A 107909-nucleotide genomic window follows, 5' to 3' on the forward strand; every position below is an offset into this window, starting at 1 on the left:
ACGACAGAGAGGGAAACACTGGGGACAGAGTCTCCAGCTTGGTCTTCAGCACACAGGGAACAGTGACACTATGGGAAAGGGTGACTCAGTTGGTGTGAGAAGAGGGGCCAGAGAAGCCAGGTCAGTCACCATCCCTGTACACCGGGGAGGCGAGAGGCCCAAAGGGGCATCAGAGGAACTCGGAAGGAGTTCGGTATGCAAAAGTCAAGAGGGGTGTTTTAGGAGGGGTGTGTGACCAATAGTGCTTGACATCGCTGGGAATGGAGACAACACTTGTCCTAGGCTGCCACAGGGACTCAGGGACAAGGATGAACAATGAGAGCACCAGACCAGCAGCCTTCGAAGGTCCACACACGTGATCACGGACAGACTCCTTAGACTCTCGGGGCCTCAGCAAGAAGTGACCGGCGCCCTTTAGGTGAGTGAGTGGAGTAGTGTGGAGGAACTGTCTACTAAAGAGCCCCTTCGCCTCAGACTCATAACAGAGGGAAGACCTGCCTGCCATGGAGGAGACTATGAGAGGGGCCTTTATGTCCCCGGGCTAACTGAAGAGAGTCCTGGAGCTGAAGCTGTACGGAGGGTAACATCCAAGACACTGTGGGTCCTCAGCAGATGTCTCAGGCTCGCGAGTCCTCGAAGTTAGTCAGAAAGGAGCATGAGAAATGAACCCTGCCCCAGTCTCCTATCTAGTTCTAGCTGATCCTGGGGCGCACAGTAGCTGGGGTGTCACCACCCAGAACACTACAGGAGGGTAAGCTGCAGGGTAAACTGAGATGGTTCAAGAGGACATCCCACTCTACCTGCCTTCCCTAGCCCCCTCACCACACGTGGTCTCCCAACTTCTTAGGAAGCAAATTTTCCTGTAAGTCAGAGGAGACCAAAGCCATTCCACATCATTAAGGCTGCTAGCAGATCTCCCCCAAACTACAGAGCCATCTTTTATTTATTTTGTGTGTGTGTCTGTGTATGTACATGGGAAGGGAGCATGTGGGTGAACGGGTATATGCTTGTTCACTTGCCAGTAGACGGCAGAGATCAACTTCAGGTGTCATTCATCAGGATGGCTGTCTACCTTTTTTTTTTTTTTAAGGAATACTTCTTTCACCAGGGGGTGGTGGCACGCGCCTTTAATCCCAGCACTCTGAGGAAAAGGCAGGTGGACCTCTGTGAGTTTAAGGCCAGTCTGGTCTACGGAGTGAGTTCCTGGACAATCAGGGCTACACAGAGAAACTCTGTTGTTTTCGGGGGGGTTAAAAAAAAAAACAAACATCATTCAGGAGCTGGAGACATGGCTCAGAAGTTAAGAGCATTTGTTACTCTTTGGAGGACCTGGGTTTGATTCTTGGCGGCTCACCACATTAGCAACTCCAGTTCCCGAGGAGCAGATGCCCTCTTTGACGGTCTCAGGCACCAGGCAGGAAGGTGGTGCACAAGCGTGCAGGTGGAGCATTCACACACACAAACTAAAAATAAATACTTAAAAAAATTTAAAGGGGCTGGAGAGATGGTTCACAAGTTAAGAGCACTGGCTGCTCTTCCAGGGGATCTAGGTTCAATTCCCAACACCCACAGGGCAGCTCACAACTGTCTTTAACTTCAGTTCCCCGGGAATCTGATGCCCTCCCTCTTCTGGCCTCTGTGGGCACTGCATGCATGTGGTGCACAGACATACTTGGCGAATAAAACACTAATACACGTAAAATATTTTTAATTAAATAATTATTTTAGTAAGGTGGTGGTAGTGGAGATCTTTAATCCCAGCACTCTGGGAAGCAGAGACAGGCAGATCTCTGTGAGTTTGAGGCCAGCCTGGTTTATAGAGCTAGTTCAAGGATAGCCAAGGCTACACAGAGAAACTCTGTCTCAAAAAAACCTAAATACATAAATAAATTGTAAAAATTTATTTGGAGACAGGGCCTCATTATGTAGTTAGTCCTGGCTGACCTTGAACTCATAGAGATCCATGTGCCTTTGGCTCCCAAGTACTGGGATTAAAGGAGTGTGCCATACTTAACTATAGTGATTTATTTTTATTTTATCTCTGTACGTGTTGTGTCTGCATGTGTGTTTGTGCACCATGTGCATACCTGGTACTTTGAGAGGCCAGAAGACAGCATTGGGTCTCTAGAATCCCTGGTGCTCAGATGCCAGGGTGCTATGTGGGTGCTGGGAATTGAACCTGGCTCCTCTGCAAGAGAAGCGAATGTACTTTTGTTTTGTTTTGTTTCTGAGACAGGGTTTCTCTGTGTAGTCCTGGTTGTCTTGGAATGCAGAGGTCTGACCGCATTTGCCTCCTAAATGCCAGCACTAATGGGGTGCTCTACCACCACGCCTAGCTACCTCCTGATTTTTAGCAGAATCTCTGGCCCCGAACTCCAGGTGTAGCTGAGGATGACCTCTATCCTATCTCCGTCTCCCCAGTGCTGGGCTTGCACTCACGTAACACCACACCAGGCCTATGAAGCGCTGGACCCAATGCATCATGCGTGCTGTGTGAGTTCCATCTCCAACCCTGAAACCTTTTAGGATCAACACGCTCACTTGCTTATTGTCCATGTCATGACCCTCTAAAGAAGGCACAGTTATCTCCAGGTCCCAGAGTGATGATAGACAACCATGGGCACTGGGGTTTGCTGACTGACTACATGAAGAGAGTGACAAGAACATCTGTCGTTTACAATACACACAATTATATCATTGCATCCATCCCATGACGATGCACAGGGGAAAGCCAAACCTCTGAAAGGTGAAACATGATTCAGGCTGCCTGGTGAGTTAGCTTCGGGGACCAAACAGAACCAGCCTGACTTTAAGGTTACCCCTGATTCTAGAGGAGGAATAGGCAGGAAACCCCACAAATGCCCTGAAAATAGGTGGGTGGAGCCCATGGGTCAACAAGACAAAGAATCACAGACCCTAGATCAGAGATTGTGTGGGTTACTCAACTTCCTGAGGATCAGAGAAGACAAGGGACTTGACTAAGGTTACACAGCCCACCAACGTGGGAACATGACTGGGACCTTGTGTCTGGATTCCTGATGCCATGTAAGGAACTGGCTGGAGAGAGGTGTGCACAGGACAGTCAAGGAGAAAGCAAACCACTGAGGTTTCAGACTTGATCATCCTGGATGCACCATGGGCCAGGTGAGTAAATGAGAAAACTCCGTCAGGTTCTCTATGCCTCTGCTTCCCTGGTTTTGTTTGAGTTTTTCAGCTTTTTTTTTTTTTGAGACAGGGTTTCTCTGTGCAACTCTGGCTGTCTGGGATTTCACTCTGTAGACCAGGCTGGCCTCAAACTCAGAGATCTACATGCCTCTCCTGCCATGTTCCAGGATTAAGCCTGTGAATTCCACCCACTTTCCTCAGTTTTCAACAGGGATCAGTGAGTTAATATCTCTGTTACTATTCATGTTAACTACAGCTGGGTGTATGCTATCTCTTTGCATTTTTATCCAGGAGCCACAGCGAGCTGGGTAGTCCTTAGACAATTCAATAGGACTGACATGTGCCTGGCTCTGTCTCTGGGAAGCTTCTAGACTCAGAAAAGACATGGTTCTGATGATGGTGTAGAGGTGATGACTGTTCATCAGTTTTGTTTCGTTGTTGTTTTGAGACAGGGTTTCTCTGTGTAGTCCTGGCTGTCCTGAAACTCACTCTGTAGACCAAGTTGGTCTTGAACTCACAGAGATACACCTGCCTCTGAGTGCTGGGATTAAATACATGCACCATCACACCTGTTTTCTCATCAAGTCTAAAGAGAAAGGATGGCAGGGCTGGCGAGATGGTTCAGAGGTTAAGAGCACTGACTGCTCTTCCAGAGTTCAATTTCCAGCAGCCACATGGTGGCTCACAATCATGTGTAATGAGATCTGGTGCCCTCTTCTGGCCTGCAGGCAGGCAGAACAATGTATACATAATAAATATTTAATTTTAAAAGAGAGAGAGAGAGCCCGGCGTTGGTGGCGCATGCCTTTAATCACAGCACTCGGGAGGCAGAGGCAGGAGGATCTCCGTGAGTTCGAGACCAGCCTGGTCTACAAGAGCTAGTTCCAGGACAGCCTCCAAAGCCACAGAGAAACCCTGTCTCAAAAAACCAAAGAGAGAGAGAGAGAGAGAGAGAGAGAGAGAGAGAGAGAGAGAGAGAGAGAGAGAGAGAGAGAGAGAGAATGGCATTGTAGGAAAACAATTCTGCCCTGAAGATTTCTGTCCAAAGATAATGCACTAAATGTGCCTGCCACTCTGTTGGTAATGGCTGTTGGTAGTACTAGGGATCTAACCCAGGCCTTTGTTTGTTTATTTATTTTTGTTTTTGGAGACAGGGTTTCACTGTGACTTTGGAGACTGTCCTGGAACTAGCTCTTGTAGACCAGGTTGGCCTCGAACTCACAGAAATCAGCCTGCCTCTGCCTCCTAAGTGCTGGGATCCCAGCCAATGTTTTATATTCTGAGCTAGAGTTTCATAATGTATCTGACTGGCTTTGAACTCAAAGCAACCCTCCTGTCTCTGCCTCCTGAATGCTGGGATTACAGATGCATGTTACCATGACTAGCTCAGATGTATCACTTACTGTGGCAACTAAAATAATGAGCACTGCTAGGATTTAATGATGAAATTAAATGAACTTAACTTCACACTCCCCAGCCTCACTGTGGATTGCACTCAGAGCCTCAGCATCCTAGGCAAATACTCAACAACTGAGCCACACCCTCTACAGCTCAGCCACACGCCCAGCCCTCTTCACTCTTTTTTTTTTTTTTTTTTTTTTTTGAGACAGGGTTTCTCTGTATTGTTTTGAAGGCTGTCCTGGAACTCACTCTGTAGACCAGGCTGGCCTCGAACTCACAGAGATCTGCCTGCCTCTGCCTCCCAAGCCCTCTTCACACTTGATAATTGAAGAGTCTCTTCTGCTGCAGCATTCCTCTCACTCTTCACAGGCAGGAAAAGTCTGTTGATGAGAATTCAGACCCAGAGGATCTTGGATTATCAGGATGGAGTTATGGGTCATTCCAGCTGGATGACCATGAAAACATCTCTTATCTGCTCCAAGCCTCAGTTTCCTGATTTGTGAGTTGGAATGATGATATGACCTAACTTAGTGTCCTCCAGAGAATTAGCCAAGATAAACCTACACTCCCAGCACTTGAGAGGTGGCGGCAAGAGGGTCCAGAGATCAAAGTCATCCTCCATTCCATGATGAGTTCCATCTGAACCTGGGAAATACAAGACCCTGTCAAAAATTTTAACTGTGATGCTTTCCTGAGAAGCTCTTAACTCGGTGCCTGCTCTAAAGAAAACACTCCATCGAGTGGCTGGAATGTAGCTTAGTGCAGAGTACTTGCCTAGCACATCCAGGGTTCTGGGTTCCAGTCAAAGTATTGAAAAACACATACATACTCCAAAAGCTGAGTATGACTCTTTATTTTAGCTCTATCCAGTCCTGTCCTGTTAGCAGAAATGCCAGGTGAATTCATGTAGGGAACAAGAAAAAGTGGGGTGAGGCGTGGTGGCCCACACCTTTAACTCCACAACTAAGGAGACAGAGGCCTGGATATCTGAGTTTGAGGCCAGCCTGGTACACACAGCAAGTTCTAGGCCAGCCAGGGTTATGTAGTAACACCCTGGTACAAAAAGTAAATTAAAGAGGAGCTAAAGAGAAGGCTCATTAGTTAAAGGAGCTTGCTGCTTTGTCAGAGGACCTTTGTTCCTGTTCCAGCACCCATGTGGTGGCTCTTGACCACCAATAACTCCAGTACCAGGGAATCTGATGCCCTCTCCTGGCCTCCATGGGCACCAAGCACTCACAGGACACAGACATGCATACATTCAAAATACACACACAGATAAGATAAAAGTATACAAATAAAAACAATTGTAAAGGCTGTCCTGGTCCACAAAGAAGGCCTAGAGAGTCTGTCAAGCACAATTAGAGCTGATCATAATGCAATGACTCTCCCGTGGGAACTTCTGTTGTTTCTCACCTCCCTGGACAGTCGCTTGGAAGAGCATTGATCAACTGTCCAGCGAGAAACACCTAATGGATCTCTGACAATAAAGTGCTTTCTTTGGAAAGGAAGGATCCAGGAACAAGGGTTAGGGAGACAAAGCTCCCTATGTCTCTACTGCCATATCCCACAAGGCCCAAGCCATCCCTTTCTTGGTAACCAGGGGGTTGCTTTCCCTGTTCTCTCACAAAATCCACAAATCCCTTTATTAGCCCCTGGCTAAGCTGGAACTCACTGCAGATCAGACTAGCTACAAACTTTTAGTCATCCAAGTCCCTCTGGCTCATGTATTCCTATTCTTAGAAATTCACCTTTGACCCAGGCACCCCAACCCACATTTCAACTGGGAGAGGGACTCAAAGTATGTAAAACTCAGCACAGCAGTTATTGCCTCATTGGGGATATCCTTCTGTATGGTGTTAATGTATGTTCTTTTTATTGGTTGATGAATAAAGCTGTTTGGCCAATTTTTTTTTTCGAGACAGGGTTTCTCTGTGGCTTTGGAGGCTGTCCTGGAACTCGCTTTGTAGACCAGGCTGACCTCAAACTCACAGAGATCCGCCTGCCTCTGCCTCCCGAGTGCTGAGCTTAAAGGCATGCGCCACCAACGCCCGGCTGCTGTTTGGCCAATGTTTAACAGAGGAAATCCAGGTGATAAATCTGAACATGGATAGAGAGACACAATAGGCGGGGTTGAGGAGATGCCATGTAGTTGCCAGGGAGTCAAGATGCCAGGACATCACTGGTAAGCCAAGGCCATGTGGTAATACACAGATTAATAGAAACAGATTAGTAATTAAGAGAGAGCTGGCCAGTAAGAAGCCTAAGCAATTGGCCAAACAATTGTAACAGATATTAAGCCTCAGAGTGGTTATTTCATAAGCAGTTTCAGGGACTCAGTGGGCAGTTCCGGTGGGTCTGAGATAGATGGAGAAAGTCTCCAATTGCCACAGTCCAGAGCCCATATTAGTCCAATAAGAGAGTCCTGGCGACCTGGGTCATCATTAAGCTCCAATCTCCTGGGCAGTCTTTGGTCCCATGGTCATTGAGATTGCACCAACCAGACTGGCCAGGGGTCACTGTCAGATGAAAGAAGCAGCATGTCTGAGAATGGTGAATGTGAAGTCTGGAATTTTCTAAATTGTTCCAGATAAATCTACTTGTCTCTCATTATGATCATTACAAAGGATGTAGCTGAGATTGTCCCTTCCTTGGGACAGCTAAATGCAGTGATGACGTTGCATCACTAAGGTACATGGACCAAGAGGAAAGTCAGAAATCTTCTTGAGTTTATTTGAGAAAGTCATTACTGCACTCAAAAATACAGTATTGCGGGGCGTTGGTGGCGCACGCCTTTAATCCCAGCACTCGGGAGGCAGAGGCAGGTGGATCTCCGTGAGTTAGAGGCCAGGCTGGACCGACAGCCTCCAAAACAATACAGAGAAACCCTGTCTCGTAAAACCAAAAAAAAAAAAAACAAAAAACAAAACAGTATCATAGAGCAATGGCTGCTGAACACCTGGACTATCAGCTATTGTTGAGTGACTTGTAGGATGTTTGCACACTGTGAAGGTGCATTGCTGTGATTGGTGTAATAAAAAGCTGGCCGGGCGTTGGTGGCGCACGCCTTTAATACCAGCACTCAGGAGGCAGAGGCTGGCGGATCTCTGTGAGTTCGAGGCCAGCCTGGTCTACAGAGAGATTTCCAGGACAGCCTCCAAAACAATACAGAGAGAACCTGTCTCAAAAAACAACAACAAAAAAAGCTGAATGACCAATAGCTAGGCAGGAAAGATATGTGGGATTTCTGGGGAGAGAGGAAGAGAAGGAGAAATCTAGGTGCTTGAATTATGCCAGTGAGATGTCAACAAGATAGGGAGGGAGTTGGACATACAGAATGAAAGAAAGGTAAAAATCCACACATGGCAAAACATAGATTAGTAGAATCAGGTTAATTTAAGTTATAAGAGTTAGTAGGACAAGCCTAAGCTAAGGCTGAGCTTTGGTAATTAATAAGGAGTCTCCATGTCTTTATTTGGTAGCTGACTGCCAGGCAGGAAAACTCATTTTGGCATGACACTGTTAGCTGTAAATGACATGTTCAATGAAACAGATTCAGCTCAAAAAACTACAGTGGCAGGACTGGAGAGATGGCTCAGGTTAAGAGCACTGGCCACTCTTCTAGAGGTCCTGATTTCAATTTCCGGCAAACACATGGTGGCTCACAACCATCCATAATGAGATCTGGTGCCCTCTTCTGACCTGCAGGTATACATGCAGACAGAACGCTGCATACATAATACATAAGTGAATCTTTAAAAAAAATTACAGTGGTATGGTTAGAGTTGCCAGATTGTGCTCAAATAAAACCACTAAACCCAACACTGAGTTATCACCATAGCCTGCTAATGGGGAGCCGAAGGTACTGTGCACTTAATCTCTCTGGAGTGGGCAAGGGCAATGCACCTGTGGCTTCTTCATCACAAGGTTAACTTCTGGAAAATGCACAAGTCTGGCATGGAGCTGTAGTCTGTGCACCATGAACTTAGTATACTTTGTGTCCACACTGGTATAATAGATATGATGCCCTGTTTGCTACAGTGGTAGATTAGGCAGAAATGGAGACAACCCAGAAGAGCGACCAGCAGTAAACTGAGATCACAAGCCTCATTCAAGACAGCCTCCTCAGAGAATGGGCCTCTATTTAAGTGATACACCGTTCCTGGATAGCTTAAAACATTGTTATCTATAGCCATATGCTGTTTGAAGGGTTCTCTTTACTGACATTCTCTGTTTCACATTTGGGAAGTTATATGACTCAGCTACTACCCCATGGCACTTTCCTTTCTTCTCACAGAAATCCACCTGCTTCTACCTCCTAAACAGTGGGATTAAAGACATGTACCTCCCTGCCTAGCTATATTTATTTTTATGTTTGTGCGTGTGTTGCTGTATGCAAATATGTGCATATGTGTGTGTCTGATTACTTTGGAGGTCAAAAGAGGGTGTGTGATCCCTTGGATCTGCAGTTATGGGTGGTTGTGAAACATCATGTGGGTTCTGGGAACCAAAACTGTGTTCTCTGTAAGGGCAGTTAGTGCTCTTAATAACTGAGCTATTTATCTAACCCTTTTTTTCTTCTTTAAAAAAAATGTGTTAGCCGGGCACACCTTTAATCCCAGCACTCGGGAGGCAGAGGCAGGCGGATCTCTGTGAGTTTGAGACCAGCCTGGTCTACAAGAACTAGTTCCAGGACAGCCTCCAAAGCCACAGAGAAACCCTACCTCGAAAAATAAAAGAAAAATAAAAAATGCGTTTCTCTTGCAAAGAATCCAGAATTATGAAGAGTACTGGTAACTTATTTGTAACCCACCTAGACATATGTATAAGCCATTCTCATAGGCAGACTACAGCCGAGGCTGGAATCGGAACCGTACTTCTCCGGCACTTTTCACTAAGACAAAATTCTCCTACAGGTATGTTGGCTAGATTTGTGTTAACTTGATGTAATCTATAGTCATTTGAGAGGAGGAAGCCTCGATTGAGAAAATGCCTCCATAAGATCTGTCTGTGGGTCAGTCTATAAGCATTTCCTTCATTAGTGATTGATGAGGGAGGGTGGTCCTCAGTTCTATAAGAAAGCAGGTTGAGCAAGCCAGTAAGCAGCACCCCTCCATGGCCTAAGCTCCTGCCTCCCAGTCCCTGCCTTCACTGTTTTTTGTTTGCTTGTTTTGTGGTTTTGTTGTTGTTTTGTTTTGTTTTTTGCTTTTTTGAGACAGGGTTTCTGTGTGTAGTCTTAGTTCTGGCTGTCCTGGAACTCACTCTGTAGACCAAGATGCCTCAACCTCTAAGGGCGTTTACCACCAACGCCTGGTACCCTCACTACTTTTGATAATGAACTGTTACACGGAACTATGAGTGAAATAAACCCTTTCCTCCCCCGGGTTGTTTTTTGTCATGGCGTTCCCAGCAAAAGAACCCTAAGCCAGCAGACTTTATATCGTTCTAGGCATTGGTAGAAGATGAACAGACAAGTGGACACCCTTCACACCGACCGGTAGGGGTGTTGAAACAGGCAGTGCCCCGTGTAGCCAGCCTAGTCCAAGAGGCCTAAAGAGGTTCTGCGCACTCGCAAAGGACCTTTTACTGCGGCGACTGTTGTGCAGAGACCACGGCCTGCCTCCTTCTGCTCCATTTGTGTAAAAGGACAACCCCGAGGTAATTCTCAGAAAGAGCCACTCTATCAGCGGCAGGCATAAAAGGGGACTATGAAATGCTACATCCAAGTACCGAAGTGTTGCCAGGGAGACGGCGGTACCACTCAAAAGTTCAGGCTGAGAGCCCAGCCTCTCCACTTCAGGGTCAAATGTGCACCGGACACGCCCACTTTGAGGAAAGAGAAGCCCAGGAGCCCATGTGTGCGTCACTTCCGCCCTAATTAGCCCACATGTGAGAGGAGAACCGCAGAGGGGCGCATTTTATTTGTGTCACTTCCGTCGAGCCTAACAGTGTCCACGGCAACATGGCCTTGAACGGCGCTGGTGAGGGCTCGGGTTGCTCGGGCCGTGGCCGTGGGTGCGAGAGGCAGTTCTCTCCGCCCTGACCCCGTCTCCTTGTCCCTCTTTCCCCTAGAGGTTGACGATTTCGCCTGGGCGCCTCCGACAGAAGCTGAGACGAAGGTGCTGCAGGCGCGCCGGGAGCGGCAGGATCGCATCTCTCGTCTCATGGGCGACTACCTGCTCCGTGGTTACCGCATGCTGGGCGACACGTGCGCGGACTGCGGGGTGAGGCGAGTGACGAGGATGAGGCGTTGGACGGGGCCGAACGTCCTTTCCTCAGCTCGCTCTTCCGTGGACCCTGCCTCTCTGGCTCACCTGTGTCCGTGTGCTTTCTGGTCCCTAGACGATCCTCCTCCAAGATAAGCAGCGGAAAATCTACTGCGTGGCTTGTCAGGAGCTCGACTCAGATGTGGATAAAGATAATCCGGGTGAGGGGCCGAGTGTGCACTTCGGGGAAAGGAACGTGGGACGCCATAGTTAGTAGACCTGGGAGGTGACACTGCAAGTCTCTGCGTGCGGTGGGATTAAGGTGCCTTCTCCTTTTAGCCCCAGAGAGGAGGAGAAACACTAAGCCTTTTGTTCCCGATACCTTGGATAGCGTCCGAGCTGAATCGAGCCAACCCCACATGCAGAGCGGAGGTGCTACTTGGGGCTTTGCACGTGCCGGGCAAGCGTTTTGCCGCTGAGTACACATCCCAGTCTTCATGCGCAGACTCGATGGATGAATGAGGCCAGGGCAAGTGTCAGGCAGCTGGTCCTTGAAGTGTAAACTCAGCGGTATATTGCTTGCCTGGCATGTGTAAGGAGGAAGAGTAGGGACTGACGGATTGCCTTACGCGGAGAACGCTGGAAGCTCAGGAGGGGCAATAAAGAGCAAACGGCTTGGGGCAGAGGTGCGCCAGGCATCCTGACTACCCCACCTATGTTCTTCTTTTAGCTCTGAATCCACAGGCGGCCCTGTCTCAAGCTCGGGAATACCAGCTCGCCTCCACCGCAGAGCCTGCCACAGGCTCTCGGCCCACACCGCAGCCCCCAGTACCCCGTCCGGAGCACTGTGAGGGAGCCGCAGCAGGGCTCAAGGCAGCGCAGGGGCCTCCCCTCCCTGCTGCACCTCCAAATGCAGACGTGGTGGCTGCCACGCGGACAGCCCTCCTGCAGAAGCTAACCTGGGCGTCGGCTGAGCTGAGCTCCAGCACCTCCTTGGAGACTAGTGTCCAGCTGTGTGGGCTTATCCGGGCTTGTGCTGAGGCCCTGTGCAGCCTGCAACAGCTGCAGCACTGAGACCTCCACCCCAGCCTCTGTTCCCCTGAGAAAAACCTTCTAGAAAACCAGCTGTTCCTCTGTGTGGTTTGTTCCTTGGTTCCGAGTGTGCATGCAAGCCCCAGCTCTATTCACGGATTTTCTTTCTTTGGCGTCTCACCTTTTCACGGTCTTTTCTACCCGAATGATGTGGGTTTTGGCATTCAGGACTAGGGGTGAATGGTAGAGGGATAGGTGACACTTTATTCCAAGGAAGTGACCTCAGCCTCCTCAAAGGCTGGACTTCTGTTGTCTCTGGTCCAGTACCCCTCCCTCCACCTTCCGGACCTGAGTGACATTGGAGCCTTCAGTCCCCTTGGTGCTTCCTTCCCTCCTCTGAGCACCATGAGCCTGTGATTCCATCTTCCTGTCCACTGGGCTGCTGACATGTTGAGGGGGCGCCCAGCGAAACTCTTTTAAGAGCCAAGCACAGTCCTACTCCATTCTCTGGCCTCCTCACCCCCACACGTTCAGAATCCTTCCCTTGGGAGAGGTAGTGTGTAGGACACATTGTGTAGGAATGAGGTAGCCAAAAGAGCCGCCCAACACTCTTGCCTGACCCTTTCGTCCTCACCCCTTCCAGTTCTTTCTTTGGTGGGTTGCTGGGACCCACAACCATCTCCCAGTTAAGGGAAGCCCCACCCATGCAGAGGGGGAGGAGCATAGGCGGAGTCCGAGGAGTCTGGGAAGGAACAAAGCGCGGCCTGCGGGCGGTGGCTGGGCTCCCTCTGGAGCGGGGCTTGTGGGCCGCCTCCTGAGGGAAACGGTGGAGGGGTCCGGGTGGTACCGCAGTCCATGCCAGCCGGGCCATGAACGGTCTGACCTCAGCGGAGGCGCCAGGAGGCGCGGGCTGCGCTCTGGCCGGGCTCCCGCCGCTCCCGCGCGGCCTCAGCGGCCTTCTTAACGCTAGTGGGGGCTCATGGAGAGAGCTGGAGCGCGTCTATAGCCAGCGGAGCCGCATCCACGACGAGCTGAGCCGTGCCGCCCGCGTTCCGGACGGTCCCCGTCACGCCGCGGGCGCTGCCAGCTCGGGCTCCGCAGCGGGTGCGCGCCGCCCGCTTAACCTGGACTCCGCACTAGCCGCGCTGCGCAAGGAGATGGTGAGTAGGTGGGCGCCCCGCCAGGGGTGGTGTACTCTGCGGATAGAGCAGACATAAGTCTGGCACCTGTGTCCTCGGGCTCAGGCCCAGCAGGAGACATCGGATCACAGGGCTTTAGGATAGCTGTGATAGTAATAATGTGAAGCAATTGTTGCATTTTTAAAACTTGCCTGATTTCATCATGCTGGACAATGTTATCCCATTGTGTAAATGAGGGCAGTGCCTGGCTTAGGTTTTACAGTTGGCAAGTGCCATCTGTTGTCTCCAGAACTTTAATGTAAGAGGGTGCAGGAAGACTGGATAGGGTTGTGGCTCATTGTGGGGACTTTGGGTTTTGGGGGCTGGGGTGGCCTGGACCCCCAACTCCAGCCTACTGTCAGTTGTCTGCAGGTGGGGCTGCGGCAGCTGGATATGTCTCTGCTGTGCCAGCTGTGGGGCCTGTATGAGTCGATCCAGGACTACAAGCATCTGTGCCAAGACCTGAGCCTGTGCCCGGACCTGTCTTCCTCCCTTCACTCGGACAGCTCCTACCCACCTGATGCCGGCCTGTCTGATGATGACGAGCCTCCTGATGCCAGCCTGCCCCCAGACCCTCCACCCCTCACTGTGCCCCAAACACACAATGCCCGGGACCAGTGGTTGCAGGATGCCTTCCAAATCAGCCTCTGAAAAGCTGAGGTGGATAGGAGTGCACCCATACAAAAGGCTCAAAGCTTGCCCTTCAGCAAGTCCTTAGTCGACAGTGCCTGCTCTTACCCGTACCACCTCACTTCAGGAGGGCAAGGCCTATGCCCATCGGGCAAAGCGGCCAAGATTGCAGCCAGTGCCCGGTGCACCGGACCCCCCGCTTCTCCCACGTGTGCACCCTAGCTTGGGCAGCCCTTAGTCTGACCGTGGGGTCCAAAGCGTCCTGCACTCCCGTTGGCATCTCTGGGACTCGGATGACTGCCTGGCGTCCATCTCTTTTTCGTCTTTTGCTGCCACTTGCAGCTGCTGGCTCAGGGGCATCCCTACCTGTGGCCCCAGGGATTCCCTCCCTGGGACAAGGACTCCAGGATCCATCCCTGAAGCCACCCACGGCCAGAGCCCAAGGTCTCTATGCTGGATATTTAAGTTTAGGGACCAGTTCCTGGATGAGAAAATAAATACTTTCAACATTGTATTCTGATTGCCTGGTTGATTGGTACTCGGTTGGAAATAACAGTCGTTTCTGGCAAGTGTGGTCCGAATTCTGCCGGCAGGTGGCGCCCAAGACCTCCCAGTGAAAGGTTTAGGGCGCAGGGTGTGAAATAAATACTTTATTTTATTTTTTATTTTTTTTATTTTTTATTTTTTGGTTTTTTCGAGACAGGGTTTCTCTGTGGCTTTGGAGGCTGTCCTGGAACTCACTTGGTAGTCCAGGCTCGTCTCGAACTCACAGAGATCCGCCTGCCTGAAATAAATACTTTAGACATTGTATTCTGATTGCCTGGTTGATTGGTACTCGCTTGGGAATACAGTCATTTATGGCAGTGTGGTCCGAGTTCTGCCTGCAGTTGGTGCCAAAGACCCCCGAGTTCTGCCTGCAGTTGGTGCCCAAGACCCCCTAGTGAAAGGCGTAGGGCACAGGGTGTTAAACTTACCTCTTCGGGCACGGTTGGAAGTTTTCCAGGTTGCTAGAGCCTGTCTCTGCAACATGAAACAGCATGAAAAAGCTCTAAGCTTCGGACCCCAGCTTCCCCTTTCCCTTTGCTTTGAGCTTTCCGGGAAGGAAGGAGCCGCCCATCTTGAGGAGAGAAACTTTCCACCTCCAGTGCGGGGCGGAGTTGCAGCGGAACAGGAAATGGGTGGGCCAGAACTGGCTGACCCAGGGGCCCATCGGAATGAGGGGAAAGCTCCTAGAAGAGTCTTGGAGTTGGCGCCCCGTGGGTTGTAGGGAGAGGCCGCGGGTGGGAAAGGTGTAGAGGCCGAAGGGAGTGAAGCTTCAGTCTGAAGACAAGCCCTGGAAGCAAGACCGCAGCAGGGCTCAAACCATCGTTTGTAGAGACTGAGCAGCGAAAATTGAGGACTCAGGCACCTCTGTTGCAGTCTCAGACCACCCAGCCTCTCCGGGACCTCAGCACTAAGGACCTGTAGGGTTGTACACAAAGGGCTTCCTCGAGGATGCAGAGGACCACACCGATGGGGTGGAGAGACAAATCGGGTCTCATGTAGGCGAGGTTGCAGACAGGCACCTCATCCCCACTCTCTACCACAGTCAGTTGCCTGCTGGAGATGCCACCCAGCCGGCACTACTGGTAGACTAGACTAGACCAGACACTGGGCAGGGAGAGAACACTTAGATGTGTTGCTCTAGGGCACTTCGCTAACTGAGCATAAGACACCTTGCAGAGGCTCATTACCATTCTAGTTGGATGGGTGAGTGATAAGGAGTCTAATCTAGGCATTAACACAACAGGGGAGGAGGGAAAACACCCATGTACACATTTTCTCTAGCCCTGATAACGGGTTGCATTTAATGAGACATGGCAAAATCAGTCCAGACCTGTGCTAGCTGCTTCCCCAGGTTTCAACCTTCTATGACCATAAAAGATGGAACTATAATTGGCCCCATTTAACAGACTTCAGAACAGAGGCTCACAGTGTTAGTGCTTTGTCCAAGGTGGCACTCTTGATTAGAAACTAATATTTGACCCTTTCATCTTTTGTGAGTACTGAGGACTGTTTTCCCTGGTGCCAGCTGAGAAGTCAGATTTTGAGATACTAGGTGCATCCCGCCAAGGCTGTCTCCCGACTCGGAACTTTTCTCTCTGGTTAAAAAGACATGGGTGTTAACAAGAGTCTCCCACCCCAGAGCTAAGAACCGCTGGACTCTGAGCAAGCCCCTTTCCTTGCTAGGTCTCTGCTTTACAAGCTTGGGAAATGGGGTACCAAACAGTACCACAAGGTTGCAGGCAGGAAGGGAGGCGGCTTGGGCAGCTCTTTGGAGGGCAGCACCAAGTTGAGGATTGTCAGGTCTTGAAGCACCTACGTTCCCCCACACACACACCCCATCCGGCCCGTGGGCGCCCACCAAGTCGGCTTTGCGGTCGGGACTCTTTCCCTCCACCCCTAAGCCGGGTGCCGGTGTTCGGGTCGCGAGGCTGGGTCCCGGAAGCAGGGTCGCCCCGCCCCGCGCTGCAGCCCCGCCCGCCTTCGGACGGGGGTGCGGCTCCAGGAAACGGCGCGCTCACAGCTCCGAGCTCCTACCAACTCGACGCTGCGGGACCGCCCCGCAGATTTCAGCTAGCCCACCCGGCGGACCCCAGCGGCCGCCCCAGCAAGCACGACCTAGATCCGAACCTCAGACAGCTCTACACGGACGTGGCAGACAGGACAGGCATAGCAGAAAGGGGCCCCAGAGATCATGGGGACCCTGACAGGGCCAGCAGTGGCGAGCAAGCGGGATCCCCGAGCCTGAGACGTGGGCGGCAAGAGCTGCTAGGGCCATGACTTCGGTGTGGAAGCGCCTACAGCGGGTGGGCAAGAGAGCCGCCAAGTTCCAGTTTGTGGCGTGTTACCATGAACTGGTGTTGGAGTGCACCAAGAAATGGTGAGTAGAAGGGAGAACTGAGGGAGTCCCCCAAGACTGATGTGGAACTCCATTTAGCTTGACCTCTTTGAGCCTGAGAAAAACGCCCCAAGCCTAACGGCTAAAGGGGTTCCCGTCCTAGGTGTGTCTCCAGGAGTTGAGAGGTGTGGAGAGCCTTGTTGGGGGCAAGACTCACAGGCAGGAGAAGAATCTGTGCTCACATTTAAATCGGCTGTGGTCAGGACTGAGGGAGGAGGCTTCCTTCATTCCTCAAGTCAAGAGCGGCGTTGCAGGGTGGCAGTGGAAAACGGAACAAGTTTTGAGGTCTCCAGGTGGCCAAGGCCAGGACAGACTTCATGGATTTTAGTCAAGTTCCGAGCAAAGATGTGGCCTTCTCTTTTTCTGCCCCTCCCCCTTCAGCCAGAGTGGGCCCCAGAGGCTGGAGATGTCTCCACAATGTCCTTAAAAGGGGAAACTGAGCTTGGAGGGATGAAGAGGAGGCGGGGAGAGGCTTAAAGGGGCCTCAGGTCCTAGCTAGGGGCTGGTGGATCCAGGAGGAGAGGATCAGTGAGGAAAGCTAGTCAGATGAGGGACAACACACAAGAGTACTCAGGCCTTGTCTTGGACTGTCAAAGGGCCTTGGGGCATCTGGCTCACCCCCTCCACCCCCGGGCAGCTGCCCAGGCCCCTGCGTCACACCCTAAATATATGTGCTCACTGGTGTCAGCTTCCCTTGGCTGGATTAGGGCACAGCTGTGGGGGCCTCACAGGCCAGGCAGGGCTAAATATAGAGAGTCCCAAGGGGGAAGAGCAGGGGTAGGCCGGAACCATGGGGTCTAAAGGGAGGGGAATCAACAGAGGCTGGGGTCCTTGGGGCAGCCACTATCAATCTCTGGCCTTGAACCTGCTGGGCCTGCCAGGAGACCCTTTATGCAGTGAAGGCTGAGGGAGAATAGGAGCTAGTTGGGGCAACAGCAGAGCTGGCACTTGAACTCTGGCCTCTGGGTGAGGCTAAAGGGACGCTAGCCATAGTCTGGTAAGTAGACAGAGGGTGAAGACAGTGTCAGCGGGCTGAGTCACAAGCTGCAATGGGTAAGGCTGGCTGCACTTCTTAGCCAGGAGCCCAGGACAGGAAGCTGCCCCTGCCTAGGTCACAGCTTCCCAGGAAGGCGTGCCTGAGTCAGGCTGCCCGTGCAAGCCACACCCTCCCTAGGCACCCCTGCTGTTTCCCTTTTCTGGGAAGGTCTTGCTGGGCCATTGCCTGTGGTTTGGGGCTGGGAATGGTTGCTTACTTCTGGGTCAGAGAACTCTAGACCCAGCTGTGTGACCGACCTTATCTGGACTACTTTTCTGTGTCTCAGAAACCTCAAGGGTTGAGAGCAAACCGATTGTCTTGCCAACTCAGCAGTGAGTTGAGTAGACCCAAGCATCCAGGCATGGATGGGACTGGAAACAGCAGGGAGGGAGGGCTTCATGATGCCTGCACCTGATCCTTTCATGGACCAACCCCACCCTCCTGGGCCGCCACGTGTCAGCACCTGGTCAGGGACCAGCCCTGTGCAGCTCCCTCCTTGCTTGTCCCTGCCTTTACACCTGTCTGCCTCTCTGGAGACTGTGCAACACGTGCTTGCTATTTGGCTCAGCTGTCCTTGCCTGGAAGTCTTCTCAGACTTCCCTTGGGCTCCATTGTTCTCGTCCCTTCAGAGCAGTGGTCAGTGGATCTGGATTTCAGGAGACAGGAGTCCTGCCTGACCCTCCTCAGGGTCAGCGAATACAGCAAAGCGCCGTATGGGGGGGTCTAGTGGTGAGCCAACCCTGTGCTTCTCTGGCCTCACCCTCCCATTTGCCTCCCTCTGCCTCTGCCACTTCCCTAGCCTCAGATCCTGTACTTGGCTAGTTCCTTCCCTGGAGCCTTCTCTGAAGATCAGCACACAAAACCACCTGCTCTACTCCTGCCTCTGCTCAGACACCCAGCCCCCTAAAATTCATTACTAGTTTATTTTCTTACACACGCGCGCATGCACACACACACACACGAGAGAGAGAGAGAGAGAGAGAGAGAGAGAGAGAGAGAGAGAGAGAGAGAGAGAGAGAGAGAGAGAGAGAGAGAGAGACCAGGCTGTCCTTGAACTCACAGACCTGCTTCCATCTGCCTCCCAAGTACTGGCATTAAAGATCTGCACCACCCCCAGCACTCGGGAGGCAGAGGCAGGCGGATCTCGGTGAGTTCGAGACCAGCCTGGTCTACAAGAGCGAGTTCCAGGACAGCCTCCAAAGCCACAGAGAAACCCTGTCTCAAAAACAAAACAAAACAAAGATCTGCACCACCAAGCCAGGCATATTTCTCTTCTGCCTTTCTTTACTTCAAAGGGTCTTGCCTCAGCCCCAGGGGTCTTGCCTCAACCCGAGTCTTTCTTTTCCTTTACTTTGCCTTCAGAATAAGCTGAGCCCCAGAGGTACTCCACAACTGTTTGTGAATAAATGGACTTCTTTACCTCCAAGGCTTTATCTTCCCGTGTTTCTGCGTGTGCATACATGTGTGCGTGTGACTTTCCTGTCTGTCACTTTTTCAAAGGCCCTTCTGGGCCATGACGTCCCAATCTCCACTGTCCAGGCCTTTGCCCTTCGGTCCCTGCCCCACCCTGCCTGAGCAGCCCCACCCTACACCCTGTGACTCTAGATAAGAAGCTGTCCGTGCCCTCTCTTTGAGAAGAGGATCAGGGGAGACCCCCAGGGAGCTAAGGAAAGGAGGAAAAGAAGATGGGGAAGCTGGATTGGGCCTGGCTAAGCAGCTCTTCCCTTTCTTCCAGGCAGCCAGACAAACTGGTAGTGGTATGGACTCGTCGGAACCGGCGCATCTGCTCCAAGGTGAGGAGGACTGGCAACTGGAAGTCCAGGTTGGGAGGCAGGGCAAAGGAAAGGTAGACAGGAGTGGGTGGGTGAGTGTAATTAGGTTCAAGTCGTAGCAGCTTCTACAGGGAGAAAGGAAGATGCGGGGAAGAAGATCAGGGCCTGATGGTGATGGGGCGGAGTAAGACTCCCTACTGCTCTTGCAGGCCCACAGCTGGCAACCTGGCATCCAGAACCCATACCGTGGCACTGTAGTGTGGCTGGTCCCTGAGAACGTGGACATCTCTGTGACCTTGTACAGGGTGAGTCTCTAGAGCTTGGGCACAGACAAGACTAGGCTGAGAAGAGCAATGCTGGGTATGTGGGCCCCCTGGTGGGTTGCTCACCTTGAAAGAACCAAGTGGTGGGACCAAAAATTGTGTGGGTTTATTGCAAGTGGCTGAAGAGAGGGCTTGGAGGATTTACCCAACCTCACCTGGGATCAGAACCCAGGGCACAAGGACTGAAGAGTGGGCTCAGCAGTTAAGAGCACTGGCTCTTTTTCCAAAGAGCCTAGTTCAGTTCCCAACCCACACATGGCAGCTCACAGCCACCTATAACTCCAGTTCCAGGGGATCCAATGCTTTCTTTGTCCTATGGGGCACTACGAACACATGTTGCACAGACATACGTGCTGGCAAAACACCCCATACACATAAAATCAAAATAAATAATTATTTTCAAAAGAAAAAAAAGGAGTCAGAGTACTGGGCTGGCTGGAGATATAGCTCAGTTGGAGAGCATGCATGAAGTTTGGAGTACAATCCTGTACCACACATACTCACTCAGAGAAGCCAAAGTGCATTCCAGGAGGGAGCAGCAGGCGTGAGGGCCCTTCCCCACCCCCCAGCCAGTACAGACTGCTCTGGCATTGCCCTCCTTGAAACCCAGTGCTCACCAGTACTCCCCTCTCCAGGACCCTCATGTGGACCAGTATGAAGCCAAAGAGTGGACTTTTATTATTGAAAACGTGAGTGTCTGGGTAGGTTGGACCTGAAATCTCAGGGAGCTCAGGACAGCACTGATGCTGCTTCTGCTGTTTCCCTACTCCCCACCCACAGGAGTCCAAGGGACAGCGGAAGGTACTGGCCACAGTTGATGTGGACTTGGCCCGCCATGCAGGGCCTGTGCCTGCTCAGGTTCCACTTCGTCTGCGACTGAAGCCCAAATCTGTGAAGGTAGTGCATGCTGAGCTGAGCCTCACCCTTTCTGGGGTGCTGCTGCGTGAGGGCCGTGCCACGTAAGTCTCCACCTGTCCGCCCGGACCCCGGTTTGTGACCGCCGACCCCAGCCCTCACCACTGACTTCAAACCCACAGGGATGATGACATGCAGAGTCTGGCCAGCCTCATGAGTGTGAAGCCTAGTGACGTGGGCAACTTGGATGACTTTGCTGAGAGTGACGAGGATGAAGCTAATGGCCCTGGGGCTCCTGAGGTCCGGGCACGAGGCCCCCAGTCAGGTGAGCTCACAGTCATCTATGGGCTGAGACTGCCAAGACCTACGATGGATCACAAGTGTTGGTTGTTCTGGGGCAGAGCTGGCTTGCGCACAACCAGAGAGACCCTCATTACGGCAGCTCCAACCTGTCCAGCAGCTCTGATTATACAAGTTTGGTCTTGGTCCTGTGGCTGCTTCAGTCTTGAGCAGAGTCCTGTAGAATGAGTCCTCAATATCTCTCCATGTCCCTGGCCACTTCATCCTGGGGTGGATGCCCTTTTGGTCCCTAGCAGGCCAGAGAAGCTGGGTCACATGAAGTGTGGACTCTGTCCAGTCTCCTGCCCCTCACCCAACCTGCCTTCCTCCCTTCTGCTTTCCCTCCATCTGCTCCGTAAAGCCTTTGTCCTCCGTTTTTGTGGTTCTTTCTCTCTCTTTCTCCTTCTGCATCTGTGGGCCTGCCTCTTCTCCAAGGCCGGGGCTGTGCCCTGAGACTGGGACGTTTCCCAGGTAGGCCCTAAACTCTAGTTGGGGGGTCAGAGTGGGGCTCAAACTGTAGAACCCTGCTTTGGCCTGACTATACCCCTCCAATGGATCCTCTCAGATCCCTCTCGAGAGCTGAAGACACTCTGTGAAGAAGATGATGAAGGCCACATCCAGCCCCAGCAGGCAGGTAAGACTTGGCCTGAGACTGGGGTTGGGGACTGGACCTATGTCACAATACAATCCTCAGCATCCCCTCCCTTTCCCCCTAGCTGCCAGATCCTGTAGTGCTGAAGAAGCCAGCCCTGCCCCTGTCAGCCCTGCCCCTGTGAGTGCCCTTGCGCCACCAGCCAGGGCCTCCCGGGGCCAGGGGTCAGAACGAGCTGCTATAGCGGGGGGCCAGGTGGGGCCTGAAACCCCAAGGCCCCCACAATCCCCACCAGAGACAAGGTAAGGAACCAGCTGTGTTGCTATTAGAAGCAGATACACCCCTGCGGGGCACCCCCCCCATCTCCACGCTCCTCTCCAGGGCTGCAGCATTCTCAAGGGTGGTGTCAGAACGAGCTGCTATAGCGGGGGGCCAGGTGGGGCCTGAAACCCCAAGGCCCCCACAATCCCCACCAGAGACAAGGTAAGGAACCAGCTGTGTTGCTATTAGAAGCAGATACACCCCTGCGGGGCACCCCCCCCATCTCCACGCTCCTCTCCAGGGCTGCAGCATTCTCAAGGGTGGTGTAGAGGTGGGTGTGGGCCTCAACAGATGCCCACCACAGCGCTTGTTCCTGCTCTTTCCTCAGGTCCACCAGGCAGCCAGGCCAGGACATGGTCCCCACCCCAGCCCCTCGGCTCCGGAAAGGCTCTGATGTATCCCGGGCCCCAGTCCCCTACAGGGGGGATGAGGACCCCAATACCTCAGAGGATCCTCCAGCAGGAGTGGGTTCTTCTGAGAAGACCCAGGTCCAGATAAGCTCTCAGGGAGGGACAGAGGCCTGTGGAACTGATCCAGAGCCAGACGCTGATGGCAGAGGCTCCAGGGGTGCCCTAGGAAAAGAAAGATCTAGAGTTGAAGAGGGGGACACTGGGGACAGGCCAGAGGCTAGTGGGGCAGGAAGCATCGAGAAGAACACTAAGGAGCCATGCTTCACAGCTGGAGAGGCTGAAGAGAGTTCAAAACTTCATCAAGTAGATGCTGAGCAGAGGTCAAAGGTACATGTAGCTGTGGAGGGGCCAGAGGCTGCAGGGCTGGTGCCTAAGGCAAGACTCTGGGAAACTCCTGAGGCTCCTCCTAGGAGTGCTCAGAGAAGGATGGGGGTAAGGACCCAGGAAGAGGCTCCCAGTGACCTGAACCAACCTCCAGCTGAGCCTCAAGGGCATGTAAGGCCCCTCAGGGGTGCCATGCCTGCAGACCAGGAGAGAGACAGCATGGAGGTCAGGGGCAGAACCCCTGTTGACGAGAGGACAGACCTGGAGCAGGGCCCCTCTGCTGGAGCAGCAAGTGCTGGGGCCCAGGGGAGCGACTTTCAGAAAGTCCTGTCAGGTGGCCAGGAGGTAGTATTTGCAGATCTGAGGGCCCAGGAGGCAAAGGTTGGGGAGCCAAGGGTCCTGAAAACAGAGACTGAGTGGGTGCCAGGGAAGGTTATAGAGACACCAAATGCAGATGCTGGGAGACCTGAGTCCCCAGAAATAGGGACTGGCACAGCAGAGTCTGAAGTATTGGAGGCCCAAGGTTCAGAAGCAGCAAGATCAGAGGTCCTGGAGCCAGAGGCTACTGGAACAGCACAGTCTGAGGTATTGAGGACCCAGGATAAAGAGATCGGGGTTCTGGGGATGCTGAGGACAGGGACTGAGAGAAGTGAGTCTAAGGACTTTGCGATCCAGAAAACAGTTGGGGATCTTACAGTTGCAGGTACCAAGACAGTGACAGCAGAAACTAAGATATTGGAAGCCCAGGAGGTAGCAGATGGGGGAGCTGGTGTACTGCGGGTAGAGGTTGAGATACTGGGAACCCCAAAGACAGTGGCTGGGGAGGCCAAAACTGGAACACTGGAGACCCAGAAGGTAGCAGCTGAAGGTTCAGAGGCTCCAAAGGCGCAGGCAGAGGTGGCAACGTCTGATACGTTGGGTATGCAGGAGACAGAGGTGGGAGGTTCAGATATTTCAGTGATGGAGACAGTAGAAGATGGCATACGGGGGACCCAGGAAACATCAGTGGGTCATAGAGCACTTTGGATAGAAGCTGAGAAACCAGAATCCAAGATTGAAGGGTCCCTGGAGATAAAGGAAGGAGACTTAGCCAAGAACTTAGAGGCTCCCGAGATAGCAGCTGGGGTTTTTGAGGTGCTGGGAAAAGAAACTGAGGGAGCCAGGGTCTTGGAAACAGAGGCTGGCTCTTCAGAAGTTCCAGAGACAGAAGCCAAAGAGGCTGAGATACTGGAGGTCAAGGAGCTATCTGGAGGTTGTGAGGCACTGAGAATAGTGGCAGAGATAACAGAATCTAAGATGTTAGGGGCCCAGGAGACAGAGGTGGGAGGCCCTGAGCTATCACAGACAGAGGTTGCAGGGGCAGAAGCTGAAATACTGGGGACCCAGAAAATAGCATCTGAGGGTTCAGGAGTCCCAGGGATGGAAGAATCCGAGATCTCGATAGCCCAGGAGACAGAAATGGAGATTTGGGAGACCCCAGAGGTAGAAACAGAGACAGTGGATGCTGAGTTATTTGGGACACAGAAGGCAGACATAGGATTAGAGACCCCAGAGTTAGAAACTGAGACAATGATGTCTGAGATTCTGGAGGCCCAAGACATAGAAGTAAAGGAGTCAGGGCCTCTGGGAACAGAGGCTGAGGCAGCAGAAACCAAGGCTCTGGAAATCCAGAAAATAGAGGCTGGGGTAGCCAGGGCCCAAGAAAGGAATTCTGTAATCTCCAGGCCAGAGTCTGGAGCAGCAGACACTGAGGTACTGAGGGCCCAGTGGACAGAAATTATGGTTTTGGAGTCTGAGGAAGCAAAGACTGACATTTTGGGGGTCCAGGAGCCTGGAGCTGGGGAAACTCTCAAGTATGAGGCCCTAAGAGTTGCAGTGGCTAAACAAAGAGTTTCTGGGGCTGAGGGAATAGCATCAGAGGGGTCCAGGGTACAAGAGACAGAAAGTGAAGTTCTGGGGATAGTAGAGGCCAAGTCTTGGACTGTGGGGCCACAGGAAGCAGAGAGGGAGGGGTTCGAGTCTCCAGAGAATAAATCTGATATTTTTGAGGCCCAGGAAGCAGAATCTGGGGTCTTGGGAACCGTGAAAGAAAAAGAAGCTGATGAGAGCCTGGAAGAGGCCAGCCTGACTGAGGCACAGGGGGCCAATGGGGCAGGGGCTGGGGTACCCAGGCCCTCGGGGGCCTCTTCCCCAGAGGAGCCTGAAGAGGACAGGAGGCTGCTGGGCAGCCAGGTAGGGATGGCCCATTGATAGCCTGTCTGCTTCTTCACTAACCCGGGGGCTGAGTGCACAGTGGCTCTGCATGGACCCACCTAGTAGACCAAGATGCGGTTTTGGAGGGAGGGGTTTCAGCTTCCAAAAGGTCCCTCAGGATGCCCTGGCCCTTTCATCCTGCTAGGCTGCATGGAACTGGATATCCTTAAGCTGATTTTCTGGGCTGACTTTGAGGTGTGGCTGCTGGTGACCTCTGACCTTGCCTGGGTACACTGACCTTTTAGGTGACCTTGGCAGATAACTTCCTTACCCCAAGCTGAAAACCCAATGCCCTGATCAGTAGTCTCTGATGATCCTTGCAAAGTCAGACCTAGGGTGGTTTTATGCCAGGCCTGAGCTTCTCCAAAGGGCAGAGGACAGAGCCCTTAGAATGCCCTCCGAATCCACCTTTGTGTCCCCAGGCACCACCTGCCCTGGTCAGCTCCAGCCGGTCCCTGCTGGAGTGGTGCCAAGAGGTCACCAATGGCTACCGTGGTGTCTGCATCACCAATTTCACCACATCCTGGCGCAACGGCCTGGCCTTCTGTGCTATTTTACATCGATTCTACCCAGACAAGATGTGAGTGGCCAGGGACATGGGGATGGATGGGAAGTGAGCCTTCAGGGACACCAGTGCCCGCCATTCCTTACCAGCTCTCTCTCTCTCTCTCTCTCTCTCTCTCTCTCTCTCTCTCTCTCTCTCTCTCTCTCTCTCTCTCTCAATGCAGTGACTATTTCTCCCTCGACCCACTCAACATCAAACAGAACAACAAACAGGTGAGACCAGGAGGGGTCATGGCTGAAGAAAGGGTCTAGCTAGAGAGTCAGGCAGCTGGCCTGAGAATTGGAGAGTCTGAGGTTTGGAAACTTTAAAATCTTTTTGGTTATTAAATTGTTTGTTTGCCCTAGTTTTGTTTTCGTGTTTTTAATTTTAAAAGCATATTTTCCCTAGATTTTTTCCCCCGAAAATCATCCTTTGATAACTGGTAGGTGGTGTGCAGTTGCTAGGTAACAGTGAGGACGGCCTTGTTGCCAGATTTCCCTCTACCGGAGGGTGAAGGCGTTGCTAAGCAAATCCTGGCTCTAGAGTCTTAGAGACCCCCTGTGGAGCTGACTTGGGTCTGGAGTGTTGCTCAATCGTGGCTGCTTCTGACCAGAGTGCTCCCTTCCTAGGCTTTTGATGGCTTCGCTGCCCTGGGCGTGTCTCGGTTGCTGGAGCCAGCGGACATGGTGCTTCTGTCTGTACCTGACAAGCTCATCGTCATGACGTACCTGTGTCAGATCCGAGCTTTCTGTACCGGGCAGGAGCTGCAGCTGGTGCAGCTGGAGGGCGGTGGTGGCCCTGGCACTTACCGCGTGGGCAACGCCCAGTCTAGCCTGCCCGACGGCCTGGACGCAGGCGACCTGGCGCAGAGGCTACGCGGGCATGGGACTGAAGCGCCCACAGAGCCCAAGGAGGCTGTAAACCGCGGGGCTGGGGCGGTGCCCAAGGTGGCCTCTAGGGACACGGACCTGCGCTGTGCCTCCAAGGATGGGGAGGCCGAGGCTACCCAGGAGGCAGTTCCCCCAGAAGCTCCCTCTGGCGGCCCCAGAGCCCGGTCATCCACGTCCCCCGTAGCCCTCACAGAGGGGCTGGTAAACGGAGTGGGGGCGCCAGGTGGCATGAGTGGTGTGAGACTCAGACGGTCCTCGGTCAGTGGGGAGGCCGGACCGGTGCCTCCACCCCGCGCACACGGCTCTTTCTCCCACGTGCGTGACGCCGATTTGCTAAAGAAGAGGCGATCCAGGTTACGGAATAGCAACTCCTTCTCTGTGGATGACCCAGACTCTGGAGCAGCAGTCGGCGCAGGACCTGCAGGAGCTGGGGCTGTGGTGAGTACCCCTACCCTGCTGCTACTTGGATACCGGGGAGCTTTCAGAGAAGGCTCCTGAATGGTCCCAATGTCAGGGCTGCTGTAGGAAGGGCAGCTTCAGAGAAGTCGCCTCACTGGATGCTGGGATGTACTCTGATCAGATGGACCCTGGTGCCGTGGAAGGGTCCCCTGGTATGGTACTGAGCTTCCTGTCGGGGGACAAAGTCCACATAACACCTAGACTGTGCCGCCAGTTTTGTATATGTTAGCGGTGTCTAACTTTTGATACCCAGTTTGTAGAAACATGGGCTGTAGTAGTAAGTTCCCAGAAGGCTCCGAGTGCTGCACCAGCTCTTTGGGACTTTTTTAATCTGTGGGTGGTTTTGGGTATCACCTTGTCCCATGGCTAGAGGAAGAGATACTGTCCTCTAGTGGCCCCTGTGGCTCCTCCCAGCCTCCAGATTCTCTGGCTTCAATTTTTAACCCCTGAAGCTTAATGGGAGTTAGGAGGTGGGACTTCTTGCCTGGAAGATTATCTCCACCCCTATGCCCTAGAGGTCTCTCTCTCTCTCTCAATCTCTCTCTCTCTCTCCCCCTTTCTTCCTCTCCCTCTTTCCCCTCTTTCTCTCTCCCCCTCTCTTCCTACACACACACACACACACACACACACACACACACACACACACACACACCCTCCATGTGCTATAGGAAAGCTCAGAGATGCAAGATGAACTCTGGCCACAGGCTTTCAACCTGAGGGTGATAGCAGAAGGGGCCACTGCACATCTGAAACTGCCCAGTGATGGTCCAATGGACAGTTTTTCAGTGATAGAGCATTTGCCTGGGAGCCTGGGCTCAAACCCCAGTGTCACTCTATAACAGCAAAATGCTGGGTTGGGCGGTGAATGCCTGTAATCCTGGCACTTGGGAGGTAGAAGCAGAAAAAATCAGGTTCAAGCCATTTCAAAACAAACCATGACAGGGCTGGGGGCGTGGCTTAATGGGTAAAGTGTTTACTGCACATGCATGAGGACCTCAGTTTGGATACCCAGCACCATGTAAAAAGCCTGTATCAATCTGGGTGTGATGGCTTGCGCCTGTAATCTCAGTACTGGCAGGTGGAGACAGGAGGTTCCCCAGGACTTGCTGGCCACCCAGTGTAGCTAATTAGTGAGCTCTGGGTTCAGTGAGAGATACTGCCTCCAAAGATAAGGCAGAGGACTTATCAGGTAGACATCACCAAGCCTGATAACCTGAGCTCTATCCCTGGGGTCCATATGATTGAAGGAGAGAACCAGTTCACACGCGTGTCCTCCAACCTCCACACATACGCTGTGGCTCGCAACCTCCTCCCCCAGTACAGAATAAAAACAAAGGAAAAGAAAGCAAGGTGGTGTGTGATAAAGGAAGACAGCAGTTATCACATACGCACAGGCAAACACACCCTCACATACATGCACACACAAGCATGCAACATACACATATACATAACAAACAAAAAGTAGCATAAGAGGGGAAAGAAAATGAGAAGGCATGGTTCTCAAATGAGGAGACCCACACAAACAAAAAGAGGCATCAAGGACATTCAGACCTCATTTAAGGAACTGACAGTCATTTCCATGAAGTCCCCAGATGGCAGCGAGGCCAGTCTGAGAATAGGAGCCCTGAGGGAAGGTTCAGAGAATGCGAACCTGGGAATGAGAGGCAGAGAGGCATTTGCTGCAGGGGGAGGTGGAGGTAGGACTTGTAGCCCAGCTGGCTAATGTAGGTCAGTGGCTCTTTAAGTCACAAAGGGAAGGATTCAACAGTCACTCTTCTGGGGTTGGGTCCTGGCACCTGGTCTTTCCAGGCCCTTCTCCTGCCCTTGCCCCACAAGAGACCCATGAGAGGAGAGGAGGCGCTCTCATTGGCTGACTTTTGCCCCTGCTGCTTTTGGGAGGGTGTTTAGCCTCTCTCCACCCTTGGAAGCTCCCCAAGGCCTGGAGTAGCTTGAGGTCAGGCACCTCGAGGCTGAGGCGGGGTAGAAGCAGTTGCATGAGAAACATGGCTGCTTCTAGGCAGCCCATCAAAGAAAGTATAAAAAGAGGAATTTGGGTCAGACATGAGGAAGAAGCTTTGAGTCCCCCAGGCTGGTGTGAGCAAGCACGGGAGCCCCTGACATTGGCGTCCGAACCTCCCATCCTGCCTGCTCTGCCAGCTGGGCCAGACCCATGATTCCTTGGCTTCCCACAGTGCCCCTTACACGAAACCATGATTCCTGCCTTGCCTTTATTTATTTATTTATTTATTTATTTATTTATTTATTTATTTATTTAGGTTTTTCAAGACAGGATTTCTCTGTGGCTTTGGAAACTGCCCTGGAACTAGATTCCTGCCTTTTAAGGGTGGGGATAGTGAAGTTCAGGAAGAAGATGCAAAGCAGGGTTACTGCTGCTGGGGACTTGGGTTCTGAGCTTGTGGTGCTAATTGGCGCCCTCTGCTGGGCTCCACACAGTTGACACCCCTATGTCCCCACACACACACCACCTTGGGCAAGCCTCTTAAACACTTCTGTGCTTTTTTTGTTCTGAAGATAAGGATCAAAGTCTGAAAACTCTTTGCAAAGTGACATGAAACTACCACTGCATGATGTCAAAAGTGGGAGCTCAATGTTTCCCCAGATGCTGTCTGGAGTCCTGCATCAGGGCTGTGATCTATCCCCATTCCCACACCAAGACACAACCAAGCCCAGTGTGGCAGGGCATCCAGGCTTTGGAACAAGTTTTGAGTTAGACAACCCTGGGCCATAGACCAAGTTCTGTGACAAACTTCATCTCTGACTCCCTGTTAACTTGTCTGCAGAGTGAGTAGACTAGCTGCTGCCTCATTAGGTCCTTGAAGGCGACATCAGTATTTAGCAGTTACTGTCTCTAGTTATGGACCCTGGGCCTATTTAAAGGGTCAGTCTCTTGAGAGATGGCTCAGGGATTAAGAGCAGAAATTGTTCTCTTTTTTGTTTGTTTTTGTTTTTCGAGACAGGGTTTCTCTGTGGCTTTGGAGGCTGTCCTGCAACTAGCTCTTGTAGACCAGGCTGGTCTTGAACTCACAGGAATCCACCTGCCTTTGCCTCCCGAGTGCTGGGACTAAAGGTGTGCACCACCACCGCCTGGCTCAGAAATTGTTCTTTTTTTTTTTTTTTTTTTTTTTTTTTGGTTTTTCGAGACAGGGTTTCTCTGTGGCTTTGGAAGCTGTCCTGGAACTCACTTTGTAGACCAGGCTGGCCTTGAACTCATAGAGATCCACCTGCCTCTGCCTTCCCAGTGCTGGGATTAAAGGTGTGCGCCACCAACGCCCGGCAGAAATTGTTCTTACCAAGGACCTGAGCTTAGTTCCCAGCACCTGTATCCAGTGACTCACAGCTACCTATAATTCCAGCTCCAGGGGATCTGACACCCTCTTCTGGCTTCCAGGGGCACCTGCACTTGTATACACATTTCCACACACACATGTGATTTTAAAAATAAAATAAATCAGTGGTTAAGAGCAAGTATTAGTCTTCCAGAGGACCCAGGTTCTCTTCCAAGCACACGAGACAGATGGTTCATAGAAGCCTGTGACTCCAGCTCCAGGTTCTCCAACGTCTCTGAGAGCACCCACATACATGTGACCTACACTCACACACACACACACACACACACACACACATACACAATTAAAAGCAAATCTTTACATGGGTGGTGGTGGCGCACGCCTTTAATCCCAGCACTCTGGAGGCAGAGGCAGGCAGATCTCTGTGAATTTGGGGCCAGCCTGGTCTACAGAGTTAGTTCCAGGACAGGCTACAAAGCTACACAGAGAAACCCTGTCTCAAAGAAAACCCAAAAACTCAAAGAATCTTTATTATTCAGGGCTGGAGAGATGACTCAGCGGTTAAGCTCTTCCAGATGACCCGAGTTTAATTCCCAGCACCCACATGGTGGCTCACAACCATCTATAATGATATCTGGTGCCCTCTTCTGGCATGCAGACAGAACACTGCATACATAATAAATAAATCTCTTTTTAAAATCTTTAAAAAAAATTTAACAGGACTAGGAAAATGTCTCAATGGTTAAGAGCACATAGTGCTAATGCAGAGAACTCAAGTTCAGTTCCCCAACACCAGCGTCAGGTAGCACACAACTGCCTATTGCTGCTCTCGAGGAATCTGATACCTCTGGTCTCCGTAGGCACCTGCACTCATACACACACACACACACACACACACACACACACACACACACACACACACGCACGCACGCACGCACGCACGCACGCACACATGCATGCACACGCACCCACACATGTATAATTAATAATAAAAATTAAATTAAAAATCTTTAAAAATAAATAGGTGTAGTGGCACACCTTTAATCCCAGCACTCTTTGAGTTTCAGGCCAACCTGGTCTACAGGGCGAGTTCCAGGACAGCCAGAGATGATACATAGTGAGATTCTGTCTCAAATAAATAAATGGGCCACTTCTAGTGAGTTAGAGGCCGCAGTAACCAATAGCATGAGGAGGTATGTGGGGTTGGAGCTACCATGAGTAAACTTGGGGTGATCCCTGCCTCAGTGGGGAAAAAGGACAAACTTCCAGACACTAGAGGGACAGGAAGGGAGGCAGAATGTGTGAAAGGAAGTCTGAGGAATCCTTGCAGCAGGAAGTCCACGCTGCTTCAGAAAGGTCTAGTTGGTTTGGAGCAGTTCAAGATGGAGGGTGGTTTCAGACCAAGGAAGCTTTTTAGGGAACTGAAAGTTCATTGCTGTGACAAGAGGGTGGTGACTTGCTGGGGCTTGGGGTGCTAAGGGAATTGCTGCTGAAGCTCCCCACTGTCCTGAGCAGTGGGCCTGGGGGCTGACATGGGGTGTGGGGAGAGCAGAGCTACACCATGAGTGTTCTGAGATCTGTTTTAGGAAGACCCCTTAGCTCGAGGGTGAGGTGAATGGCAGGGCATGGTGGTGGCTGGTGACACCACAGCCAATCCAGACAGGAGGAGCACCTGAGCCAGGAAGGCTGGTCTGCCAGGTGCACGTTGGGTGAGCAGTGGGGTGGGCGACTCCTTTAGGGTCCACACCTCTGACCCAGAAGAGAAGCTAGTGGTATTGTCAGAGGAGCCAGGGGCTGGACAGTAGGCTTATGGGTTAAGAGCACACTCTTGCAGAGGACCTGGGTTCTGTTCCCAGCACCCTCATAGTGGTTCATAACTCCAGTCCCAAGGGATCTTCAGGCCATCTGACACCCTCTTCTGACCTCTGCAAATGCTGGGTACCCATATGCCGCTTATACATACATGCAGGAAAGTCACTCAAACTTAACACAAGTGAATCTAAAACATGTATAGAAATAACTGGGCCCTAGTAATAGGGAGTGGGGCACAGTGAGGCCAGACTAGGCCCTTGCAGGATAAAATTCCTTGGTGAAGAGCGGTGTTGCCTGTCGATATGGGATTCTATCAGGTAGGAGGGTGCCCCCTTCTGGCCAGAAGATAGATGCTGACTCAGGCTAGCCTAGCTCTGTCACTTCAGGGTCCCTAGGTCTGATGGAAGTGCCAGTGCTAAGTGACAAGAGCCAGATGAAGAAGGGGCTCTTTGAAGGAATGGGAACGAGGGAGAAGGCAGGGCACCTGCTGTGTCTTTCCCAGCCTTTTGCCAGTGACTTCCACTGTTGGAAGCGGAGAGGCGGTGGGCCTGCACCCACAGACTGGAGTGAAGCATGGCTTTTCCTTGAGGAAGCCTTTCCCCTGAAGGAGGGGCTTGTGGGACTGGAGAAGCAGCTGGGTCAGCTGGGTCTGAGACTACGGATCCTCCCTCCCACGTGTGAGCGGCTCTGGTTGTCTGCTCTGACTGGGACTGTGGAAGCCCATTCCAGTTCACAGCGGACTCTTTCCACAGGAAGGGCCAAACCCTGAGCCCAGCCTTGACTCAGGCCCACGCACAGCCCCAGTCCCGCAGCAGCCTTCTGGTGAGTGGTCTGGGAGATGGGGGTGGTGACCCAGCTTAGCTCTGGCTGATTATACACCCTTTTGGGGCCTTCTGCTAGCTGGAAGAACTTCACCTGGTTTCTGTCTGCAGGTGGGAACCCTCCTTCAGAGGAGCCGCCCCCGAGTCCAGGGGAAGAGGCTAGCCTGGTAGGGAGCACGAGGTGGGTGGGCTAATGTGGTGTTTTCTGAGCAGGCCCTGTGATAACTCACCTGTCCTTTGCCTCCCGCCTTCCACTCCCAGCAACGGTTCCAGGACACAAGTCAGTACGTGTGCGCAGAGCTCCAGGCCCTGGAACAGGAGCAGGGGCAGATAGATGGGCGGGCTGCTGAGGTGGAGAAACAGCTGAGGAGCCTCATGGAATCAGGTGGGACAGGCATTTTGGGGTCCACTCCTCCACAGTCTCCCTCGATCTCCCCAGCCCTGCCACAGCTCCGTCCTTGGGGGAGGCACAGCAAAAGCGGAAGGAGAAGCCCACGGGGGGGGGGAGGGCCTGGAGCTCAGGGTTCAGAGATGCCACCGGGGGCCCTGGAGCTCAGGGTTCAGAGATGTCACCGGGGGCCCTGGAGCTCAGGGTTCTGAGATGCCACTGGGAAACAAGACACCCCTTCGCCGATCCTCAGCCACTCTGCACCAACAGGAGGCAGCTCTGGTGACTGCCCTGGCCTAATTCAGGTGCCAACAGGCTGCAGGAGGAGGTGCTGATTGAGGAGTGGTTCACCCTGGTCAACAAGAAGAATGCCCTCATCCGGAGGCAGGACCAGTTGCAGCTTCTGTGAGTCTGGGCTCCCTAGGCCCTCTGGGGTTCTGCTGGCCCACCCACCAGCTGGCTAAGTAGGTGGAATGAATCTTAGCTTTGCTTAGGGTTAGTCACTCCTTCCTTCCTTCTTTCAAAGATATTTTTAAAATGTATTTTTATTTTACATGCATTGGTGTTTTGCCATTGGTGTTGGGTCTCCTGGAACTGGAGTTACAGATGTTGTGAGCTGCCATATGTGGGTGCTGGTAATTGAACCTGGGTCCTCTGGAAAGAGAAGTCAGTGCTCTTAACCACTGAACCATCTCTCCAGTGCCCCCCCCCCCCCCGGCCCTCTGTGAAAATCTTTTGGGAAAAATTTTTGCTACTCAATTTTATTAATATTTTGTCTTATTTAACTTATTTAACTTAGCTCTCTCTCTCTCATTTTCTCGAGATAGGGTTTCTCTGTATTGTTTTGGAGGCTGTCCTGGAACTTGCTTTGTTGACCAGGTTGGCCTCGAACTCACAGAGATCCACCTGCCTCTGCCTCCTGAGTGCTGGAATTAAAGGCATGCGCCACCACCACCTGACCGAACATACACCTCTTAATTGGTACTCTTTAGGGAGAAAACAGGCCCTCCGGTTTGACTGTAGTTTTACACTAGGGAAAACAAGCTCAGAGAAATCTGAGCATGCTCTGGAAGTGGAGTGGCAGGCCACTCTCCCCATCATCTCCTTTACCATCCTGCATGCCACAGGCAGCTTTGCTTCCCTTTTGCATTTTGAATCATTTCCCAGAACAGTTCTAGCCTACCTTTTCATCCAAATAATCGTGGTGGGGTATTTTCTTGTATTAGAGTGGGGTGTGGGAAAAGAGCAACCTTTTTGGAGTGTTACTGGAGGGCAGCTGGAGCAGCTGAGAACTCTGAATGGGCCTCCATGAAACTGATCAAGTGGCCACAGCCTTGGGCACTCCCACCCCTCTGTCTGACTTGGCACCCCTCCCATCAGCATCGAGGAGCAGGACTTGGAGCGGAGGTTTGACTTGCTGAGCCGGGAGCTGCGGGCCATGATGGCCATTGACGGTGAGAAATGAAGAAATGGGACAGCAGAGGCTGGAGGCAGAGCATGGCCAGGGTGGGCGCCCTCCTGACTCAGGCTCCTGTCTTTTAGAGTGGCAGAAAACCGTAGCGCAGCAGCACCGAGAGCAACTCCTGTTGGACGAGCTAGTGTCACTGGTGAATCAGAGGGACGAGCTGGTCCGGGACCTGGACCAGAAGGAGCGGATGTGAGTCTTGGGACCTGGTGCTGGGAATTGGAGAGGCCTCAGGGCACACTCCTGGAATGCCATGTCTGGAATCTCAGGGCTTGCAAGTAGGACCAACTGTGAAACTGACTTGAACCTCTTGTTGCCAGCGCTCTAGAAGAAGATGAGCGCCTAGAACGCGGCCTGGAGCAGCGGCGTCAGAAGGTGAGCCGGCAACTGAGCAGGCGGGAACGCTGCATGCTGAGCTGAGCTCCCTGCCTGGTTCTCGCCCTTCTTTTCTCTGGTCACGGACCCCTCCTCACCAGCCTCCCAGCTCACCAGTCCCCCAGCCTGCACGGCGGAGGACAGCCCCCCCCCCCATGCTCCTTCAGCGAGCAGAAGCAGAGAGGACCCGTAATCGGCGACTGGAGCAGTTGAGCCTGCCAGGCAGTATTTATTTCTCCCAGTGTGTGTGAATGTTTTGGCGGTGGCCAGGATTCTAGGGGCACTGCACAGAACTCTTCCCCTGTGTCTACAAAGCGATGGCTTGGGAACCGCCACCTACATCCTCCTTCCCTTCTGTGTCTGGAGCAATAAAGTTTGACTAGGACAAACCAGCGCCTGCCCTTTCTCAGTAGGACTTCAATAGAAGGAAGAGGGTGGGACTTAAGCTAATACTGCTGTGTATGTGATTCTAGCCCGTGCCAGCTGAGCTTGGTGGGTCATAGATGAGGGCTAGAGGGAATTTTTTTTTTTTTGGGAATTTCATTTTGAAAGAATATCCAAAAGCTGGGCATTGGTGGTGCACGCCTTTAATCCCAGCACTCGGGAAGCAGAGGCAGGTGGATCTCTGTGAGTTCGAGGCCAGCCTGGTCTACAGAGTTCCAGGACAACCTCCAAAGCAATACAGAGAAACCCTATCTCACAAAAAAAGAAAAGAAAAAGAAAAAGAAAGAATATCCAAAAGCTGGGCATTGGTGGTGCACGCCTTTAATCCCAGCACTCGGGAGGCAGAGGCAGGTGGATCTCTGTGAGTTCGAGGCCAGCCTGGTCTACAAGAGCTAGTTCCAGGACAGCCTCCAAAACAATACAGAGAAACCCTGTCTCAAAAAACCAAAAAGAAAAGAAAAAGAAAGAAAGAATATCCAAAACCACAGGCATGGTGGTGGCATACACCTATAAATCCAGTATTTGGGGTGATGGCGGATGTTGAAAGATCAGGAAGTCAATGCCAGCCTTGACTATGTTGGTGGTAGCATATATTTTTAATCCCAGCACCGGAGAGGCAGATCTATTAAAGATCAGCCTGGTTTACCTTGTGACATTGTTCTAAAGGGAAAAAAAATTAAATGGGCCATTCAGCTAGAGCAGTGGATAAAAGCATTTTTTTGGTCAAGCTTGAAGATCTGAGTTCAGTCCCTGGAACCACCTAAAGGTGACTAGGAGTGAACCAAACCCACAAAGTTGTCCTTTGACCTCCAGACATGTGCTTTGCCACCACCTGAGTGCATGCCTCCACACCCACACTAGATTTTTTTATTGCTGTACATGCACTCACACAGTTGAGTTCTTTCTTTTCTGGTGGGAAGATTGAGCCCAGAGTCCCCTCGAGCATGCTAAGCAGCCCATTTGATTTTTTAAATTAACATGATCCCTGACATTCTCATACCTGCAAACCCTTCCTGCTGCGTTCCCCAAGACTCTCAGGGCCTCCAGCTCAGGGTCCCCCAGTGTAAACGATGAAGTCCTGTCACCTGATCTGTGTCAGCAAGCTGGGGTCTGTTCTGACGCTGATGCTTGAGTGGTTTGCTCCGAGGCTGGGGGGTCAGGAGGCATGGTACCCAGAGCCAGCTCATCTTGACCTAGGATGCCATCTTGGTCTTCATCTGCTCTAGAACCTCTGGGTCCAAAGAATTCTACCATGGCACGGATCTGTGGCAGCTCTGAGAAGGTCTCTACTGCTAACAGCATGGCCAGGAGCCCCAGGAGCAAGTAGCCTGGGGAGAAGAGCTAGTTAGGGCAGCTCCTAAGGTGCTCACGGTGCTCCCCACCCACTTCCCAGGGTCATCACCCTGGCAAACTTGTAACTCCCAACATGGACTACAACAACCATTATGTGCCCTAGGGTAGGATCTCTCTCTGAGTTGTAGTCCCTACTGTCTATGGGAGTTGTAGTCTAGACTCCTCTACCCTCCTCTTTTCTGGACTTACCAAGAAGTGCAAACTGTCCAAGGTGGTAAATGGCTGGATGCAGGCCACGTCCATGACCAGGCAGCAAGTCTCCTAGGCCAATAGTACTGAGCGAGCCGAAGCAGAAGTAGATGGCTTCCAACAGGCTGCAGTCACCTTGTATACCCCATAGCACCAGAGCTGGCAGCAGCACAAAGACACAGGCCACCAGGAGGCCTAGTCCTGCTGCCTGTAGCAGGGCATCCTGGGCTGGTGCCAACTGCCACCGAACAGCTACCCAGGCACCAGGGCAATTGAACACAGGCAGCAGACAGTGGCGCAGGGCAGCCACAAGTACTAGGGAGGCTGGCAGCCCAAGTGCTGCATAGACCACACAGAAGGCCTTTCCACCTGCAGAGAGTGGGGCCATATGGCCATAACCTGGAAAAGAACAGCAGGCAACAAGCTTTTGAGTGGGATGCCTATGGGGGTCACTTTTTCTCCATCTCCTCCCACAGAAGTCTGCCTTTTGGTAGCCAAAATGGCAGGAACATTTCAGGTTAGGGTCCTTAACCTCTCTGGGTTACTGTTGTCTTTTCTGGAAAATTAATCCTGAAGACATTCCCTTAGACCTTTTGCAGCTGGAACAACTGATGAACTGATGTTCTGTCTTTGACAGGCCCTCCCTCCCTCTCCCTTTCCCTGGATTTCAGGTAGAACCTAGAGAGCCGTATTTGTTCTAGGTGGGCGCTCTACAGCTGATGGACCTCCTAGTTTGATATCCTCTCCCTGAGGTTTATCAATTCTTTTTTTTTTTTTTTTTGGAGACAGGGTTTCTCTGTATTGTTTTGAAGGCTGTCCTGGAACTCGCTCTGTAGACCAGGCTGGCCTCGAACTCACAGAGATCTGCCTGCCTCTGTCTCCCGAGTGCTGGGTCACCAACGCCTGGCTATCAATTCTTATCTTAACCAATATTCCAAATCTACAACCAGTGGGGCGCCACCCGCGTTCATTCCCCACAGTGTACCCTGTCTTTCTGTGCCGTATCTTGTGCTGCACTGAATCTCTATCAGCCCACATGGGTAAGATTTACTGTGCGGGGAGCAGGCAAGAAAACAAGAAGTTCTGAAAAGGAGCATTTTTCAGCATGCATGAGAGATAGCATTTAGAACCAGAGAAATAGCAAGAAAGGGAATGGTGGGCAGTGGGGCATGCTGGGAGAACAGGGTCAACAGGGTTGGGTTCTAAAGCTCGTAGGGATCAGATGTGAGGTAAGAGAGCAGGGAGGACTGGGTTGGCCAGAGCTTGTGTTCCAAAGGCAGGCCCCGTTCTGCTCCAGTCAATTGGAAAAGAAGTTAGAAATACGTGTTACACTTCAAAAAGCATCTAGTCTATTTGCAGGACAACAAAACAAAACCCTAGGGCTCATTTCCCTGAGTCTGAGCACATGCTGTTCTCCTAGGCAGGGATTTCATCAACCCTATTTATTTCTGCACCCTGTTGACGGGGCTCCGAGAGCATCAGTACTCCCTCTGCTCACCCTCTTCAGAGGGCCGCTAAGCTGTGTTTCCTGCAGCATCTCTCCATCCAAGAATCTCTCCCACTCTCTCGTATTCTTTGCCTAGATTCAGGCCTATGTGGTCTGGGCTTCTCTCCTGGATTCAGAGAGTATAGGGTGGGGCTGGGGAGGCCACACCCCTCCTGGCAGCTTAAGTGGAGGCACCAGTCGGGGTGTGTTGTGTGGGGAGCCCCAGTTGTGATGCCAGGCCTGATAGAGCCTGGGCTTTGTCTGGAGCTTTGGGATAGGGGATGGGCTCTCAGATCCTTCTCCTGGATTGCCTGGTGGGGGTGGCCTACCGGTGGTGGTGAGGACGCTGGCAGTAAACAGCAGAGCTGAAGGCAGATCCCAGTTGCTTGCCTCGGAGCCGTTGCCCAAGCTGGAAACTCCATGGGCCTGTGCTCTCAGGGCCGCACCTAGCAGTTCCTCCAGTGCCTCAGGTGGCAAGCAAGCCCTGTGTTCTGCCTGGAAGGCAGACAGCTCAGCCTGGAGCTGGGTCTGGAGCTGGCGTGCTGGAGGACCCTCCAGGGCCTGAAGCACCATGGCCCCAAGGCCCATGGCCAGCAGGTGGGCCACAACCAGGAGCAAGTACCGGGCCCAGGGCTGCAGACTCCCCATAGCATGGCACTGAGTCTCAGGCAGTGAGAGAGCTGGCTAAGTCACCACAGGCACTGGGAGGGGTTGGGAAGGGCGTGGCTGGGAGGCACTGCGTGGGTAGGTGGCTGAGATGACTGGGTGCGTGTGAATGTAGGGAGGTGAGCTGCAGCACCCAGTTTCTGGAGCAAGACATGGCAGCCGGACACCGGGGGTGGGTGGAGGAAGGCACCTGGTGAGAAGAATGGGTGAGAAAATTCTAGCCTGAAGAGGGCCTCACACCTACTCCAAGCCACTTTTTCTCATCATTTGTCTTCTCCGTTTCACTCATTCAGACACAGGAAGACACGGGCTTCTCACCTCCTGGTACTCACCCAAGAAATCTACTGAGACACCACCAGGGAGAGCAAGCTCAGGAAAACTCTTTGAAGGAAGTAATATTTTAACCAGCGACTAAGAAGCCAGTTATGAACTGGGTGATTGGAAGGCATGCCTTTGATTACAGCACTTGGGAGGCAGATGCAAGCCTGAGTTTGAGGCCAGCCTGGTCTACAGAGTGAGTTCCAGAACAGCCAGAGCTACACGGACAAACCCTGTCTAGGAAAATAAAACAAAAGTCAGTTTTGGCACTGGGTGATGGTTGAGCGGTGAAGTGCACTGGCTGCTCTTCCAGAGGGCCTGGGTTTGGTTCCTGGCACCCACATGGCAGCTCACAACTGCCTATGACTCCAGTTCCAGGGGGTCTGACCCTACTTCTGGCTTCCTCCGGTACCAGGCACACTTGTGGTGAAGACACATAGAACATAGGGAGGGCCAATTGTGATGGCACACACCTTCAATCCCTGCACTTAGGAGGCAGAAGGGCAGATTTCTGTGAGTTTGAGGTCAACCTGATTCACATAGTGAGTTCCAAGTCAGTTAGGGCTACAGAGTAAGACCATCTCAAAATAAAATTAAATAAACATTTAAAAATAATAAAAAAGTCAGGCGTAGTAATCAAGAGACTAACTAACCAAGAGGAAGGGTCTGAGAACATAGTCCTTTGAGAACAGTGAACCTATGGAAATCTCTATAGAACTCTATGGTATTCTGCGTGGAACAGTGGTGGTCTAGGCAGAGGGTGGGAAAGAATTGTGGGTTTAGATGGAAGTAGGGGAGAAAAATGAGGGAAGAGCACTGAACAGGTGATGCTGCCAAACTTTCTGTCCCAGCTTTTGCTGAGGATGTCCTTGCCTCCCTACCTGGCTAGGCTGCAGACCAGGAATGACTGCCATGTGTAAATGGGGAGATTCACTCAAAAACCATAAGGGGACCCTAGCCTAAGACAGAACCTCAAAGCAGTGTTCAGAATGCCAGGGTGGGTCATGATGATACCTGGTGGGCGCTTATTCTGCTAGATAAACCCAGGACAAACCCTTAAGATGCTTCCCAGAGGGCTATGGGAATGAGATCTACTGGGGTGGGGGGAGCATGGCCTGGGAAAGACTCTTGGGCATGATGATATTGCAGCTGGGTCCAGAAGACAGCCAGGGACCACCTAGCAGCAGGGCAAACCTTCACTTGAATGGTAGAAATGGCTCAGTTAAAACTGTGGAGTGGACAAAGTCTGGCCATGGTGATCAGGTGGATGAGATTGGTTTCTGTAGTGTTGGGAGGCAGACAAGGGGCCCTTATTGATTATCCAGATGGTGGGCTGGGCCCTAGGGGAGGAATGTGGTACCAGACTGTCTAGATTTGTCTCTGGCTATTTATCTGCCCATTGCTTTAGGGGCACGAGGACAAGGAGACTGGATTATCTCCAAGAAAGGTAACAGACTGCATTTGGGGAGACAGCTTACAAGTTTATTTGGCGTCATTGGCTCCCCAGGCCAAGGCCCCCACCTTGGCCGGGGCACTAGAAAGGCACCCAGAGAGCCCCGGGTCTGATAACCTCCAGGGAAGGGGGTCCAGGAACTAGGCCTTGGGGACAGGGGCCACAGTAACAGGACTTGGTCAAAAGTGCTGGTGACACCTGAGGTCGGCCCCTGTACCTCCCCTGTACCTCCCCCTCCTCCCTGCACCACTCCTGGGGGCAATTCCCTGAGACAGGCTCTGGTCCTCCCAACCAGCTAGGTACAGTGTCAGGCCCCAGTGGGGCAGGTAAGTCAGGAGACCTACAGGTTGTAGGTATGTGGGGTGTAGCCCCCCATCCAGTGTGAAGGCTTTCTGTGCAGTGTAGTGTTCCTGACCCCCAAGGGGTCGGGGTGCCTGGGGGGAAACCAAGGCAGTCACAGAGGCCTGCCTGGCCCCTCTTCCAGTGTATGCTATGCCTCTCTCAGGCAGCTGGAGCGCGGGGGTGTGGCCTGCCCACTCAAGGCCCTGCTTCTGGTGCCCATGGGGCCTGAGCACCTATGTCTTTGGTCTGTGTCCGGCAGTCCTGGGAGCCTCCCCGGAAGGGGTTGGCAGGTGGGGAGTCCCAGAAAGGATCTGAGTCCGGGAATAAAGTCCAAGGTGCCCGTCGGGGTGCAGGCTGTGGAGAGGGCAGGGGTGAAGGCCGTGGCCCAGCTGACACAAAGCTCCATGGGTCAATACGGCTACGGAGTGGTGAGGGCCGAGGTCGGCTGATGAGGCCCAAGGGTGGTGACCGAGGGGTTCCAGGGGTGCCGGGAGCCGAGCGTGATATTCCTGGTGGGGGTGAGACAGTTCTTCCTATGGAGTTTTGAAGGGGTAAATGGTTAGACATCTATTAATCCCTCGGTGTCCCCAGAAGCAACTGCCCTGCTCTGGCCTAATCTTCTACTATTTCTGTGAGCTATGTGACTCTACGGCTCACCATGCTCTATGGTGTGCCTGTTCATTAAAATGTTTGAGAGCCAGGCTGTCAAGAGCCATCTGGGCTGCTTGGTGACGTACTGGCCGTGGGAGCCCCGAGCCTTTGTATCTTCATGCTCTGTGCCCCTAACATTCCCTCACCTAAGCTGGTCAGACCGCTTAGCAGTTATGGCCCGAGTTCAGGTGGTAGAACGAGAGAGCTGGCTCCTGAAAGCTGCCGTCTGTATTTGCACTGTGGCATGTGTGCCCCCACAATGAATAGATACATGTAAAAATAAACTAATTTCCTCAGTTAGCCTGTCTTCTCAGGACTTGGGATGCTGAGACAGAAGGACTGGGAGTTGAGGCTAGCCTGGGCTACATAGGGAGACCCTATGTATAATCAAACAGAAATACTTCATTTAAAAACTGGACGTTGTGGAACACATCCTTTAATCCCAGCACTCGGGAGGCAGAGGCAGGGGATCTCTGTGAGTTCAAAGCACCCTGGTCTACAGATAAGAGTTCCAGGACAGCCAGGGCAGTTACACAGAGAAACCCTGTCTCAAAAAAGAGAAGAATGTTTGATATGGTATTGGAGGAGAAATGGCTCAGGGGTTAAGAACATTGGCTGTTCCCCCAAAGGACCCAGGTTCAATTCCCAGCACCCACATGGCAATTTACAGAACTGTCTGTGTCTCCAGTTCCAGAGGATCAGACACCCTTACACAGACATATATGTAGGCAAAACACCGACTGGTCAATGCTCACAAAGAAATTAATTTAAGAATGCTTGATATACAGATTATAATTTAATGTAATAACCCCTCTACAGAATGGTTACAGTACTTGGTCCAGTTAATAAATAGGAGTCTGTCACCATTAGGGAGATTTCTATTATTTCACAGGTAAACCTATAGCTCTACCAGTGGCCCCGGAGCCTAAGGATCTGGTTTGGGTCCCCAGCAGCTATCTGAGACCCTCGGAGTTCCTAGCAACTCCTCCCTTTTCTTCAGAGGGTCTCTATCTTGCCCTCTGTCTTAAGGTCACTCACCACGTGTCTCTTCCCGCCGAGGGCTCTTGGCAGATGGCTGGCCAGAGGGAACACCCAGGTCCAGCAATAACGGAGCAGGGGTGGGTGGGCCATGGGCATCGGGCGTTGTGGGTGGAAGACGAATGAGCGGGGTGGAGGGCAGCTCGGCTGGGCGGGGTGAGGGCGTCTGTGCAGGGGGTGGCGCTGGTGGGGGCTCCCCACGTTCACGGCTCAGGCCTCCTGGAGGCTGCAGGTCGCGGCCGAGACCCAGGGAAGCTAGCAGGGCAGTGCCCCGCAGCAGCGCACGTTGGATCAGCTTGGGAGTCCCCAAGCTGTTGCCCCGTTCTGTGGGCCCAGAGCGCCGTGGCTCCTCTGGCTCCAAGCTAGGCCGTGGAGGGTTACCTGTGAGCGAGCGGCAGGGACACAGGTTAGATTGGGGCTAGAATCCCGGGGACCCCTCAGTGGCCTTGGAACAAGAACGGAGTTCTGCTCCCCACGGCCATCTTCCTGGGCTCTCTCTGTAGAGACTCTTGCCCGGTCTGTAGAACCTCCCCATCACACGCATCCTGCCAACCCCTCCAGTCAGGCTGTTGATGGTCCCCCACAGGAGGGGTCTGGGCGGGTCATGGGGCCTTCACCTCCCTTTCTCAGGTGCTCTCCTGTGCCCCAGCCAGCTGTCTGGGGAGTCCTCACTGCATTATCGCCGAAGCCCTCCCTGCTTTAACCCTTGTCCTGCCTCGCTGTGCCAGACACCCAGCTGGCCAGTCCGGAGGCCTGGGTTGACTGGAGAAAGAAATGCAAGGCTGAGGAATGTGAGTTTCTGCTGTGAACAGGATTCAACTTGGAGTTCTGCTGGCCCAGGGAATCCTCTTTTTTAAAAAATATTTTATTTGTATGAGTATTTTGGCTGCATGTATGTCTGTGTACTACTGCGCATGCCTGGTAGAGGGCAATGGATCCCCTGGAACAAAATAGTAATAAAAATGTAAAAAATAATCTAAAAGTATTAAAATAAGCAAGAGGAAAATGAAAAGAGGGAAGTGAGAGTGGAGACTGGACCCCAATAGGATGACTACAAGCTCCTGACGTCAGCTCTGAGAAATAGCGGTCCCCAGAGTTAAGTGGCTTGTCCAAGACAACTTGCCTAGGATTTACATTTGCTTCTAAGCTCCTGAATGTCAGAGTTAGCAACCCTGCTATTTAGGAGAAGACAGCATGAGATACTTGCCCTGGAGCTGAAGGTGAACTTGCTTAAGGGACTCTGGGCTAGTGAGTGCTCCTGGAAATACCCTTTAGGCAGTTTTCTGTCAGTGCAGGCTGACTGCAGGCTGCCAAAGAGCAACTCACTGCAACCAGGTTCCCAAGGGCCAGAACCTCCACTTAGGGATCCCTGGTAGTGGCCTACACACGAGATGCTTTGAGGGTCCTTTGTGAGCTAGCTTCCCGACCATGGGTGTTTGGAAGGCCAAGTTTATGTACTCTTCTCATAGACCCAGATGGCAGCAAGAGTACAGGCTTGGGCCAGGGAACCACATGCTTGGTCAGTAGTTAGGCTGGAGTGGTGGCGTCCCCTCACAAAAAGTGACCAGCAGGAGAGGTGTGTGATCTAAGTCTTGTGTCTCTTCCTCTGGGAACTCAGGGAAGTCATGGCTAGAGAGCTTGGCAGGACATGGTCAAGGACTGATCTGACCTCACCCAGGTTCGGAGGTCCTCAAATTCTCCATTGGTCCTGGACTGGTGCATTCCAGAACAAACAAATTCAATCCCCCTGGTCTTCCAGTTTTTAGTGCAACCCTCATATAACAGTCAACTGTGGGGTGTAACTTCTGGAGCAAAATATGTGGGGGCTGGAGAGATGGCTCAGTGGCTAAGAGCGCTAGCTGCTGCTCTTCCAGAAGACCCAGGTTCAGTTCCCAGCACCCATAGCCATCTATAACTTCATTTACGGGGGATCGATGCCCTCCTCCCTCTTGTGCTGCTTGCAAGCAATGCATGTACACAGTGGGAAAACATACTTTCAGAAACATCCATGCATATAAGATAATAAAATAATAATTAAAACCAGGTGTGGTGGCACACATCTTTAATCCCAGCACATGGTGGGCAGAAGTAGGTGGATCTCTGTGAGTTTGAGGCCAGTCTGGTCTACAAAGATAGTTCCAGGACAGCCAAGGCTGTTACACAGAGAATCACTACCTTGAAAAAAAACCACAAAAATAAATAAATAAACAAATAAATAAATCTTAGTAGAGGGAAGTCGAAGAGCTTGCCTCCAGGGTCAGATGAACCTGGGTTCAAATTCCTGCTCTGCGCTGGGCGTTGGTGGCACACGCCTTTAATCCCAGCACTCGGGAGGCAGAGGCAGGCGGATCTCTGTGAGTTCGAGGCCGGGCTGGACCGATAGCCTCCAAAACAATACAGAGAAACCCTGTCTCGTAAAAACAAAAAACAAACCAACAAACAAAAAATTCCTGCTCTGCCAGTGCCCTCCAGCAAACCACTCAACTTTCTCTGCACCTCAGTTTCCTCCTCTGTAAAAAGGAGTCACTGATGACATCTGCTTAGCAGATAGGAAACTCAAATGAATATTAGCTGTTATTATTACAGAAACAGGTAGGAGGAGGTGATGGCTATGTCTGTGGTGCTGAATGGGAAGGGCACAGCTAATGGGTACAGAGCTCTAGTCTCAGAGCCACTGAAATAGGGTCTAAGGTCTACACTCTGCTGTGTGCAGCAGGTAGGGCTGGGATCCCTGCCAATTGTCCCCAGGTTAGAAGACGGTCCCACAGACACACCACAACTTTCCTGGCTCTGTGGAGTCTGGGCAGTGTTGAGCTGAGCTGAGCCGTCTTCCCTCTGGTGTTGGAGCCCCATTTAGCTTCCTAAGTAGTTTGTATAGAAGAAAAGTTTCCCAAGAAACCAGCTGAGAATGTGGAAGCCACAGATTCTCTTGGTTAGAGTCCTTAGCTGGGGATCTGAGGTAGCTCACTCCCTCCCCTCTTGGAGCACCAACTTCCTTGCATCTAAAATGGGGAGAATAATGGCTCCTCACTCATGGGGTTAGACATGCTGTCTCCCACTTCCCCAGATGCACATGAGGTCCCAGATCTCTTCTTGTCCTGCCTCACTATCTTCTTCTCCGTCCATGGACTCCCAGAAGGGACTCAGAAAAGCACAGTGGAAGCTGCTAGAATGGATCCACCTCTTCTGGGTACCAAACACCAAATGGAAGAAGCCATTCCCTGCTCCTTGTCTTTGTGAGGACTGTTGAGGTTACAGTGCTGCACAGGAGGGCTAGTCTCTAGAACCCCGAGGCCTCAGGGAATCTACTTTTGAGGGTCTGGAGGCCAGAACTGGTGACCTGGGCTGAGGTCTGGTTCTGTACAGCCTCAGCTTTAGCTCCCTAGTCTCTAGAGCTCTCAAGGCAGAATCCCATCTCTTCCTGCTGGCTTCTGACAGTCCACTCTAGTGCCCACAGCAAGGTCAATAGGTGATACAACGGTACTCACCGTTAAGTGTTGGGGGAGTGGGAGGAGACCCTAGTGGGGATGAGTCATCTGAATCCAGGTACCACGTGGCTTCATCCATGCGGGACCTTCTTCTGGAAAGGGAGGGGCAGAGAAGAATTGCTTTGTGAGTCTTAGGATGCTCAAGAGTACAACAGCAGAGGTGGGGACACTCACTTACCTCCCATTCTGGGCCTCCCCAGGCTTGGGGGAGCTGGGACCCCAGGCCCAGCAAGCACGCTTCTCTCCATTGCTTGAATCTTCTAGACGTCTAGGGGACTGGCGACCCCAAGTCTGGCCAGACTCTGAAGGTTCCACTGTAAGGGAACACCATGAGATCTGAGTCCATCCTTGTCTTCCTGCACCATAGCAGCCAGGATGGGGGAGCAGGTTGGGCTTTGGTGGGATAGGTGGGACTAGGCCCTGGGCCAGGAGTGAGGGGGAAGCATGCACTGAGTCCTTCAGCTGACCTTTGCTACCCAGCAGCTAGCAAGTCTCCTCCAACTGCTTGAGTTTGGATATTTGCTCTGCCACTTACTGGCCGTGTGGCAAAGTACTCATTTCTTTTTCTTGTCTGCACTTAGTAATCCACTAGAATTACTGAGTTAATATTTGCAAAGCATTCAGGAAAATAACGACTGCATGAACTCCTGGGTGGTGCATGCCTTTAAACCTAGCACTCCAGAAGCAGAGGCAGGTGGATCTCTGTTGCGTTCGAGGCCAGCCTGGTCTACAGAGCAAGTTCCAGGACAGCCTCCAAAACAATACAGAGAAACCCAATCTGGAAAAACAAACAAAAACAAACAAAAAGGAACCAAGCGTGGCAGCACAGGCCTTTAATCTTGGTACTCAGGTGAATCAAAGTTAAAAGTGTCTCAAAAACAAAACAAAAAAATCATGATATTATGTAATTACTTGAGTAGGGAACAAAGTAAAGTGGTTTTTTTTGGGGGGGGTGGAGAACTTAAAGTAAAACTCTCGATGAAGAGGCAGGAAGCCTGGAAGCAGAGGATATAGCGAGGGAAGGTGGATCCTCCTCCAGATGGGGAGTTTCAGGGGCTGTGGGGGAAGACACGACAGACCAAGTTTCTTACACTGGATGGCTCGGAAGCGAGGGAAAGTGGGCGAGTCCCCAGCCCCAACCTCAAAGACGTTTCTCCTCCGGTCAAGGCCAGGAGAGGCCTGCACAGTGATGCGGTGTTTGAAATCTGGGATTTGGAAAAGGAGAGAGCAGGTGCAGGTTTGTGAAGAGGAAGCACTCAAAACCTCTGGGAGCCTCCCAAAAGTGGCTGTCTGTGTACTTGGGGTGCTTTGTGGAATTCCTGCCTCAAGGCTTTCAGTAGAGAGAGCCGAGCAGTTGGCCCCCATCCCCAAGATTAACTGGTAGATAAGTAGGTTTACTGTGCAGGAAGGCCAGACCCACCCTCTAGTCCTTCTCAGCACTTTCAGGAGCACCACTGACAGCCACCAGCAGCAGAACAAGCAAATATTCCCATCACGACCCGCCCACAGGAAGAAAAAAAAACTAAAAATAAACCCCTCCCTATTCCAGCCTTCCAGCACTTCCCAAACCAATCTCACAGCGGCCAACACGCAAGCTTGACCACACCCCCTGACACCCGCAGCCAATGGCAAAGAAGAGTCCCGGAGCCCCGCCTCTTACCCAGGGGCATGCTGATGCGTTCTCCGCCGTCGCGCGCCCTGAGCTTGCTCCGTTTAAAGGTGCCGCGGCGGCGACGCACGTGTGGCCGCTCTCGGTCCACTTGCTGCAGTAGCAGCGTCAGCTCGCGCTCAAACACCTCCAGCTCCCACTGGGCCAGGAGGTGCTCGCGCCGCCGTAGTTGCTCTGCCTGGGACCGCTGCTCGCGTGCCGCGCGAGTCAGCTCCTCCTCGCGGCTCAGTAGTTCCTGTGCTCCAGAGAGTGAAGGAGGTGGGGTTAGCTAAGCATTGATCCAGACAGACCTCCCACCTCATTCTCTGCCCCATCTTGTATCCCTTGGGCCTTCCCACCTTTTCCTTGGCCCGCAGTTCGTCAAAGAGGCCTTGAATCTCGCGTTTCCAGCCCTCCTGCATGGAGTGGAAGGAGTCCCGTGGCATTTCTCGTAGGACCTGTGCCTCTAACGCCTCCAACTGCTGCAGGATGGAGGCGAAGTCGGGCCTGCGGTGAGGGTCCTGTGCCCAGCAGTCTAATGGGGCAGGATAGGAGAGTCTGTGGATATGTGTCCGGGGCTAGGGAGTTTTTCCCCTCACCTGCCCAGCCCGTCCTCTTACCGGCCATGAGTTGTGCAAAGGGCTCGGGGCAGGTTGATGGAATGGGTAATGTTAGCTTGTTGACAGCCACACCATAGGCTACTGCGAGACAGTCTATACCACGGTAGGGCACCTCCCCAGTCAGCAGTTCCCACAGCAGCACCCCAAAGCTGTGGGAAGACAAGGGATTTGTGTGTTCTCTTCACTCCAAAGCAAGGAGTAATCAGATATTGGGTTCTTTCTGGCTTCAGCCCATCTGGCCACCCCTAGGCTTAAGCACCCCTTCTCGCCTCTGCAGCCCCAGACTGTTCAGTCCCAGCCCAGGCTGTACCTCCACACATCGCTGCCCTTTGAGAAAGTGGAGGCCTTGATAACCTCAGGAGCCATCCAGGCGTAGGTTCCCGCAGCACTCATTTGTGTGGTTTTGTGCCACTCTCTGGCCAGGCCAAAGTCAGTGATCTTCAGGGTCTTTTGCTCCATGTCGTCGCCCTCGATTGGCTGCAGCAGCAGAACTGGGGAGGAGGGTGTGGAAAAGAGAGGTAATGGGCTAGGGGAAGAGCATGGCGCACACACGTTGGACTGAGCGCACAGGGGATTGATGACATGTTCACAGCTGGCGGTGAGACTTAAGAGACTGTAGCACACATTAACTGATTTCTATGTTGCTGCTTCTCCTCCTCTGAGTGCTAGAGGCCAAACTTTTACACTTAGTTCTAACTAAACAAACAGGTGGCAATTATTCCCATTTTACAGGCAGAGAAATGTCTTGATCAAGGGCATAGCAACTAAAGTAGAGTTTCCATTCAGCCTGTGGCTCCAAAGCTAATGTAGATTCTTCCTGACACTGAATGGAATAAAAACTAATGTGATAAGCCGGGCATTGGTGGCGCACGCCTTTAATCCCAGCACTTGGGAGGCAGAGGCAGGCAGATCTCTGTGAGTTCGAGGCCAGCCTGGTCTACAGAGTGAGTTCCAGGACAGCCTCCAAAGCTACACAGAGAAACCCTGTCTCGAAAAACCAAAACAAACAAACAAACAAAAAAACTAATGTGGTAGGTTCTTAGGATTGGTGGCTCTGCTTTCAAGAAAAACCTGAGCCTGGCAAGGTGGCGCACGCCTTTAATCGCAGCGCTCAGGGGGCAACAGCAGGCACATCTCTTGAGTTTGAGGCCAGCCTGGTCTACAGAGCGAGTTCCAGGACAGCCAGGGCTACACAGAGAAACCCTGTCTTGAAAAACAAAAAGGGGGCGGTGGAACCACTACCACCACCAAAAAACAAACAAACAAAAACCCAGCTCAAGTGAGAAGTTTTAGAGCAGTAGGAGGACAAGGTCATAGCACCTTCAAAGGTCTGAACAGTCCACTTGTAGTAAAAGTGCCATCTATTTTGAACATGTGCCAGCTCTCCGGCACAGGACGTCAGGGCTGCCGTGGCGATAAGTACTGAGAGTGAGGGAGAGGAGAAGGGCACCTATGAGGCCAGGTGAGTCAGGGAGGGCTTCTCGGAGGAGGTGTCAGACCAGGTTTTCATCTTTGAAAGCCTGAATCCAGAACCTGTTTCCACTGCTGGCCTAAGCCCTGCAGTTTCATTTCTGATTCGGTACTGCTACCCAAGCCCTCCCCAAACCCTTCATTCCTCGGGCCTCTTCTGCGTGACTGTTTCCTTACAGCCTCTCACTCCCCTTACCACCCCTGGGCTGCCCCATCTCTTCCAGGGGCCAGCCCCTCTCCTGGATGGCATCTTTTAAGCTTGGGACTCTAGGTGAGACAGCAGTGACATGCTCCTCCTAGTGTGGCTGTTTTGCCCCTGTGTCTGGCAGACTTTCTTTCAAATTCTCCTGATTCAGTTCAGAGGATGGTCTTGAACTCTACCTGTTCCTCTTCTGGACTGGGATTGAGTCTGGCATAGATAAAGCATAGGACGACAGCAAACCTATCTCACAGGGTTGTCAAAGAGTCTTAGCCCAGTGCAGACCTTTAAAAGCCTCTAGCCTGGGGCCTGACAGCTGTCGTCTGCCATAAAGATGCTGTCAGAGTCCACTCCTTCCTCTCCACCCTTAATCCTAACTCCCAAACTCCAGCACCATGTCAGGCTGCTGAAGGCAGCAGGGCCCCGTTGTTGGGCCTGTGCAAGCTCATCTCAGGAGGAACTGCAACAGGCTGGGGCAGGATGCAGAGGACACAGGCTGTCTCTGGAGCCAGGATCCACCCCTCCACTGAGGACCTCTCACTCCCTTAGCCTGGTCTCCAGCCACCTGTGGGTGCCCACAGACAGGCAAATCCCTTTCTGCACCACTTTCTCAGGTAAGGAAGCCAGTCTCCCTCTTTTTGACTGGAAAATCTGAATCTCCGAAAGAGGCAGCGATTCCCCCAGTCTCAGGACTTCATATCTGTGGCTGCCCTGCTACCCCGACTCTCCACCTGGTATCTGCCAAGCATCTCACTTCTGCAGCCCAGCTTTTCCTCCAGATTGTTCCGCACCCTGCCTGGGTCCTGAATTCCTCACAACCTAAGTCACTGCTCTGATGCCTGATTGAGACCTTGGGCATGGGAGGTCAGTGGTCACCCGGTGAGGGCTATAGAGTCCAGCCTCGGGGCAAGCTAACAGCCACCTCCTTACTGGCCCCCACCCCCTCCTGGCCTTTGTCAGGCTAGGGAGTAGCCTGGCCAGCTCATACATCTTCCTCTTCCCTCTCATGGTCCCTACTTCTCCTTTCTAGGAGGCCTGGGCCAACTTGGGGGGTGTTCTTTTTGGGGGTGAGTTGGGGGAGGTCAGGTCCAGGCCGGGCTGGCTGGTCAGTCCTGTGACTCGTGGGCTTAGAGAATTCCCCCTTCTCTCCCAGCCAAGCTTTCCCACAAGGCCCCCATTGTCCAGGAAAATCATGCCATTGTTTACTGCCCAAGCCCCCCCCAGCCCAGGGACTCCCCCCACCCCAATCCCACAGACAGCAACTAGGGCTTAGGGCTGGGTCTGTGAAGTTGGATGCTAGACTCAGAGGCTGAGGGCACCTTGCCTGCCCTTCACCACCACCCAGACTGAGAGGGAAGCAGGGGAACTAGGCCAAGGTGGGGGGGGTTTACAACCCCTGGCTCCTTCCTCTCCTGAAACCCCTCCACCCCCAGCTCTTTCCTCCCCTGCAGGCAGCTGGGCCAGGGAGGGAACGGGGCTGGAGCTGGGGCAGGAAGCCAGCCCAGGGGCAGCAGGAAACACAGGAAGTGGTGTGGAGGGTGGGGAGCAGGGGCCTGGACTATTGTTCCATTTTTTTCTGGAAAGAGAACGGAGGAAAAACAGAAGACAGGAGCCCCCACCCCCTGGGCCTTTGGGGAATCCCCCACAGGCTAGTGCAGGGAGTGGGGCCACTCGGTGGCGAGGGCCCACTCTGCTCTGTGGACTGGGGGTGCTCAGATCTGGCAAGGATGTGAACGTCACTGGTTCGGCTACTTTGCTCTAGCCTCTGCTTTACAATAAGCCAAGGCCAAGAGGCTCAACATGTCTGTGCTGATCCCCTCTGAGGATCTCCATGTTTTCCTCTCCCGGCATCTCACTGAGCACGGCTCCCACTGCATTTCCTACTGTCCCCCAGCTGGTACCCTCAGCCAATGCAGACCCAGGTCCTGGTGTCCCCACATGGCTCGATTCTGCCTCTGAGCCTGCACTGTGGTCAGGCCCTACCCTGACACCCAAGCAAGTACCTCACTAAATGCTGCCTGTTTTGGACTGGCTTGAAACCTGCCCACTTCAGGAAGCCGCCTGAACCTGTCACTAACTTGTCTGTGGCCTATGGTAACTCTTGTGAACGGGGATCTGGGATAATGGGAGATGGAGTGAGTCTCCATTGACTAGGCACTTGCCAGAAAATAGCTACATCCCTGACTGAGGACATCCTTGCCTGTTGGGCATCCTGTGTCAGGGCTTTTGAAAGCCATTAAGCTGCACTGGTCCCTTCATCCCTCTCTTTTTAGGGAGGCTGAAATCGAGGCTCTAAGATGAAGTAATCAACTGGAGACCATGCAGTTAGGGAAGAGTAGGATGGACCAGCCTTGATCTCCAAGGAGGGAGGAAGGTCTTCTCTTCTGTCCTGAAGGAGCTGCCTAAGGGGAGGGGGGAGCGGCGGCATGTTTATGAATTTCAGGGAAGGGGGAGGCTGGGAGTAGTAGCCTCCAGGGGTCTTCCCTGAGGTGGTGACTGTAGTTAGGCAGGATGCTGATGGCCCACCTGAGAGACAGCTCAGTTTTGGTTTTCTGGGGTTTTTTGTTTTTTTGCTTGTCTAAACTGCAGTCTGGGACCACGGACTTCTAGAGCAGAGGCAGTACTCTGCCAGATGCCTAAGATTCCTATTTTGGGGTCACTGACAGGCTATGGGTATCCCTGGATATCTCATACTACTTTCAGGAAGGAACTGTTGACTCTATCATCTCCCCAGCTAGGCTTAGCTACGAGTTAGGAGGAGATGTGCACACCTAGGCCTAGGTTGGGCAATGCCCCTGGCCTCCCCATTCTCCTGCTTCATGCCCTTGAAACTCACTGTTGTTGGACTTCAGGTCTCGGTGGATCACAGGCACCAGAGCCTCACAGTGAAGGTAATGCATCCCACGGGCAATCTGCACAGCCCAGTTGACCAGCACATGGGGGGGCACACGCCGACCAGCCAGGGCTCGGCTGAGAGGCCCACCAGCTGCATACTCCATCACCAGGCACAGGTTTGGCTCCTCCAGACACACAGCTTTGAGGGCAATGATGTTGGGATGTGCCAGCATGGCAAAAAGTCTGGCCTCCTGTCGAACACTCTCAGCTGTTACACTGATGTCTTCATCAGGGTCCTGGCGAGCTGCTTTCACAGCCACCAGCTCCCCTCGCCAGCTGCCGCGGTAGACCTTGCCGAACCCACCGATGCCGATCACCTCCTCCAGCCGCAGCTCCTGGAAGCTGGCCACCTCACAGGGGGGTGGGCCTCCACCCCGAGACACATAGTTGGATGGAAAGATGCCCACCTGGCCACCCACCTGGCCCGCCCACCAGCCCTCATCTCCTGAGATGGCTGCATCCCGGGACAGCACTTCCACACGGTCGCCCTTCCTCAGGGCCAGCTCGTCCTGCCCATTGGGCTCATAGTCGAACAGGGCTGTCCAAACAGGATTGGCATAAGCTGCTCCTGCCTTCGGGGACTCCTCCGGCCGGACTCCACCAGTACCCCCACCGCCCCCACCGCCACTGCCATTCCATGACCCCAGCGGGCTCTTGAGGAAGAGGTTCTTCAAGGGCTCCATGGCCGGGAGCCAGCTTTGGAATGTATGGGGGACTTTCTTCGGGTGCCCGTGGTCTCCACCCCCGCTGGCTTTTGAGGCCCTAGTGCCGGAACTTGGGCATACGGGCCCTGGCCCTCAGCCCCAGACCCACGCCTCTCTGGGGAGCCAGGAGTGTCGCCTCCCGGCCCCCCGCATCTCGGGCTTCTGGAGGAGGGCACCGAGGGCAGTGTGGTCAGGCTGGAGGGGTGGGGCCCCCTGGCCTCCGGCGCCTCACCATGGCTGAATTGGAGCGGCAGAGTCCCTCGGTCCCGAAGTAGTCCTGGGAACCTGGCTCCAGCGCCCGCCTACTGTAAGGTGGGGCCTGCCAGGGTCAGCGCCTGGACTCTGGTTGCGTCTTCAGGCACAAGAGGTGAAGAGAAAAGTCCCCAGTTGAGCTGAAGCTACCACTACTCAGGATAGTGCCTTTGGCCCCAACAGCTCCGACCCGGTTCTCTTCTTCCTCCTCCCTTTGTACTTTGGCCCCGGGGGCGGGAGGCAGAGGTGGAGGGTGGAGTTTCACTTTTTTCCGCTCTTCTCCCTCCTGCAGGAAACTGCATCAGATGACGCGGGCGGGTTGCACCGCTCCCCTCCCGGAGGCTCCCGGCGGCTGGAACCGGGAGTTCCCGGGGAGATTGGCCAAGAGAAGTAAAAGGCGGGCGAGGCAGCCCCGAGCGCCCCCCTCACACACCCACACACCATCACAACTCTCAGAAGAAAAGCCTTAGGTTAGGTCCTCCGCCGCTCACGGGCGAAGTGGATCTCTGCTAAGGCAGACAATTCTTGTGTCTGAGTTCTCATCAGCAAAATCGCGCTTGCGATTGCCCCCAAACCCGAGTCTGGTTTTGGTTATGAAGTTGCAGAACTCTTTAAACTTCGTTCTTTTCATATATTAAATAACAAGTGCTTCGCAGTGCTAGACAGGCTGGAGGATAGGGAAGACTGGAACCTCAGAACTAGCTACACCTCCAGCCCTTGGACCATTTAAAATTCCCTTCCTTTCACCTGAAAACAATTCGCTTTTTCGTGTTCTTTCCCCAATAGGCAGAAACTTGAAACTGCTGTGCAGAACTCTGCCCGGGACTGGATTCAGAGAAGAACCTTCAATAACTTCTTCCTTGGTTAAACTCATTTACAACGTATCTGTCACTTTAAGAAAAACTATGCCATCCTGTTCGACTACTCAGGCCTGCACGGGAGGAGTCCCTATCTGCTGCGTCTGAGCACTGACCCGGAAGTAGAGGGGGCTCAACACCAGCGACGACCACGACTTAGGGTCTAGCACTTAGAGGGGCGGCCCAAGTTGGGGGCGTGACCCGGTAACGCAAACTGGAAGTGGCCGTGAGGAGTCCGAGCCTCCAGCTTTTCCCCGCCTCCAGTAACGCATTAGAGCAGTTTACGCCAATAATTACGCAGTTACCCAATGGCGAGGCACCAGGGCGTGCGCATGCGCCAAACCGCTTCCCATTTTTGGGCTCTCTTGATTTAGACTGCACGCACGCCTAAGACACCTCTGCAGCCAGTCACTTTTCTGCGCTTGCGCACTTTTGCCGCCAGGTTTTCCTTTTCCGGGTCCCAACTGGTTCTAACGGGCGCATGCGCCAATGCAGGCTGGCAGCTCGCGGCTCCTTCTTCCGGCCTCCCCTTTGCGCCGGCACCGGTAGAAGCGGGGCGAACGCAGAACCCCAAGAGAGTGACCTGCGACCCCGGAAGTGGACCTTAGGGTTCCAAGGCATTCCCGGGTTCGGAGCCAAGGGAGCTATCACCAGCACTCCGAGAGCACCCACTCCACGCCCACCTCTGGATGCCGCCGACGGGTGTCCAGCCCGTGCCCTGCGTCTGCCTCCAAGCTCGGCCCCTCACAGCAGTTCTGGGTCCCCAGAGGGGGCCCAGGCCCCGCCTCTGATGCAGTCCAACCCCTGTATCCCGGCCTGATCCGGCTGACTGCCTGGGCCGGCCCCGCCCCCTGCCCGTGCCCTCGTCCCACCAGTTCCCTCCCCCGCTGGGGGAGGCCATGGCGTGAGCTCTCGGTCAGACCCCGGGACCCTCGGGCGCCAGGCGGGGCATGGGCCGGGGGCCGCCCCCATGAGGGTCCCGGGAGGAGGGCGTGCGCAGCAGCGGCTGGGCCATGGGGTCTCAGGTGTTGCAGATCCTGCGCCAGGGGGTGTGGGCCTCGCTCACTGGAGGTTGGTTCTTCGATCCGCATCAAAGCACCTTCTCCAACTGCTTCCATCTCTATGTCTGGATCTTCTTGCTCATCTTTCCCTTCTTGCTGTACATGGTGAGAGCTTGCCACCACCTGTGACTACTGGGAGAGGGAGGGTAGCCTGGCAGGGATGGGCACCACTTGAGCCCTGGGGTGGTAAAGACTAGTCACTGTAGTTTGGGCGTGTGTAGAGGGAGATCAAGTCTTCCCTACATGGGTTATCTTGAGTGCCTCATTTTATCTGTTTTTCCGGTTAAACAGAAAACTGCTCCTAACAGGGTCTTTGTACTGTTGCATGAAGGGGTGATGAGGTTTTGTGAACTGGTGAACCTGAGTCATGACAGTGGTTGTGGATACACCCTCGAGGGAGTAGTGTTTCTGTAAGAGGGGACCTAACTTAACTGTCACCTCCAGGTCTTGCCTCCCAGCTTGATGGTGGCTGGAGTATACTGCCTGGCGGTCGCGGCCATCTTTGCTACCATCAAGACTGTGAACTATCGCCTGCATGCCATGTTCGACCAAGGCGAGATTGTGGAGAAACGCAGCTCTACCATGGGGGAGCAGGAAGAAGAGGCTGCCCAGGGAGACAGCAGTCTTCCCAGGTGGGTAGGGCATGGGCTACCCCTGTGATTGCTGTGTCTTGTCCGTGTCTTGGAAGTTAGAGAGGGAATACTGGCTCCAAGCACGTATTGCATGCAGTCTTAGAGCTGTAAGAGAGAGCCTTGAGGATGAAGGAGTGTTAAGTAAAGAGGTTAGCTGAGAATTTCTGCTCATCTGTTTGCTCTGTTGCAGGGACCCTGGTGTGGAGATGACTGTGTTCCGGAAAGTGAGTTCCACACCCCCTGTGCGCTGCAGTTCCCAGCATTCTGTGTTTGGCTTCAACCAGGTTTCGGTAAGTAGGCAAGCCTTGGGCTTCTCTCACTGCTGTCCTGGGAGCCAGTCCCTGTTGCGGCCTGTCCAAGTCTGCTTCTTGCTCTTGTTGTTCATCTGTGCTCTCTCCTCTGTCTTATCAGGAACTGCTGCCCCGGATGGAGGATTCTGGGCCCCTCAGAGGTAGGTGGCTGCTGTTCTGGGCTGAGTCATGGTGGGTGGTATGGAACAGGGTGTCCTGGTGACAACTCTGGTGCTATGGTTATAGACATCAAGGCGCTGGTACAGGAGCAGGGCAGCAACAATGTGATCGTGACCTCTGCCGACCGAGAGATGCTGAAGCTCAGCTCTCAAGAGAAACTGAGTGAGTAGGCATGGTAGGGCAGGGGCGTGGCAGGAATACCTTGTCTTGTGCTTGTGTCCTAAGTTTGACTGCGTTGTTGTACTCCTGGATGGGGTTCCCTTGGTGTTCCTCTCCTAACCATAGCTTCGGGGAAATAGAGGTTGTGAGGTCCTGCTAACAACCATTGCCTTTGCTCCATACCCTTCTCTCATCCATCTTCCTTTCTTCTAACAGTTGGAGACCTTCCCCAGACACCCCCAGGGGTTATCCCAGACCCCTCTCTCCCCAGTACGGACTCTTCCGAACGTTCTCCTCTGGCTGGAGATGGTGTTCCCTGGGGTGGGAGCAGTGTAGCTGACACTCCCATGAGCCCCTTACTGAAGGGGAGCCTCAGCCAGGAGCTAAGCAAGAGTTTCCTGACCCTGACCCGGCCTGACCGGGTCCTGGTGAGGACCAGCAGTCGACGAGAACAATGTCGAGGAGTTGGAGGCTACCAGCCCCTGGACCGGAGGGGCTCAGGTGACCCTACACCCCAGAAAGCTGGCTCTTCAGATTCCTGCTTCAGTGGCACAGACAGGGAGACTCTGAGCAGCTTTAAGAGTGAGAAAACCAACTCTACACACCTGGACAGCCCCCCTGGTGGGCAGGTCCCCGAGGGCAGCGACACAGACCCTCCTTCAGAAGCTGAGCTGCCTGCCTCCCCAGATGCTGGGGTTCCTTCAGATGATACACTTCGTTCCTTTGACACGGTCATTGGAGCAGGGACGCCACCAGGCCAAACTGAACCTCTCCTGGTTGTGCGGCCCAAGGACTTAGCCTTGCTTCGGCCTAACAAACGGCGACCTCCCATGCGAGGACACTCCCCACCTGGTCGTGCCCCAAGACGGCCCTTGCTTGAGGGTTCAGGCTTTTTTGAAGATGAAGACACCAGCGAAGGTAGTGAGCTGAGCCCAGCGTCCAGTCTCCGGTCTCAGCGCCGCTACAGTACTGACAGCTCCTCGTCTACTTCTCGCTACTCCCCCGAGAGCCCCCGGGGTGCAGCAGGGGGTCCTAGGAAGCGGCGGGCCCCTCATGGGGCTGAAGAAGGAGCTGCTGTGCCCCCTAAGCGACCATACGGGACTCAGCGGACACCCAGTACTGCCAGTGCCAAAACTCATGCCCGTGTGCTGAGCATGGATGGGGCAGGGGGGGACGTCTTAAGGGCTCCCCTGGCTGGCTCCAAGGCTGAGCTGGAGGCCCAGCCAGGAGTGGATCTGGCTCCTGGTGAGCCTGCTGTGCTGCCTGCTGAAGCCCGTAGGGGACCTGCTGCCAACCAGCCTGGCTGGCGGGGGGAGCTGCAGGAGGAAGGTGCTGTGGGGGGAGGTGAGTGTTGGCCCCAGGAGTGAGGGTAAGGGAGGGGACCTGGGGGGAGTTGAGCTTGGGTAAAGGGCAGGCTGCAGCAGACCTAGTCAGCGTCAGCTTAGCCTCCATGTCAGGAGGCAGATGGATATGGATTTTGTGGTTAAGAATGGTAGGTCATACCTCTTGGGTCAGCAGAGCCCAACCGCCTGGCTCCGGGTCCTGTGGTGAGCACCTGTTCCCTGAGGACAACATCTGTCACACTCATCCATCTGCCCATCAGGCAGGGCAGATCATTGCCATCCTATTTCCAGATGAGAAAACAGAGGCACAAATGGCTATATATACCCTGGTGAGGCTCCTGAAACCAAGTGTTACTGTACCAGGTCTAACCTTTAGCTCCATGTGGGAGCGCTTGTCCTCATCCCTTCCTATCAAGTCTGTCACTTACGCTTGGGGCTTCTTTCTGGGCAGCACCTGAGGACACAGGTCAGCGGGAATGCACAAGCAATGTGAGGCGGGCTCAGGCTATCCGGAGACGGCACAATGCAGGCAGCAACCCTACCCCTCCAGCCTCTGTCATGGGCTCACCACCCAGGTGAGCATCTGCCCCGGCTGTAGGGCAGAGGGGCCAGCTGGCTCTTCCTAGTGCTAACTTAGGGTTTATGCTGTCCAGCAGTCTGCAGGAGGCTCAGCGGGGCCGGACTGCTTCCCATTCCCGAGCACTGACTCTGCCCTCCGCTCTGCATTTCGCCTCTTCCCTGCTGCTCACCCGAGCTGGGCCCAACGTACATGAAGCCAGCAATTTTGATGACACCTCTGAGGGTGCTGTGCACTATTTCTACGACGAGAGTGGTGAGCCCTTCCCAAGCTAGCCTAGCACATCCTCTATGCTGGGGCCCCGCCTACCAGCAGCACCACTGGTCGATGATTTCTCCCTTGGCTCTGGCAAGTGCGTTACCTGTGCTGCCTGATGTCATCCTTGCAGCATCTCTGAGGTGTGGGTGTCATCGTCCCTGCTCTGCTGATGAGGAAGCCAAGGCACACCTGAAGCCACAGGCTGAGCTAGTGGTAGAACAGAGCCATATCCAAGGCAGGCTGACCACAGGACCCAGGCTTTTGATCTTTAGGCCCCTTCCTATCTAACACTTGGTTCCCAGGCCTGGGCTGTAATGGCAGGGGACGTACTGTAGGCTCCTCCTCATTTGTTGGCCCAGATGCCCAGTTAGATCAGTTCTTGACAGTATTGCTCTGCCTCTGTTCCAGGTGTACGGCGGTCATACACCTTTGGCCTAGCTGGAGGTGGCTACGAGAACCCTGTGGGGCAGCCAGGGGAGCAGGCAGCCAATGGAGCCTGGTGAGTCTCTAGGCTGACTTCCTGTGGACCTGGTAGGCTGCATTTCTGGGGAGTGCCTGATCCTAGCCTTCTTTGCTGTGTTGGGGCAGCACAAGGCTGGGAGGGGAAGATGATAAGGAGGATGGGACCTGCAGTCATGCCAGGCTTGCAAGTCAAGGAAGCGTAGTACAGCTTCCTGAGGAGGAGGGCAGGGCCTGCAAAAGAGACTTCTGCTGTCTACCTTCTTCTGACTCCAGTTCTTGACCCTTGAACACCCCACTCATGGGGCAGGCATCCCTACCTGCCTAGCCTTGGCCCCTACTTACCAAGATCCAGGGTTTATCCATGGCCTTACCCTCATGCTGCTGTACCCACAGGGACCGCCACTCCCATTCCTCCAGCTTCCACTCAGCCGATGTGCCTGAAGCCACAGGAGGCCTGAACCTGTTGCAGCCCAGGCCGGTGGTTCTTCAGGGTATGCAGGTGCGAAGGGTGCCCCTGGAGATCCCAGAGGTGAGGAGCAGCTTTGAAAGGGTGTGTGAAGGGAACGGGACAAGATATACATCAGCAGATGACTCAGGCTGACCTGGGTAGAGGCCCTGCCTGGGCACCCCAGGAGGGGGAGATTACCCTCAGGAAGAGCTTGGAGGTGCCATCGTGTCCCCATCTTTAATGGCTCCTGAAGTTTACTCTGTGAATGTGTCTGGTGTGCATCTCTGGTCCTGGAGAGGGAGCAGGTCCAGGACCAGAGGTGGATATTTCACCTGCAGAAGTAGCAGTTCCGTTTGTCCTATGCCTGGCAATTTACAGGTCTGATCACCTGATGTTACCTGTTAGTGTGCCTTATCACAGTATGTTTATTGATAGTGTCCTTTTTTTACTTCTAATAGGTTATCACTTATATAGTCATTCCAGTAGTAACAAACACTACAAATGCATACATAAAACATGATCTCAGCTATTGTCCCAGAGACTGAGACAGGAGTACTAATGAGCCAGGAATTGAAGGCTATCCCTGACAACATAGTGGGATCCTTCATCTATTAAAATACATATGCACAACTGGTGGTGGCGCACACCTTTAGTCCCAGCACTCGGGAGGCAGGGACAGGCAGTTCTCTGAGTTCGAGTCCAGCCTGGTCTACAAAAGCTAGTTCCAGGACAGCTTCCAAAGCCACAGAGAAACCCTATCTTGAAAAAATAAATAAATAAAAATAAAAAATATATATACACTCGGAACTCAAAACAAAAACACCATCTAAACATGTTCTCAGGGCTCCAAAAATCATCCTGAAAGGACTAACTGAGAATATCTAACCCTAAGATCACAGATGGCCCTTGAGCACTGCTGGAATCCACCATGTGCAGATTGTGTGGATGTGTTTATGTGTGAGATAATGGGCAAACATTCTATCACCGGGCTGTTTTCCCAGTCCCTCTTTTTCTTTTTTATCTTAAATCTTGAGACAAGGTCTCACTAAGTTCATTAGGCTGGCCTTAACCTCACTCTGTAGCACAAGTAGTCCTTGAATTTGGGATCCTCCTGTCTCAGTCTCCAAGTAACTAGGATTATAACTCATTGATGCCAGGCCTAGCTACCTTTTCTTGACTCATTTATGTAATCATCTTTGCTGTCCGTGTAGTTGTCATTTATGGGACAGAACTGTGCATCTTTGGGCTTTCCATTGCATCCTGCAGATGTGTGTGTGTGCCTCCACCCTCTACCTCTCTCTCTGCGTGGGTGTGTGCGTGTGTCTGGGTACATGTGTGCATGCACACACATACAGGCGTATCACAGTGTACATGTGGAGTAGGTCAGTTTTCTCTTTCCACCATGGAGTCCAGGGATTGAACTCGGGCTATCAGGCTTGTGGGACAAGTGCTTTTACCCTTTGAGCCATCTCAACAACCCATAAACACTTGTTGAATGAAGGGGACACACAGCATGAAGAAGCTAATTACTTTTCTCTGGGACACACAGCTCTAGCCTGTTCTCAGAATCAGGTATTATGTGCTCCTGAATGGGTTTCTCACAGTGACAGTGGTGAAACTATGTTGAAGGATATATTTGTGCTAGGTCCTGAAGGACAAAGTAGACGTCACTAAAGATTCTGCCTGAGATTTGGTGACTGTGGCACTTGGTAGCCTGTAGCAACAATTCAGCCTAGGAACCTAGAGCTAGGAGTTAGCCTTCTGATTCAGAGTCAGAGCAGGCCACAGGGCCACTAGCCAGTGGGACCTTGGTGTGCTGAAGTTCAGTCATCTTAGCAGTGTGTTGGGGAGGGTGATGATAGATCATGGGGGTGGCGGGGCTGATGGCTGCGGCTGTGGGGACTGCAGTTTGACCTGCTGGACCAGGACTCCCTGCACGAATCCCAGGAGCAGACACTGATGGAGGAGGCGCCACCCCGGACCCAGCACAGCTATAAATACTGGTTTCTTCCTGGCCGTTGGACCTCTGTGCGCTATGAGCGTCTGGCCCTGCTGGCTTTGTTGGACCGGTGAGTACCTACAATTATTATTTATTAATCCTCAGAAGGTGCTGGGACTCTGGTCTTCCAAACTTTGAACCATAGGGATGGCCATGCTGTTAGAGGTTCTGAATGGATTGATTTCTGGAGGCTGCACTGGCTTTTTGTTGATGTTAGTGTTTGAGAAAGGAGCTCATAAATCAGACTAGGTTCAGATTTGTCATGTAGCTGAGGCTCGTTTTGAACTCCAGCTCACCTTGTTTCAACATACAATGTGCTGAGGTTACAGTTGTGCACTACTGTACCTGGTTGTGTTTCTGTTTTTTAAACAAGGTCTTGTTTGTAGTCTAGACTGGCCTGAAATTCACTCTGTAATCCAGGTTGGTCTAGATCTCCAGTGATCCTTATGCCTCAGCCTCAAAAGTTCTAGAACTATAGTTCTAAACCACCATTGCTGGCTGCAATGGGTTTCTTTAGGCTCCTCTGGAGTAGAAAGGGGTTGAGGTACAGGGTTACCCTTCTCTCAAAGCCTTTCTCAAAATGAATGAGTCCTTGGTGCTCTCCCTTTCCAGGATCAGTTTTTTTTCTTTCCTTCTGTTCTATTTGCTTGAGTGCTAGAACCTTAATAGGTTCATGAACTTGGATATCTCAAAACCTTTCCTGGGGGCTGGAGAGATGGCTCAGTGGTTAAGAGCACTGACTATTCTTCCAGAGGTTCTGAGTTCAATTCCCAGCCACTGCATCTATAATGGGATCTAATGCCCTCTTTTGGCATGCAGGTATATGTGCAGAACACTCATACTTAAAATATGTTAATTTTTTAAAATTTAAAACCATTAAAAAAAAACTTTCCCATTTTCAGAGGGTAAGCAAAGGCCAGAGAGTCAGATAAAGAAGTCAGATGACCTTTGTTTACCATCAGAGAGAGTTGGGCCTAGATCCCACAGCCTGGCTTCCTGCCTGTCACCCTTGTTTCACTCCTGTCACTGGGACAGGTACAGTATTGCCCATGTACACATCATGGCACTCCTCCTGTGTGTACACTGTAACTCATGTCAGCATGAGCAGGAAATGGACATGGCCAGTGTCCCAGAGCATATACAACTTGTTCTCTTCCCTGTGAGGTCAAAAGTTTGGATTTTCAGAGGCCCAGGAGTGGATCTTTAGGACACAGTCCTGTCCCCCCAACTCTTCTTAGAAACTGGGGTGGGAAGCCAGGCCCTGACTCATGTGTCTTTGTAGGACGAGGGGGATAATGGAGAACATTTTCGGCGTTGGACTGAGCAGCCTGGTTGCCTTCCTGGGATACCTGTTGCTGCTCAAAGGCTTCTTCACTGACATCTGGGTCTTCCAGTTCTGCCTGGTCATTGCCTCCTGTCAGTACTCCCTGCTCAAGGTCAGGCCTGGCTCCCTGAATCCAGAACTTTCCTGGGCCACCCCTTTCCCTTGTTCCAGGTCTGAGAGGAAGTATAGATAATGTGATTAAGGTCCCCAGTAGCCAGCTACCCATCTGACAAGTACAGAAACTAAGACTTAGGGAAGTGCAGGGTTCTGCCTTGGTCACTTACTACTGCCCAGTGGTGGAACTGGGCAGCTCTCGGTGCTTTTTAGTCTTCTGTGGGCACCAGTTCTTGTTGCCAACATAACCCTGTCTCTTCCAGAGTGTGCAGCCTGATGCAGCATCTCCAATGCATGTGAGTATCTGTGGGGCAGTGCTCTGGCCAGGAGGCCCTCTGAGGGTCTGAGGCCAGATGCAAGACCATGGTGGGAGAGTGCCAGAGTTCCCTGACCACCCGCTTTGCTCCCACCTTCCCCGGTTTTCCAGCTTGGATGTGGCCAAGTCTGGGGAGTATTGAATGTGCATATGCCAGCAGGGTGGTCAGTGGGAATGCCCAGTTCCTCACTGGCCCACTCCCTAGGGCCACAACTGGGTGATTGCATACAGCCGGCCCGTCTACTTCTGCATCTGCTGTCTCCTCATCTGGCTGCTGGACGCCCTGGGCACAGCTCAACCCTTCCCACCAGTCTCTCTCTACGGCCTCACGCTCTTCTCTGCCTCTTTCTTCTTCTGTGCCCGAGACGTGGCCACTGGTGAGGCAGGGCAGGGCAGGGCAGGGCAGGGCTGACCCAGGGACTAAGTCTGGTGGGTGGGCCAAGGGGAGGCTGGCAGCTGACGGGGCCTCCCTCCCCTCTGAACAGTGTTCACCTTGTGCTTCCCGTTCGTCTTCCTCCTGGGCCTCCTGCCCCAGGTCAACACCTGCCTCATGTACCTCCTGGAGCAGATAGATATGCACGGCTTTGGAGGCACAGGTATGGTGCCCCAGGTGGCAAGGGGACAGTAGGGCCTATCCACAGATGCTCTGCAGCTCTAGTTCTGACAGCTGCCCTTGCATCTAAATTCCGGCTGCAAGGGCCCTGCACTGCCCTTCCTTTTTTCCCCCTCCTCCTCTTTCTTTTCCCTTCCCTAAGCAAGTGATTTCAGCCCAGGACACTGGGAGGAGGGTTGGTGTCCTGGGAGGTTTTGTGGGAGTTGAGGAGTGGTGGGTCAGGGTGAGTCGGAGATGCCCGCAGGTCAGAGCTTTACCTACTTCTCCCTGCTCACAGCTGCCACCAGCCCACTCACTGCCGTCTTCAGCCTCACTCGAAGCCTGCTGGCTGCTGCCCTGCTTTATGGCTTCTGCCTTGGAGCCATTAAGGTAGTGGTTGCCTACAGCATCTAGGCTTGCTGAGCCCTATGGGGTTGTTGGGACAGGGCTGTGAATTGGGTTCAGCAGTGGCTTCTCACATGGGACACCCAATGATCTCCCAACACTCAATTCACCACCCCTGACCAGCATGGGTTCTCTCCTTTAGACACCTTGGCCGGAGCAGCACGTCCCTGTCCTCTTCTCTGTCTTCTGTGGCCTCCTGGTGGCATTGTCCTACCATCTGAGCCGGCAGAGCAGTGACCCCACTGTGCTCTGGTGGGTGCTACATGTGCCTGTCTCTCTGCATACATGTGTACTCATAAGTGCGTGTGTGTATGTGCATGCCTGGAACTTGGGTGGTCAGTACATGTGCCTGAGACTGACAGAATCTGTGCAAGGGAGCACAGGAGCGCTTGCCTTGATCTCTGACTCTTCTTCCTTCCAGGTCTCTAGTTCGGAGTAAGCTCTTCCCTGAGCTAGAGGAGCGGAGCCTAGAGACAGCCCGAGTGGAGCCCCCAGACCCACTACCAGAGAAGATGCGCCAGTCAGTGGTGAGGGATGGGGACTTGTGCGGGTGCAGAAGTGTGGGATTCTGGCAGGTCTGGGCCTGGGTGGGACATGTGACCCCTTGCAGCAGGCAGTCAAGCTGTTTCTCCTGGCTCTGCAGCGTGAGGTCCTGCACTCTGACTTGGTGATGTGTGTGGTGATTGCCGTGCTCACCTTTGCCATCAGTGCCAGCACCGTCTTCATTGCCTTGAAGGTTTGTGTGGTAAAAGTCATCCCCTTTTTGGTTCTGATAAGAGTCTGCTGGTTCTGAGAGGCCCTTTGGAGCCTGCAGCCAGCCTGTGGGCTGAGCCTCAGCCTGAATCGAGCCTCTGGCCTCTCCCTCCTGCAGTCGGTGCTAGGCTTCGTGTTGTATGCACTGGCAGGAGCTGTGGGCTTCTTCACACACTACCTGCTGCCACAGCTCCGCAAACAGCTGCCCTGGTTCTGCCTCTCACAGCCTGTGCTGAAGCCACTGGAATACAGCCAGTATGAAGTGAGAGGTGAGCGCTGCCTGTTCCCTTCTTCCCCGTTGCCTGGACTGGGCAGGGTCAGGTTGAGAAGAACATCCTAACGGGAGGTGTGGTCCTCTTGGCCGAGGGTGTCAGCAGAGGGCACCTGCTGCCATACGCTCTCTGCCCTCTCTGCCTCCTCCCTTCACTGTCCCCGCAGTTTCTGCTATACTCTTAACCTGTGCGCTGCCCTTGTCCTCCCACCCTGCTGTCTCTAATGGAAGAGACATTTTTTTTATATTTTTTTGGGTTTTTGAGACAGGGTTTCTCTGTATTGTTTTGGAGTCTGTCCTGGAACTCACTTTGTAGACCAGGCTGGCCTTGAACTCACAGAGATCCGCCTGCCTCTGCCTCCCGAGTGCTGGGATTAAAGGCGTGCGCCACCAACGCCCGGCTGGAAGAGACATTTTAACACTTTCAAAATGGACTTCACATCCTGAATTGCCACCTGTAGTGCTTGCTGCTGGCCAGTCCAGTCTACAGAGTGAGTTCCAGGCCAACTGGGATTCATAGTGAATCTGTCTCAGAACAAGCAGAAAGCTCCTCTAACTGCTATTTACATGTTTTGGTTGGTGGGGCTGGAGAAATGTCTCAGCAGTTAGAGCACTGGCTGCTTTTTCAGAGGACCTGGGTTCAGTTCCTGGCACCCTGGTGTTGGGCTCACAATCTGCTGTTAATCCAGCATCAGTAGGTCTCATGACCTCCTCTGGCCTCCAAAGACACCGCACACACATGGTGCATAGATAGTCATGCAGGCAAAACAGCCATACATACATTTTTTTTGTTTGTTTGTTTTTTGTTTTATGAGACAGGGTTTCTCTGTATTGTTTTGGAGGCTGTCTGTCCAGCCCGGCCTCGAACTCACAGAGATCCACCTGCCTCTGTCTCCTGAGTGCTGGGATTAAAGGTGTGCGCCACCAATGCCCGGCCATACATATTTTTTTAAAAGAGATTCTTGACTGGAGATACACAAAGATCACATTATTTATGGTTTGTTTTATTAGTGGAATTGTGTGTGTGTGTGTGTGTGTGTGTGTGTGTGTGTGTGTGTGTCAGAGAACAAATCTCTAGGGATTTGTTCTCTCTTTGTACCATGTACTCCTGGGACTTGAACTTACCAGGTTCATGGGCTCACTATTTTGCCATCCTTTTTTTTTTCTTCCTTTTTAAAATTTTTGTAAAATTTTTTGAGATTGTATCATTTTCCATCTTCCCTCTTCTCCTTCCAGCCCTTCCCATGTGCCCATTCTCTTGCTGTCAAATTCATGGCCCCCTTTTCTTTAATTGTTGTTATATACACAGCCTACTTAGTCCGTGTAGTGTTATTTGCCAAGTGCTAGCCAGCAACCCCGCCTTTCCATTGCAGGTGCTGCCCAGGTGATGTGGTTTGAGAAGCTCTATGCTGGCCTGCAGTGTGTTGAGAAGTACCTCATCTACCCTGCTGTGGTTCTCAACGCTCTCACAGTGGATGCCCACACAGTTGTCAGCCATCCAGACAAATTCTGCCTCTAGTGAGGACCACTCACTCCCCTCTCTGCCATTCTCTGTCTACATCCTCACTGATTCCCACTGGAGAATGGGTAGTAGGATCCCAGCTCTTCATGAGCTATCATTTGAAGCAAATTTGCCCCCATCACCTCATTCAGAGGTGCTGAACCTAACAGTCACTGGCACAGAAAAAAGGGAGGGGCTGCTCTAGTAGACAGCAGGTGCCTAGGGTTGCATTGAGACCACTGGTGAGAGATGTGTGTCTGTGCCCCTCCTCCCGAAGGCCCTGCCATGTCTGAATGCCTGCCCCACCCACAGCTGCCGGGCATTGCTGATGACTGTGGCTGGGCTGAAGCTGCTCCGCTCAGCCTTCTGTTGCCCACCCCAGCAGTACCTGACCTTGGCCTTCACGGTCCTGCTCTTCCACTTTGACTACCCTCGGCTCTCGCAGGGCTTTCTGCTCGACTACTTCCTCATGTCCCTGCTCTGCAGCAAGGTAAGCAAGGCTTTGCCTCAGACTCCAGGCTGACTGACATAGAGAGCCAGAACTGTTCTGTTCCTGGGGGTGAGGGTGGGTTGGGGGGTGGCCTGGATCTGCAGACCTGCTTCAATTGTGGGCCTTTGCCTGAGGAAGGGATCCCTCCGCTTCTCCCTGCAGAGAGCAGTTTGAGGCTTGAAGGGGAATTTGCATCAGGCAGGAATTGATGGCCAGTCTGACCTCACAACCAGTTTCCTCAGGATCAGTGATGTCAAGACCTGACCTTGTCCCCTAGATGCTGTAAAGCCTCTGAGCTCTGCCCCTCTGCCAGCCCCCACCAGAGTCCAGTTCAGAGCTGAGAATATATAGCCTAGGGCTTGGGTGTATAGCTGTTCTCTTGGGCTGTGGGAGTTCCCCACTCAGGCTTGGGGTCACATTGATCAAAGGACCGTTCTCTACGTTATCCTGAAGGCCTACCATCTGCCATAGTTCTGGGACTCACAACTGGCCCCTGATTATTTTTCTCATATTTGGTTTTTGTTTGCTTGCAAGCTTCCATACTAGGTCCCCTTCCACTTTTGTTTATTTGCTCGAATTTGAATTCAGGACTTTGGTTATGCTGGGCACATGTTCTACTACTGAAGTGTTCCATCAGCCCTCCTTTGACTTCTTGAGATAGTCTTACTAAGTTATGTAGGCTCACCTGAACTCATTCTACAGCCCAGGCTGCCTGGAAACTTGTGATCCTCTTAAATATATGGAATTATTAGAAACCTGGCCCGCCAGGCTTACCTTAGACCCTTCTGAGGGTAGGGCCTAGGGTCATCTCTTAAAATTCTCATTAGTGATTGAGCAATATGACCTGAGAAAGTAATTTATTTTCTCTATCTTTGTCTGAACTGGACCAGGGAAAGCAAAAAGAAGCTCCCACTACTGTCATGGAATTAACTAGCTAATGTTCTGTCAAGTCAGTTGGAAGTCCCCATGGCTTCAGGTGTTACAAACCAAGTCCAGAAAGAAAGGGCTGGGAGTGGTCTTGAAGTCCATCCCTGGGGCTGGTGTCTGAGGCTTGGCGGATTCACCACCGTGTGTGACTTTGTGTGTGTTTATCACTTCTGCCTTGACCTGCAGCTGTGGGACCTGCTGTACAAGCTGCGTTTTGTGCTGACCTACATTGCGCCTTGGCAGATCACCTGGGGCTCAGCCTTCCATGCCTTTGCCCAGCCCTTCGCTGTACCACGTATCCAGCTTCTAGCTATCCCTCTGTGGGTGGGATGTGTGTGGAGAGCAGCAGCCTTGGGTTGCAGAGGAGGAGAGGGAGGCGGAAGGTCCCCTGTGCCTGTCACCTCCTTGACTTGTGCCCAGACTCAGCCATGCTGTTCCTCCAGGCCCTGCTCTCAGGGCTCTTCTCCACACCACTCAACCCTCTGCTGGGCAGTGCTGTCTTCATCATGTCCTACGCAAGGCCCCTCAAGTTCTGGGAGAGGGACTACAAGTAAGTCTCATGAGAGATAGGATTTAATGGCCAGCAAGGAGGTGAGGCCTTGTAGTCCTAGCCAGAAAGCACCCAGAAGGTGGCTGTGATACCCACAGCCAGGTGTGAGCGCTTGACCACAGTGGGGACACTGGAGGTAGTGAGTCTCGTAAAGGCCAAACATGTACCAGGCCAAAGCATCAGTGGAGGCTGCCTGGCCTTAGAACCCACTCTCCTCCAGGTCTCTCCCTCCTTGTGGTCCTGTGTGAGTCCCTTTATGTTTGTGAGACTTAGCCTTCTTACCTGACAGCCTCAGTGGGCTGTTACAGGTGGCATCTGCTCCTAGCTCAGGGATGTGGGTTTAGAGAGAACCAGGGTGGGACCTGGGCAGAGGAAGTGCTGCTGCTGGGCTGCCTGGCCCTGGCTGAAACATTGTTTCTCTCTCAACAGCACTAAACGTGTGGATCATTCCAACACCCGCCTAGTGACACAGCTGGACCGGAACCCAGGTTGGTAGCCACTTAACCAGGAGTTTACAAGCAAAGTGTCCCCTGGAGGGTGCCCTCTACTTGATACCTTTGCCGGTTTATGTTTGTTTTGGGTCCTAGGCGCTGATGACAACAACCTCAACTCCATCTTCTATGAGCACTTGACACGCTCGCTGCAGCACACCCTATGTGGGGACCTGGTGCTGGGCCGCTGGGGCAACTATGGCCCTGGTGACTGCTTTGTCCTGGCCTCCGACTACCTCAACGCGCTGGTGCACCTCATTGAGGTTGGAAATGGCCTCGTCACCTTCCAGCTGCGTGGCCTTGAGTTCAGGGGTGAGCCACGAAGCTGAGCTGGGGGGTGAGGAGCAGAGTGGCCTGGACTGGGACACAACACTTAGTATTGTGTTGTGCTAGATTCTAGTCAAGCTCTCAGGCTGCTGGGTAATCCCAGGCAAGGTTCTCTTCCTCCCTGAGTGGGTTTTCTAGCTCGGCCACTGACTTTCCAGTGATACCCACTGTATGCACACACCACCTTAGGCCTCATAGGGAGTCCAAGGATTGCTGCTGAAAGCTGAGGCCCTGAGCCCTGATGCCAGCTCCTGATCTGTTCTGGGTCTTAACTGAACCCTGATGCCAGCTCCTGATCTGTTCTGGGTCTTAACTGAGCCCTGATGCCAGCTCCTGATCTGTTCTGGGTCTTAACTGAGCCCTGGCAAACAGCATGCCAGCATCATGATAGCTGGTTCCTTGCTCTCAGGAGCTCATACATGTTATATGCCAGCTTGAGACAAGTCCCTTAGGGTCAGAAAGAGAGGCTTCAAGCACAGCATGAACACCATAACCTTGAGAAAGTCACTTTATAGATTTTGGTCTTCGCCTCATGAAATGGGGGAACAGAACCTGTTTCTATCAGGGGAGTTGTGAGGAGAAAAGGTCTCTCTTTGTTCATCTGTTCATTTAGTAACCTTTAGCTATGGTAGAAGCTGGGTGGCAGTGGGTCTAGTGTCCTTTTGGGCCAGGAGGGATTATCCTAGTGACTCTGCCTGGGCAACCCTGTCCCACAGGCACATACTGCCAGCAGCGTGAGGTGGAGGCCATCACTGAAGGCGTGGAGGAAGACGAAGGCTGCTGCTGTTGTGAGCCTGGCCACCTGCCACGAGTCCTGTCTTTCAATGCGGCTTTTGGGCAGCGCTGGCTGGCCTGGGAGGTGACAGCCAGCAAGTATGTGCTGGAAGGCTATAGTATTAGTGACAACAATGCTGCCTCCATGCTGCAGGTGTTTGACCTCCGAAAGATCCTCATCACTTACTATGTCAAGGTACGGTGTGTGGGTGCTGGCTGGGGAGCGACTCCTAGAGAATGTTCACCTACTGTAAGCGTGCTGAGTGCTGTCTGCCATGTGGAATGCCGGGAGCCTGTTTTGATCAAGAGAAACATAGGACTCAGTTTAAGCGTTCTTGCAGTGCTACCGTCAGACAACAGGCCACAGAGGCATTGGTGACCAGGTGCCCAGAGTAGGAGCTCCCCAGTGCCCCTTCCAGCAGGCCTGTTTCAGGCCCTGAGTGTAGAAGGTGGGTAGGCAGCACAGCCATGGATCCTGTCCCAGGCTGGTAGGTCCAGCTGGAGCAGCTGGCGGAGGTATGTCTTCAGGACCACCAGCCCAGGGCTAGGAGTGTGGTAGAATACATGCCTAGCATGCCTGATAATCTAGATTCAACTCATAGTACCACAACCAAAACAGTAAAACCCACCAGCTTTAACAGCTTCACAGTGATGGTGCTTGCTGACAGTGGCCATGGGAGGTAGCCACAGGAGCCAAGCAGTGCTTCCTATTGAAGCTGGGCTCTGTGCTAGGCACTTTGCCTGAGCTAGATGGATTGCCACACAAATCTAAAGAAGCCTTCAGTGTCCCTTCTTAGAAGGTGGCTTCTGCTGTAATTTAACAATTTTGGTAGGTGGAGGCAAGAAGGTTAGGAATGCAAGACCAGTGTGGACTGCGTGAGAGACTCGCTCAAAACAAAAACAACAAAAGGGGCGGGGCGGGGGGGGGGGCGCTGATTAGATGCTTGCCATGCAAGTACCAGAACCTGAATTCAAATTCTGGGAAAGCTGGACATATTGGCATGACCTATAATCCCAGAGCTGAGGAGGCAGATATAGAAGAATCTCTGGGGCTTGCTGGCCAGTTAGTTTAGCCAAATTGGTAAACTCCAAGTTCAGTGAGATATCTTGACTCAAATAAGGTAGAGAGCAATTGAGGAAGATAATTGATGTCCATTTCTGATCTCCATATGCACACGCAGACCTAATGGTTTGCAGAGGTGAAATGATTGGTTGGGGCTTTGGCATTGGAATGTCACAGAGCCAGGTTCTAGACTCAGGCTTAGCATCTCAGTCACTAGGTTTGCTGCCTTCTCCTGGGGCTCCAATCAGGCCAGTGAGGTACAGGAGCTCTGGGCAGGGAATTGTAAGGATTTCAGGCAACCTAGAATATTGCCTCCTTTGTCCTGGCTCAGTTTACCCCTTGAGAAGCAGGGGCTTGTAGACTTGTGGGATAAAAGGAGCAATAAGGTTTTGTGACACTCGGAGGAGGGGCACTATGGAAGTGTCTTAGTCACTGTTCTATTGCTGTGAAGACACCATGGTCAAGGCAACTGATAAAAGCATTTCATCAGGGATCTGCTTAGAGTCCACATCATCATCACAGGGAGTAAGGTAGTAGGCAGGCTTGCAATAGCTGAGAGCAAATATCTTAGCCACATGGTCAGGCTTTTAAAACTTCAAAGCCTAAGCCGGGCGGTGGTGGCGCACGCCTTTACTCCCAGCACTTGGGAGGCAGAGGCAGGCGGATCTCTGTGAGTTCGAGGCCGGGCTGGACCGACAGCCTCCAAAACAATACAGAGAAACCCTGTCTTGTAAAAACAAAACAAAACAAAACAAAAAAACCCAAAAACTTCAAAGCCTGCCCCCTGTGGCACACCACCTCCAACAAGGCCACACCTCCTAATCCTTCCTAGACAGTCCACCAACTGAGAACCATACATTGAAATATATGAACCTCTGCAGGCTATTCTCATTCCAGCCACTACAGAGTGTGATGGGCTGGGGTCACAGTCCAGATCCTACAAGCTCTTAAGACCTGCCCTGAAACTGCGGTGACCTGCTGGGGCTATGTGATCTTTCCTCACTGAGGTTCCCTTCAAGGCAGACTCACACAGCCCATCTGTCCCAATGCCCCAGGCCCTGTGGACATCTTTCAGTGTCATGTGTTGGAAAAAACAAGAAACCATACTTACTGCTGTTCTGTCCTGCCAACCACTTCTAAAGAAGAGTTTGTAAGGCTATGCCCACTCAACTTTTACTAAGAAGCAGGCCAGAAGTAGCTCAGAAGTTCATTTCTAACCCCAGATCACTCAGTTGTCAAGGGCCTGTACATCTTGCTGGCCCATCTGAAGAGGAGTGCATTTGTCAGGTCACCCCACTGCTTCCCATGAGTCACATCAGATTATATGCACCCTAGACTGCGGTGCGTGCACCAGGTATTGATCAGGCTTAGGCTGGCAGACTGAAATGTGCTTGACCTTGTCAGCTTTACTATCCCCTGAATATGCCAGTTTGCCTTAGCCTGGGTACCTGAAAAGCTGGGCGGAAGTAGTTTGGAGTTGTGGTTAAGGCATGTGGTAGTAAGGCTTGTAAGGACAAGGCAAGGCTCAGGTAGCAGCTGTGCTAGGGACCCAGGCCATGGCAGTGCTTGGACTTTGTAGATGGTCAGACCAGACTCTGTCCTACCTGTGCAGCTTCGACCATGCCAAGATATTTCTGCTCACATTTTGCCCTTACATGGGCATCACTGAATTGTGGGTAACAAATAAAATGCAGTCTGTGGGCACAGACAGAGCCACCAGCTCCCAGCCACCTGCAGCCATGCCTCATACTCAAGGTCTTAGTTTTCCCATGTTTTGTTGCACTCTTTAGTCAACCTTGGGGGAGGTGGCACCTGTGCGGCCGCGCCATCACAGCTGAAAAATCAGCTCTCAGGCCTCATATTGGCAGTGAGCCAAGTGCAGGAAGGCACCATGGTCCTCAGGCCCATGCACAGTCAGTGAAATGTACCCAAGCAGCATTGTAGGTACAACCGATTATAGAGAATGTTCTAGACAGTCTTGGATTTTGATGTCATCTTGAGAATCACTCAGAAGGCATGTCATCGAACACAATGACAGTGTTAAAAATTAACCGCATGGCAGGCCAGCTCCTCCCTGATCAAGAAGCAATGCTTTTAGGGTTTTCTCGGAGGCTGTGGTGGTACTTGGACTTCTTTTTTGGTTTTTTTGAGACAGGGTTTCTCTGTGGCTTTGGAGGTTGTCCTGGAACTCGCTTGGTAGTCCAGGCTGGTCTCGAACTCACAGAGATCCGCCTGCCTCTGCCTCCCGAGTGCTGGGATTAAAGGCATGCGCCACCAACGCCCGGCGGTACTTGGACTTCTTTCAATGCTCTCTAGGCAGGAATGTACATCTAGAGACTAAAGCTCATTTATTCAATTCTTGTTCCTTCCTTTAGTAAGATAAAAGTCAGCAGCCAGCCCTCACCAAACTTTTTCTCATCGACTTATGCCAAGACCACATCTATGTAGGGAACTGATGGACACACAGCCCCCCATTCGTGTGCTGCTATGTAGTCACTGGCTCTGAGTGCTTCGCCTGGGGACTGTTTGAGCTTTAGCTCTTCCTAGCTTGTACCCTGGCCATTTTGCCCAGGCTCAGCCTCCTGATGTCTCACCATAGTTATCCTGCTGGGTTCCCTATTGCCTGAGCACTCTGTCCACGGCCAGCTGCACCACCTGCCTCAGCCTGGGCTGTAGTGAGCCTTGGGACAGGTTCCCTACCACTTACCCAGACAGAGGGCCAGCCCCATCAGCTTCAGCTCAGGGTAGGCCATGGCATCCCCATAACCTTGCTATTTGCTAGCTGCTCTCCACTTGCCCAACCATCAAGATGTCTTAAGAACAGCAAACGGTGGTGGTGCACACCTTTAGTCCCAGCGCTTGGGAAGCAGAGGCAGGGGGGTCTCTGTGAGTTCGAGACCAGCCCAGTCTACAAGAGCTAGTTCCAGGACAGACTCCAAAGCTATGCAGGGAAACCCTGTAACCCTGTCTCGAAAAACCAAAAAAAAAAAAAAAAAAAGCAAACACTCTGAACATTGATACAAAGTGTGTGCCTCTGGCTTTTTCGGAGATCTTATGTCTGTCATAGTAATTTGCCTAAAGGGACCTGAGATCTATATGTTGCACAGTGTTCACATTCCAGCTCAGTTTGCCGTGTTACATACCATTGGACAAAACTGTCATCTGTGTGAGCCCCCATCCCCTTACAGATAGGCTAGGTTCTAGGGATGGCAAGAAGCGGACAGCAAGCAGAATTGCTGCCAGGTGCGGGACCACTCTGTAAGTGGTCCTTCTGCTGGTTCTTACTGTCTGTCCAGGAGAGGAGTCACTTGCCTACTTAGCTTCAGAGAGCTGGACTGAGCTGCAGAAGCTGCTCAGGCTGGAGTGCTTTCTCCCCATTGCAGGGGCTTGGGGTAGAGTTGCACCCCTGATACCTGCCCCTCCTCTCCCAGAGCATCATCTACTATGTGAGCCGCTCTCCAAAGCTGGAGACCTGGCTGAACCATGAGGGCATCACAGCTGCCCTACGGCCTGTGAGAGCCCTGGGCTATGCTGATTCAGACCCTACCTTCTCACTGAGTGTGGATGAAGACTATGACCTTCGCCTGTCTGGCCTCTCGCTGCCATCCTTCTGTGCTGTTCACCTTGAATGGATCCAGTACTGTGCCTCCCGGCGCAGCCAGGTCAGCCTACCATTCCCTTAGATCTGCCCCTCCCACAGACTCTTGAGGACCAGGACTTCCTGGTCACTCCCTTCATACCTGGTGACACTCACAGTCTGGACTCCACCCCCAACCCCAAGTTCTCAGTCCCACTCTGAGCTGTGCTCAAACTGGGGTCTTTGTGCCATAGCCCGTGGACCAGGATTGGAATTCACCATTGGTCACACTATGCTTTGGCCTGTGTGTGTTGGGTCGCCGGGCACTGGGGACAGCTTCACACAGCATGTCTGCCAGGTGAGTGCCCACATCCAACTGGGCCTGCCACTCTCCCTTCTGCCCTTCCCTGAAGAGCTCCACATTCCTGTTGGGGCACTCTTGTCTCACACGGACAAGATTCTTACCAGAGCCTTGCCTGTTCTTCATTGCTCTGTGAGGGAGAGATTGGCTTCCTTGGCAAGATGGGGAACAGCCCCTTCTGGCTCTCCCTGTTGCTGATGTCTTCTCCCCACTCAGCCTGGAGCCCTTCCTCTATGGCCTGCATGCCCTGTTCAAGGGGGACTTTCGCATCACCTCCCCACGTGATGAGTGGGTCTTTGCTGATATGGACCTGCTTCACCGAGTGGTGGCACCTGGGGTTCGCATGGCCCTCAAGCTTCACCAGGTAGGGTGGAGTGTGCCCAGGCAGGATGGCAGATGGGAGGTGAAGCCTTTCCCCAGGCCAGCAGCTCCTGACTCCTGTCCTGTGCTTTGCTCCCTGCCAGGACCATTTCACATCTCCTGACGAGTATGAGGAACCAGCAGCCCTGTACGATGCCATTGCAGCCAATGAGGAGCGGCTGGTCATTTCACATGAGGGCGACCCTGCCTGGCGCAGTGCCATCCTCAGCAACACACCCTCCCTGCTGGCCCTGCGCCATGTCATGGACGATGCTTCTGACGAGTACAAGATCATCATGCTCAACCGGCGCCACCTCAGCTTCCGAGTCATTAAGGTGGGGCAGATGGTCTTACTCCACCTTGTAGCCCAGACCTTCCTTGGTGTCACTGTCCTGACCTTTGGTGTGACCCTCCACAGGTAAACCGAGAGTGTGTTCGTGGGCTGTGGGCTGGGCAGCAGCAGGAGCTGGTGTTCCTGCGCAACCGCAACCCCGAGCGTGGCAGCATCCAGAATGCCAAGCAGGCACTCCGCAACATGATCAATTCCTCCTGTGACCAGCCACTCGGCTACCCCATCTACGTGTCACCTCTTACCACATCTCTGGCTGGCAGCCACCCCCAGCTGCGGGCGCTGTGGGGTGGTCCTGTCAGCCTGGGTGCCATTGCCCGATGGCTCCTGCGCAGCTGGGAGAGGTGAGCCCTGGCTGCCACCCCAGCCTGGAAGCTTGCTGAGGGCCTGATGCTCGGGGATTCCAGGGTGGCGGGGGCACAGAGAGGAATGAAGCACCTCCCTCCAGGGCCACAGAAATGAAGTCTGGAGTCTGTGAGCTTGGACCTGAGAAATGACCCTTTACTCAGAGAGACTCCCTTTCCCCTGAGGCTGACTTGAATGTTTAAGCAAAAAAAAAAAAAAAAAAAAAAAAAAGAGGCACCGAAAGATGAGAATCCTGCCTGGTGGTGGTGGCGAACACCTTTAATCCCAGCACTCAAGAGGCAGAGGCAGGCGGATCTCTGTGAGTTTGAGGCCAGCCTGGTCTACAGAGTGAGTTCCAGGACAGCCAGAGATACATAGAGAAACCCTGCCGAAAAACAGAACAACAGAAAAGATGAGAATCCTGAGACTCAGATGTTAGATGACTTTTCCTAGGGCTCAGAAGACCTGGGCTCAGCCCTGGTCGCCCCTCACACCTCTCCCACTTTTTCACCCAGACTTCACAAGGGCTGTGGCGCTGGCTGCAATAGCGGTGGGAATGTAGATGACTCAGACTGTGGAGGGGCTGGCGGCCTGACCTCCCTGAGCAGTAATCCCCCCTTGGCACACCCCACACCTGAAAACACAGCAGGTAAGCAAGAAAAGCTGGGCTGAACCTGTGGGTAAAAATGCAGCCCAGCTGATGTCTTCGCTCTTATCTGTCTCTAACAGGCAGCAGTGAGCAGCCCCTCCCACCAGGCCCTAGCTGGGGGCCACGGCCTTCCCTCAGTGGCTCTGGTGATGGGCGGCCCCCTCCTCTGCTGCAGTGGCCTCCCCCTCGGCTCCCTGGACCACCCCCCGCCTCGCCTGCTCCCACTGAGGGTCCCCGGCCCTCAAGACCTCCTGGCCCTGGTCTCCTCGGTTCTGAGGGGCCCAGTGGGAAGTGGAGTCTGGGGGGTCGGAAGGGACTGGGAGGATCTGATGGGGAGCCAGCCTCAGGGAGCCCCAAAGGTGGCACTCCCAAATCTCAGGTAAGGGTCCTGTGGGAGGATGAGATCTCAGGAGGCTCAGGTCTGCCTGTCTTCTCATGTCTCCTTTCTTCAGGCCCCTCTAGACCTCAGCCTCAGCCCCGATGTCAGCTCTGAGACCTCACCCGCCAGAACAACCCAGGACATTCCGTGCTTGGACAGCAGTGCCCCTGAAAGCGGCACACCCACCGGCACCCCAGGTGACTGGCCTGTCCCTGTTGAGGAACGAGAGAGCCCGGCTGCCCAGCCTTTGCTGGAGCATCAGTATTGAGCAGCCTGGCCTCTACTGCGTCTCATCCCAGGACTCAGTCACTTGGACTCTGCTGGACCACAGAATGGACTGGCTTTGGCGTTTGCACCCTGGTCTCTGGCTACTTGAGGCAGCGTCAGAACTGAGTAACCAGACTCTCCCTGATCCACGGCCTGGATGCCCTAAATTGAGACAGCAGCCTCCTAGCCAGACCCTAAAAGAGCCAAACCCGTGGGCTGGTCCCTCTTTGAGCCCACGGCCAGGACTGACTTTGCCCCCGGGCCTGCACTGCCTACAAGGCTGGTCTCTTTAGCCTGGGCCTGGGGCCTGACATATGGCGAGGGGGGTTTCGTTTGTTCTTTTTGTCATTTCTTTCTTTTTGTTTTTTCCTCTGTGCTTCAGAGACACCAAATTAATAACACTATTTTTGATTTTGGTTGGCAGTTTCTTTTATGTGGGACTAGGTGAGGTTGCCATAGGTGGTTAAAGTAGGGAGAATGAACACAGAAGAGGGTGAAGGATGTGGGTTAGACCAAAGTGGGGGTCAGGTAGCCTGGGCTGCCTTCCTCACCAGCCTGTCTGCTTTTCAAGCCCTCTGCATGTGGACAGGCTCCCAGCCACATTCATCAGTCTTGATCATGACCAAAGTCTTACTCTGAACCTCAGCTCTTCCAAGCTTACAGAGGATAGAAAGGGTTCTTTTAGTTTTGAAATAGGGTCTCACTGTGTACTCCTAATGTAGACGAGGCTGGCCTTGAACTCAGATCCACCTGCCTGTGTCTCCAAAGTGCTGGGATTAATGGCGTCCACCACTACACCTGGTGTACATGAGAAGTTTTAAGAACAAATGACAGCCTTTGTAGGACAGTTACTTAGGCCCTGCCCTTAAAGGGTGAAATAGTTTCTAGGCCTGAACACCTGCTGTCTGCTAGGCCACAGCTGGACACTAGATGGCCTCTAGCAATCCCATTGATCTGGAAAGGGGCTACATTTGTTCCCATTTGTTGGTGAAAACGCAGACTGGGCTCTGACCGGAGAGTTAGGAGGGCGGCTGGAGGCTGGGACAGCGCTCTGGGCTTCAGACTGTCCAGGGCCGCCTAGGGCCCAGCCGGAGGTTCCCACCCGCCAAGCTTCCCGCCTTAGACAACTCCCGGGTAGTCCCGCCCTCTCCCCCCATCCCCGCCATGCACCGCCCCCATCCTGACACCGCCCCCAGGCGGAGCTGCTGCGCCGGGAACGATGAGAGAGCAGGCTGCGGGACCCTGGTGCGGAAGGCAGCGGCAGCCAGCGGGAGCCCGAGAGGTACTGGCGGGATCAGGGAGCTGGGAGGCACCAGGTTAGAGCTGGAACCCAACAAAGTGGCCTGGACGTGGACCCGTGTAGTGTGGGGAGGGACTGGACTGCTCGCTGCTTTCACTGCCCGCACCCGCCAACCTCCTGCCGCAGTCAGCGTGCTCGGTGTTCTGTGCTGCTGGCAGTTCCCACTCCCGCCTCTGCAGGAGCAGCTGAGTAGATTCATTGGCTCACAGGACTTCTCTCACAGCACTGGCAACTGCTGTTGAGTGTGTTTGGGGTTCCCCATCTTCTGGGGCTCCCCTTCTCCCTGTGTGACCTCTTTCCCAGCCTTTTCAATACTGGGTCTGGCCTGGGAGGAAACATCTGTAACGCTCCCTGGCAGCAGAAATGGGGTCATGACCTCCAGATGTGCTGGGAAACATCCAGCGCCTCCTCCTGGGGCGGCCAGGCCTTCCGGATCCGTGGGGGCGGGGCGCCCCTTTCCCCCTCAGTGACACAGGCTGCAAGGAATGTCCTGGCCTCAATGGACCTTGTGTGAAGATGTGGGGTGGGGGGCAGAGCCCCAGTACACCCCTTCAGGCAGGGCCAGAACAAGACGCAGCTCATGGGCTGGGCTGCACGCTCACAGAGCTTGGCCCATATGGAGAAAGGCCTTCATAGACCCTCCCTGGTGTTTTCTCTCACTCTACTCCCTACATTGTAGCCTAAGGCCAAGCCTGCAAGGCCCACAGCTTGGCCCTTGGGCCTGGGGCCTGCATAGTCCACACACCGACATGGCTGGCTTCAGCCTTTCATTTTCCTAGCAGTCATAAAAGAAAACAAGAAGTTCAGCATCAGCGCTTGTCCTAGGAGAAGCCAAGTTAGGAAGACCCGAGGAGGAGGTCTACTCTTACTTGGTTCTGGAGGCACAGCTGAGTGGTACCACGGGGCCTCCCCATCCCCTTCTGGCCTAGCCCCACTTGGTGTCACTGGATGCTGTATAAAAACTCACAGTGAGTTCTCATGCCCTGCCCTAGCTGTATCCTCACACCTTCTGCACCTGCCTGGTCTGGCTTTACCACACATCCGCACTTAGCAGGCCCCTGGGGCCTTGGGTGTCTCAGCCTTACATCCTGTGAGACCTTGAACCTGAGACCTCCCCTCCCCTCACAAGCCTGCCCTACGCCTACACATACTCTGAGAGTAGGCAGGTGCAGCTTTGCCAAGTCCTAGAGCGGTAGTTCTCAACCTGTGGGCCGAGACCCCTTGGAGGTCAAATGACTCTTTCACAGGGGTCACATATCAGATACCCTGCATATCAGACATTTACATTACGATTCATAACAGTAGCAAAATTACAGTTACAACATAGCAACAAAAATAATTTTATGGTTGGGGGGTCATCACAACATGAGGAACTGTATTAAAGGGTCACAGCATTAGGAAGGTTTAGAACCACTGATATTCACAGAGCGGGTTTAAATTCTACTTTGAACACTGAACTAATTGAGGCAAGTTCATCTCCTTAACCAGGCCTCATTTTGATCTTCTGTCCTGCTGGGCTCAGACCTCCCTGTCCATATGAGGCCAGGTAGACAGACGTCCACAGGGGTCTGCCAGCATTAGTCCCTAAGAGGTTAGTACTAGTCCTGTCTTTAGACCTGGAGTCTTGGGTCCCATGACTGAGCTGTTGTGACCGTAGCACCTTCCTCAGGATACAGGGGCCAAGCAGGGGGCTGGGCTGAGTTGGGGCCACTTCCTGAGCTGAAGGAAGTCCTCTTGCCACTGCTTCTGTCATGCTGCTGCTCCGGGAACCCTTGTGTCCTTGAGGTATGGAGGCGACGGGAACCAGGGCCCCGAGCCCAGGCCTTGGGTGCTCAGCTCTTCGGGGACCCTGGAGGAAGTGGGAGGTACCAGGAGGAAAGCCTCTGGGGACAGGACGTCCTCCCTTTGTCAAGTGGGCAAGACCCAGACACCAGTGACTGCATTGATTTCCGTCCCAGTGGAAACTGTCTGTCCAGTATTTGGTGACTTTGACTGTGGAACTAGACCCCAGGTGTCCAGGTGGGAACTGGGAGGCTCTGGTGCCCCTTCTGCTGCCCAGGCATTAGGACCCTCAGAGGCAAAACTCAGCCCCTAGCATTGTCCAGTGCTAAGCCTGGGAGGGGGCTGGAAACCTCAGCCCCAGGCAGACAAGGAAGTGGCCAGGAAAGCGGAAGCAGCTTTGATGGTCCCGGAGGGGGCCGGAAGCCAACTGGGGTGGTGGAAGACTGGGCCGGGGGCCTGAGTTCCTGTTTTCTCCCCAGGCCCATCTGAGCAGCCCCCTCCTCCTTCAGGGCAGGAACCACTGAACCTCAGCCTTCTGGCTGGGCACCAAGGACCTGTCCCCACCAATGCGGCCGGGCCCTCAGAGAGTCAGGCCCACAGAGCATGCCCATGTGGGCCGCTGGAGTGGGGAGCCCTCGTCGGGGCATGGCCCCTGCACCTACAGATGACCTCTTTGCCCGTAAGCTGCGTCAACCCTCCCGGCCTCCACTGACACCACATACCTTTGAGCCAAGGCCAGCTCGGGGCCCACTTCTGCGCAGTGGCAGTGATGCTGGGGAAGTCCGGCCCCCTGCACCAGCCAGCCCCCGTGCCCGTGCCCACAGCCACGAGGATGCCAGCCGTCCTGCTGCAACCCCTACTCGGCTCTTCACTGACCCACTGGCACTTCTCGGGTTGCCAGCTGAGGAGCCAGAACCCACCTTCCCACCAGTGCTAGAACCCCGGTGGTTTGCTCACTATGATGTGCAAAGCTTGCTCTTTGACTGGGCTCCACGGCCTCCGGGGACAGGAAGCCATACAGAGGCCAGCTCTGGGACCCAGACCTTAGCTGAGGACCACACTGCCACCTCAGATCTACTGCTTGGAGCACCTGGCTTTGTGTGTGAGCTTGGTGGTGAGGGTGAGCTAGGGCTTGGTGGACCAGTGTCCCCACCTGTGCCCCCTGCTCTGCCTAATGCGGCTGTGTCGGTCCTGGAGGAGCCACAAACCCGAACCGCAGCTTACAGCCTGGAGCACGCAGATCTGGGTGCGGGCTATTACCGCAAGTACTTCTATGGCAAAGGTAAGAGGCAGGCGAGCCTGGAAGAGGCTGGAGAGGGTCTGGGTCAGAGGTCCCTGTGGTCTGCAGTGCATACAGTAGGAAGCTTTTGGGCTGCCCTTTCCCTTTAAAGTTTCTGACTGCAAGGAGCGAGAGCTGCATTGGGCTCTAATGGCTCAACTCTAACCACCTCTTTAAAGCCAAGCTCTGACATTGCACCTGAAGTCAAGGGAGTGCCCCTCGCAACTAGTTCATCTTCATAACCGTTCAGTACAGTGAGCGACTTCCTATCTCCATACTTGCTAGGGGAAACCTTGTTCTCACCATTATCAGGAAAAGAAGCCTCAGTGTTCTGAAGGAGGGGACATGAGCATTGGTGAATCCAGGGCAACATTTAACCCCCGGAGCTTTTAGCCGTTATTTCCCAGGGTCTGGGACGAGGTGTGGTGTGGGTGGGACTGCAAAAGCAGGAATAAGTGACTCTCAGATTTAGCACTTGGTAAGAGGGAGCCCAGGGCGGTACTTCTGTGGTGGGCGTGGTCAAAAAGGATAGGGCAGTCTGTGGGTTTGGCGGATCACCCACTGCCCACCCCTATCCCAGAACATCAGAACTTCTTTGGGCTGGATGAGACGCTGGGTCCCGTGGCGGTGAGCCTTCGACGGGAAGAGAAAGAGGGCAGCGGAGGGGGCACCCTACACAGCTACCGGGTCATTGTGCGGACCACACAGGTGGGTTGCGATCGCAGGCTCCGGAGGCGGTTCCCTCCTCCATATCCTATAGGAAACTGAATGTCTCTACCACCTGTCCTCAGCTCCGGACCCTCCGTGGCACCATCTCGGAGGACGCACTGCCACCCGGTCCCCCAAGGGGCCTATCTCCGAGGAAGCTTCTGGAACATGTGGCTCCACGGCTGAGCCCCACCTGCCTGCGCCTGGGCTCAGCTTCTCCCAAGGTGCCCCGCACGCTGCTTACTCTGGATGAGCAAGTGGTGAGTGCCTGGGAGGAAGGAGGGCTCAGCTTACCAGGGAGATGGGTCTGAACTCAGCCTGGCTCCTAGCTCCCTAACCCTGACCTAGGCACTGACCTCAGGAGAGGTCATCTGGGCTTTACTTGACTAAGGAGGGCTGGTAAAGCAACCGCAGCTTGTTAGGAATGCAGATCTGAGGCTGCAGTCCTGGCCTCCTAACTCAGGCTGTGTGTGCTGGTTTTTTGTTTTGTTTTTTTTAAACCTAAGGTGATTCTTGGTACTTTACGGTACTAGAAGGCCCTGTCTGACTGACCCTGCCCTGACCCTCTGCAGTTCCCTTATCTTTGCAGCCCCTGCTTGATCTTCTCCCCAGGTAGCAGGCTCACACCTGCCCAGAACTTCCTGTCCCACTTCAGGACACTCAAGCTAGTTGGAAGTCCTCTACCCAGTGCTGGAAAGTGCCCAGTGGCCCCGACTCTCCAAGCACATCCATATCCTCACAGTGTCAGGCCCTCCACCAGATGCTGAAATAGCTCCAGATGAGGTGTTGTCCCTGAGCACGGGCGAAAGGGCTCCTGCTGAAAAACAGGAGCAGCAGGGTTGGGTGGAAAGAGAGCATACGAATGGTGTTGACACAGCCAAGTCTTTACACTGTAAAAACAGGCACTCGGGCCAGCACGAGCCTGCGTTTTCTCGGCAGGCAGGGTTAACAAGGTTTTCTGAGCAGAGGTATCTACAATGATGGTCTACAGGTCTAATGTATGTTACATGATGTTTCATGTGGGTGGAAGACTTTCGGAACCAGCATTGGGGAGGCATTTTTCTTTGGTCTTGTAGCCACAGAGATTCCGAACAGATCTGAGAGGCACAGTAACTCTCTAGCTAGGACCTAGGCTGGGGGAGAAGAGGCCCAAAGCTGCATTTGCTTGGGTTAGACATGGTGGTTATGGTGACACAGGTGATGAGGTGATGATAGTCTAGAGAGTGGCTAGTCCTTTGTGACCAACTGAGAGGAGGTGATGATAGTCTAGAGAGTGGCTAGTCCTTTGTGACCAACTGAGAGGAGGTGATAGTCTAGAGTGGCTAGTCCTTTGTGACCAACTGAGAGGAGGTGATGATAGTCTAGAGTGGCTAGTCCTTTGTGACCAACTGAGAGGAGGTGATGATAGTCTAGAGAGTGGCTAGTCCTTTGTGACCAACTGAGAGGAGGTGATAGTCTAGAGTGGCTAGTCCTTTGTGACCAACTGAGAGGAGGTGATAGTCTAGAGTGGCTAGTCCTTTGTGACCAACTGAGAGTAGGGGAAGGTTGAGATCCCAGCTTCTTAGTCCCTGGGAGGTTTTGTTTTCTTTTGTTTTTGATTTTGTGGACCCAGGGGCTCTAGAGGAGGGATAGAAGGCAGAGAACAGAGGAGTCATGGTTGAGGGGTCAAAATTTGAAAGGGCCAGGCATGATGGTGCACGCCTTTAGTCCCAGCACTCAGGAAGCAAGGGCAGGAGAATCTTTGTGAGTTCCAGGACAGCCTGGTCTACAAACTGAGTTCCAGGACACTCAGGACTATGTAGAGAGACTCTGTCTCAAATAAAGAAAAAGATATTGAGAAGGCACTTGGTAGCTGGTGAAATAGACCTGGAATTTGGGAAGAGGGTCTGAGCTGGAAGCAGCTATAGAGGGAGGAGGGACAAAACATAGAAATATGAGTGAAAATTTCAAGCAATATGAGGATCTTGTTGTCCCCTTGAAATGCCAGGGCCAACAGTGCCAGGAGGGGCCGGGCGTTGGTGGCGCACGCCTTTAATCCCAGCACTTGGGAGGCAGAGGCAGGCAGATCTCTGTGAGTTGGAAACCAGCCTGGTCTACAAGAGCTAGTTCCAGGACAGCCTCCAAAGCCACAGAGAAAAACCAAAAAAAAAAAAAAAAAAAAAACAGTGCCAGGAGGGTGCCAGGATAAGGCCATATCTGTGTGCTGTAGGGGAGTGGGGGCTTGGTGGCTTTTGCTGTTTGTCCCCCCACCTCCCCTAGGGGACAGAAGCCTGGACCTCAGGCATGCTAGGAAGCCCTCAACCACAGAGGTTAGCTTTGAAGGAGGGAGGCGAGAGCTGGGGATTGGGAGGTGAGATTACGTTAATGGGGTCAGAGGGCATAGCTGTCTACACCTGGAAGAAGAACGTGTGCAGAAAAGCCGGTCGAGGTGGCAAATGCCTGTAAACCCAGCATTAGTCAGCCGAGGCAGGAGGATGGCAGTGAATTCAAAGCCAGCCTGGGTTACATAGCAAGACTGTTTTAAACAAATAAAAATCATGGCACATGGCTATAATTCTAGCATTTAGGAGGTACACACAGGAGGATCAGGAGTTCAAGGCCAGCCTTAGCTCTATAATGAGTTCAAGTACAGCCTGGGCTGTGTACAATACTGTATCAAAAAGACAAGAAAAAAAAGTGGGTAGGGGACAGAAATGGCTCAAAACCTCAAAGGGCTGGGGTTAGGCTATGCAGGCGCTGAGGGAGGGCGGCACATTAGAGCCCTGAATTGAGGAAGACAATGTGGACACTTGTTGGGAGTGATGTCATTTCAGTGACTCATCTCTTTTGTCATTGGAAAAGCAAATCCTCCATCCCCTCCCCTAACTGTGACCTCCCCTACCCTCTTGAGCACAAGAGGGACAGGTTTGATAAGCAAAGACACACAAATGGCTCAGAGTTCCTACCAAGGTAGCCCAGCCCCCAGGCCACAGTGCTCTCCATGGCAGATTATTGAAGCTTTTGTCTTCTGTTGTCCATGATCCCCTCAGCTGAGCTTCCAACGCAAGGTGGGCATCCTGTACTGCCGGGCTGGCCAGGGCTCTGAAGAAGAGATGTACAACAACCAGGAGGCAGGAGCAGCCTTCATGCAGTTCCTCACCTTGCTGGGAGATGTGGTGCGCCTCAAAGGCTTTGAAAGTTACAGGGCCCAACTGGATACCAAAAGTGAGACCCTGGGGGGGACTGGAGGTTCAGGGGCAGAAGTTTATCGTCATTCTTTAGTCTGTGTTGGCCAGGAACTGGGGCTGAGGGTGGGAATTGAGCCACGGAGCCCAGCTATGCAGCAGGGACAACGGACGGATGGATGCGAGGCTGGGAACCCTGATGCCTGAGTTAAGCCCAGGGCCCTAGCTCTGTTTCCCTCTAAGACCATTTCTCACTTCTGGGTTCCTTCTATTTCAGCATCACTATCCAGATCCCTCTTCACCCTGGTGGGGGCTGTAGCCTACAGGGGGAGGGGAGGGAATTCACCAAGTGTGCGGCCCTTGGACTTCATGGCCTGGGCATAAACTGGAGGCTTGAGAGGGTTGTCTGAAACTGACTGGGGCATAGAGAGAAACAAATTCAGCCTAGGACGACCCATTGAGTCACCCGCACTCCACATGCTCTCTTTGTATCCCCGATTGTCTGGCTACAGCGGACTCCACGGGCACACACTCGCTGTACACCACCTACCAAGACCATGAGATCATGTTCCACGTGTCCACGATGCTGCCTTACACGCCTAATAACCAGCAACAGGTGTGAGAGGGGTTGGGACAGGCCAAAAACTTTCCGGAAGCCACAGAGGGTGCTCCTTGAGTGGCAATATCAGAATCTTGGCATGAGCTCTGCTGACCCCAAACAACCTTCCCCTCTGGCTGTACGACCTTCCCCAAATACCTTCCTCAGGCCTTTGCCAGAGGCAGGTGAGGAACTATTGGTGCCCAGGCTATGCCATGAATAAATGAGGAGAGATGGGGGACGGCACAAAGCCCATCTCACATTCCTTATCTTTAACCCCCAGCTCCTGAGGAAGCGGCATATTGGCAATGACATTGTGACCATCGTGTTCCAGGAGCCCGGTAGCAAACCTTTCTGCCCTACAACTATCCGTTCACATTTCCAGCACGTGTTCTTAGTGGTGCGCGCACACGCTCCCTGCACCCCGCACACTTCATACAGGTGGGTGTTAGGGTGGTCTCCGGTCTCCCATGGGCACCAATTCTTGGACACACATTCCCCACCTCCTCCTGCCTCCCGTGCCCTCACTGCAGCCTTCTTCCACACAGGGTGGCGGTGAGCCGCACCCAGGACACTCCTGCCTTCGGGCCAGCACTGCCTCATGGCGGAGGCCCCTTTGCAGCCAACGCCGATTTCCGGGCCTTTCTGTTGGCCAAAGCACTCAATGGAGAGCAAGCGGCCGGCCACGCACGCCAGTTCCACGCCATGGCTACACGCACACGCCAACAGTACCTGCAGGACCTAGCTACCAATGAAGTGACTACTACATCGCTGGACTCGGCTTCGCGGTTCGGTCTGCCATCTCTGGGCGGCAGGCGCCGGGCAACCCCTCGGGGCCCAGGCGCTGAGCTGCAGGCGGCAGGCGCGCTGATGTGGGGTGTCCGCGCGGCTCTAGGAGCGCGGGTCGCTGCAGGAGCTGAAACGGGTGGCCCGGAAGGCGCCGAGGTGCCCTGCTTGTTGGGCATCTCCGCAGAGACGCTGGTGCTGGTGGTACCGCGCGACGGACGCGTCGTCTTCAACTGTGCCTGTCGCGATGTGTTGGCTTGGACCTTCTCGGAGCACCAGCTTGATCTGTACCACGGGCGCGGGGAGGCGATCACGCTGCGACTCGACGGGGCCCCGGGGCAAGCAGTGGGCGAAGTTGTGGCACGTCTGCAGGTGAGCTCTGGGGAAAACTTAAGACCGCTGCTGGGTCTATATGCTCCAGGAGTAGGTCAGGAGCCTCCCAGGGTCTGGGGTGTGTGAGGGATGTAGCCTACTGGAAGTTAGGCCAGTCTTAGGCGGGGAGGGTGGGGGAAGGGAGCTTGTACAGGTGACTCCTAATGGCAGAACCCCGGGACTCCCGCTATCAGGTGGGTCGCCAAGGCTCTGTAGGCATAGGCGTGCTGTGCTAAGTAAAATGAGTCGGGCAGGGCCAAGGGACTGGTTCTGGGGAGCCACGCCCCCAAGGGGCGCTCTCACCCAGCCCCTCCCCTCAGCTGGTGAGCCGTGGCTGTGAGACCAGAGAACTGGCCCTGCCCAGAGATGGTCAAGGTCGCCTGGGCTTCGAGGTGGATGCAGAGGGCTTTATCACGCACGTGGAGCGCTTCACATTCGCGGAGACCACGGGGCTTCGGCCCGGAGCACGCCTGTTGCGAGTGTGTGGCCAGACACTGCCCAAACTGGGTCCAGAAGCTACTGCCCAGATGCTGCGTTCTGCGCCCAAGGTCTGCGTCACCGTCCTGCCCCCAGACGAGAGCGGCCGGCCGCGAAGGTCAGGGCACCCGGGATGTGGCGAGGTGGGAGGACTTGGCCGCTGACCCATTCTGTGCCTCCTGTGCGTGCATCATGAGCATGCTCTCCAGATTCCATGACTCTTGACCTCTGAATGCTCTTTACTCGTCTAGACGGAAGCTGATTAAGCCCTTCTTTCCCTGCTCTAAAGATCAAATAGCTTCTTCTATCATTTTAAGACATTAGCTCCCCCACCCATTGTACACACGAATTGACCACTACTATTCTAAACCCAGTATAGGCAAACTTTCCCCAGAAGGCCCCAAATAGTAAATATTTTTAGGCTTTTGAAGTTACTTGGTCTCTGCCACAGTTATTTGACTCTTTTGTAGGAAAATGAATGTGTGGCTGAGCTTCCACTAAAACCATGGATACTGAAATTTGGGGATTTTTTATAGATGCTCTTTATCTTGTAAAGAGGTTACTGGTGGTAAACCCAATGTAAAGTCAAAAAATTCCAAGTGGAAATACATTAAGTCCAGACTATAATTTTTGTTTGTTTGGTTTGGTTTTGGCTTTTGTGAGACAGGGTTTCTCTGTAACTGCCCTGGATGTCCTGGAACTCACTCTATAGACCAGGCTGGCCTTGAACTAACAGATTCACCTGCCTCTGCCTCCAAGTGCTGGGATTAAAGGCATGCGCCACTCCCAGTCCCCCATCCCTGGCTTCGGACTGTTATTTTTACATGCCAAAAAATACTCTATTAATGCCTTTCAAGTATTTAAACATCTTTAAACAACTAAGGCTAGAGATTTGGCTCAGCTGTCAAGAGCACTTTGCAGAGGACCCAGGTTGGATTCCCGGCACCCATTGGTGCTCACAGCAGCCTGTAACTCCAGCTTCAGGCATCCCATGCCCTCTTCTGACCTGCACAGGCACCTGCACTCACATGTGCCTGCCCCCTCCCCACATACATACACACAAATATAAAATTTAGACACCTAAACAGTATTCTTAAGCGGAAGAGCTTCAAACCCTTGCCTGTGTGCTAACAGAAGGAAAGGAGAGGAAAGAGAAAAGCCTGGACTGCATTTGGCTCCAGGGAGGGCTGTCGGGGACCAGCTTCAGCGGTGTGTGTGTGTGTGTGTGTGTGTGTGTGTGTGTGGTGTTCGTTCATGTCCCAAAGAGGATGTGTAGACACACCATAGTGCACTGTAGTTGCTAATCAATTTACATTGCATTGTTTAGACTCTCACAGCCTACAGTAAAGTCAGGTTACAGACATTTGACAGAAAAATTGACAGGTGACCCACCTAGGTACATGGGACAGAGCAGTAATGTTAACCTAGGTCTGGAAAGTGCTCTATTGCAGGCAAGTGTTGGTGGGGATGCATGGAGCTCTCCTCCTTGTGGAAGCCTCTGGGTTTGATGATCGGGAGGGGCCTCCCTGATGGTGCCCCACCCTCATCTCTCAGGAGCTTTTCGGAGTTGTACACGCTGTCGCTGAAGGAGCCCAGCCGCCGTGGGGCCCCAGAGCCAGTACAGGATGAGACTGTGAAGGTGGTCTTGCTCCCGCCCACAAAGCAATTGCTGCATTTTTGCCTGCAAGACAGCAGTGGCCCTTCCGGGCCTGGGGATCTGACTGAGGAGAGAACGGAGTTCCTACACAGCCACAACTCTCTGTCGCCCCGCAGGTACACCCTCCGGGCTTCCCCACTCTGGTCCGCCTTTTAGCACCTGGAGGCTCAGCTCTAGGAAAGCAGCTCTCAGTTCTGAGCCAACCCCTGCCCTCCTTAGCTCCCTGTCAGATGAGGCTCCAGTCCTGCCCAACACCACCCCAGACCTCCTCCTTGTCACCACTGCCAACCCATCAGCACCTGGTACTGGCAGAGAGAAACCCCCCTCCCAGGTAAGCAGAAACGAGGCCATGGAGCCATGGAGATTGGCCACAGCGATGACACCGAGTGTTACAGCCTTGCCGTTCCCTTTTGCCTCCAGGACCAGTCAGGCAGCTCCAGTAGCCATGAGGACCCCAGTGACTCAGCCCCAGAACTGAGGGCCTCCATCCTGCCGAGAACCTTGTCTCTGCGGAATTCCATCAGTAAAAGTGAGTCTGGAGCCAGGGAGCAGGACAGGAGAAGGTAGCCAGGTCCTCCTCTAAGCCTTTCTCCTCACTGGCAGTTATGTCGGAAGCTGGCAGTGAGACCCTGGAGGACGAGTGGCGGTCCATCTCAGAGATCGCTTCCACTTGCAACACAATTCTGGAGTCGCTGTCCCGAGAGGGTGAGGCCCCTCGGCACCGGGGAGGGGGGCCAGAGGGGCTTCTTTATCCCTTTCAGAACTGCCCATACAGTCTCTCTCTCCCATAGGACAGCCTATCCCAGAGAGTGGAGACCCCAAAGGAGCTCCAAAGTGTGATTCTGAGTAAGACTTCCACCCTCATATAGCGTGTGTGTGTGTGTGTGTGTGTGTGTGTGTGTGTGTGTGTGTGTGTGTGTGTGTGTGTCTTTCCCTGCCTTCCCTCTGGAGTCAAATGTTTTCTAGGCTCTGCTTGCACAGATACCTAAGTCTCAGAAGGTGGAGTTGGAGTTGTTCTCAGTCAGGGGTGTTTGGGAGGCAGCCTGTGGTGCTACTCTTGCTCAACTCTGACCCCATGTCCTCAGGCCAGAACCTGGGAGCCTGTCAGAAAAGGTCTCTCACCTAGAGTCCATGCTCAAGAAACTCCAGGAGGACCTGCAAAGGGTGAGGAGACAGGCTGGGGTTGACACTGAAGTGCAGGAATGCTCCCAGGAAAGGGCTCTGACTACTGCTCCTCACCCTAGGAGAAGGCAGACAGGGCGGCCTTGGAGGAGGAGGTGCGGAGTCTCAGGCACAACAACCAGCGGCTGCTGGCAGAGTCCGAGAGCGCTGCCACCCGCCTGCTCCTGGCCTCCAGGCAGCTGAACTCACCCACTTCTGACCTGACCTAAAGTTCACCTCATGCTCTACTCTGATTCCGGACCTGCTTGGAACCGCCTGGCCCTTCAGAGCACCTGGGTCACACCAGTGGTCTTCCTCAGGACTTGTTTCTTGCGCGAAGGCGCGTCTTAGCACTGCCCCCAACTTCCCAGCCCATTTGGTGGCTAAGGTGCCCTTACCTGTCTGTTTGTAAATATTCTGTAAAGAAAAGGAGACATGTTTTAAAAAAAACCTGTTTGTGTTTGTGTGTTCCATATATATGAGTGGGTAGTTGTCTCCAAGGCCACATCAAGCTCCTAGGACCAGTAAGGACAGGTCCCAGGAACATTGATTTAGGGCTGGTCTGCCCTGGCCTGGTACAAAGCAGAGGCGGGGGAGCTCTGAGGGTAGGATACCCCTTCCCTTCATTTGTTGGGTTCTCTTGGGAAGCAGGGATGGTGTCTGTCCATCTCCCTGACAGGCCCGGCTTCTTCAGTCCCTGAGCCAGAGAGCATCATTGATTCTAGAGGCGGCAGCTCCTCTTTGTACCCAGGAGTCAGTGACCTTCAACCCACTTCTCTCACTGGCCATGACTCCCACCCTTCCTCACCAGGCTGGGCCTTTCCCCTTAGGGGCATCCTCTGTCCAAACCTGGACTTTGTCTTAACACTCTGCTTCTGCTGAGGTCAGAGGAGGCATGTGCCTGCCTCATCAGAACCTACCCAGGGGGTACTCTGCAAACCACTCGCCGTGAGCTGTCTTACTCACACTCCAGCAGAACGAGCTAGGATAGTAACAAAGAGGACACAGGAGCATGAGGAAGGCTTCTTGGAGGAAGTAATGTGAGGACTGCATTTTGAAAATTGAGTTCACCAGCAGATGCCAGGTATTCCAGAAGGACCACTCTAGGGCCCACTGGGCTGAAATGAGGGTTCATGAAGGGACCCTGAGTTAAAGAGGCTGGATCAGAAAGGATTATGAGAAGTGCACTAGGGATCTGGGATCAGCAGCTTCTGCATGTGGCCTAGCCTTTCCTGGTGGTGACCAATTTCCTCATTACTGTGATACAATATGGGACAAAGACCACTTAAGGAAGAGTGTGAGGATTCAGTACCTGGTGGTAGAAAATTTGTGAATGGGAGTAGATACATTGTATCCAGTCAGGAAGCCCAAAGAAAAACCAAGGTTAGAGCTCAGCTACTTTCTCCTCAAGTCAGGCACCCGGACTGCACTCCGTGGAATGGTACCATGCATAATCTCCCATTGCTTAAACTCTGGGATTCCCACACAAACACGCCAGGCTTGTCTTCTAGATGCTCTGAAATTCAGTCAAGTTGACAGTGAAGCCTGGCCATCCCAGGGATTGTAGTGAGCAGCCTCGTGGGGCAGGGCGGAAGGAAGGGCAAGGCTCTGGTCACCCTGGGGATGTGTCTGCAGAGATCTTCCATCTGACCTTGTGGTGATAGATATTTAAAGGGAGAGTGGTAAGGAAGGTGTGGGTGTCAGCTATTTGGCTACAGGGAGGCTAGTGAGGAAAGAAGCCGTAGTAGCAGCTGTCCTGGAGGGAGGACATAGGGGTGACAATGGGGAGGAGTGGGCAGATTTCCCTGGACCTTGTGAAAGACGGGATGCATGCCGGTAAAGGAAAAGAGGTGGTATCCACAATGGTGGCCAGGTTTCTGACTGGAGCCCCTAGTGGGTGGGAAGGCGACATCTGAGACAGAGGAAGAAGGAAGTGGACACCCTGGGGTGACTGCGGTCACTTAGTGTAGGGTGAGTTTGAGAGACTTCAGAGTAGAATTGTCCAGTGGCTGGCACCCACGGGACATAAGTCTGGGCTAGAGACAAAGATTTGGGACCGATGAGCCATTAGTATGGTGAGGTCATTCAGGGAGTGTGGGAAGGACTAAAAGAGCTTCCGGGGGTGGGGGTGGGGTCACCGGAGGCTACTGCAGGACATTAGGGAAGCCAAGAACAAGGCACTGTCTAAACTGAAGCCAGCCGAGAACCTAAACAAAGCAGGGTGCCCTTGGATTTCAACCCTTCTCACTTGCAGGGTGTCGCCAGTCCGACCTCTCGGCTTCTCTAAGGCAGGTTCGCGGGGATCCAAGCCAATGCCAGATACCGCTCAGTCTCAGCTAGAGTTGCGCTTAGCCAGAGTTGCACTTAGCCGGATTCTTGGATGGTACACCCTTGCTTCAGGCCCGCCCCTTAAGCGTGTGCACCCCAGCGTTTATGTTAGGAGACTACAGCCAGTTCCCCAGTGTTTGCTGCTCCTCTGCATCTTCTCCTGCAGTAACCATCTATCATGCAAAACAAGAGTCTGCTGCTCCCAGGGGCCTAACTTTTGCAGCTCGTTCACCACACACTTAAAACTTCTCAGCACAGGGGTTTCCCCGCGAGCACATTGCTATACCACCCAGCGCTGAGTTCCTGCAGAGCGCGTGCGCGTCCGAAGACTGGTCCTCTGACTTGTACCATTAGCTGCTACACGTGCACAAGACAAAACCGGAAGTATATCCAGCTTAAGCACATGAGCCATCACCTAGCTTTTGTTTAGGTTTCTGAGGTTGTGGGTTAAGATTTTTGAGATCCTCACGGAACATGGTATCAAAAGTACTGGGGCAGGCTTGGGGTTATTTTGAAACAGGATCTCTTGTACAGCCATCGCTGGCCCTGAACTCACCGATCTTCCTGCCTTTGCCTCTGGGGAGCTGTGATCAATGGCATGCACCACCAAGCCTAGCTTTTTGGGGGTGGGGGTTGGAATGAACAAGCTGTTCTGAGACAGTGTTGCATATAACTCAGGCTGGCATCAAACTCAGAAAGTCCTCGCCATGACCTTGAACTGATAACCAATTATGCAAAGTAGCTGTTTTGTTTCAGCTGAGCTCTTTCCTCAACCTCTAACTGCTGTGCAAGGTTCTTCATCATTTCCCGGGGAGTCTCACCATCACCTCCCTTACCAGGCTGTATGGTCTCTGCTGACCTAACACCTAGAGCAAGTGGGATCTCCATCACCAGGAAGGGACTCCACCCCACAGCTACTGGGCCCTACAGAGCCTATTGCAGTGGGAATCATGCCGTAGTTGCCATTACATCTACCAGATGGGAACCAAAGCTTTGCAGGGGGCATCCTCAGGTCCCAGGCCTCTAGATGACAGTACAAAGTCACTCAGTTATTTCACCATCATCCAGTCTGAAATGATCAGCAGTGTGTTCAGTGTTTGCTGAAAGACGGCGACTCTCTTGCCAGCACGGTAACACATTTATTAGTTCAGAGTTAGAAAGAGCAAGAGTCCAGTAGCTTTCTCAGTGAAGACTGTCTGTGGCTGAGCTTCTAGCCCACCCCTATGACGCCACACAATTTGCCCTGCTAGTAAGGCACTTGGGAAAAGGGGGAGCAGGAATGTCTCAGACTAAACTCCCTCAGGATCCTGAAGGTGGCCAGCACTATCCCACCGGTTCCCCTCAGCCACAGCTCCGCATGGAAAGAGCTGGCAGGGCAGGAGCGCCACAGGAGAGAGAAACGGCCCCTCGTGCTGGTGTCGGGCAGCACTACGCAAGGGCTGCTATTAGGAGCATTGCTTTGGATCAAAGTGAGGAAGACACTTGATAATAAGGCGTTACGGCGTTAGGCCACAGCTCCAGCTTGCCCCCCTCTCTAGAAGAGTGCTAGAACCGGAGGATGGAAGAGATTCCAGAGTTCCCAACCAAGAAGGGAGCTGACTATCACCGTGGGAGAAGTCTGGGTCCTCCCAGCTCCATCCAGAGAAGTTAATGCTTCTGCTTAAGCACCTCCAAAAGAGAGTGAGATATTGCCAATAAAAGAATAAGATGTGCCACCCCCAGAAGATATCACCCAAAGAAGTCAGGGGCAGTTGGAGCATGCTCCCCAGAATCTGTAAGTGCTTCGGGAAGGCTTCAATACCCTGAAACCTGGTGCTCTGAGCAGGGCCAGCTTCAGCCCCTTAGGAGCTGATCTGACTCAGAAGAGCTGAGAAGTCCATGTCCGCAATGGAGGAGAAGTCTTCATCCCCTGAGAGGCCATTGGGAAGCCCCGAGGTCCCCAGGGGTGTGGGAGCTGGGTCAGGGGGCCTCTGGGACCCTGTCACTAGCCGAGTTATAGCTTCGGGGTACTCCATGAGCATGGGCTCAGCTGTGGGGTGAGACATGGACACACCCTGGTTCAGGAGCTGCTGAAACTCCGAGTTGTCGACAGATGCCAGGTCTGAGAACACACCTGGGTCTGCGCTGTTGCCAAGCAAGGCCCCCAAGTCTTCATCAGCGTCAAACTGCAGGTGTAGCAGGGCTTCAGACAGTGTGCCTTCCCCGGCCTGCGTGGTCTTTGGAACAGGTGGGGCCAGGGCTTGGGGAGGACCTGGGGCTAGAACTGAGACAGGGGCTGGGGGCTGAGCCAGAGCTGGTGCCATGGCAGAAGACGGGACCAAGGTCTGCGTCAGAACTGGGGCAGAGGATGGTGCCAAGGCCAGGGCCTGGTTTGAGATCTGCCCAGATGGTAACATCATGGGGGGAAACTCATCAAAGTTGATGGTACTGAGGGATGTTGGAAAGGTATAGGGCTGGGGAGCTGGAGGACAAAGACAGAGAGCAAGGGTCAGACAAAGTACTAGAGACATGCATACCCACCCTCCACCCTCAGCCCTCTCTTAATGCTTAGATTCAGTCCCTTTCTAGAGGCTGACACGGCCTGTAAGGTTCACTCCCAAGGGCTACACTGAGGTGTTCCCTGACTACTGGATGAAGTTCACAAAGCTCTCACCCTGACCTTTTCAACTTCTTCTCACATTACAGCTGCAAAACCAAGTGAGAGGATAAACCCATGGGACATGCGCTTGGTGGTGAGCATGTGTCGCACGCTAGAACTCACAACCTATTACTTAATTCTACTTGTGTGTGTATGAGTGTTTTATGCATGTGCACATGAATGCAGTACCCTTGCAGACCAGAAGAGGGCAGTGGATCCCCCTAGAACTGTAGTTGCAGACAGTTGTGAGCTACCATGTGGGTGCTGAGAACAGAACCCAAGTCCTCTGCAAGAGTAGCCAGTGCTCTTTAGCACTGAACCATCTCCCCAGCCCCATAACTTATAAATTTAGAGGTGATTTCTTCTTTCTAAATTCAATCAAGAGCCAAGGGCAGAGACTACCCATTTCCAAAGTCTGCATCTCAAGGTATCCAACTCAGGGTTTATTTAGCCCCTTGATACTGGGTACTGGACAAGGGCCTCATGCATGCCAGGCAAGCACTCTTACCACTGACCTATATCCTAGAACTGCTTTTACTTTTTAACTTGAAACAGGGTTCTTCAAGATGACCTTGAACTTAACCCTGCAGTCCAGGATCCTTCCTGGCCTACTGTCCTGCGTAGCTGAGACTGCAGGCTGTTAGCACAAGGCTTGGATCTGACTCAGAGTTTAGCTAGAGTATGTTGCAGACTTCAATGGACATTAACACCCTTAGGAAATTGCTGGTTACTGTGCCACACTTTCAAGGCCTCAAGTTTATCAGTCTGTGTGGAGTCCAAGAATCCACGCCTGCACTGTTCCCTGGATGACCCTGACACAGCCCCAGGCCTCACACCTGAGAAGCTTGAGCCTTAGAGAGGGTAGGCTGCAGAACTCTGCAGGTGAGTTCCCTCTCAGAAGACACCGCAACTTCAGTCTAAATAAATGTAATCCTCAATCAAGTAGGACAAAGGATTCCTTACCTGGCTTGGAGACAGCTGAGCTTCGGGAAGGCACAGCAATTCGCCGTGCTGGAGGCCGGGGTTCAGTAGGTCCTGCAGGACAAAAGCTAGGTCAGCTTTAAGACTCTAGGAGTCCTCTCACTGATTCTAGAGTTCGGTTTCCCGGCTCCCTGCTCTCCCTCAGGCTCTCCCCACCTCACCATGGAAAGGACTCTTTTTCATGATGCTCTTGAAAGTCTCATAGGTCCTTTTGCGTTTCTCTTCAATCCGGTGGCGGTCATCTGGGAAAGCAATATGGACAGCAGGGTTTACTCTCCTAGCTGGGCTCCAGTTCTGCCCTTCAGAAGGGCAGTGAGGTCATATTTTCCCAAGACCTACTCTCCCAACAATTAGGAAGGGATGTGTAACTTTCTGAGAAGGGGCTCAATGAATCTCCACCTCCTCTTTGGTTTTTTGAGACAGACTCTCATTATATAGCACTGGCTGTCCTAGAACTCACTATATAGACCAGGCTGACTTCAAACTTACTGAGATTCACTGGCCTTTGCCTCCAAAGCGCTGTGATTAAAGGCATGCGTCACCACAACCAGCTTTGTTGGCTGAGTCTTGACTCCTGGGTGATGCTAAGTCGAGGAGCCCTGCTCTGGGGGACAAGCACCCGCAGCCTGTCTCTCACCCATGCTGCTCACCTCCGCATCCACCTCGGCTTAGAAGCAACCCTGTACTGAGCACCATGGTGAGCCCAAGACTTCCACAGACTCAGCTCAGCTGAAGGCGTGATTCTTTAATCTGAAGCTTTCAGGACAACTTAGAACACCTCAGCTCCTGCAAAGTGAGCTTCACCACTTCATACCAAACGAGCTCCTTTCCCTGTGTCTCCCACCATCTGTCCTAGCACCCAAACTGGAAACTGGAATTATCCAGAACATCACCTTTTCTTTCAGTCCACCAATACTAACTCAAAACAACTTGCCAAGCACCTGCTCTGGGGATGAGTAAACACAAGAGGTTTGATCCACAAAAACATGACCCTAACAAGTGCCAGGATCCCCAAGTCTAATCTTTGGGCTAGTCAGATGGCTCAGCAGATAAAGGCATGTTCAGTCTCCGGAACACTCATGATGGAAGGAGAAAACTGAAAACTGACTCCTGCAAGTTGCTCTCTGACTGGCACCTGCATGCATGTGCATATATACACAGATAAATAATATAAAAAATAAATGTTTCTAGGTGTGGTGGCACATATATTCAGAGGTAGGCAGATCTCTGCAAATTCAAGGCTAGCCTTGTCTACATAGCAAGTTCAAAGGAATACAGGACTGCATAGTGAGATTCTGCTTCAAAACAAAAAGGTGGTCAGGGAGACAGGTGGTGGCTATAGTCATGAGTGCTCGAGAGCCAAGCATTCCAAGCAGAGGCCACAGAAAAGGCCATGGTGCTGAAGGGTAGCCTAGGACAGGGATGGGAGACGTGATCTTCTACCTTGTCACACCCTCTGCAAGGTCTCAGCTCCCCACCCCCAAGACAGGGCTTCTCCCTGGTTGCCCTGGAATTTGCTGTGTAGACTAGGCTAGCCTCAAACTAGAGAGATCTGCCTGCCTTTGCTTCCTGGGCGCTGAGATTAAAGACATGCACCACCACTGCCCGTCAGTCTCTGATTTTTAAAAATTAATTTATGGAAGCTGGAGAGATGGCTCAGTGGTTAGGAAAACACTGGCTATTCTTCCCAAGGTCCTAAGTTCAATTCCCAGCACCACATGGTGGCTCACAACCATCTATAATGGTTTCTGATGCCCTCTTCTGTTATGTAGGCATATATGTAAATAAAAGCACTCATATACATAAAATACATAAATATTTTTTTAAGTTAAAAAAATTTAGCTGGGTGTCACAGTGAATGCCCTTAATCCCAGCACTCGGGAGGCAGAGACAGGTAGACCTCTGTGAATTTGAGACCAGCCTAGTTTACAGAGTGAGTTCCAGGACAGCCAGAGCTATACAGAGAAACCCTGTCTCAAAAAAACAAAAAACTAATTTATTACATTTAATGTATGTGTGTATCACAGCAAGAGTGAAGCCAGGGGCTGGAGAGATGGCTCAGTGGTTAAGAGCATTGACTGTTCTTCCAGAGGTCCTGAGTTCAATTCCCAGCAACCACATGGTGGCTCACAACCATCTGTAATGAGATCTGGTGCCCTCTTCTGTCATGCAAGGATACATGAACACTGTATACATAATAAATAAATAAATCTTTTTTAAAAAGTCACAAGGCTTGTGAGAGCAAATTATCTCCTTTTATCGTATGGCTCAAACTCAGGTCATCCTGCTTGGTGGCACGTGTTTTTACTCAGCTATCTGGTCAGCACTTCTTTTCTTTTTTGAGACAGGGTTTCTCTGTGGCTTTGGAGCCTGTCCTGGAACTCACTCTGTAGACCAGGTTGGCCTCGAACTCACAGAGATCTGCCTGCTTCTGCCTCCTGAATGCTGGGATTAAAGGCGTGCGCCACCACCGCCCGGCTGCTTTTTCTTTTTTGAGACAAGATCTCATGTAGCTTTAGCTGGCTTCAAACTTACTATGTAGTCGAGGATGACCCTGAACTTTTTATCCTCCTGCCTCTACCTCCCCAAGTGCTGGGATTGCAAGTGTGCAACGCCATGCCTGGTTTAAGCGATATGTGGGACTGAATTCAAGTTCTCTCGGATGCTAGGCAACGCTCTATCAACTGAGCTACATGCCCACCCCAAGTGTCTCTAACTCAAATATTCCTCTCAGAGAAGTCAGACTAAGCTTCCAGTTCTGCTCATGTCAAGTCTCTGTTTAGAAATCTTAAGTGTTTCCCCGAGGCTTTCAGAATGAAACCCGGGGCAGCTAAGCTTAACAAGGCCACAATTTGTCTGGGCTTGCTTACTGCCTAAAGATGGCTCTCCCACCACAGACATCCCCCGTCCTTCCAGGACGAGGCCACTGATCTGAAGAACACACTCCAGGGCTTTCCCCCAGGTAAATGCCAATTCTGCCATCTCCAGCTCCTGCAACCTGCACTTCGCTAGCATTCCCAACACAGCCCCATTGGTATGTCATTTACATATCTGCCTGGCAATGGACTGAGCTTGTAAACAGCAGGGAATCTGTCTCATTAAAACAAAACAGCCAGGCATGGTGATGCACGCCTTTAATCCCAGCACTCGGGAGGCGGAGGCAGGTGGATCTCTCAGAGCGAGTGCCAGGACAGTTAGAGCAACACAGAGAAACTCTGCCTTGAAAAAGCAAAAAACAACACCCTCCCAATTTAGCTATTTACTTTATATGTATGGTGGTTTGCCAGCATGTATGTCTGTGCACCATGCTCATGCCTGGTGCCTCGGAAGCCACGGGCCTGGAGTTACACATGGTTGTGGGCTTCCATGTAGGTGCTGAAAATTAAGCTTGGGTTCACTGGAAAAGCAGTCAGTGCTCTTAACCACTGAGCCACCTCCCCAGCTCCCGTCTCATTTGTTTTTTATGTATAGCACATAGCGTGGGCCCTGATTATGCACTAAGCCTTGAGCAAAATGAAGCTGGGTTATATGGTAGTGACAAGAGACACAAGGTGGCACAAAGTCCACAAAGCCTAGGGACCTTGGTTTAGGTGCACTACTGCCTCTACTGCTAGTGAGTTTGGCTAAATCGTTCCCCTAAAAAGGCAAGGTGAAAAGGACACCACAGCAAGGGTAGATATAGTAGACACAGCTGAATAACTTGGATATCACTGTTAAGGGAAGAAATAGATTCTCACTATAATTATATGTTGCTTAACAATGGGGACACATCTTAAGACATGTTGCGCTGGGCATTGGTGACACACACCTTTAATCCCAGCACTCGGGAGGCAGAAGCAGGCGGGTCTCTGAGTCTGAGACCAGTCTGGTCTACAGAGCGAGTTCCAGGACAGCCTCCAAAACAATACAGAGAAACTCTGTCTCGAAAAACCCAAACAAACAAACAAAAAAGACATGTTGCTTGGCAAATTTGTCGTTGTATGAATATTCATTTTATTATTACCTCTGTGTGTGTTTGTGTTGTATGTTTGTGTATGAATGTGTATGCACGTGTGTGCAGACGTGTGCATGAGCATGTCAAAGCCAAGGCTCAATACTGGCTGCCTTCCTCTACCACTCTGCACCTTACATTTTTTAAGACTTACTTATGTGCAAGGCCAGTCTGCCTGCTTATACGTGTATGCACCTCGTGCATGCCCAGTGCCTGCAGAGTTCAGAAGAGTGTCAGATCCCTGAACTAGACAGCGTGCTGGGAATGAAGCTTGGGTTCTCTGGAAGAACAGCAAGTGCTCTTAACCACTGAGCCATCTTTCCAGCCCCATCCACCTTATTTGAGACAAGATTTCACTATATAGCCCTTGCCGGTCGGCAATTTGTTATGTAGACTAGGCAGGCCTTGAACTCACAGAGATCTGCCTGTCTTTGCCTCCCAAGTGCCGGGATTGAAGGTGTGAACTGCCATGTCCAGCCCACTTCATTTTTTGAGACAGTACCACTCACTGAATCTGGAACACATTAATTCAGCAAGGCTGGCTGGCCAAGTACCTCTAAAGGTCCATCTATCTCCACACCACAGGCATGCTGGCTACACATGCTTTCTGGAACACCCAGCTTATTATATGAGCATCTTAAAGGATACTTACACAAACTAAGACACCTGTATCATTAGACAGTGCAGTTCCCCATCCCCAAGACAAGGTTTCTCTGTGTAGCCTTGGCTGTCCTGGAACTAGCTCTATAGACCAGGATGGGCTTGAACTCATAGATTCACTTGCCTCTGCCTCCCGAGATTAAAGGTATGAGCCACCACTGCCTGGCTAGACGGTGTAGTTTTATATGACCACCATGACATATGTGGTCTGTCTTTGACAGAAATACTATGTGCAATGAACTACAGTATGTATAAACCCTATGTGTGCCTTTAATCCCAGCACTCGGGAGGCAGAGGCAGGCGGATCTCTGTGAGTTACGAGAGCAGCCTGGTCTACAAGAGCTAGTTCCAGGACAGCCTCCAAAGCTACACAGAGAAACCCTGTCTCAAAAAAAAAAACAAAGCAAAAAACCAAACCAAAACAAAAAAACCCTATGTGCTTGCCCCAGACATCCAGTCCTGGTCTTTTTCCCAGCTGGGGTACAGAAGCCGTGGTACTGCCCTCCAAGCGTCACACCTGTGTCTGGCAGGTACTGGAACTCCATGGGCTCACTGAGCTCCCGATCAGAAGGCCGCCGAAGCTGCATGGAGACACGCACAGGAGCCTGCAGGCTGGGGTCAGCGTATGGAGGAGTCCGGAACACAATTGCCACTTGCCGGTGCACATCAGCTTGAGAAAAGGAGCCTCGTGCCTCCCAGCCTGGTCCGGTGAAATAGACCTCAATGTCTTCTGCAGAAGACAAAGTAGTAAGGGTTAGCATCTGAACCTCAACAGACCTCGGTCCCCAACTCCTGATGCTTTTTCCCTAAGACAGCACCCTGTTTCCCCTGAAGCCACTGAGGTCCCTGGCACTCATCACCCCCACTCTCAGCCTCGCCCCTCCCCTCTTGGTACATAGAGCCCAGTGTGTACCTTTCTGCACCTTGTCACACAGCAAGAAGATCTCATCCCCACCAAGGCAGCTCCCAGAGTTCCGGTTTACTCGGCAGATCTTGAGCTCAGCAGTGTTGGGCGCACCTGAGGGTGTGACAAGGACGGAAACCCTGAACCACCAGAGGTCTCCGGGGTACCCAACAGGAGAGGGAACAGCCATGCCCAGCAAGTTCTATGTCAAGGTCTTCCACGGCTTGCTGACCACATTTCTGCAGGCCATTCCCATCTGCTCTTCACCTCAACAAATTCAAAAACATCTCCCTGTTGTGTGTGGAGCACCATTCTAGAAAGGGCAACAGAGCAACACAGGACGCGGTCCTGTCCTCACAAGACCTCACAGCACAAAGGCAACAATCTGACACCTCGTCGCCCTCGGCCTGACCAAGCACATTGTCACCTCTTCCCTTGGCGATGAGCCCTTCCCTCCTCACTCCCAGTTTATATTGGTTTCCAGACCTTGGGGCTCCAAAGCCCTTTTATTTCCAACTGCCCTGCCACTTATTAACCCATCAGCGTCAGCCCAGGTCATCTGAGAGCAGCCTGTGAGCTGCTACTGTACAATTACCACTGCCTACCATTATCTGGTTCCTGGGAGTTTGCTTCCTAAAGTCATGAGCACAGTTTCTGGCATCTCTACACAAGATATGAAAAACAGCCACTTCCCATCGGGCTGCTGAGCACCCTGGAAGCTTCCAACTGAGGGCAGGCAGCTCTGGGTCCTCTCTGCCCTGTCCCCTGCCAGCACAACTGGATGACAAAAGGGAGCCAGAGCTCTGCTCACAGGCCACACCCACCCCAGTCCCCCTGCTCTTCCCACACCCTCCCTTTCCCCTTGCTGGAGCTGGCCACTCACGGTTATCAAAAATAGGATGAGAGAGGACAGGTGTCAGGCGGAGGGGCCTGCCTGATGGGTCCCGCACTGTCACCTGGAAGCAGAGGCGCACTGCATTCAGGTCATAGTCCCCACGCTGCTCCTCTATGGGAACTGTCAGAAAAACAGAGGGGTGGGGGTTGTCAGGGAGCTCTGAGCGAAGGGAGAAATGTAAAACAGAGAAGTCTTAGGGAGAAAGACAAAATTCTAGGCCCATCACCAGCTCTACTACAACATGGAAGACGTGACCCCTCTCTAGGCCTGACTCTCGATGGTAAAACGTGAGTACACTGAACTGGCAGGTTCCTCTTATACTGTTTGCCTGGCCATGGAGGGAGGTGACTGCCGGAGGCCCAGGGAAGGATGGAGATGCGTGTGCCACAGGCAGGCCTATGTCTGCCCCTTGCTCCTACCTTGGAAGGGGTTATTGTTGGTCTGGATGCGCTGGCTGATGGCTTGCTCCAGGTCTCGCTTCTTCACACATTGGATCCCCAGGTTCTGGAAGCTATGGTGTCTCAGGCATCAGTTTTGTGTCTGCAGAAAAGCCCCTTCCTCCCTCCCTCTCCCAGGTCACAGGCCTAGGCTTCATACATTCTATGCCACTGTGCTGCAATGAAACCCACTCCCTGCCCATCAGCAAGCCTCTGTGGGACTTGGCCAAAACAGCCTCCAAGCCTCGGCCACAGGGGTATCTTTTCCCATTCCTCAGCACACTAAACTTATTTCCTCTTCAAGGTCGCTGGCCTTCTTTCTTGGGCCTGGAATATTCTTTTAAACTTGTCTGTCTTTTCTCACCACTTACGTGTTAGCAGACAGGCCTTCTATAACCTTCCAAGTCATGAGACCTGTAGCAGGACATGGTGGCACATGCCTGTCATCCTCAGAGTTGAGAGGAAGAGCAGGTGAATCCTAATGGGTTCAAGGCCAGCTTGGGCTACACGAGACTCTGTCTCCTCCTCATCCTTCCCGTTTATTATTGTGCTTTCTCTCATCACTGAGATTATTACTCTCTAGTGGCATCGTGTCTATCTGTTCGTACAATTGTTTATTGCCTGGTTTTGTCAGCTGGTATGTAAGCTCAAGGAGAGTCCATTATGGGTATCTTTCTCATACAAGAGACATTAAGGGAGTGGCCTGTCCAGCCACAAGTGTCTGGCTCCAAGGGGAGAAGGTTATCCTTCTCCCATGGAGTTCCAGTCTGTCAGAGAATTTAAGACAAAGGAGGTCTGTTTGCAGAGCTGGGATCGGAGCAAGGACTCAGAATTCTGCCTGTGTCTAGAAAGGGGTAACACTGAGCTGCCTGGCCCTTTGCCTGACCTCACCCTACCCCTGGCCTGTGAGGCGTTCACCTGTGGATGCAGCGGTCTGGGCAGAGTTCAGCCTCATAGAAGCCATCCCGGCAGTCCTTCCCCACAAGTTCGTGTGGATGAGGCCGGTGAGGTGGGTCCTTGGTGACCAGGGAGATGCGAACTGTTCCTGGTCCCGTGTAGCCATTGATCTGTCCAAAGTACAGAGTACTCTAGGGGTCAGCAATCCCAAACCTGGCTCCTAGACACAGGGCACGGCGGCAAGGAGGCAGGTCTGCTGGGGCTCCAAGTGCTTCCCACCCCATCGGTCCCCAACTCACATCCGGGGCCTGGTGCCTACCTTGATGGTGGGGTGCGTCTTGGTGGTATCTGTGCTTCTCTCTCCCGGAATACTGCCCGCTGAGCGACCCTCGCACTTGTAGCGGAAACGCATGCCCCGCTGTTTGGGCTGCTCGATGATCTCCACATAAGGCCCAGAAGCCTGGGTTGGCTCTGTAGGTGACACAGCCAGCTGTCAGGTGCTGACCCCGTGGCCCCTACTCCAGGCCAGCCCCTACCTGCTGAGGAAGGATGTTCCACTTACCTGAGGGGAAGATGATAGGGAATAGATCTAGAAAGGAAAGACGCATTGTCAGTAAACTCCACTCACTGCCCATCCTCACCAGCGAAGGCACGACAGAGCCAAGCTCCCTCCCAAGGAAACTGAGTCAAGACCCCACGACCTGCCCTGAAAGAGGCGGAGCAAAGAAGACAGCAGCATCTCTCTACCAGAGAAAAGGAGCATGGAAGTATTCCTCTGCCCAGGGAAACTGAGTCAAGGCCAGTTTTACGTTCATTAGGGACACTGAGGAAAGACACTACCTCTCTCTTCTCTTCAGGGAAACTGAGTCAGATACTTTCTTCCTTAGAAGGAAAGGAAGCCAAAACTAATCGCATCGACACCGGAAGGGGGGCGCCGAGGAAACAGAGTCAAGATTCGCCCGCACTTCCACCCAGGAGGGACACTGAGTCCCGGCGGCCTCCACTGAGAGGGGTAACTGAGTCAGATCCCGCGCAGCCCGCCCCGCCCCGTGCCACCCTCCGGCCTGCGGCTCCCTGCGCAGCACCCCGCGGCGCAGGAAGGGGCGGAAGACGGCGCGGGGGGGCTCCCGCCGCGCGCCCGGTGGCTCGAGGGCAGCCACCCCGGGGGGCCAGAGAGCCGCCTCACCGTCCATGGCCGGGGTCCCGGGGGCGGGGCCGGGGTCGCAGCTAAGCCCGTGGCGCGCTAAAGCGAAGCCATTCGCCAGAGGCGGAAATGCGCGGCGCGCGCCCGCCGTCGCGTCACTGCCCGGAATCCGGCCGCGCCTGCGCGCTGCGCTGCCGCCACCGACGCGCGTGGGTCCCGGCAGTAGGTGTGCCACCCTCGCAGGGCACGGAGGGTGTGCGGCGCTCAGGCGGGGACACCGGGGTGCGGCGGGAGGGCGCCGAGGCTATTCGTCCTGAGGCCCGCCCGGCTGCAGGCCGCTCCCGGGCTGCCCAACGCAGCTCGCTCGGGGTCCCGGCCCCGCCTGGAGGGCGGGCCCGCGATTACTCACTCTGTTTTTAGGGGATTTCGGGTCCTGTTCCCCGCCCCGTTCTGATCGCAGGAGTTTGGTGATGTCACCCTGGCCGGGTCTGGAGCAGAGCCAGGGCTGCTGGCAGGCTGCGGCCATTCGCCGTGCGCAGGGAGCGGCCCAGGCCTGCTGCGCCCGCAGAGGCCGGTGACTGAATTCCTAACCGTGCCAGGCCTTCTGGGGACGGCGGCGCGTTATAGGCCATATCCTCCTCAACCTAGATCCAGCTGCACGCAGGAGTCGGGAGCCATGCTCCGTCGAGCCTGCTTCACCGAGGCGTGGCTGAGGCCGTGGGGAGGGAGTTGACCGAGGGCTGGACACCTGTGCCTCTCTGAGGAGTTGATTTAAGAGTCCCGGAGGGCAATGAGTGCTGGAACACGCCCAGGGTCAAAGCCCACGGCTTCATCTCTGCGGGTAGCTGCTTTCTGCTATCTTAGGGAGCTCCAGAAGCAGCCGGGGTCACACCTTGCACAGCTCCTGAAGGCCTCCCCCACTTGGGCCCAGACTCCTGTGAAGAAAGCGTTTTCAGGGTGCAAAAATTGCACCTAGGTGTGCTGGTTGAGTGTGGGGGCCTGGGCTGGAGTACTCTCCACCCTAGGCTGTTTCCCCAATGCCAGAGTAAAAAGGCTCCAGCACATGGAGAAGGACTTATTTTCTCTGAAGTCATTCTAAATTAAGAAATCATGTGGGAATTGGAAAAGATTGGAAATTCTGACTTGCTTTCCCAGGCTCTGAAAAAACAGGAAGACAAAAGTGAAAATAGTTACCGCCCCTCCCACTCATTTCAGTTTCTCACTTGGCGAAGATTAGAAAAGGCAG

The 107909-nt window shown here is 53.1% G+C and overlaps 8 protein-coding genes and 1 long non-coding RNA gene across 40 annotated transcripts; 6 read left to right on the forward strand and 3 right to left on the reverse strand.

Annotated features, from left to right (window-relative positions):
* The first annotated feature begins 10406 nt into the window (after nucleotides 1-10406).
* On the forward strand, nucleotides 10407-11893 carry Znrd2 (zinc ribbon domain containing 2). Its single transcript, XM_005063980.4, has 4 exons — nucleotides 10407-10544; nucleotides 10636-10787; nucleotides 10906-10990; nucleotides 11500-11893. Exons 1-4 carry the CDS (start codon nucleotides 10526-10528, stop codon nucleotides 11841-11843), a joined length of 600 nt encoding a protein of 199 aa, XP_005064037.1. The 5' UTR covers nucleotides 10407-10525; the 3' UTR covers nucleotides 11844-11893.
* Nucleotides 11894-12049: 156 nt separating this feature from the next.
* On the forward strand, nucleotides 12050-14123 carry Fam89b (family with sequence similarity 89 member B). The gene is made up of 2 exons (XM_005063981.4): nucleotides 12050-12961; nucleotides 13352-14123. The coding sequence occupies exons 1-2, from the start codon at nucleotides 12671-12673 to the stop codon at nucleotides 13628-13630; spliced, it is 570 nt and encodes a 189-aa protein (XP_005064038.1). The 5' UTR covers nucleotides 12050-12670; the 3' UTR covers nucleotides 13631-14123.
* Nucleotides 14124-16136: 2013 nt separating this feature from the next.
* On the forward strand, nucleotides 16137-35226 carry Ehbp1l1 (EH domain binding protein 1 like 1). Of its 18 annotated transcripts, none has more exons than XM_040749261.1 (22): nucleotides 16141-16532; nucleotides 19322-19379; nucleotides 19568-19663; nucleotides 20317-20370; nucleotides 20462-20640; nucleotides 20719-20861; nucleotides 21311-21346; nucleotides 21441-21509; nucleotides 21592-21769; nucleotides 21849-21950; nucleotides 22117-23107; nucleotides 24572-24754; nucleotides 25198-25355; nucleotides 25504-25552; nucleotides 25949-26647; nucleotides 32541-32610; nucleotides 32721-32776; nucleotides 32871-32994; nucleotides 33303-33402; nucleotides 34378-34451; nucleotides 34540-34654; nucleotides 34783-35226. In XM_040749261.1, the coding sequence occupies exons 1-22, from the start codon at nucleotides 16429-16431 to the stop codon at nucleotides 34880-34882; spliced, it is 3738 nt and encodes a 1245-aa protein (XP_040605195.1). In that variant the 5' UTR covers nucleotides 16141-16428; the 3' UTR covers nucleotides 34883-35226. The 18 variants fall into 18 exon arrangements, 16 of the variants coding, with proteins under 16 accessions (XP_040605180.1, XP_040605169.1, XP_040605175.1 ...); XM_040749263.1 differs by having other exon boundaries at nucleotides 24578-24754; XM_040749271.1 differs by having other exon boundaries at nucleotides 16142-16532; nucleotides 22117-22525.
* Nucleotides 35227-35858: 632 nt separating this feature from the next.
* Nucleotides 35859-39233, reverse strand: Kcnk7 (potassium two pore domain channel subfamily K member 7). Its single transcript, XM_005063987.4, has 3 exons — nucleotides 38639-39233; nucleotides 36824-37222; nucleotides 35859-36609 (listed from the first exon to the last, which is right to left on the reverse strand). Exons 1-3 carry the CDS (start codon nucleotides 38955-38957, stop codon nucleotides 36377-36379), a joined length of 951 nt encoding a protein of 316 aa, XP_005064044.1. The 5' UTR covers nucleotides 38958-39233; the 3' UTR covers nucleotides 35859-36376.
* LOC121141452 lies at nucleotides 38772-41054 on the forward strand. The gene is made up of 2 exons (XR_005878366.1): nucleotides 38772-38906; nucleotides 39269-41054. It is a non-coding gene; the product is annotated as an uncharacterized LOC121141452 (long non-coding RNA).
* Nucleotides 40754-54431, reverse strand: Map3k11 (mitogen-activated protein kinase kinase kinase 11). Its single transcript, XM_040749384.1, has 10 exons — nucleotides 53039-54431; nucleotides 48844-49024; nucleotides 48534-48682; nucleotides 48273-48448; nucleotides 47926-48169; nucleotides 47357-47470; nucleotides 46444-46579; nucleotides 46266-46357; nucleotides 42778-43158; nucleotides 40754-41621 (listed from the first exon to the last, which is right to left on the reverse strand). The coding sequence occupies exons 1-10, from the start codon at nucleotides 53778-53780 to the stop codon at nucleotides 41284-41286; spliced, it is 2553 nt and encodes an 850-aa protein (XP_040605318.1). The 5' UTR covers nucleotides 53781-54431; the 3' UTR covers nucleotides 40754-41283.
* Nucleotides 54432-55180: 749 nt separating this feature from the next.
* On the forward strand, nucleotides 55181-78920 carry Pcnx3 (pecanex 3). 10 transcript variants are annotated; one of them, XM_040749310.1, is made up of 36 exons: nucleotides 55181-56076; nucleotides 56416-56603; nucleotides 56794-56893; nucleotides 57015-57054; nucleotides 57140-57235; nucleotides 57449-58576; nucleotides 59027-59150; nucleotides 59229-59407; nucleotides 59819-59909; nucleotides 60266-60401; nucleotides 62229-62389; nucleotides 63602-63755; nucleotides 64021-64053; nucleotides 64279-64450; nucleotides 64559-64669; nucleotides 64964-65055; nucleotides 65213-65322; nucleotides 65492-65597; nucleotides 65681-65806; nucleotides 65942-66092; nucleotides 67468-67612; nucleotides 67908-68085; nucleotides 69199-69307; nucleotides 69433-69562; nucleotides 69992-70050; nucleotides 70150-70365; nucleotides 71097-71350; nucleotides 75649-75879; nucleotides 76049-76152; nucleotides 76372-76519; nucleotides 76620-76850; nucleotides 76934-77208; nucleotides 77725-77858; nucleotides 77939-78237; nucleotides 78311-78434; nucleotides 78537-78920. In XM_040749310.1, the coding sequence occupies exons 1-36, from the start codon at nucleotides 55924-55926 to the stop codon at nucleotides 78611-78613; spliced, it is 6165 nt and encodes a 2054-aa protein (XP_040605244.1). In that variant the 5' UTR covers nucleotides 55181-55923; the 3' UTR covers nucleotides 78614-78920. The 10 variants fall into 10 exon arrangements, 9 of the variants coding, with proteins under 9 accessions (XP_040605244.1, XP_040605262.1, XP_040605277.1 ...); XM_040749328.1 differs by having other exon boundaries at nucleotides 62247-62389; XM_040749343.1 differs by having other exon boundaries at nucleotides 62268-62389.
* Nucleotides 78921-79657: 737 nt separating this feature from the next.
* Nucleotides 79658-92245, forward strand: Sipa1 (signal-induced proliferation-associated 1). Of its 3 annotated transcripts, none has more exons than XM_005063990.4 (16): nucleotides 79658-79786; nucleotides 82096-82868; nucleotides 83446-83573; nucleotides 83657-83833; nucleotides 86603-86777; nucleotides 87250-87353; nucleotides 87619-87776; nucleotides 87884-88493; nucleotides 88814-89088; nucleotides 90525-90743; nucleotides 90847-90958; nucleotides 91048-91156; nucleotides 91231-91332; nucleotides 91419-91473; nucleotides 91713-91791; nucleotides 91872-92245. In XM_005063990.4, the coding sequence occupies exons 2-16, from the start codon at nucleotides 82190-82192 to the stop codon at nucleotides 92016-92018; spliced, it is 3129 nt and encodes a 1042-aa protein (XP_005064047.1). In that variant the 5' UTR covers nucleotides 79658-79786; nucleotides 82096-82189; the 3' UTR covers nucleotides 92019-92245. The 3 variants fall into 3 exon arrangements, with proteins under 3 accessions (XP_005064047.1, XP_005064046.1, XP_005064045.1); XM_005063989.4 differs by having other exon boundaries at nucleotides 79683-79786; nucleotides 82066-82868; XM_005063988.4 differs by lacking the exon at nucleotides 79658-79786 and adding an exon at nucleotides 80598-81589 and having other exon boundaries at nucleotides 82066-82868.
* A 2990-nt stretch (nucleotides 92246-95235) lies between these two features.
* Rela (RELA proto-oncogene, NF-kB subunit) lies at nucleotides 95236-107318 on the reverse strand. 4 transcript variants are annotated; one of them, XM_013117279.3, is made up of 11 exons: nucleotides 107073-107318; nucleotides 106082-106108; nucleotides 105839-105990; nucleotides 105541-105689; nucleotides 104605-104696; nucleotides 104174-104305; nucleotides 103300-103404; nucleotides 102904-103116; nucleotides 97897-97977; nucleotides 97718-97789; nucleotides 95236-96577 (listed from the first exon to the last, which is right to left on the reverse strand). In XM_013117279.3, exons 3-11 carry the CDS (start codon nucleotides 105929-105931, stop codon nucleotides 95958-95960), a joined length of 1557 nt encoding a protein of 518 aa, XP_012972733.1. In that variant the 5' UTR covers nucleotides 105932-105990; nucleotides 106082-106108; nucleotides 107073-107318; the 3' UTR covers nucleotides 95236-95957. The 4 variants fall into 4 exon arrangements, with proteins under 4 accessions (XP_012972733.1, XP_005064049.1, XP_040605343.1 ...); XM_005063992.4 differs by lacking the exon at nucleotides 107073-107318 and adding an exon at nucleotides 106706-107038; XM_040749409.1 differs by lacking the exon at nucleotides 107073-107318 and adding an exon at nucleotides 106360-106529.
* Between the last annotated feature and the right edge of the window lie 591 nt (nucleotides 107319-107909).

The sequence above is a fragment of the Mesocricetus auratus genome, unplaced genomic scaffold (assembly GCF_017639785.1).
Source record: "Mesocricetus auratus isolate SY011 unplaced genomic scaffold, BCM_Maur_2.0 Super-Scaffold_4256, whole genome shotgun sequence".
NCBI lineage: Eukaryota > Metazoa > Chordata > Mammalia > Rodentia > Cricetidae > Mesocricetus > Mesocricetus auratus.

Bases quoted from the DNA above. Each gene is read 5' to 3' on its own strand.
- Kcnk7 (XM_005063987.4), bottom strand. From the start codon at position 38,957: ATGGGGAGTCTGCAGCCCTGGGCCCGGTACTTGCTCCTGGTTGTGGCC. The intron at 37,223-38,638 runs GTAGGCCACCCC...GTTCTTTTCCAG, and splicing joins CAGCGTCCTCACCACCACCG to GTTATGGCCATATGGCCCCA. The intron at 36,610-36,823 runs GTAAGTCCAGAA...TCTTCTCCCCAG, and splicing joins TGGACAGTTTGCACTTCTTG to GCTACTTGCTCCTGGGGCTC.
- Ehbp1l1 (XM_040749235.1), top strand. From the start codon at position 16,429: ATGACTTCGGTGTGGAAGCGCCTACAGCGGGTGGGCAAGAGAGCCGCC. The intron at 25,553-25,948 runs GTGAGACCAGGA...CTCCCTTCCTAG, and splicing joins TCAAACAGAACAACAAACAG to GCTTTTGATGGCTTCGCTGC. The intron at 26,648-32,540 runs GTGAGTACCCCT...CTCTTTCCACAG, and splicing joins CTGCAGGAGCTGGGGCTGTG to GAAGGGCCAAACCCTGAGCC.
- Rela (XM_005063992.4), bottom strand. The intron at 105,690-105,838 runs GTAGGCACCAGG...TACTTTGGACAG, and splicing joins AGACGCACCCCACCATCAAG to ATCAATGGCTACACGGGACC. The intron at 96,578-97,717 runs GTAAGGAATCCT...TTTGTCCTCCAG, and splicing joins CTCAGCTGTCTCCAAGCCAG to CTCCCCAGCCCTATACCTTT.
- Znrd2 (XM_005063980.4), top strand. The intron at 10,788-10,905 runs GTGAGGCGAGTG...TCTGGTCCCTAG, and splicing joins ACACGTGCGCGGACTGCGGG to ACGATCCTCCTCCAAGATAA. The intron at 10,991-11,499 runs GTGAGGGGCCGA...TTCTTCTTTTAG, and splicing joins TGTGGATAAAGATAATCCGG to CTCTGAATCCACAGGCGGCC.
- Sipa1 (XM_005063990.4), top strand. From the start codon at position 82,190: ATGCCCATGTGGGCCGCTGGAGTGGGGAGCCCTCGTCGGGGCATGGCC. The intron at 83,834-86,602 runs GTGAGTGCCTGG...TGATCCCCTCAG, and splicing joins TTACTCTGGATGAGCAAGTG to CTGAGCTTCCAACGCAAGGT. The intron at 89,089-90,524 runs GTCAGGGCACCC...CTCATCTCTCAG, and splicing joins GAGAGCGGCCGGCCGCGAAG to GAGCTTTTCGGAGTTGTACA.
- Fam89b (XM_005063981.4), top strand. From the start codon at position 12,671: ATGAACGGTCTGACCTCAGCGGAGGCGCCAGGAGGCGCGGGCTGCGCT. The intron at 12,962-13,351 runs GTGAGTAGGTGG...AGTTGTCTGCAG, and splicing joins CCGCGCTGCGCAAGGAGATG to GTGGGGCTGCGGCAGCTGGA.
- Map3k11 (XM_040749384.1), bottom strand. From the start codon at position 53,780: ATGGAGCCCTTGAAGAACCTCTTCCTCAAGAGCCCGCTGGGGTCATGG. The intron at 48,170-48,272 runs GTGGGAAGGCCC...TCTGGAGCACAG, and splicing joins AACTGCGGGCCAAGGAAAAG to GAACTACTGAGCCGCGAGGA. The intron at 43,159-46,265 runs GTGAGTACCGTT...GCTCGCTCACAG, and splicing joins CACTCCCCCAACACTTAACG to GTAACCCTCCACGGCCTAGC.
- Pcnx3 (XM_040749310.1), top strand. From the start codon at position 55,924: ATGGGGTCTCAGGTGTTGCAGATCCTGCGCCAGGGGGTGTGGGCCTCG. The intron at 68,086-69,198 runs GTAAGCAAGGCT...CTTGACCTGCAG, and splicing joins TGTCCCTGCTCTGCAGCAAG to CTGTGGGACCTGCTGTACAA. The intron at 77,209-77,724 runs GTGAGCCCTGGC...TTTTTCACCCAG, and splicing joins CTCCTGCGCAGCTGGGAGAG to ACTTCACAAGGGCTGTGGCG.